The 144,179-nt window shown below is 39.8% G+C and overlaps 2 protein-coding genes and 2 long non-coding RNA genes across 12 annotated transcripts; 3 read left to right on the top strand and 1 right to left on the bottom strand.

Moving 5' to 3' along the window:
* The first annotated feature begins 3,579 nt into the window (after positions 1–3,579).
* On the top strand, positions 3,580–5,493 carry LOC145435908 (uncharacterized). The gene is made up of 2 exons (XM_080313172.1): positions 3,580–3,923; positions 4,057–5,493. Exons 1-2 carry the CDS (start codon positions 3,840–3,842, stop codon positions 4,963–4,965), a joined length of 993 nt encoding a protein of 330 aa, XP_080169298.1. The 5' UTR covers positions 3,580–3,839; the 3' UTR covers positions 4,966–5,493.
* A 34,720-nt stretch (positions 5,494–40,213) lies between these two features.
* On the top strand, positions 40,214–136,677 carry LOC145434981 (cytosolic phospholipase A2-like). 6 transcript variants are annotated; one of them, XM_080312218.1, is made up of 20 exons: positions 40,214–40,564; positions 79,670–79,713; positions 79,773–79,854; positions 86,657–86,814; positions 90,820–90,933; positions 91,291–91,328; positions 92,314–92,446; positions 93,538–93,674; positions 94,227–94,452; positions 95,273–95,390; positions 96,138–96,274; positions 96,335–96,443; positions 98,985–99,123; positions 100,053–100,115; positions 101,447–101,639; positions 102,203–102,308; positions 103,517–103,698; positions 104,455–104,641; positions 105,730–105,881; positions 106,258–107,531. In XM_080312218.1, exons 1-20 carry the CDS (start codon positions 40,402–40,404, stop codon positions 106,420–106,422), a joined length of 2,646 nt encoding a protein of 881 aa, XP_080168344.1. In that variant the 5' UTR covers positions 40,214–40,401; the 3' UTR covers positions 106,423–107,531. The 6 variants fall into 6 exon arrangements, 5 of the variants coding, with proteins under 5 accessions (XP_080168344.1, XP_080168343.1, XP_080168346.1 ...); XR_013913659.1 differs by lacking the exons at positions 40,214–40,564; positions 104,455–104,641; positions 105,730–105,881; positions 106,258–107,531 and adding exons at positions 44,994–46,715; positions 134,587–134,772; positions 135,900–136,051; positions 136,424–136,677; XM_080312217.1 differs by lacking the exon at positions 40,214–40,564 and adding an exon at positions 45,044–46,715.
* On the bottom strand, positions 58,185–64,878 carry LOC145435004 (uncharacterized). Of its 3 annotated transcripts, XR_013913663.1 has the most exons (6): positions 63,228–64,878; positions 62,616–62,724; positions 62,384–62,553; positions 61,451–61,564; positions 60,382–60,485; positions 58,185–58,928 (listed from the first exon to the last, which is right to left on the bottom strand). It is a non-coding gene; the product is annotated as an uncharacterized LOC145435004 (long non-coding RNA). The 3 variants fall into 3 exon arrangements; XR_013913662.1 differs by having other exon boundaries at positions 62,616–63,394; XR_013913661.1 differs by lacking the exon at positions 62,616–62,724 and having other exon boundaries at positions 62,384–62,455; positions 63,228–63,392.
* Positions 136,678–137,867: 1,190 nt separating the features above from the next.
* On the top strand, positions 137,868–142,144 carry LOC145435300 (uncharacterized). 2 transcript variants are annotated; one of them, XR_013913797.1, is made up of 3 exons: positions 137,868–138,474; positions 141,416–141,573; positions 141,646–142,144. It is a non-coding gene; the product is annotated as an uncharacterized LOC145435300 (long non-coding RNA). The 2 variants fall into 2 exon arrangements; XR_013913796.1 differs by lacking the exon at positions 137,868–138,474 and having other exon boundaries at positions 141,119–141,573.
* The last annotated feature ends 2,035 nt before the right edge of the window (positions 142,145–144,179 follow it).

The following is a 144,179-nucleotide window of genomic DNA, read 5'->3' as shown; positions in this document are numbered from 1 at the left end:
TGAAAGGTTCAGGATCGTGTGAACGCGAGTTTTTTTTTTAACGGTTCTGCGTGAACGCGAACGCGAACGCGAACTTATGACGTCACGTGACGTCATATTCATAATTCCTACCCTACATTTCAGTGAAGTGACATACAAATGTACACGCTAGAGACGACTCAGGCTACATTACGCCACAATGCTGAAGTACACGATGACTTGCAAGTGAATATATGGATGCTTCCGCCTTAACGGTCTAGGCCAGACCGGACAATGTATTCCGCGCCTGACCATTGCTACATTGATATTAAGCATAATGTAAAACGGGTTTCCATACTTTCTATACTCTATTATTCTATCAAAAAGTTATACAGTAGCCAACACCAATTTATTTTTGTGATACAATAAACATATCAAAACAAGATGTAAACCGTGAGTCTGCTAGATCTTTTACATTAGACAGCGATGTATTCTTTTTTATCAATGTCATTGATTGGTTGTATAAGCATAATTCTCTGACTACCTACGTGTATACCGTATATACGTCTTGATGCTGTGTGATTGCGGGTCAAGCTCATAGAAGAGAGTCACGAAATATGGACAAGCGGGAAGCTGGATATTTCGAGCAGAAATTTTGTAACAAAGCAAGTAAAATGTTTGTGATTGGCAAGGGGCATACTCGTTTTATATGATGATTTGTTTATGCTGCCTGCACCATGCATCGAGTGGCTCCATGTTGAAATGCAAAGAATCTCTACGAAAGATGTTATAATGGCGTGAAAAATTATAATATATGAAGAAGGTTCACAGTGCAGAACATACCAAGGTTCGTTTGTGAACGTGAACCTCTAACTTTCTGAGGTTCACACTTCACACACAGAACGCGAACATGAACCTCACGTTCAGACCATCCCTGGAAAATACCAATATTTATTGGTAATACAAATATTAAAAGTTTTCACAAGATCCTTTTGCTCATCCTGACATGATGTAATGTGCTGCCTCATTGACTCACCAAGCCGCATGCCACTGGGTAGATGAGTAGATTGTGTTTTTATCATTCAGCGAATCACTGGGGTTTCCGAATAGAGATTAGCGTAAGTATTCTCCAGGTTAATAAATATTTAATGCAACTAAAATAGATATTAGACGTAGCAGTATTATTGAAGGAACCTTCGTTATGTCGTATGTCAGGCTATCAATATACACCAGACATCACTATACCTCGTAGAGTAATAATAATCACCAGCACTCTGCCGATAGTTTCAGGCCATGCCAACAGCAATGGCCATGAGAGTGTCCTGAATATTCACAAACGGAAAAGCAGAATATTTCAATCAATTTATTCTTACGTGGCCAATAAAATTTTGAAATTAGCGATGTGCATCTTAGTTTAGTGGTGAATTTCTGTCCATGCTGCCAGCTCCATTCAGAGAGTGATGCGAAGATAAAAAGGAAATAATTTCAACCAAAGATGTTGAAACATCCTAAAAATTTTTATGTTTTAGGATTAGATCAATTAGAGCGAAGTACCAGCAATCAGATTTTACTCTAATTTGTGAAATGTTTCTATGCTCTAATTTTAATTCTAATGTAATCTATGGTTTCAGGGAAATGTTACAGGAGAACTGTATTGTACGAAACTGGCTTGGTGTATTTTACAGACATTGCCTTGCTCATGCTTATGAAATTGAACTATGGATAGATTTGAACTGGACTTGTTTTTTGTTGTATTTCTTTTGCAAATTCAGAAGTCCCAATTCTAATCTAATTTGGAAAAAAATTGAAGCTTGTAGCTATAATTCAAATTATAATCTCATTCGGAAAAGATGAAAATTTGCTAGTTGTCCAATTCAGCCCCTTGGGAGTACGCGTACTCCAGTTTAAGTATGTTGATAAGTTACTCATCGTCATTATCGAAGCTTAGTCCCTGCAGCCTTTTTGCTATTCACGGCCGCATTTATTATATATATATATAGCTTACGGCCGTATTCCACCGGACAGTCGTAACGTAATGACACACCTGCTGGACGCCCAATAACAACGATAAGTTTGATATACTGGGAAATTCGCACCGCGGACAATTATCGTTAGGTTCTGCGCCATCACTGTTTTTCTTGCGGAAAACGTTGCACACAAAAGTTCTGTAGAAGCAGAACGCCATCTTAGACTTACGAATCGCACCAAAATCGCGAGTATAGATGTGATGAAGGGCTATTAGGATTAGTTGTCCAATGTCCGGTCGCGTGAAGCGCCAAATCTTTTTCAACTTCATGAATGAATTTCGTCGATAAAATAGCTATTCGTCGCACATATATTACTCTCAAATATGTATCCTTTCTCAGCCCACGTGATCAGATTTAACGATAGAGTTGATGTTGAGATTAGAGTTGATAATTATGATGCATCATCAGGTTCTTATCAATCACGTTGTTGCATTTATCGGTTTCTTGGCGTCATATCAGAATAATGGAATCTCTTAAACGCACTAGAAAATCCTTTACCCGTGAGACGCACAGTATTCCAAATTGCTATTTCTTTATGGTCCGTATCATTTTCGTCTGCGGTTCGTTCGTATGCCATGGGGTTCAGATTGCTAGGACACTACTATATTGAAAACGAAAAAAATTACAACCAGGAATCGCGTCAAGCGCGAAGAAAATTTTGAATTTGAATTAAAATCCTCCAAAAATTTGGGATCCAATTTGTTAATTCTAGTTGCATGTTCACGCGCCAACACACTTCAGTTCAATTATGTGTAAACGGCCGCCAATTTGTCTGTCGGCGCATGTGAAATTCATATGTATTTATTTGCTTCCATACTGGCATCAAAATGGTAACCTGATGAGATTAGGGCTGGGCAAAATCGAGTACCTGAGTGATTCGATTCTGAATCATGTAATATGCTTCGAGTCGAGTCGAGTATTCGAGTATCTCTGATTATGACGTAATAACAGTATATAAGATATTCAAGGTTCAAATATGTACCTTTTATGCCACCACAAAGAATATATAATGCCTGTTGTTCATCAAATTACTTATACTTTGGTATTATTTCGATCATACCGATTTCATTTCACTTTGTGACTATATTGTGGGAAGATCATGACTTCGGAAATATGTTATTTCGAGTAACGGTCGTAGCTTTGTACTATGTTTCGTATGCTGTGATACGGCCAATCAAGGTTTCAAGGTTTCCACAGTGGAAAATAGTATCGAAACCATAATTCTCGTCGATAAAATAACTTTCAGTGGCAACCAGCGTATAATTTCACTACTCGAAAAAATCGTATTTTGCTACTCGACTCGAATCATTAAAATAATTACTCGATTCAGATTCGAATACTCGAATCATTGTGCCCAGCCCTAGATGAGAAGTGCGGTTCTTGATGTTGTTTGCCTCGTCCGACGTAGTTACTATAATACATTACACGTCGTGCGTTGTCATAACTATGCTTTTAATGCGTTGCGAGTGAAGAAAACATGCATTTTTTTGTTATGCACATCGCCCCGTTCAGTTCACAGAAGTCCATTTCTAGGTATATTCCATTTTATTTACCAAAGGTAGGTAGCTTATACGGGTAATAACGATGTAGTCTGTAATGTTCCTATAATTTGCATGCTATGCATGAACTGATCACTGGGTTTAGTTTGAAATTGCACCTAATGATAGCCAACAGAAAAAATACAGTTTCATTACACCATTATAACTAATATTCCACGCTTACTTTAAAAGCTTTTAGAGTTCGGGAAAGTAAATATCACTCGCATCAAAGATGTAATCCATAACTTATCTGAATGCAATGAAGCTCGCGATCTATATATCATTGAGTAATGACATAGCTGCAATCATTTGAGGGATGTGTGATAGGCTACCGTATCGCCATGGGAATCTCATCGACGTCTACAACCACAACACAAGACTTTTTCGTTGTGGAGTTTTGGTGAGTTGACGAACTATGAATGATGTTGACTCGATATTTCAAGTACATAAACTTATTTATCATTATTATTCTATTTACATGACCCAGCCAAGAAGTTTATATTCGCGGTAGTCTTCTTGTTAATTTTCTCTAGAAAGATTTCGAAGAAATGGATGCAATGCATAGATTCGTCGCACAAATGCTAGTCGTTGTGGCGGCAATATACATCTTCGTTACTCAACTCATGTACTACTGCAGCGCACACCGGTATACGAGAAGCGATGGTAATACCCAAAAAGCAGGCAAGAAATTGTCACAACTGATTCTCGCAACCGTGTCAATGCAGCTTGTGGAAGTGTCTCTAGATTTAGCCAGAGTTTCCTACGGTCTCCACCACAGTCCTAGTCAAGGTGTGGAGTTATTCCTGCTTTATGTAATCATGGTTGCGTTCACTGCCACGCTGATCTTGATCTATTCTATATTGTGGGTTAGACAACGGAGCCTATACAATAACGCAGCATTACGTGATCTGACAAACAAATATACCAGATTCGCCAGTAAATACTTTCTCGCGGTTATCATATTTGTAGGAGTAGCAATGACCATTACATCCATACTTCTTATGATGTCAAGTTTTTGCGATGATCCTTGCTGGCAAAAGTACGCTTTCATGGTATTAATTTGCTACCCATGCTTTTGTCAGCTATCACTTCTCACTTTGTTTCTGCATCCGTTGTGGAAACACATTCGCTCAAACAGTACTGCCACTTCCAAGTACACACCAATAATGAAACGAGTCACTCTACTCAGTGCAATTTGCTTATTAACTGATGTCATAACGATATATCTTGCTTCATACTTATATAGTCGTCTCCCCAATGAGATAAATCTGGTATCCAATATTCTGTGCATCATACTTGCAACCGTTAACTGGAGGGAGAGATTGTTTCCATGGTTGAAATCCGGGGTAGAAGAAACTGACTTGTCCGATGAGCCTGATGACGGGAAAGCACGAGCGACGAGTGCTGCAGTGGTGGTCACAAACGATCATGGATTGAAGTAATAGGAGCTGAAATTACCTACGAGCTTTTCATGTCAGATGTATTGATTCTCGATCTCTGAGGTTTGTTGAAATTACATTCGCCCAACAAAGTGTTATTCGCAATTTGGCTTTTCACACATATTGTAAATATATAGAAAATTACATGTTACGTTAGCGATAAGGTTGGTATTTTTGATTGGGTATTGGGATGAAGGCTATAGGCTTGGTTATTCACGCTTTGAAGGAGCCCAAGACCAATGTTTTAGGGGACTTAACGAAGTGTTTTTTGGTCCTGAGTATACCTATCTACCAGCCTTGATGTTCGATTAGTGTTTTCTCAATCTGCCAAGAAGGTCGTATTTGGCGAGATGAAAGTCTACTAGAGTCTCCTAAACCTTGATGGCCAGTTCGAAATATGATAGCGACCGTGGAAAACTTTCTTGTTCGCTACTTAGTTCACTGTAGATGTTGCGGCGACAATAGAGCCACCTTTTTACAAGAATATTTTGATAAAATATATTTGATAACTTACAACAGTTTTGTGCAAAATAAGCTATTCTCGGGTAAGTTTTCGAGAGATCCTTTTGCTCATCCTGACATGATGTGATGTGCTTCTTCATTGACTCCCCAGGCCGCATGTCGCTGATTCGATGAGTATAGTTTTTGTTTCTATCATTCAGCGAAAAATTGGGGTTCCCGAGTACAGATTAGCGTAAGTGCTCTCCAGTTTATTAAAGATCTATATCCTCTAAAACAGATATTCGATGTAGCAGAATGATTGAAAGAACCCTCGTCATGTTGTATGTCAGGTTATCAATCCACACCAGACATCACTACCTCGCAGGATAATATTAATCACCAGGACTCTGCCTATAGTTTCCAACGTAAACTTAATTGTTGATGTTTGCTAAGTTTGGTCAGTTAAACGCAGTTTGAACGCACCTGCTTGGCGAGGAGTATCTGCACCGGACAATTTTGTTCTCGTCAAATGATACATGACGACTTCCGCATCAAAGCTGGTCTTGGCCGTTACTGGTAACCAGAGTTGGATCAATTACATTATTTCAGTTCAATTACAATTACAATTACAATTACTTTCATGAATGTTTCAATTACATTACAATTACATTTACTCCATGCTAAAAATATCAAATTACAATTACAATTACAATTACTCCTTGCATGCTTCAATTACATTACAATTACAATTACAATTGCTGCTGTTGAACATGTAATTTAATAATCATAAATTCAACCGTGGTCCTTGACAACCGTAGCGTCGTATTTTACAACAATTCAAGTCTAGTTCAGATTGTGTAGTAATAAATGCGTTTATGTGCGTACATAGTATGCTATGTGAGATGTCATTGTGGCGTAATATAAGCGTGTTTTGAATGCTCGGTAATTATGGCTCACGTAATTGGAAATGTAAAATGTTATTTACCTAATTTCCTATGGGTTAGGATTAAGGATAGGGTGCAGTATGTCGTTGAAAAAGTATTATAATATATCCACCTGTTGGATTTGCGTCTATAATATATAAATAAAGAAATAATATTATTTTTATCGAGGGACGTAGGAATTAGGATGAGGAGTGAAAACAAAACCGTGCTTTGTCAGATAAGACGTTATATAATATCCAGTGGTCTGGTTAGTTAGGCAGACGAAATAACGATGCAGCATCGTGATCTGAAATCGTATTGTAGATTGCCAACCCACTGATAGATGCGCAAAATGTGAGTCACGGATGAATGCACCGACAAACATACTGCAGAGCCGGCTAAAAGCAGCAAACTTTGTAGTCCTAGAGCTGGCGATCCATGCGTCCAAATTTGATGGATCTGGTCTTTATCGTAAGCTATTGATGTACTAATTCCGAAAATACAAAATAAAATCTCGCCAGGGCAATGTAACTGCTCCAAAATAGCCGTTTAAGGCCGACTGTTCTGAAAAGTGAGAGCGCTGCAGCAGCATGACCACAACAATTACCAATTACGCCCAGCGATTGTTCAGAACAATGCCGATTCCCAGACTTTCACGAATATTTTGGGATGGTACCATTGCCTGGAAATATACTTTTATTGCGGAATCAGTGCGACACTAGCTTTCGATTAGGACCATACATATCAAATTTCGACGCTTGGATCGCCAGCTATGGGAATATCAATTCTGCTGCTTTTAGCCGGCTCAGCAGTTCGCTTCTCGGCGTATTCAATCGTGAGTCACGTGTTGCGAATCCATCCGTTGGTCAGTAATCTAAAAATTGTATACAATGGCAGCCGAGGCCAGCATAGCGGTAAAAATTTAAAAAAAACTTCGTCCGCAAGGGCGCAGTCAAGGGCTTCCGCGAATGGATCCACCAAATTCCTTGTCGACATTTAAAGAGAATGCATTATAAGCAGAGGTGGTCAGTAACGAAGTACTTCTACTTTTTCGAAGTACTCAAGTAGTTTTCCTCTACTCCTGGTACTTACTCAAGTAGATCTGATTTTCGCTACTTCTACTTCTACTTCTTAATATTTTATGATCTACTTACTTACTTTTCGCTATTTGCAGTTTGTCAAGTAGAAGTAGTTCAATCTTCCAATCAGGAAGATAGCCTGAGGAATTTCGGAGCTGTTTTCACGGAGTATTAACATTTAATTTACATAAAAGTTTAGTAAAGCACAGAATTTTCGTCGCGCTTCGCGCGCAGTGGATACGTAGTGACCAGTATGATTTCACGAAAGTATCGGTTAATATAATTTAGGTGGAGGGTTGGCGTGGTTCCGTTCACACCACATTGTCGCCCTTCACCCATGAAATAATTCATCACAGTATATTGTATACATGGCTCATCATAACGTTTGAAATTGATGTTTCGCAATCTAGCATTTTCTTGTCATATCGTAATCTAGCATATATATGTCCATTGTCCATGGCGTGTCCTAATCTGGAAGAGTGTTTTAGCATACCACCTTTGAAACTTTCTGGACTAAAAACATGAAATACATATTCTGCTTTTAGAAGTAGTATTTATATTTAACTTTCAATTCTCAGTATCATATACTTTGAGTTATAATTAACATCATTTCTTTTGTCCGAATAACATACATGTTGAAGTATAAAAGCAAGTGCAGGAATGCCTTCAATTTCTGGAAATAAAGCTACACAATATGGCATTTTTACGGACCACCATATTTTTTATTAACGTTTACTAATCGCGCAAACTGTTTACACCGTATCCTATACAACTTCTCCATATTGCTCTTCGACTAAACTACGGGCCTTATAGGGGGATGGCGCCATACCATGCTATTTTCCAAAACGCGTTGTTCGAGAAAACAGAGGATTAGTATCGCATTTCTTTATCAATACTATCATTTTCACCCCATGATGTGGACGAATGCTTACGCTATCGAAAATTGGATACTTGCTGGTATGCATCAATATGAATCAAGCTCGTCACCTATCACATAGCTCAATTTGCACCTTTTTGTAATCACTCCAATCGGGATCGTTTTTACAACTACTTACTTACTTGAGTACTTTTAAAGTCAGTCAATTCTACTTCTACTTCAAGTAGTTTTAGGTTGACAATGAAAGAAGTACTTCTACTTGTACTTGAGTAGATTTTTTCGTCGCTACTTCTACTTCTACTTGAGTAGATTTCTTGACTACTTTGACCACCTCTGATTATAAGTCAATTGTTTTATGTTGTGCTTGTCAGGTCTCAATAGTAATTTAATTTAATGTAATTGAAATTGTAATTGAGCAAAATTTTTGTCAAATTACAATTACAATTACAATTACACAAAATAAAAATGCTTCAATTACAATTACATTACAATTACATTGAAAAATGTAATTAATTACATTCAATTACAATTACAAATTACAATTGATCCAACTCTGCTGGTAACCGCAGCTCTAAATATCTGTATTGCAGGCCATAACAGCAATGACCATGAGGGTGTTCGAATTATATCAAATACAGCGAAGTGCCAGAAATCAGATTTTACTCTAATTTGTGAAATGTTTCTATGCTCTAATTTCAATTCTAATCTAATATACGGTTCAGACATGGGGTAATCGCGATTAGTAATCGTAATCGATTACGACGATTACAGCATTTTCAAGTAATCGTAATCGCAATCGATTACATTCGAAAAAATTCCGAAGTAATCGTAATCGTAATCGACTACTTCGCATATTTAATCGATTTCTTTGTGAAAGAACGATTACTTTTTATTTGTACGACGACTGTGACATAAACTGAACATTCGTTAACAAGCAAGAGATATTATACCTGTTATTGAGTCACAAACGTCTGATTTTCAAATGCCATTGCTCATCATTACGTCAGAAGTAGCTTATTAGCTGTGCTCGTCTTTGCGTAAGAAGTATCCACATTCCACACTTATAGTAAATAGATAGTCGATGTACATTAGTGTGATTGTAAAACACCCACCGTTCAGAATATCGGGTTATCAATATATTTCAGACGCCACTACCTCGCTGCAGGATAATTAATCACCTCTCTGCCTAGTTTAAAATAGCAACTTTTGTATTGATGTTTGGTTATGCTTAGTTAAACGCAATTTGACCGTTGCTGCTTGGCGAGCAGTAGGCCTATGTGCTAGTACGAACGTATACCAGACAAAGATTTGAAATTTTGTACTCATCAAATAAAATATTACGGTTTCCACAACAAAGCATTAAAAATCAACAGCTGCTGATATATATCATAACCGCGCCGTTTTTTTGTCGTTTCTCGTAATGGCAGCTTGCATTACATTATCTGTATTAAGTTGAAGGCAGAATTTTATTTTCACCTTTTCTTATTCTCATATTATTCTACTCAAAACGGGCATCAATTGCTATTGCACAATTCTTTACTGAAGATTTTGACCTGCCGCCATAGCCATCGGCTTATATACCATGTTAGCGTGGGTTGTAGCTAGAATCAGGATCAAAACAGCAAAATCGTCCTCCACTCCAAACGTTGGTCTTGGGCCCCCAAAGGGTAGTCAATTTTAAACTTGAAGATTTAATTTCGTCAGTAACATTGGTAATTGCATTATATTACATTTTTAATCCTATCTCAGCCTCCGATGGTCAGACTTACCTGAAGAGCAGGGGGCGCGTAATCCATAATTATAACATCTGGTATCTTGCAATAATTACTGTAGTGCATGTTGTTAATTCGTGACCTACGGTCTGTTATATAGTCAAAAGATATTGTAGTGGCCCAAACTTAGCAGACTAAAAGAAAAACTTTCGTGAGACGCACACACAAATTGTCATGTCTAATACTCTGTGGGTGCCTGCGTGGCATTTGCATCGTGGGTTCAGATGGGAAGGACCGGACTGTTAGTCACGCCCACCCAGCGCGGCTATCGACAATGGACACATACCCCAAATTTCGGCCAACGTCTTTCTTTGATAGCACACTTCGTAGAGTCGCATGTTGGCCTAAACTGCATATGTCTTTTGGTGTGTCGGGGCGCGGTATTGACTGGCACCATAATGCCTATTACTATGAGTTATGCATCCTTTATTTCTTGAGGGGAGACGTTTGCATTTCGAAATCAAGCTATCTAGAGACATTTAAATGGCAAAGCTCAAAGAGAATTTTCAAGTTAATGGAATCTGTCGAGAATACGCTATAATTTATGTTGGTTCACGAAATACTTTTGAGTCCCCTCCGAGCACGCTCCCCACCCTATTGGAGAATTTGGGGTGCAGCAGTTATGGACCTGGCAATAATGCAAATCATTGGGTGCGATAAATCGTCCTTTATAAAATGGGCAATATGTGCATTGTGACGTAACAAGCAAATGTCGCATCTGTTTTAAAGAAATATGTTATCTCATTAAGCCTTTTCAGCGCAATCCATGTATTGTCTTCCAATATAACTACTAAGATGCAAAATAAATGTAATCGTGAGTAATCGTGATTACTTTTCCAATGTAATCGTAATCGTAATCGACTACTTCCTGATTTTGCTGTAATCGTAATCGTAATCGTAATCGCGTGATTCCGAAGTAATCGTAATCGCAATCGATTACATTCATGAAGTAATCACCCCATGTCTGATACGGTTTCATGAAAATGTTACAGAAGAACTGTATTGTACGAAACGGGCCAAGCGTGGTGTACTGTACATACATTGCCATCATCATGCTTATAAAAACGAACTATGGATTGATTTGAACTGGACTTTATTTTTGTTGTATTTCTTTTGCAAATTGAGTGGTCCTAATTCTAATCTAATACGGAAAAGATCAAAATTAGCTAGTTGTCCAATTCAGCTCACGTCCCCCTGGGGTACGCGTACCCCAGTTTCAGAATGTTGATAAGTTACTCATTGTTATTATCGGAGTTTAGTCCCTGCAGGGACGTTCAACCTATTGCTAATTAGTTGTCCAGTCGCGTGAAGCGCAATATTTTTTCAACTGCATGAATGAATGTCGTCGATAATATAGCTATCAGTTGCACATATGTTACTATCAAATACAGTATGTATCCTTTCTCGGTCCACGTGATCAGATTTAACGGTAGAGTTGTTGATGTTGATAATTATGATGGATCTTCAGGTTCTAATTAATCACTTTGTTGCATGTATTGGTTTCTTGGCTACATATCAGAATTGTCTGTATGATCCAAGGAATCACCCAAACGCATCAGGAAATCCTTCACTCGTGAGACGCACAGGATTCCAAATTGCTATCTCTATTTGGTCTGTATCATTTTCCTCAGAGATTCGCATTTGTACTATGGGGTACAGATTGCAAGGACACTACTATATTAAAAACGGAAGAAAAAATTATCACCAGGAATCGCGTCAAGCGCGAAGAAAACTTTGAATTTGAATTAAAATTTGAATAAAAATAAAAAATTGGGGATCCAACTTCTTAATTCCAATTGCATGTTTACGGCCGCAAGGCGTTAACACACTTTAGTACAATTATGTGTAACCAGCCGGCAATTATTTGTCTGTGGCCGCAGGTTGACCACCACTGATTGCCTGCAATGATGTCTCTTTTCACGACGATGTTTAAATGAGTGCGATTTGTTTTCTGGTATGATGGAATTCATATGTCTTTGTTTGCTTCCATACTGGTATTAAAACGTTGATCTGATGAGAGCTACGGTTCTTGATGTTGTTTGCCATGTCATCACTACATTACACGATGGACATTGTCATAACTATGTTTTTCATGGACCTTCCGCTATTCCACAGTCCTTTATCGGTGCTTGATTCAACTAATCGGCCCAAACTATTCTGTCACATGTTGGCGTTGCGAGTGAAGAATGCTTGAATTTTGATCTAATGCATGTCGCACCGTTCAATTCACGTAAGTCCATTTCGAGGCATACAGTTTACCAAAGATAGGTAGCCTATACGAGTAAGACGACGTAGTCTGTAACGCGCTAATTTTTTGCATGCTGATCATTTACTAATCACTGGGTTTGATTTCAAAGTAGATCTAATGATAGCAAACCACTGAGCTATACAGACAAAATGCAGTTTCTTCACTATGATAACCAATATTTCACGCTTACTTTAAAAGCTTTTGGAGTTCGGGAAAAGAAAAATCACTCACGTCAAGGATGTAATCTATACTTATCTAAACGGAATGAAGCTTGCGATCTATATACCATTGAGTAATGACATAGCCGCAATCATTCGAGGGATATGTGGTATCGTATCGCCATATAGGAATCTCATCCACGTCTACGGAACCAGCACAAAAGACTTTTTCGTTGTGGAGTTTGGATGAGTTGACGAACTATTAATGATATTGACTCGATATACTTCAAGTATACAAACTCATTTCGCATTATTATTCTATTTATTTAACCCAGCCAAGAGGTTTACATTCGCGGTAGCTTTTTTGTTAATTTTCTCTAGAAAGATCCCGGAGAAATGGATGTAATGAATACATTCGTCACACAAATGCTAGTCGTTGTGGTGGCAATATACGTCTTCGCTACTCAGCTTATGTACTACTGCAGCGCACACAGGTACAGGAGAAGCGATGGTAATACCCCAAAAGCAGGAAAGAATTTGTCACAACTGATGCTCGCAACTGTGTCAATGCAAATTGCGGAAGTGTCTCTAGAGTTAGCCAGAGTTTCCCACGGACTCCACCACTCTCCTAGTCGAGCTGTGGAGCTACTTTTGCGTTACATAATCATGGGTGCGTTCATCGCCACACTGATTTTGGTCTATTGCATATTGTGGGTTAGACAACGTAGCCTATACAAAATCGCAGCGTTGCGCCATCTGACAAACAAGTATACTGTATTCGCCAGTAAATACTTAATCGCGCTTATCATATTTGTAGGAGTGGCAATGAGCATCACATCCATACTTCTTATGATGTCAAGTTTTTGCGATGATACTTGCTGGCAAAACTACGCTGTCATGGTATTAATATGCTATCCGTGCTTTTGTCAGATTTCCCTACTCACTTTGTTTCTACGTCCGTTATGGAAACACATCAGTTCTAACAGCACTGTCACTTCCAAGTACGCACCAATGATGAAACGAGTCTCTCTAATCAGTGCAATTTGCTTATTAACAGATATCATAACGATATGTCTTTCTTCATACTTATATAGTCGTCTCCCCAATGAGATAAATCTGATCTCCAATATTCTCTGCGTCATACTTGCAACCGTTAAGTGGAGAAAGAGATTGTTTCCATGGTTTAAATCTCGGGAAGAAGATGCAGACTTGTCCGATGACCCCGATGTCGTGGAAACACGAGAGACGATTGCTACAGTGGTGGTCACAAACGATCATGGATTAGGGTCAAAGAGCTGAAATTACCTGCGAGTCGTTCATGACAGATGTTTTGATGCTCAAACTTTGAGTTTTGTTGTTATTATATTCGCCCGATATGGTGTTATTCGCAATTTGGCCTTGTACGCATTGCAGAGAAAATTATGTGCAGGGTTAGCGGTAAAATTGGTGTCTTTGATTGGGTATCAGAATGAAGGGGGAGGGGGGGAGAGGCCAAGACCAATGTTTTAGGGAGCCTTTCGAAGTGTTTTTGTTCGGTCTTGAGTATACCAATGTACCAGCCTTGATGATAGATCAGTGTTTTCCTAACCTGCTAAGAAGGTCGTAACTGGCGAGATAAGAGATAGTGTAATGGTTATGCGTCCGGCTTCTCGATCGGTAGGTCGTGGGTTCGATCCCCGGCCGGGTCATACCAAAGACTCGAAAATTGGTATCCACAGCTATCCTGCTAGGCGCTCAGCAATCACGGATAGCATGGAGGAGAAACAAAAACGAGGGCGCAGACCAGATGACCTCACGGCCGTATCGGAACTCCGTCGTCATAGCATCTCGATGGTGCAGGCGAAAAAGAATATCAATTTAGGGATGGTGTGAACCTCTGAAAGGTTCAGGTTCGTGTGAACGCGAACCTTTTTAAAAGGTTCTGTCTGAACACGAACGTGAACCTCATGACGTCACGTGACGTCATATTGCTAATTCCAACCCAATCTTTCAATGAATTGATAGCCTACTAATGTACACGATACCTAGTGACGACTCGGGCCACACAATGCCACAATGCCGAAGTACATATTGGTGTTTTAAGCGTCGCTGAGGGCGGAGATAATTAAGTTAGCTGATCCGGGAGAATGCTAATCGTGTGATTAAATACTGCTAATCGCGACGCATGAAGGTGAAGAGGGTTACGCGCGATGGTTAGTCGCGGTGTCCCGAGTTTTCAATCAAGTGGCGTTATCTGTTCCATCATAATCTGAAAATGCGTTATATATTGGCTGCTAGTTGGTGAATAAAACTAGAGATCCCACAATCTCCATAATAAAACAGCAGCCTGCTGACGACGATACTGGCACTGTAATAGGTAGAATTATCATCATCGCGAAATGAAAGTCGTGTCCAATTCGCACGGGGCAGCTAAGAAACGGATATCGCTTTGCAATGACCGGTAGTCCTACATAATTCGGTGATTGTTGTTTAGTGAAGCCATAACCTAGAAGACAATCGGCACGGTCATTATCGGGAATAATTAGACGTAGGAATGGTACGCAGTTTCTATACATAACTAGAAATCTATAGTTGTTCCAGTTTGTTAAATCATGAGCTTAACACTAACTTTATGCGCCGCGATCAACCGGTTTCCTTAATCCTGGGTTGATAAATCCTGACGAACGCGCTAATCGACTTTATTGCTAATCCAACTTTATTATCGTCGCCCTAAATGTATCAACTGAGGCAATTAAAGGATATAATACTCCCATAAAATCAATATTTTCCGTCGCTTTGCCAACAATTTCGACGAGGACTTACCAGGGAACATAAACTTACGCCTTAACGGTCGAGACCAGACCGGACAATGTATTCGGCGTCTGAGTATCGCTACATTGATATTGAGCTGAGTGTAAAATAGGTTTCTATACTTGCTACAAATATTACCCCATTAAGAAGTTATACACTATACAGCAGTGGCCAACACTTCAATCGCACGGATTTGGTTTTAATGATGCAGTAAAGATACGAAGTCAAGATTGACCCCCGTACCCCTGATAGATTTTTTTCATCAGAAAACGATATCAATTTCATTGATTGGTTGAATAAGCATCATTCGCTGACTACGTATTTTGCTCGTGATGTTTTTGATTGCGGGTCAAACTCACAACAGAGAGTCACAAACGGAAACCTGGATATTTCGAGCAAACTTTTGTAACAAAGCAAGTAAAACATTTGAGATTGTCAAGGTGCATGCTCGTTTAGTGTTGATTTTTAATGCTGCCAGCGCCATGCATGGAGTGGCCCGCAGTTGAAATGCAATAAATATGAACCAAAGATGTTGTAATGAAGTGAAAATTGTAATATGAAAAAGGTTCACAGTGTAGAACCTACCAAGGTTCTGTTGTGAACGCGAACCTCTAAATTTACGAGGTTCACACACAGAACGCGAACGTGAACCTCGCGTTCACACCATCCCTAAATATCATGTCTCTCTCTCTCTCAGGGTTTATTTGAATCTCTTAAACCTTGAAGGCCAGTGCAGAATATGATAGCGACTGTGGAACACTTTCTTGTTTATTACTTCGTTCACTGTAGATGTTGCGGGAACCACACGAGCTAACTTTGCAAAAGAAGGTTTCGACAAAATCTAGTTGCTAACGTACCATATTTTTCGCGATATGCGCTCATTTCCTTCGAGTATTCATTATTGCTAGTCCCATAATCATATTATATTGATCAGTCTTCCAATCACTGTTATAAATTCCTAATGAGGTTGTGGGTGTTACAAGCACATGAAAGCATAGCGAGTTGTTTGCATATAGGGCCTGCTGATCAAAGACGAAACATCGGGCGCCCCTGATACGATCGCTATCAGCAAACTCCAACGATGATTTGCTTCGTAAACCTTTATAATGCAATTGACGGGGACAAGAGTTTCCAAGTCTGTAATCGGATGTAGGCATTTGTGCTACCTGCATACTATTTGACTATTGCAAGTTTGAATCCAAGCAGAATTGTGCTTGCTATTCTCCTTCTACAAGCAAACGGTACCCTTTGGCAACTACCAACGTAATAGAACGGTGGTATCAATGGTTCTGAAATTTTTTTCAACTGCGTGCCCTTTCGGATTACCTCCATTTATGGACTATATAACCCTTAAAAATAATCTTGCATAGAGTGTACAACATAAAAAACTATATAGGCTATTTACACTTTCAAACAGTATTTCACTGCGATGGATGATCTTCAGGCAAGTCCATACGAGTAAATCCATTGTTTGAAAGTGTTTTGGAATGGCTCACGCGTAAATTGTGTTCACCGGAAAGTCTGGCACTTAAGCTAGTTTTCATCACGCACATGCTTGAAACACCTTGCCCACAAAGCACCACTGTAAGTGGAGGGCAAGAGCGAGAGACTCCTAACACTATTTGATAATGTCGGATACGACAATACCATTCTAGACCAGTCCAATGAACTGTAGGCTGCATACCATTGTACAAAAGCAAAGCTCTGATGTTTGCATTACCGATAATCAAGTACCTTCATAATAAGCAGATGGCACTGGTTTTTATGGAACTGATCCGGTATCTACAGTGGGCTACGTAGTAACTTTCGTAACGATGGTAGTAGAGAAACTGTAGAGTCACTGTAGAGAGCTAAAAAGACATGATTGTTTGAGCATTGGGTAAGCTCAAACTTTTTATCACTTGTCACGTAAACGTTAAAATAATTGTTGCAGAACATTCCCACACAGCCAGAAAATGAAGCTGCTCGCGTAACCTCAAAATTCTTGCGCGTACCCCAGTTTGAGACCCCTTGTAGTAGAATATAGTATGGTTAGTCATTGTTGTAGAATATAGCAGACTAAATCCCACTTGAAGCATGCCGAGATGACAACGATATTACCGGGATTCAAGGAAACGTAATGGATTGGCCGATGCGATCTTGAATCTAAAACACCAGTTTATCGCATCACAAGCAGGTCACATCAATCAGGCTTTGCAGACATATCCCACGACGTGAAAGCGCATTACCACCGTCGAAGTGTACTCTTTACCGAATATGAGAAATTGACAGACAAAATCAAGCAATATACACAATTTCGCAGTAGTACAATATGTCATATGGGCCAGAAACGTGCCGAAGAATAAACAATACACCACAGTACACAGCCTCAAGGATGTAGCCTACCCCCAGGGTTGTGTATGATACACCCGGTGGAAAACCAATGCCCATAACCAGGCATTGTAATTTTTGGCATTTCGGAAACCAGATGTCAAAACCAAAATTTGTAAAATGCAAAAAATTTGCTTTTTGAAAATATGGATTTTTATAAAAGTTCATGTTAAAAATTATTGAAAGGAGTTTTTTATTAAACGGCAAAATAAGTGTGAATAGCAGCAAAATTCCTAAATTTGGGTCGATCCGTGAAGCTTTCAGGGGCGCGCCGACTAACTTCCAGGGGGTCCTTGAGGGTAACATGAAAATGTTAGGACATAGGGTCGTAGCGAAAAGATCGAGTGATGAAATATAGTTTTACGGTGAATCTGTGGCTTAGTCAATCCAGTTAACGTAGTTGATGATATCTAGTAGATCATCCGGTCCGCAACTGCAGGGTTTTTGGTAGTTATCGGCATTTTTTGGAATCTTTGTATGAGAGCTGCAATTTTTGGAATCATCTCAATGATTGGACATTCTCCTGTTGTCACTGCTCGTGAATTTTGTTCACGTAGCCTCCTCGCGCGACTCATGCTGTATCTATCTCAATGCGTATATTTAAGGGAAAAGCAAGTCAAAAACAACTTGCGGATGGCTACCCCGATCACCATGAAATTTTCATAGTCGCTATGCTATATACTAAGGACGGTGTGAACGTGCGGTTCACGTTTGCGTTCTGTGTGTGAACTTCCGAAATCTAGAGGTTCACGTTCACAAACGAACCTTGGTAGGTTCTGCACTGTGAACCCTTTTCATATATTACAATTTTCACTTCATTATAACATCTTTAGTTGAAATTTATTGCATTTCAATTGCGGGCCACTCCACTTGCCTTGTTACAATAGTTTGCTTGAAATATCCAGCTTTCAGTTTATGACCAGCAATCACACAAAATCAGGAGCGAAAAGCACTACATGAAGTTAGCCAATGATGTTTATTCAGTTAATCGATGAAATTGATATCGTTGTCTGATGCAAAATAATCTAGCAGGCGTACGGGGTCAATCTTGACTTCATAGGTTTATTTTATCATAAAAACCAAATCCGTGCGATTGGGGTGTTGGCTACTGCTATAAAACTTAAAGAGGTCATATTGGTAGCAAGTATAGAAACCCGTTTTACACTCTGCTAAATACTCAAACGCCGAATACATTGTCCGATCTGGCCTAGACCGTTAAGGCGTAAGTTTATATTCCCTTTCAAGTCCTCGTCGAAATTGTTGGCAAAGCGACGGAAGATATTGATTTTATGGGATTATTATTGCATTTGATTGCCCTAGTTGAAACATTTGACGACGTTTAAAAAGTCAGTATGTACTTCAGCATTGTGGCATTATATGACCCGAGTCGTCGCTAGGTATCGTGTACATTAATATAGGTTATCACTTCACTGAAATAAAGCGTTGGAATTAGCAATATAACGCCACGTGACGTCATGAGGTTCACGTTCGCGTTCACACAGAACCTTTCATAAAGGTTCGCGTTCACACGAACCTGAACCTTTCAGAGGTTCGCACCATCCCTACTATATACAAAAAAATCGATAAGGTTTGCGCTACTAAACAGATTTTCGATTTGAAGGAGAAAATGCACCGACACGGAGAATGCAAAAGCCCTTTTTCCGATATAACACCGTCTTTAGGAAGTACTAGCACAGCGCTATGCTACGCTAAAATTTGAAGGATTATCTGCTACCCATCTTGGAGAAATTAAAAATAAATTGTTTGTCATAAATTTGCTCTAAGTTTGCTGTGGAGTTCTGAAACTCTCAGCATGTTAGACCTATGTCAGACAACTTTTACCATAGCACAGGTCTGAATGTCAGCTTTCGAAAAAACCTCGAGTGAATCATTTAGGACAAATATTTCGTACAAATTTCAGGTTTACCGTGATGCAATATAACAAATTTTATAATTGAGAAAAACACTAACAAACATTTCCAAAGTAAAAAGTCCATAAACATGTGTCACCGATGTATTGATAAGCCAGAAGGCTTGAATGACATCAAATAACAATCTAACAAATTTGTACCGGAAATAACATGGATATGTATATATTTCCAAATAGCCAAACCATATATTTTATAGGGTCATCGGACGAAACGTGCCATTTTTTGTTGGAACTTGGGCTGAAAAAAATACCTCCCTCCCCCCCTTTATCAGAGGGAAAATGGTGCATAATAAGATTGAAAATTTGCACTTTTAAGTTGTTGTTTGGATGAAATAAAGCCACGAGATGACAGCATAGATACATTGTTAATATTTCCAACCATATTTTTTTTATTTTGAAATTTCAGCAACTTTTTGACTTGCTAGTCTCCTTAATTCCATTCACTTTTAACTAGGTATTGAAAATGTATGCAAGGTTCAATCACAGATAGTCTGTGTCAGGTGTGACTATAGGGATATATCGTTTCTTCAATGATCCTGCACTGTGCGAAAGGCCTATGTCACGGTTAATTCGGGTCTATTAATATGATTTCATGGCGAAGACAAAACTGCCAAAGCTAAAATCTGAAAAAGGCCAAAAGTAACAATGCCGGCCTATAATGCCCTGCTGGTGGCTCATCGATTTGATAAGGGTTTGTTCGCCATATTAAGAGAAACACGCAGCTTAAAATCAATATTAAAGGCCTTAATTTGCGATGAGCACTGGGAGTTGCAGGCACATGTCTTCTACGATCTATAATTTCCAGATCAGGGGTCACCAACCTTTTTGAAACAAGAGCTACTTTTTGAGTACTGATAAATGCGTCGGTCTACCATTAGGGATGGCGTGAACCTCTGAAAGGTTCAGGTTCGTGTGAACGCAAACCTTTTTGGAAGGTTTTGTGTAAACGCGAACGCGAACTTCATTACGTCACGTGACGTTATATTGCTAATTCCATCCCTACATTTCAGTGGTGTGATGTACATTATACCTAGCAACTCACGCCACATAAGGCCACAATGTTGAAGTGCATACTGACTTTTTACCGTCGTCTAATGTATCAACTGGGGCAATCAAATGATATACTAATCCCATAAAATCAATATTTTCCGTCGCTTTACCAACAATTTCGATGAGGGCTGGCAAGGGTTTATAAGCTTACGCCTGGACTGTCTAGGCCAGACCTGGGCAAAGTGCGGCCCGCGAAGTTATTCTGTGCAGCCCGCGAAAGGTTGCTTAGAATTCAAAACATAAACCTGCTTTTTGAATGACTAAAACCATAGGCTGTATCAAATGAACAAGAAATTCGTTTTCTTTGAAGCCTGTTCAATAATATGTCACGATTACGCTACCTACATGCTTGGCATACGTGATCCAGATTCAAAATAAATGCGATGTGGCGAAGTATGAGTAGCAATTGAAGTCACAAGAAATCACTCTTTCCATATAGTTTAGTTCAAACCTTCCTTGTTGTCATTGTCACATTACGCATTTTACGGTATGTGCTTCAATTCGTTGCGTGATATGTTTCAAAACCCCTAATTCGTAGAACAAGTCAATCAGTGCTCGCGATTACTATATGACTTATCATATCTATCACCTATAAATGATTAACGAGCATGCCAAAAGAGAAAGCCGAAAACTGAAATTCAAAGAAGTTACGATACGACCAATCGAGGTTTACAGACTTCCGCAGTTAGGTTTCGAATTTAGAGCTCTAAATATTCGCATACTCGAGTCAGAGGTAAACCCGTCCTTTCAGTTTTTGCCGAGCATGTCGCTGAGATTAAGGATTTTCATTAAAGTCGGTATTATGACAAAACCACGAAACACTCGGTAAAGGGAGGGCGAAGTTCAGAAAAACTACAAGCTTCGCTCAATATAAAGGCTATTTATGCTGCACACTGCTCGGAAGGCAGGGATCAAGAAAATAGGCTTTGAACTAATGCATGTACATTGCAGTGCAGTCGTTCTCGAACTGGGAGACGAGAAAGCATCAGAAAGGTGGCGCAAAGTCGAAGTTTATTGAAAAAAATGTTCGCGCTCCGAGCGATATACCACACCTTATAGTTGTTTCTTTGTGTATTGTCCGACTTTGATATGTCACTTTTCTCTCATCAACAGCCATAATCTGTCATGTCATCAAACTATCCGTTGGGATTGCTAGCATTCTGGTTGCACTTTTTAATATTTTGTGATGATAAGGGGCAGCGAAATTGTTCACTATCCTTAAGTGAAGCGTGCCTAAAAAGGTTTAAGAACCACTGTTTTAGAGTCGTAATAGAAGAACGTGGATAGGGATTAAAAGAGAGCTAAAATGTATCATGTTTAACATTGTTTTGAAACATGACAGCAAATAGATATTTTTTTAATTTACCGCCCGTTTCTCATTACATAAAATCAAAACATTCACTGAGCAGCCTTTATTAACAATGAAATTAAGTAATTAAATTGAAATACGCTGGAGAATATAGCTAAAATTTTTCACTCGGCCCGCCTACGTGTTTATTTTTCTCATTTGGCTCGCGGAGGAAAATAATTGCCCACCGCTGGTCTAGGCTATAGACAATTTATATTCGGCGTTCGAGTGCTGCTACGTTGCTATTGATCACAGTGTAAACGGGTTTCTATACTTGCTACCGATATTACCCCATTAACAAGCTATACAGAAGTATAGCCAACTCTAACACCTCAATCGCACCGGTTTGGTTTTCATGATATAATAAACATGGGAAATCGAGATGGACCAAGTACGCTTGCTAGATGTTTTACATCAGACAACGATATCAATTTCATCGATTGGTTGAATAAGCATAATTCGCTGACTATACCGACAGGTGGCGTATTTCGCCCTCGATGTTGGGTAATTGCGGGTCAAGCTCACAGCACCGCAGAGAGTCACTAAGACTAAATATTCACAGACGGAAAGCTTGATATTTCGAGCAAACTTTTGTAAAAAAAAAACAAGTTAAATTTTCGAGGTTGTCAAGGTGCATGCTTGTTTAGTGTTGAATTTTTGTGCTACCAGCACCATGCATGGAGTGGCCCACAATTGAAATACAGTAAATTTCAACCAAAGTTGTTATATTGACGTGAAAATTGTGATATATGAAAAAGGTTCTCAGTGCAGAACCTCTAAATTTCTGAGGTTCACACACAGAACGCGAACGTGAATCTCACGTTCACACCATCCCTATCTACCATTTAGTCCCGCCGTTTATCCGTGGTCAGTTGGATTTCTTCCATTAGACATTCATGGCACTGGGCAGGGTTTCCGCCCCGTACCAAGAACACAAAACTCTCACTCACCGGTACTCACACCATCGCTGCGTTGTGGGAACTCGGAAATATTAACTAGATTCCTGTTAAGTCTCCGCGTGGGTGAAGACGAGCAACGCCCCGATAGAAAACTGCGTTCGTATGTTTCTTAGCGTCGATTGACCCATATTCAACGGCTGCTCATATGAAAACCTTCTCCGCTTCTCCACTTTGAAATTTGTCAGTTTAATATTTGCTACTGCGACCGCGGGCAACTCATTTGGTTCCGCGTTAGTAACCCCTGTTCTATATTATATGAGACTGTACGACTGTAAGCATAATATACATACGTGTATACACAGCAATGGTAGATTGTACCGTTCGAGTTTTGTGCAACCGATCAATCTGCGACCATAAAGTTTGCGTGACTGGTCATTATCGAGAATGTTTTTACCGAAAATGAGACGACCGAGAATGTTGCCATCGTGGCTCATGAAAACCATGAACGATTCTCGAATTTGCTGGCGACGTCTAGCGGCGACGAATATGCATATTATTGTTCATATTCATAAATCATAATCTACTGCAAAATGCCCATTTTTGCAGAAACAGTTTGGCCCAGTCTCAAAACAAAAAAGTCCAACCGTCAGTTTGATCTACATTCTACGACACTAAAGTAGCATTCGCAAACTTAGTTGTAGTTCACGAAGTGACATGTTGCAAGGAGTCCTTCCCTGTACGTACAGTGTACATTCGTTCGGGTTCTTCGCCTTGAATTACTGACTAGAAGGGCCTGTTTGTTTTCCGGTCACATGGTGCTTCTAAATCAAGCGTAAGGCATCATTGAATTCTAGAATGAATGTAATTGATTTCTCTTTGTATGTTTTTAGCTGCAGCTAATTTCAATTACAATACTTTTGAAAGGAAACTGGCCAAATATCCCTCTATTTGTAGCGACGCTCGTTGGAACTACATTGATCATATTACTAAGTAACATTAAACACCGGATGAATTATGGAGAAACGCTACAAAAGACTCAGCGGATCGAATGTGGAGAATACTGCGTAATCATTTTAGCTACCACAATACACGAATATATAAACTGACTATGGGTCGATGAGCATCCTAACGAAAGCAATGGTTATACAGTAGGCCTACAACAGATTGCTTTCATAAGATGAAAAGGTATTTTTTAGCATTTCAAATGCTATCAGTACTTGATTAATCAAATAGGATAACAGAAATATTGGTTTACTTTTATTCCCACAAATTATTGAAAAAAAAGTTTCCATATTCGTCCAATTTGAGTAGTAAGTTTATATAATATGGTGTAGAATTCGTATGTCATTTCATGTAGAAACTTGACATGCGGACTACAAAAGTACTATATCATTACTGCAGTGTGCGCAGTGCATCACACGTTCTATCAACGCTCTGTAAAGATATTTCTCAGAACTGTTGGTAGTGCGATCTATTTGTCTTAACGTTGATTGCACGGCGAGAATATGTAAAGCATGCTCTTGCCCTGAGCCTACATTTTGAATTGCCAAATAAAGCGTAACAGACGGATGGGGCGAAGGCGAATTGTGTTGCAATTTTTCTATATACTATATAGCGACATGGGTACACCTTCCGAGTGCAAGTTCAGAATTTGAAGTAAACAAAACTATGAGCTCTAAATCAGTTCGATGATTCGACTGATGGGAAATAATCAGAGGTGGTCGATAGATAACACTGGTCAACAAAATGATTTTTTTTTAGGCAGAACATCTGAGAGCCGTTTCTGGGGTTTTTGATGTTGCTGATCACGAGTATCACATTAGTTTTGTCAGATTGGCTCTTTGTCAGGAGATATTTATACCCCGAAAAAAGCCCAAAATTACTGTATTTACCCTTAAATATTTCACTTGGTAGGAAGAAAATCGTAGTTTTTTCTACTTTTATACCGCTCATAAATCGATAATTGACTATGAAGAACCCTCATGTCGTTCTCAGTCATTTTTTCAATATTAACATGACATGATGTGAAATATTTGTTTGTCAAAAAAGCAGTTTGTGAAGCCTAAAAATTGTACTTTTGCACAACGTAAATAACTATTCTCCTGTATCAATTGGTCATTCTACCATGATTACAGAGGAGTATAAAACTATAAAATTTGTCCTTGAAGACCTTAACCACAATACTCATGTGCGTCTCATTTCTTTTGACTGGTAAATGGATAATTTTCCGCTGAGTCAACAAAATGGGTATACCTCGTAACCCTTTTAAACGAGAAGCTTGAATCTGGTATCTGGTATATTGGAACACCAATGAAAGATTCCAATTTCACATTGAGAAGGAGCTAACTGTATGTAATTTCTCGTAAGACGTAGTAAATAACACTTTTTTGGTGATCACTAAGCACCAAACTGCAAACAGTTGGTCCGAAAATCCGTATTGAGCACAAACATGAGCATAGAGTTCGCTTCCTGCTCAGTCATCTTGATATATTTCCTGATCATCTTGTTGATTAGCAATGGGGGAGAGGTTCTACCAAGACATCAGAACAACAAACGAAAGATATCAGGGCAGATGAGATGAAAAATTGAACATATCACGGCAGACCATTGCCGGAACCTTTCGAGAAACTGCCCTAAATAGCTTACAGGTAAAAATCGTACAAAAAATAATTGTGCTTCAAAATAAATTATTAATATTATATTCCAACTGAATATTTCAAATTTACAATAGGCGGTTGACGTAAAACCGATTGAGTTAATGTCACGTTATTTGAGTATCTTGGTAAATACTTAAATACATGACTGGAGTTTATTTATGTACATGATTTCTATGAAAGTCTGTAACTATGATATCTATTACCCATAAATATAGTGCTGCTGCTGTATTTTGATTTAAAATAGTCTTCTGTGTAGATTGAGTTTCTAAACTTTATAGTACGGCTGAGCCGACTTTGTATCTAGTCATTGCCGCGAAAATAGGAGATTCTGGTCAAAATAGCCCCGTGGGTTATCCCCACAACAAGAGCCAATTTGAAAAAACTAAGATCACATTCGGAATCAGTGCCCTTCAAAACCCCCAAAACCACTCTTACTTCGTCTGCCTAAAAATATGTGTTGACCAGTGTAAGTTATGCGAGTGCGGCTACGTCCTTGTACAGTGTGAGGTTTAAGCAATTTACCTCTCGAATTGAAATCACGTTAACGTTTCATGCTCGACATTGGAGGATAGTGGTTAAAAATAAACCTCAATAATCATGGTAGCGCAAGTCACGTACAACTCAGGGACGAGAATTTTGCATTCGTGTTGTAGACCATGACCCATAAACAAGAAAATAGAAATTTTCAAAACAGAATGGATGGAAGAGCTTGCATTCAGCTATAATAATGAAAAAAAAGCCTGTGTGTCTTTGGTGAGGCTTCGCTCAATCAATACCAAACTGGTATCTTGACAGTCATTACGAAGTTAAGCACAGAAACCTTCCCATCAATAATCCACCCAGTCGTAGTTTCGAAGGAATAAGAATAATAAGTTAAAATATTCCCTAAACGACGAGCAGAAACTATTGACACCATTCAGCGGGGAGGCTTTCATAACTATACCAAAGTCATTTTGATTCCATCATGGAATATTGTCCGGCCCAAACATCGCTCAGTTTCGATAGTGAAGGATGTGCTCTTCGCTGCTTTGGCGTCCTATCTGTTTTATTTACTCCCATGCACTTTACTTCCAGATGGTCACTCACAGTGCCCCCACTAGGGTTGCATTTAAAACAAAAATCAATTTAAAACAAAAATAATTAAGATAAGGTCCTTGTTTAAAACAGGTTTTTCATTGTTTTTTTGTTGGTGTTGTTGTTGATTTTTAAGCCACGACGTCACGAATATTCAAATGCGACGTCATTGTGGATTGACATTGACAATTGAAAATATAGAGTAAATAAAGCTCCTTCCATGAAATATCTACGTACTACAGATGTTGAACCGACTATTTTGAGGGTTCCAACCATCCCATAAAGCAGAGGTCTCAAACTCAAATGTGCTCGCGGGCCAATTTCCTAGTTTTTGATGACGCCGCGTGCCGCAGCATCTATATAGGGATATTCAATGTATAATTTCCAAGTAGGCATATAGGCCTTATTTGACGGGACCTTCAAGACAGGCATTCCATGATCATCGTGGAAATCTAATTTACTATTGTACTACTCACGCTTGCCACGGAAAAAAATCACACTTTCACATATTTGAATAATATTGTTTTTGTGCCGGGCATAATTTTTTAATTAATGAGTTATAGACATCATGCGAGAGGCTGCATCATGACATCGTAAAACTGTCGGGTTATAATATTGCAGCTAGTGGACATTTGTCGTGCCACAATTTTATGTAGAATATTTTAAAATGTACTGAAGATTGGTATGATATCAAAGCATTTGAGCGGTCTAGCCAAATCCTGGTTTTGATATAGTTGTGATAAGTAGAGGCTATTGTTACTGTCATTGACAAAATCAAATTAAATCAGCGTTAGATTTTGCCTTCGATTATTATTGGAACATATCAATTACAACTTAAATATAATCATTATTGAGTCATAGTAATAGCATTGCTTCCTAACTTTTTTAGCGATCGTACCCCTTGTGCTCCCAATAAGATTTCTCGTAGCCACTGTCCATTTTCAACACAATTTCTGATGGCTCCTATATTAATATCAGAAAACCCATTCACATAAAATCGCGCGTAGCGCGAATACTATTTGCCAGTTGAATAAATTGGCAAAGAAAATATTCGACAGCATATAGGCCTAATTCCACAATGCATCTCGTACACCCTGATGTGGTGCTTCTTACCCCGATGGGGTCTACAGACCCTGGTTAAGAACCACTGGAATAAAAATGTCCAATCAGAGAATAATTTATTGTTGTTACAGCTGTAGAGCGTACTACTCTTACTCGCCACCTATAATAACATGGATAAAGAGAAAAAACAACACCCGACATCTAACCAACTATACGTCACGGGGGTCACAGAATACCAATGGTTGCTATATACTGACATGATTAGATAGCTATACAGGCTACCCTACGCAATGCAAGCTACGACCTTTTGATATATTACTATTCCCCATGACAGTTTCATGGATTGTTGCGTCCCTAGGATTACAAGTCACCGTTCTGAGTCGCAAGTCCTTCTCTGATTTTAACGTTTGACTCGACTCAAATCTAGTCATTTTTATTTAATCACCCAGTCAATCCGAAATCGAGAAATTTTAAGAGAAGGTCGCACCAAACCAAATCACAATTTTCAATCACAAATCATCAACGGGTCATGTTTTATCATCAGGAACTAGAAATGTGACGTAATATAGCTGATCTTCTACCGCATGGTAGCTTCTAAAAGTGATGTGATAGTGAAATTTGTTGAGATTTCAGCGATTTTTATAGTAATTTTAGCGTGAATTTAAGTTCTTATATCTAAAAGAGATGTACGGCACTTGAAAATATTGTTGAATACTTGAAATTCCAAAATGCTGTCGCTTGCCTCGTGTTAGAGACCTCTGCCATATAGTATGTACGTAGGCTATATCGGGAGGAGGGGTCATCGTCCGTAGGCTCATACAACATGTTTTGGGGAAGGGATTTACACAATTCTGACATAATTATACATCTTTAAAAAAAAAACAATTTTTTAAAGGCCTGTGTTAAAATGCAACCCCAGCCACCACACGCAACAAATATCAGTAATTGACATACCTTGGGAAGCGCTACTTGTTTAAATTTACAATATCACTTCGGTACGACTACAAGAGTAGAAATGAAATAGTGAAATTGGATTCTTTAATTCATTTGAGTGCCGAAAAACACGAACATTTATCCAATATGTAGTGTCGAAAAGTATCTCAAGAATTTTGATAATGTCCACTCCTTCTCTTGAAATGTTACTTAACTGCTGCTCCAATCAAGGGGTGACGCCGCGGTCGGTCATGTACAGTTTCCCAAACAGTGTTCAGTATCAGAGCTTATTCAGTGCGAGACAACATGGCAATTAATGATTTGACAGAATTCTGTCGAACAATAAATCCGCGTCCAAATATTATTCAACGCCAATACTTCGTGGATACGGCTTATTACATTTTATCGACTGCGGTACGCCTTTTCATCATATAGCTATCGGGTTTCCATTTCCATGTACGTGACACGTAAGTTTATCGTAAATTTCTTTATAGTGATGCGAAAGGCGCAGACTTGAAACGTTTTTTGTCTGAATATGATGGCAGTAGGTATGCGAGTGGTAATGAAGAACTATATTCGATTCGTTCTCCAAATGCCTCATACCGACAAACATACAACGCCTTTGCGTTATCCTGAACACGAATCGGAGACTATACATATACAGCCACATATAAGACAACAATTTAACTGTAAGACCTGAATAAATCGGAACTTATGTACGATTGAAAAAAAATCACCATTTCCGATGAAAATTGACATCGATAATCACCATAAGTCACATGAAATACGTTTCCACAATATGGTTGTCACGCAGGTATCGAATATTATAATGATGAAATTGATTAATATCAAGTGAACATTCAAATATTATTCTCGCCACGTATGCCTACTAATAAGCCATTTCTCTCACATGCATGCCGTTATGGCCTCTTCTCAATACGTTGAGCTGCGATATTTTTAAGTTTGTCGTTTATAATTAGAATTTTATTTATCCGCCGATGAATTCATCGAGTCTCGTTAGGCAACATGCTATTCATCGTCTGAAATTAGATATCACAATTTTGTAACCTACGTAATTCATTCTGGTGACGTTATTCGGGCCAATTTTATTCAATTCGGAACTATACTTTAATTTCACTCAACTAATAATGGAAGTATTCTATACCGCGAAGACGTTTTCAGCTTTGTAGAAAATATAATAGAAACCAAATCGAGCTAGGCCGTTTCACGGTATTATTTGTTTCTTTTTCAGCTCGCTGTCTAGATAACTTGTAAAGATAAAAATTATAACAAGTTCATGATGAAACACCTTCGAACTTACACGCGTGATCTGAAATGAAAAAGTAGGCGTTTTCAAAACATATTGCGTAACCTTTTGAGATTCGTGCCAAATAACGTTATAGGTGCGACCTCCCCCAATAAAGATCGAAAATTTTGAACAAGATACTTATTATGTACGCTTCATGACTTAAGGGACAATCCCTCGTATATGTCATGTGGGACTGTCGGCTACGGTCGATGTGATGCCGTGATGTGCCACACCGATGCTATTCAACGGCGCCCGAATATAGTCAATTCATGATAGACCATTACGGACTATGTCGAATAGCCATCGCCAAAACACCGTTTTGACAATAATTCATGCATCATCTTTCACCTGTAACGTGAGTCATGCTTTCGTGTATTATAAAGCATGTCAGGCATCAAATGGCAGTATTGCATTGGCGCGTTTTATACAGCGGATGTTTTTGTCCTTGTCGGTGACTTAGTTCAGGAGCGTGGTTGACTTTCGAGGGGGATGATTTCGTAAATATTTCGACAGTCTGACTTATTTCTCACGAAAATGCATTGAAACATTGATTCGCAACCGCGGCACCAAGGTAGCGTTATTGCGCCTTTTATGGACCCCTTAATACGCCACAAAATATAATAGACGACAGTTGTTGTTTGTTTGTCTATGAATGCTAAAATGAGGGATATTAGTTTCGTCTTAAGCCGTCCCAAGCCGCTTCCGAAAACCGGGGAAGAGAATTCTTTGCAGACTGGCGTCAAACGCATGGATGAATAGTGAATACTCGTCACACAATGATATATCTTGAGTTCTGCTGGTCATAGACCTTATATCGTGTCTGCGAAGAGTAAAGTTAGACACAATTTTACCAACATCAAAATAACGGCTCATAGTCAAATGTAAATTGCAATAAGTCCAATATTACTCACCGCATAATCCCGTTCAAACTTGTGCATTAAGTGCCGGAATGTATGATGTAAGAGCTATCACACAACGACATAATAGTATGTTGTAGTAATGATATGCATTTTCGGTTTATTTCAATGTGTAGCACTCTCCAATCCGTGTCTATCAATTCTAAAATAACCGATATAGAATGTATAGAAGTTTATGTGCATGATTTTGTATTAGCTAGATGGTGAGATCCAGAGGTAGGCGAGCTACCTACCTGTAAATTTTCGTAATAGGTAGCCTACTATATGGAGTGTTTACATGCGGCTCCATTCGTTCTCAGAAGTTAGGAATGCGGCTCCGACATCCAAAAAGGTTGAGAACCACTGGATTAGGATCAGAAAGCTGTATAACATACCGTGTTTAGAGACTATACTCGTTTCGCCGACTTTAGGCGCAATGTCTTTCATATAGTCGGCGTATCGGTTTATGATTGGGAGAGAGTCGGCAACACGCAGCCAGCATATGCATCGCAGCAATCACGGAATTATATGTCAGAAGTCGGTCAGAAAAATGCGCTGGGTGCTAGCTCCTGGCAAAATCGAGGTCCTGAACGATTTGATTCCGAATCGGGTATCAGAAACCGCACAACTTCATCGATGACTTCGAAAGCTCAACTATTTTTATACGAGCACAAAGAAAATAATGGCAGTTGCGTCACGTTAAAGATAGTTTGGTATTTTTTGACCATACCTATTTCACAGCACTTTGTTGCAATGCACTTGGTGACAGCTTTACATTGTTTCCATTGATAGCTTTCTGCCTCATTATTTTTGTGTTGTGCTACGACCAATCCGGGTTAAAAGTATTTACCGATCGGCAGAAATAATCTAACTAAACTATAATTCTCGTTTTGTAATTATATGTTAGTGGCAAATCTCTAAGATTTTAGCACTCGACAAAATACAGACCAGTGGTTCTCAACGTGGACGATTTTGAGAAACAAAGGGGTGATAATACCAAGGGGGCGACTGCGGGCTGATATGGGGTGAAAATGTAAGAACGTACTGTGAGATATATTTATTTAACACTGCCAAAAATACACGTGAAGACGGCTTATTCTGCATATGTCGCGAAAGTTCACTAAAACAGGTCAACTCATCGGAAAGTTGACGCGGAAACCGGTTTTCCGAGCACCTACTCGGACAGACAGCCCTTTTTAGTCAATTCACCGGCGAACAGAGTTATAGGTGGAAAAATTTCTGTATGAATGTCCTCTTTTTCGGATCCGTAGATATTTGGGGGCGAAAATTTATGACGAGCTTGATAAGGAGGTGATGAGTCGAAAAAGGCTGTGAAACACTGGTATAGAATCTCACTATTCGATCCAAACCATTACAATTAAAACTCGATTCGGGTTCGAGTATTCGAATCAATTTAGGGCCAAGGTTGGTCTTAAATCATTGAAAATCTGCAAGTTCCCAATGTGATGCGAATCTCGCGTGTCTGATACCTCCTTTATTGATCTCCTATGAATATCCATTAGGGCAGGGGTGTCAAACTCAACTTGGGTCGCGGGCCGGATTCAAAAGTTTTGGTCGCTCGCGGGCCGGACCATTCGAATGATTCCAATGCGTTACTTTCTATTCCACATCCTTGTTTTTCATTGGGAATGCATAATTATCAACGCTATGCAAAATGGTATTATATATTATATCACGCCATCACGGATTATGTGAGCTCTATTCGAGCAACACAATCATTCGCAAACAATGAAATTGGCAAAAATTGGATGATTGACCGGTTGAATACAAGTAGATTATAAACCACTAAAACAGTAACTCTAACCACGATATAAGTTGAAATATTTCTATGCTCCCGCTGTATTAATCAAGATGCATCGTTTGCCCTACTATTGGTAGTGAGGAATACTAGCGATTGTAAACGTGGGCGTTAGAAATTTGTTGAATATTTTTATATCACGTGATCAATTCACCATTTTAGTTTCTCTTAAGACCGGCGCTGAGCCCTTTTGAATTTTATGATCCATATAGCTCCATGTATTGTACAACAGTTGCAAACGGTTTCTCAGTGTCATTTTCACCGCAGTGTCATTTGGTTTATTTTTCCAGAAAACAATGTACTCAGTTTGAACGTGTTGACTTCTCAGAATGTCCGACTTGTTCCTGATGGTAACTTGAGTGAGAATTTAACACTGCCGACATCTGGTTTAAGTGTACCCTATGAACATTTTCGTTATTACTGTCTTGAGGGATTCTTTAATATTTACGTCGAAAGATTTTTTACTAATCATCTCAACTTATGTTAGAAATGTGCTGTATAATACCATTATTTTTCCATTTGCTCAGAATCGCCTCGCGGGCCGGATGAAATAGTCTGGCGGGCCGGTTGCGGTCCGCGGGCCGTATGTTTGACACCCCTGCATTAGGGTAACTGCTGGAATATACATTCGTGAAGTAGTTTTGACTCGTCTTGAAACTCGCTAGTTCTACTCGTAATTGAATAAAAATTTACTATGATACTCCTACTCGAGAAGCAATGCTGACTACTTTGAAATCCTCTAATTATGCTGTAATGTCTCCATCATTATATTCACAGCAATCCGCTTTTTATCAACACGTGTACAATAGATGCGTTCGAAAGATACAACTTATCCTGGAGGGACTCCCTGTGTGAAAACGAGGCCATAATTCATTAGGCATCCAAGATTACATAATATTCCATTTTTCACATGCTGAGAACGAGCTCGCGTGATTTTCGCAATATACTGCACACGTGCAGTTGTGCACTCTCATTGACGTCAAAGGCGATAACCTTAAAATTTATTAAATAAATGAATAGCAACAACAACAAAGCAACCGCGAAGTGAACCTTGACATAAATGTGTGTCTTCCTTTCCGATTCGTAAATAAATGCTACGATCTCTTTATAGATGAGACGAATGCGGAGAAGACTCACGCAATTTCGTAAAATTTTCCAATTTAGCAAATTCTAACCAGTACGAACATCGTCCGCCGTATCACGTTGGCGAGGTATACAACAGGAGTATCGTAAAAACTAATCTCGTTCGTGTCTTAATAATTTCATCATTTCGCAGCAAGCAGTATAGCTTATTCATGTAGTTATTCGAAAGTGGTGGGCTATTTGTGCATTGTATCGCCTAATTTGCAATCATGTACACGCGGAATTGTCTGTAGAAAGGTGAGAAGACTATAATTGCCGTGAATCGGGCACGATGTAAATGCTCATAACCGCGATGATTAATAGAACGTGGACAGGTACGGAACGTGTGTGTTAAGCCAGAAATATCTCATCGATATATCATATATCGCATGGTTAGCTAAGACGTAACATTTTCGCCTGTGCATATAAACGTTGTACCTGTTTCATTTCCGTTTAACGAGCCGTGTTGGTAAACGCTCTAGAGCTCGCGGATCTGCCTGTTTTCCGTTGGCGGATTACTGAAATGTAAGCCTGATATGATTTGTGGTTACTAGTAAATATTTTGTATACTGTTGAAAACTATTGCATCCGCGGGAAAATAGGTAGGGTCTGGAGATGCCGAGGATCTTACAAATCTTTAAATTTAACTTCGAGAATCCATATATATATATGAACTTCCAGGTCGCAGTGGTACAACGCAACATGAAGATATCTCTTATCAGCAATACGGAGGTTATGGTCGCATGTATCATTTTGAAGATAGTTTGGTCTAGAAACAAATATCTATTTCGTTGTCGTCATTTCACGCCATGCCGACATTCTTTATTATGATTCCTGATCGGCCCTGACTTGTAGCACGGTCCACTTTCGGTATAGGCTTTTGTAAGACACAAATGAGACGGCGAGGTGGAGCCTTGATATGCCTCCAACATTTCGGTAGGAATCATGGAGTCGACATTGCACGGATTCGACCTTAGAACCAATTGCTTACTGTCATATTAATAAATAATAGGTCATTGGAAGGTAGTTCGCTCAAGAAGGAGAAAGCATTTGCTTCTTTCGATATATGCAGGCTATGCCGGTTGTACCGTAATCTGCTCAGATATACGAATGATAACGATTTGGCATATATGCTAAAATGTTTGCGCTCGTTATAGTCACTCAGAATACGATGTTACTCCCGAATTATTCAGTAATCCCGCCGTTATATCATGCGCGTTGGGCAATAATAGGTTGTAGCAGCGCTTCCTAAACTATTATTTTAAGGACGCCCTTTGGAAACTCACCTACACTCGTTTTGCCCTGATGAATTCAATAAAAACTTTGCAACTTCATCATAGAAATGCAATAAACATGGTGTTCTAAGAGCCTGTTTATTCGAAATGCAGATTACCGAAATCATTTCACGTTTAAATCATTTGGTATTGCTTTTCGCATCTCACGATGTCAATATACTGCGGTAATTCGAGTCGACTACCATTAAATGATTAAATGATGGCACAACGTTACAGGAACACCGAGAGCGTGAAAATTCTGTTCGGTGAGCCTTAGACCAGAAAGAAGCATACCCCAATTGTACTGGTCTGGTCTCCACATCTTGAGACAAATGTTTCGCAAATGTAAGAGAAAACGATTATGTCGCTTCGCCTTCTCGCAATCACATTCATATTAATTTTGAGATGCAGTCAAATCAAAAGCCTTTAGGATTGTGATGTTGTGTAACGAGCACCTAGTTTAGTATTTACCACCGGACTAGAATTTTAGTTGGTTTGTCAGCTGAGCATGGCAGCAGGTGAGATGTGTTATGGTCCTAATTTTGTTACAATATCACTAACTCGATCACCAAAACATACTACGGAAAGTGGTATTTTCGACTTTCAACAAGCATGTACATGTACATTGTACACTGTGTACAGTACATGTGCATTGTGCATAAATTATCCGAGTTAATCGAAAATATATCCAATTTTCTTTTGAGAATAGCCTGTGTTCACTTTGAAAATTGATATACCCTTCTCTGAGACCAATGCAGATTCAGGCATGACACTGCAATAGTAGTCACCAAATTGATACTAGATTATGTAATGGTGATGGGAGACCATATCATCCGGAGACGTGGGTGATTTCGCAATTATGACCATCTACCTAAAACTAACCTTTTACCGAAAGAAATCATAACATAAGTTATTGTACAGAATCTTGTTAGAAGTCAACCCTTTCTATAAAATGATCTCGCGATGTGTCGCAACAGGAAGAGTTATTGATCACAGCGAATTGCGACTAGCTTTTAAAATCATCCTAGGTTGAGAAGAGTCTTTCGGATGAAACCAAGCGTACTCTGAATACTGCACCGGCACTGTTTATACAGACGTAAAGGCATCTATGTTTGATTTAGCAATGCGACTTCATCTCGTACGTTCGTGTTCATGATAGGGTTCACCGAGTATTTTTCTTTTAATAAATGTTCGCATTCACACGAACCAGAACCTTTCATTGGTTGGCATCAACCTAAATTGCTATCAGGGGCGTACTGTGACGGGAGGCAAGTAAGGCAGTGCCTCACCTGTCTTCGGGATAGGTGAAATAAAATTGGTAAAACTTCTAATGGTTATTGATATTTTTTAGCTGATATTCATGAATGACTAATTTTGAACAATTTTACACTCAAAATAACGCAATTCGTATACATAATGTGATATAGTTGCACTGATTCTGAAAATCCTAACAGCAAAAAATTCAGGTCGCCAGAACCTCTCAAAACCGCCAGGGAATGTGGAATTCTGCATTTGTAAGTGCAGTGATAGCTCAGTGAAACAGTGCAAGGTCAGTCACAAATTTACCTGTCCCACCGGTGGCTGACGCAATCGACTATCGACTTCGTGAACCGACGGTATAGTACGAATCGTGAAATTACAACGGCAAACGTGCAATGCAGTTAACCACCTTCTCGTACTGATGCAGCTGATGTGTATTTTACGTACCTAACGTAAATTGTGGATATGTAATAACTTCCAACGTACCCTGCGCGTGAAGAAAAGTTACTGTGATAAGAAACAAGTTGCCGTCTGAATAATTTACCTTTCTGGGTTGATATATTGGCAAATCGGACTCCAACGCGACGGTGACTCACCAACCATGAACCTCACAACAATGGTTACCATGACAGCAGGGCGAAGCAAAATGCCCCCGTAATATGACCTACGATGTCGTTGCAAGTACAGTCAACCGCATTAACTATAGTTGTTTATCATGTGTTGTATAAGAATGTAATTGGTGCGTTTCAAGATCACGGTTATTCTTTGAAGCACAATCAGAGACTAGACAGCAATCCTAGTTCTATTCAACCAGGGAACAGCGTGGCTTCCTTCGGACAAGGTGCAGGTTAAGGCTTTACTGGCGCTTAATTGGATTATCTTCAACGCCAGATATATATCAGTCGGTACTCCACGGTAGATATCCGGTGCGAACAGGCTTCTTGAGATTTGATCCTCTTCGAGAACACAACTCGCTGTATGAATGCATATCGGATTTGTTGTTTCGTGCGAGCGTTAGTATGAAATCTTTGCTGTAAATCGAACAGTTAGAAGCGCATTCCTGACCTAATACCGAGGCTAGTGTCGCCAGCTGTAGCGTAATCGCTTTTTATCAACGTTTCGGTATCATGTTGGCAGAATTCGCTACCATTCTCAATACCAAAAGGATTTTATAAACAAAGTACCGTACCATGACGGCGGCAGCGAATAGCGTAGTACAGCAAATAGCAATGATGTGGTGAAGCTGTCGTGCAGTTAATGTTATCTACCTTGCCTGAACTCCTGATTAATCGAGTACATTTTTCGTGTTAGCAAGTGTACGCAACTGTAAAAAGGATATGACACACGTTGTGGACAATTCCCCGGAATCCTGACTCAGTGCGAGACAGGCGGATGTACGATTGGTTTTTGCATGTATCTTCGAAGGGGGGAATGCCAACATCGCTACCAGCCAGTGCAAATTTAGTGATAACTATGGGTGTAATGAAGAAGACGCCATAATATTAATACGATTATTAATTCTACCACCAAAAATCACTTTGCGAAGAATTACTAAAGGTGCCGCGGGTTTAGACGAAGTCTTTGGATATTCGCTGAGGCAGAACCAAGAACATCTACCCTCGTGCTCGGGTCAAGCAGAAAATGTTATACGAAGTCTGTCAGTTTCACTGAAGAACGTTAAGTCGCAAGATAATTTTGAAAGGTGTATGTTTCAGCGAGCCCATCGCGATGTTAGTCAATTTGATATCGGTGAATAAGTGCAGTTATTAAGTATAATAACGCGGTTATGTCGGTATATTTTTGATGTAGCTTTTAGCGAAGAAAGTCGCCTTCCCATTTAATCCGCAGCAGCGATTCGGACACGGAAAATAGAGTATAATTGTACTGTGTAAGCCAGAAGCAACAGCGCTTTGAAGTTATCCAATTTTCTCTCCACGAAAGAGTTATCTATTACGTAACACAACAATGCTGAGACACGGAGCGTTTTGAACATTTAACGCCTCACGTACGATTCATCGATTTGTAACTTAGAAGCTAAGTACACGCGCATCGCGCCATGCATCATAAATTGAAGCATAAGTTATTATGCCATCATGAAATAATTCTGTTACTTGATAGGGTACTTTCGTAACATGCGGGTACATTTGGTATTGCGGACACGTTATATATGTACCGTACACTGTACGAGTGCATGTATGACTTGTACGTACACGTACAGTCATTATGAAACAATAGATGCTACCATAGTGTCCTATATGGTGTCGACACAGCCAAATCTCACGCCTCAGTGAAATTGTATCACGTCACAATTTCCATTTGGCTACAGGCAATTTGACGGTCGTTTTTGACCGGCTTGCCGAGCATTAAATTTGATAAAACGGGTATCAATCGAAAGCTGACTCTGCACTGATTACGGAAATATAAATTTTATTCCGCTCGTGGCCCTGGAACTCCCACAATCAGCCTCGAATTTTTCATTGTTATGGAGATTGGCACTGGGACGCAACAATGCTGTCTGGCGAAACGAGAGAGTAGCTCAGGACGTAACAATGCTGTCTGGTGAAACGAGAGAGTAGTTCAAGAAAAAAAGAGACAGACACCATCGTTGCGTCCCAATGCCAATCTCTATAACAATGAAAAATTCGAGGCTGATTGTGGGAGTTCCAGGGCCACGAGCGGAATAAAATTTATATTTTCGTAATCAGTGCAGAGTCAGCTTTCGATTGATACCCGTTTTCACCAAATTTAATGCTCGGCAAGCCGGTCAAAAATGACCGTCAAATTGCCTGTAGCCAAATGGAAACTGTGACGTGATACAATTTCACTGAGGCGTGAGATTTGGCTGTGTCGACACCATATAGGACACCATGATGCTACGGTACGGTATTAAATAGACTCGAAAATAGTGTGGCAGTAATATCATTTTCGACTAGTCGGTCCACGTGGCACCTGTTGTACATATCGACGGTTTAATACGCTTATTGACATCGATATCACGGAAGGCAGTCTATTGTGCCGCGACCAAATTAACTCGCGGTCTACGGTATACTAAATGTGAAGGAGCGGCTATGGCTATTGGCTATTGAAGATGCCGCTAAAGCAATGTCCATTAGTGACCCATTGCCCTTTGCCAACCTTTGTTACCCTCAGGTGTGCATTGGAAATTAAGAGACTGTATAGGGGTTCCGGTTTGAAATGAGGGTTCTCTGTGAAAACGTAGGTGAATATGGATATCTATGACGTCGAATGACGAAGCAGTGCTAATTCCAAGCAAGGATGATTAGTATGTTATCGATCTTACATTTTCGGAATTAACGAAAGTCCAGATTGAATTATTTGGCTTTCCGTTTCGACAGAAGTTTAGCGGCATCTTCATCAGTGGAAAGCACTTTTGCCTTGCTGTGCATTCACCTGTCTAATGTTGCTGAAATAGTAGTCATTTATGAGTGAACTTTTGGTTCAATTCACAAGGTGTTACATCAACTCGCTGTGGCGCTGCTCAGATAAATCTTCGCAGCCCGGTAACTATGCTGCAACACATACCCAACATAGCATTTTCGCCTCAACAGGCATTGATAACTCTCTAACTGCACTGGAATTTCGATCCCGGCCAAGCACCTAACAGTAACGGAGTCATTAATTTATCAACAATTAAAATAACGCGATATGCCAAGGAACATTCTCACAAATCAGTATAATTTGAGATGTCGCGAGACTCCTCGGAGTGTTGTGCTAAATTTCCCTTCTCGGTGTCATCGTGGTAAAGTTTGATATCCAAAGAAATTTGATCATAGATGTTTAGATTCTTAGGATTACAGGAATTTCACAACACATTTTGGGTGGAACCTATCAAAGCTCTTTTGCGAACGCAAACCTCTGAATTATTAAGGAACACAAACGCGAATCAGCACTGCCACGTAACCAGCATTAAAACATTGCTGAGAGGAAGAGTACCGGTACGATCGTGCCAGACAGCCAAATATTTCCTACGACGTGTACGTGGATAAGGCGATTTGATAGGCAGCAATGTTCAATATGCGAAACTGTTTTTCTTCGTTTTGTGCATAAATTTACAGCACAAAATCACAGTGTCTCAATCACGATTTCCATTATAGATAGCATTATCTTCGAAAATATATATTACTGATATGTTTCTGAGTCCTGTGGAAGAGCGCGTGGAAGGATCGGCAGACAATGATCAATATTCACCTTTGAACTCGAGTGACGCCACGCGGAAGAAATCAAGTCGGATATTCAAGTTCCCCGCAGCAGGTTCATTCACCGTCAAGTTTAAAAGGCAGGCGAAACACGGTAATTTCTTTCTTCCATTTGTTAGCCGCACATCTCATATTCTATAGCGTCATCGAGTTCATTGGGTCACTCATACAGACATCGTATCCCACACAGATGCTAACAACTTTGTAATAAAGGGAGAGGGTCTTGATCAGTTGTGGGAAAAGCAGTCAACGTTGCTACTCATTTAGAAGTGGTAGTAAACGTCTATACTCAATTACAAGCAGCAATCTCTTAGACGCGTCTACTTCTACTTCAAACGGAAGTGAAGAATGTAAGATTTGCAAACTACCCACGGAAATAGTTTCAAAGAGTATTGAAGATGGGGTAGAGGGTTCGCATACTTTTAGCAGCTTATCCGGGGTGATTACTTTCGGAAATGAAAGTTGTATATTCGCTACTAGCGCTAAATGGCTAATCGCACAACATACAGATGCGATCATCGAAAATATATTCAATTACCATGACGCAGGAGCTCTTTTATGCAGTTGCTGGGATAATTTCATAGCTACTTCCTACTATTCTAAACAACAATATGTTGAAAAAGTAATCTGTTCAATTAACAGCGGACGTTGTGGGAAAAACATAGCCTATTGTGTAAGTAGTACAAGTTGACAAAAGCTACTTGATTATTTCGATAAAGTTGAAGTATTTCTTCGTATGACACCTCTGTCGAGGGTATAATGTTTACTCAATTTACAAGCGACGCGAAATGCAGGTTGCCCAGACGAGAGCCGGTAATATGGTGGAATGCTGATACCAGAATAATTTAGCAGTCAAATCATGAGCAGTAATCTAATACTTCGAAACTACTATCGACAACCATCAATTTCCGGCGTGTTGCGGTTTCGGCACTTCACGCAATTCACATCTGTTTCGTTATCACGGCACCTAGTAATTAAAACATGATTAGCTATACCGTAATTCGATTTTGCTGCATCATATCATATTTCATCACGTCTGTATCGTTCAACCGTCAATACCGAAATCTGTATTGAAGATTTTACTAGTGATGTGAAGATTCGACAGGTCGATTCATTTACTCTATCTATCACCTACCTACCTGCTTTGTAGTAATTTTATCGCATTAGGTTATACTTTACTGAAATAGTAGTCGCGTGTCCAAATTAGTGCAGTTCGAGGTGATGTGTAGTGATTAGGCAACTGTGTACAGTATGAGTTGAGCGTACAATGGCAGCGACCGTACATAAGTACATTGGACTCATATATCTTTCATGGAAATTCCATAGCGCTAAGGGAGTACCCTCGTTTAATATACCCATCCGAGCGACATATTATTGCCGGTAATCAGCGGCAAATACTATTTCTGGAGATGCCGAAATAACTCGCGCATAAAATCCGAATCGCTAACACCGCATGCTCTAGTTTGTAGTTGCAGGTTTGTCGTTTTTCTTGTTGTTGCATCGTTTGAACATCTAATAGGGGTTGTTGAAAGAGTAGCCGAGACTTTTAATAGATTTGAGAGTTAATCAGTCATGTCGTTGGTCGTTGGTCCACTGTTCTTCGCAAAATGAGGTCTTTTTGATACCATATTTCTTCAGGAAATGGATTATCGGTAATGGGCAGGTTGAATATAGGCTCTAAACTAGGTACAACATAGAATCCACATAGCATCACATCAGTTATGTACTTAAGTAATCATGCTTTTGTGATATCTGGCGTAAGTCTGTGTACGATTCATTGTGCATCTTCCGGAGAGAAATTGTGTTGATAAAGTATGAAGTTACACGAGCTTCATCAGTAACGGTGAGATGTACGCATTGTAAAAACATTATAAAAGACATGTTTATTGTTTATGCTGTCCGGTTTTATTTATTGGATAGAAACGTCGGATGTTACGACTGCATCATTGAAAACATGACATCTTGGCATATCTAACGAGCCTTTCGGAATGTTAAAGATCAACGCTCCAACTATAGCTGATCATTGACATAGTGGATTTAGGGATGATTTCACAGAACTATGAAATGCGAGTCAGTGTTATATTGAGCGGGAATAGTACCCCAATACTATATCAGGGATACTCATCCATTTTAGCAGAGATCTAGATGCAAAGTTTGAAATTTGCCACGGTCCGTTATAAATGTCATGAAATAAGTTAGAGTCACACAAATGTTACACGGTAAAACCCTATACAAAATCCGGTATAGTGATAGGTATTAGCAAAAGCAACAAGCGAAATGTATATATTGTTCTGTTAGTCGAATCAAACGATAATAGATTTGACTTTGTTTAAATAAGCAAGCAAATACTTACACATATGTGAGCCCCGGATCGAACATTTAAAAGGTCAGCATTCAGATCGCGGTCCTCCAGTTAGGTATCCCTGCTGTGTACGCTATTGAATATTCAGTACATACGTTATTCAATATGAGTTCGATGTTGAGGTTAGCAGCGAAATTCGCTTTTTATGCAATCGACCAAAAAAATTAGATTGTCGTCCATGCCACTGAAATACGTTTCCACGGTTATGGTATATCTAGGATGCGTACATTGTTATTCCGTCTCTATTCGAAGCTAGTCAAGCAGCAAATGTAGGCTTTGCAGTTGATTGGCACTGTCATCAGTATTTGGTACAAATTGCCAGCGGCCGGGAGAATCTATGGTTCTTCGTTATGAAAAGATGGATGACATTTGATTAAATGTGAAATGGCCCGCGTGACTATTGCTCATCAATCCCAGAATTAACCCGAACAGATACAGCGGATGTCCACTCCAGTCCATATACAATTATACATAGGCGCAATCGCGCATACACGCTGTAGGACAGCATTCAGTGCAAATACGCCATCTGCGTCTAGTATCAAATACATCGATTTCCAAATATTGATGTTCACATTGTAGTAATTAAATCTTTGTTATGTCCAATTGGAATGAAAAAAGTAGTTAGGTTTGTTCCTCCAATTTTCATGATTACAAGGGTGCAAATTCAGGATGACTTTGTTACCAATATAGATATCATTTATTGCATCTGCGGAGTTTTGTTTAACGTTAATAGAATCAACGGGATGGAGAATGGTTTTTAAGCTCATTTCTTGCATCTCGTACCGAGAAATACATTCATATGAGGGAGTGTTCATTTATCGTGAATCAAGACCTATGCTATTGAATAATGCGCCAGTCCACAAAGGAACAATTACTCTTTTTTTACTTTTACGAGAACTATATGACACAAACTGAACATTTATAAATAAGCAATCGTACGTTGTATCATATACCACGTTGATATAGTAAAAAGTCGTATTCGTAAGCACCACTTCTTAATCTTAATGCCTTTAAGTTTAGTCAGCAACAGATAATACGACCTCGTTAGAGGATGACAATAATCACCACTCTGTTTAGATTCAAATAGTAGGCCTATCGCAATTATTGATGTTTGGTGCTTGTTTAAATGCGGGAACGTGCGACCATGGGAGGCAAGTGAAGCAGTGCTTCACATGTGGTCAAAGCAGTGTTGCGATGTCTCGAGTCGTGACTTGTTTGGGGTAAATGCTCAGAAAAGTAGAAATACTTTTACTTATCACCTCTGGTAAAAAGTAGGGATGGTGTGAACCTCTGAAAGGTTCAGGTTCGTGTGAACGCGAACCTTTCTGAAAGAATCTGTGTGAACACGAACGTGAACCTCGTGACGTCATATTGCTAATTCCAACCCTTTCTTTCAATGAATTGATAGCCTATGCCCTATATTAATGTACACGATGAATAGCGAAGATTCGGCCCACATAATGCCACAATGCTGAAGTACATATAGGCGTTTTAAACGTCGCTAAATGTATCAACCGCGGTAATCAAAGGATATAATAATTGCATAAAATCAGTACATTCCGTCGCTTTGCCAACAATTTCGACGAGGACTTACCAAGTAATATAAGCTTACGCCTTAACGGTCTTAGCCAGACCGGACAATGTGTTCAGAGTCTGAGTATTGCTACATTGATATTTAGCAGAGTGTACAACGGGTTTCTTACTCGCTACCGATACCACAAACAACAAGTTATGCAGCAGTAGCAAGCACCTTAATCGCACGAATTTGGTTTTTTATGAAGTCAAGATTGACCCAGTACGACCGTTCGATTTTTGACATCAGACGACGATATCAATGTCATTGATTGGTTGAATAAGCATCATTCGCTGACTCCGTATATCGATTGCGGGTCAAGCTCACAGCAGAGAGTCACTAAATATTCACAAACGGAAAGCTGGATATTCCGAGAAAATTTTTGCAACAAAGCAAGTAAAACTTTTAAGGTTGTCGAGGTGCGTGGTGCATGCTCGTTTAGTGTTGATTTTTCATGCTGCCAGCACCATGCATGGAGTGGCCCGCAGTTAAAATGCAATCAATTTGAGCCGAAGATCTTATAATGGAGTGAAAATTACAATTTACCAAAAGGTTCACAGTGCAGAACCTACCAAGGTTCTGTTGTGATCACGAACCTCTAAATTTCCGAGGTTCACACACAGAACGCGAACGTGAACCTCACGTTCACACCATCCCTACTAAAAAGCATATCCGGTGACAGCAACCTATCCAAACGTTACAGACGTGGCCACATTATTTGCTATCTTTGGTAATCGCGTTTACATTTCTGTCGGGAGAATTCATTTACACTGCGAAAAACATAGGATTTCATTATTTTCGTAAAACAAGAAGCTTTCATTTTAGGTTGTTCTTAGCGCTATACGCACGCACTCATTAAGTCCTCTCGTGCCACGACTATATCTGGCCCATTTACGTCGAAATAATCATGAAGCATGACCTCATTGCGTATTTTTGATATGTTATTCAATGCTACTTGTGGATATCCGCTAATGCATTTTGTGGCACTCCTCATTGTACGGCGGATAATAATATCGTTGCCATGCCGGTCTTTGAAGGTATTGCTTGCTATCCGCAATATACAATTACAACAGAACTGCGTATCAACACAGCAGCCCAATATATGGTATAAACTCAGTTGTCAAAAAGCAGATTTATCGGAAACTGACTTTTAAAGATATCGACATCCCTGGATGATATTGAATGCTATGATCAGCGTGTGTTTATGCAATCTTGGTCATTCATTTTCGTGATCAATATATGTCATCTTCATACATGATGGAGTCCGTTGTGGATGAGCTATACAATTAACCAAATAATAATGAGATATCTTCACCCTGACTGCACACTATTGTACGAATCAATCGGCATCGAATTTGCCGTTACTACCGCTGGCACGCGCAGTTGATCGAACTGCACCTCATATTGTTTTGGATGCGTGAGTCTGCGAGCGTTATTTACATTCTTCCAGACCATGACATTACTATAAATTGTAGTGTACCGACAGCGTTGGCTTGATGACGAATTCGACCGCGTTACAAATTTCGCTGCCTGTAACCACTTCATTCCCTTATGAAAATATATTCTAAAAATGATGTGGCACTCTGGCAGGCCACTGGTCTGGACGTAAAAGCGTGAGCGTGTGTAAATCGTGACATTGCCGACGTTGTTTACATTCACTTTGATAGGAAAGGAAGAATCTGTATGCCCTTCTGAGCCCATTACACCAAACCATCGTAAACATGATATTAGATCCGTTCGATGCAAGTGTATATCTCAATGATAATATCATTAAGCGTGGGTCATGTTTTGTGAATTCCCTTCGTATTTGCAATTGCGAGAGGTGAATTGAGCGTGAATTAAATGCCAGCGGACATAGTTGTATCCAGGTAGAGTTACCAACACTGAGTTCAGCGGTTTCAATTGATTGCAACTACGAATCTATTATCGGGTTTTGCAATTACTTGAAACCATAGACTGAGAAAGCTCAAATTCGGGAGTATGAGTGGATGTCATTACAGAAGCCTTCAAAAACTTTTTCCTTTGTCTAGCGCTATCCTATATGGTCGCACTTAAGCGGTGAGAGTGATCGTATAAATTCCAAAGTCGGTTAAAGGCGTGCTTAAATCGCCAAAAGCACGCGGAGATAGTCGGTTTGCGTTATGGATCAGCGCGATGCCGACGCGGGATGTTCCAACGCGTCCAAAGACGCAAAGACGTCCGAGAAAGGCGCGAAGGTTCACGAGTTACTCGAAAAGTTAGGCTTCGGTCCGCCGAAGGACACCAGGCTGCGACGAAATTGGATATTGAGGATTGGTAAACTTTCGGAAGGTGAGAAAAGATAAGATTTTGTCAACGTCTTAAAGCTTGAGCGATTTGTCAGTAATTTTTATGCCGTGTTTGTGTAAGCATGTTGAAGCATAGGTGTAGCGATGCGAAATAAATATGCGTATCGCCACAATCAAGGCCGAAAACAAATATATCATCGGAACTGTTCTGTAAGTTGAATTGTCAGGAATAATTAATTGTGTTTGATGAATGATCTATCTTCACTCAATCATTCGCATCTTGAGGTAAGTCCTCAGCCGAAATATGCATAGTGATTACCAGATGAACTTAAACTTGTTTTAACCCCGTGCTCTAAATAGTTTGGGTGGTTGCGTGGGCCCCCTGTTGTGACCTAGTTCGATTCGACGTGACTTGCAAATTGAAGACAGCCAAAAATTATCAGTAGCCCAACAACGGAAATGGGAAGCTGAAGACTAAAAATGACCAGCTATACTTCTCGTTGATAAAATAGTTCGTATTCGGAACAGGTGCATTAGCCCGAGTTATAAGCAGCCGCAAACCGCAGATTTACCACGAACAGAAGCGTAGCAATTAACAACAGCGAAATGTACACATGTATTCCACGTCTTCCTACGACCATGGCCGGGCAAAATCGAGTACCTGAGTAATTCGATTCTGAATCACGTATTGTGCTTCGAGTCGAGTATTCCAGTATCACTTATTATGACGACATAACAGAATGCACATGTCAAAGTTCAAATATATGTAACTTTATGCCACCTCAAACAATATAATGCCTGTTATCCATCATATTAAAGATACTTTGGTATTTTTTCGACCCTGCCGATTTCATTACACTTTGTGACAATGTTGTGGGAGGATCATGACTTCGGGAGTGTGTTATTTTCAGTAACATTAGTAGCTTGGCACGATATGTTTCGCATGCTGGGTACGGCTAATCAAGGTTGAAGGCTTCCACAGTGGAAAATAGTATCGAAGCCATAATTCTCGTTCATAAAATAACTTTCGGTGGTTAGGAGCGTAGAATTTCAGTACTTGAAAAAAATCGTATTGTACTACTCGACTCGGATCATTAGGATAATTACTCGATTCAGATTCGAATACTCGAATCATTTTGCCCAGCCCTACCTGCGACATATAAACCAATGAAATAAATCGATCAACCCATTATTATCCATCAATGAATCATTAACCAAGGCAGGACGCAATTCGACAAGGAATAAATATTAAAATATGCTAAATGCAAAATTTTGAATGTGGTTTCTGTTCAATCATCGCAACAGTAGGATAATATAACATTCCGTTGATTTGCTGACCCCGTATAATATCCCGGAGTGTAAACACGTGCGACTTCCGGAACTGTGCTCAAAAGTACATCGTTAATCCAAAACTATCGCTCATTAATAGTGTTCGAAAATCCAATGTATTTGCAACCCCGCTTATAGCCCACGACGGATTCAAACATGTGTAACAAACATATGCTAAAATGCGCTCACTTAGTTCCACGCGACCGTTACTTATAGAATAAATTTATTCACGCCAGCTATAATGATATTATGATGCCCGACAATGCCATTACGAATGCCAAAGCTGATTTGTCTGCAATGCTGCCTCTTGTGGAATTGACAATATTTGAAACATCCGGAATCCAGTAGATAAAGGACTGATATTAATGACGTGGTCATTTCTTGCGCGGCTAAGAGGTTCAGAATGCGAAGTATAATATTTGATTGTATGAAAATTCAACAGTTATTCCACACTGCGACTCGAGTCTGGTAAAGACATTAAAATGAGACTTCAGTCAAGTGTATTACTCAGTCATCTCAACGTATGGTATGGAAATATCTTTCCATACTTCCATGCTTCGGCAATTTTGTTAAAGCCATGATCATACCTTTCGATATGTCAATGAAATGCATACTCCACTACATATCTCACTGACAAGCCGCTTTTCAATCGCAAATTGCGACTTCGACTCACCACCACGATCGAGATACTATGGATTATAGAAGACAATATTTTGCATTGCGTATAAGGAGGAATTAGTATTAGATATCGTCTGATCCCTACGTTATAGGAGAGAGTGATATTCAGCCAGTGTCGCTGTCACGCTACAGTGTTACATCTCTCTCTGCTCCATCTTTCTCTCTTTCATCTCTCTCTTTCTTATTATCATACTCCGTGGTTGGGAAATTCATGCGCGCTAGGCACACAGTACGCAATGAGATAAATAAGTCGCAATGTGATGTAATGAGACGACAGAAGGATATCGAAACGACTAAGTACCCGATCTAGTGATGGGAAGACGTGACTCAACTTAATCCGATGACTTAAACTTTATTCGAGTCACTTTGCAAAAATGACATGACTGGACTTGACTCGACGTTGCAGAAATGTGTGTTGACTCGTGACTCAAAATATCCGACTCAATACCAATATCAAGGAGAGGAAGGTATTGCAATCATAAATAAACATTCCGGGCAGTTGATTCTTGGTTTTAGTGTCTCTGTGGATATTATCCGTCACTACGCAATCGCTCACCAATAACACTGACCACAAGTAACGCTGGTGAGCAGTGAGGCAGTGAAGCAGTGAGGCAGCAGTGAAGCAGTGAGGCTCACAAACCCGACGTTTCTTCTTTGTATAGTATGATACATCGCACAACTCCATGTACAAAACATTGTATAGTTAATGTCCAAGTCCTTTCAAGACACAAATATTTGGTACTAATGAATTTGCGAAGGAATTCATTATGCAAAACTATCGGTTACGAATATGATTATTTGAAAATGCTGTAATATTCGTAATCGAATATTTACAAATCAGGATCACTCCATACTTGCAGTGCATCATTGCATACGGCTACGGATTAAACTCCCAGCTATGGATCTGCTTTTTTTCGTGAGCCAATAGTTGATCTTAGTTGTTGTGACCTGCGAGCATGTCGAATACGGAGTTACAATGTCTCATGCATTTAAAACATCTTGGCGATGATGAAAGCAACACTGAACATCACGCCGGTGTACAGTCAGATGCGCTGTTGTACGAAAACACGATATAATCAATACCTTATCAGTTATTGCAATACACGCGGTAAACGTGCATTATTGCGTTTCGAACGCATTCATAAATGGTTAAGTCATCCATCCAATTACTTTCCCTGTGCGACTGTAAAACACGGTGCTTGAAATAAAGCGCTCAGCTGATCGACTCGATACGGTTTCACGGATGCTTGTAACGAAATCTGGAGAGGACGCGCTCCGAGTGACTCAGCGTATGCGCAGTGCGTCAAACTATCGATAGCTAGAAAGTTATCTATAGTCAAATTGAATACGACTGTAATCGCTACGTGGGAGTGTTGCAATTCTCCCATATCACTTCTTTCAATTTCGATGATTCGTATATTCATAATCGCTAATTCTAGCGTGGGGCGATGCAGTAAAAGGATTTGGTTGCACCAGTCACATTCAAACGTTGCGTTGCATAAAATGCACACTTACAGAGGTGCTAAAAGTTAATTCGTCGTTGGTAGTCGAGTAAAAGCAGAAGTGATATCGCATATCTTTGCAAAATTACAAGTAGCAGTAGCGATATCTAAAGAATGTACTTCAAGTGAGAATAGAAAATGCATATTTCTAAGCTGATCAAGTACGCAGGTTCAAAGTCGGCTAGATTTGGTCGCATTGTGCACGCATCTTAACGACTAACGCAAAATAACTAAGGTCACTACAGGGTCGAAATGTATTCAGTCACCGTGATACAGGGGTTATTTCACCCAGTGATTATTTCACTAGTGAACGCGATGGAAACATCCCAGAACTTTTTTGTTTGTTTGATATCCATGGTGTTTCGGCTAGAATGATCATTTTACACCAGGCCGGTGTTTTTAATTTTTGATTCCGTAATTACCGACTTGTAGCACGGCGCACTTCTAGACTTTTCGTAAGACACCGCTTGCGCGGATCACGTGGCAAGGAAGAGCTTATTAACACCTCGGATGGACTCGAACCCACAACCCATAGGTGTTGCAGCTGTGGACCGAACCACAACGCTATCTCGCCACGCACTATTTATTATTTTACATAATCCGAAGTCTTGAGACTGACTAGTCTTGCCTACAAAACTTTAAAGTGGGCCTACAATGGCAAGTACTATAAAAACATAACTAATTGAGTAAGTAGTGCCAGAAGGCAAAAAAGTAGAGGTACCTCGTCATCGACCGCCACTGGTTTTGTATAGGGTTACCATACGTCCTCTTTTAGGAGGATTTGTCCTCTATTTCGACTTTTTGGAAAGTGTCCTCGGAGGACGGCCAAATGTCCTCATTTTTGAGAATTTGTCCTCATTTTTACAATTTTTGTTTGAATGTATGTGAAAATTCGACTGAGATATAGGAAATCAGTACTCGAGTAACGTTCCGGCTGGTATTTCGGGAGTTAAGCCGGAAATTTGACCTTTTCTTTAGTCACTCAACGGAGAATTCAATTAAAGTGTATATGGATTCGTGTCGGAGAAATGACCTTTTTTAGTCAACCAACTACATACTCGGAATAAATTTACCAATTTTTCGGATTTTTCTACGGTATTGTAAGTCTGAAAATTTAGAATGAGTGTCCTCTTTTCAGATTCCCAAAATATGGTAACCCTATGTTATAGCCAGTCACTCGAGCTCTGCTAACCTGTCTAATACCAATATAAAATTATGGAAAACATTTCGTGACTATTTGCGATCTTGGCTTAGCAATTTTAACCTTCGCGCATGTGCGACGGGGCGAAACGGACGGACGATAAACTTTGAGACCTTTTTGCAATGAAGTCGTCGCGTAGCATAAGGACAGTTTGCACGCTCCAAATATGCCTAATCATTTTCAGCTCCCAGTTGTGCCGTAACAAGGTGGATTAACATAATAGAGCGTCGCCATCGACGTAGGAAATAGTTTTATACTGTAAACGCAAATCGTGCATTCAACCGATATCCAGCATAACATAAAAGGTGTAAATCAGTTCATAGGAACTATTTGGTGGACAATTAAGCTTTCACTCTATTTTATTAGTAAAAATCATCCGAATACACGAATTAAAATGTTGATATGTCCCTGGAAATGACTTGCTGTTTTAGTGTATCACGGTGGTCTTGGTGAGTAAATCTATAGATTATTGACCTACGGACAGAGACGCATTTACGTAACTCATGTCGCCGCGCTTGCTTGCCCAGCGTAATTCACTGCTGGTCAATCTAAAAGCAATATAATTGCTAATCCTGTAACTAGAGACCCGAGCACTCAATTGAAATTAAGTTGATCTTATTCGAAAGCTAGTGTCGCGCCGTTTCCGAAAATATACATTAAAATACGATCAGGGCAATGGAACCACCCCGAAATAGCCGTCAAAGTCTGAAAAGCGACATTGCTCGAACAATCGCAGTGACGAAGCACAATGACCATAACAATGACGTTTGCATCCTCGCCATTGTTCAGAACAATGCCGATTTTCAGACTTGTTCGGCGGTTTTAGGGTGGTTCCATTGCTCTGATCTGATTTTAATATACTTTTTCGGAATCAACGCGACAGTAGCTCCGGAATTTGATCAATTTCTAGTATTTGGAGCGCTTGGGTCGCCAGGTATAGGATTACAAATTATGTTGCTTTCGGATTGCTGAGCAGTAAAATACTCTGGGCAAGCAAGCGTGACGACGGGAGTTGCGTATCTAACTATATATCCGTATTTTAGTTATCTATAGTAAACGCACATTTCCCCCTAACACTGAGCAGCTGTGTGACACCGATGTCTTCATTACAATGTAGGCTCGGCCCGTAATCTCGCACTAACAAAGTGCACTGCGTGATCACAATTATTTCCGTATAAAGGATTCGTGTCCCTCACAAATTTATTGTCACAATCTTTTTGGAACACTGAGTATTTATGTTGCGCTACCGGAAATCCTACTGGTGTTGCTTCAAATTGTAATACGATGATAGCACGTAATTGAAACCTTGTACCGTGTGTTGTCATACAGCAGTTAGTACAATATTCGATTAGCTAACCTACTTTTGTTAAGGCTGCGACAACGCGGTCCGTTGAGGCTGAATATGTTTCCGCAGTAGGGAGTTGAAATCACTACCGACCACCGTTAATGTCGATTGGTTACACATAGGGTTGCATTTAAAACAAATGGTTGTAAACACACTTTGTTAGAATATGCTTTAAAACAGTGCTTTACACAAATGCCTTTAGAATGTATTTTCAAGTTGTATAATTACGCCATAATTGTGTAAATACTTTCCAAAAAACATGTCGTATTAGCTTACATACGATTACCACCCGATATACCCGACGTATACGATATGGAACGATTGAAACCCTCAAAAGTCGATTCAACAGCTTTAGTACGTTCCTACTTCTTCAAGGAAGCTATATTCACCCTAATATATTTTCAATTGTCAATGCCAATCCGCTATGACGTCATAGTTGAATGTTTGTGACGTCATAGCTTGAAAAAACATGTTTTAAAGTCATCTTCATTTTAAATGCAACCCTATAGTTACACAGTTATGAACTTCTTCAGTATTGGTATGCGTGATATGGCGTATGAAAGGCATTTTACGCATCAACAGGGATTAGTTGAACCTACAAACGCAGATATAAGTCATCAATTTTTAAATGCTCGTCGCGCTTATACTTGGCTTGTGTTGTCTAGCTACCCGATATATCAGCAAAGTGTTTGAGGGACCTGAACACGACATTTTCACGTAACAGCAAGGACATGGTGTTTTGACATACTTTTATTCGTCACCAGGTTATTACGATATGAAGCCATAAGTCATTCTTCTCTAAGTGTTAGAGATGTTGTAAGTTTATCCCAGTGAAACACAATAAATTGCAGAATGTAAATGAAGAAGTCGTTCTTCGAGGGAATATTTCAATTTAATTCCGAGTAATGGTAAAGTAAATCGTTTCAAATGTCTCCAATACAAGAGTTGTATTCTCATGTTTCCCATATAGACCCAAGCTACAATATGTTTCTGTCAATGCATTCTATGTTGGAGTAATTTGAACTATCTTGATTCATGTTTCATCCTAATTCGCACACCATTCTCGTGCGAAGCTCGATTGCATGTAGTCGTGACTCTATGGTGGTCAAGTAAATCGTATTGTGTCCCCAAATCATTCGCCTGCACTGATTGAGGTATGCAGGAATCACTTACTACAGGCATGGATAACATGCGAGGTAAGTTCGCACGTTGTAGTATTTCTGAATGAGATGTATTGTAAGACGGGTCAAAAAGTCTTATTTTCTTGAATATAGTAGGCAGATAAAATCGTTGGTAGTGGATGCGTCAACGATCGGAATTGCGGGAGATAAACGGGTTAGTCAAACCTATTCCAGATGAGTGTTTGTAGCGTTCTGTTTTGATAACACACATTTCGTAAAGAACTTGAAAATGTGTCCGGCTCGGTGGGTTCAGCAGAATGAAGGAAACTTTACCCAGGTTCTCAAAACATTGCTATACTGAAATGAACGCGAAAGTATTATCAAGAAATTAGATTAGAAAGAATATCAGTAGACATCTAGTATATTTTGGAAATAATTCATTATTGTTGTATTATTATTCGGTTGTTTTTATAGCCTTCCGCCAGTGTACGTTGTTGATAACTTCTTATGTGCCGTTCGCGAGTCTGTGTACTTGTCATTGTTTATAAATACCTTATATAGTTCGAAGTTTACTATGTTCGAACATTTATATATGCTAGCTGCTGATTTGAGCCTGTTGAAAATCTTACAGTAGAATAGGATTGGCATTACGAGCATATCGTTAGGTGATATTGAAGTTTTGCACCTTCCAGGTGCCGATTTGGTGCGACTAGAGCCACTGTTCCGCTGCGCGAATTTTGTTAAAGTTTACTACAAGATATTCAAGCTACAACCGGAAATTGCGTAATTACAACTGCGGCAAACGAATTTAGTTATTCGCACAAGACGGGATTATGAAATGACTTTTGGAGCCAGAATGCTCATTTTCTGTTCGTCATGTTTGGCTGCCCATAGTCAGTCATTGGATTGATTTATATTATATTGCTAAGCAGTGATATATTGCCGAAAATTGAATAATATTGCCGCTGTATATAGTGTATAACCAGCAGGGCCCAGTATGCTGTGCATGTGCATTGTGCATGGTATTGTATGGAACGAAATTTCGGTATGGTATTGAATGGAAATTTCAAGGCATGATATGGAAATATTTTTCCATACTTTTAAGCTTTGGCAGGTTAGCCTGAACCGTGAAAGATCCTACTATTGATTTGTCAAATCGATTGCGTATCTCATAAAAATACTTCGCCGGCAAGTTTATGTCCAATTGTCCATCTCCCAAATTGCGACTCCTCACTAACACATGCGTACATGCGAAGAAACATAAAATCAATGATATGGTATTGATTGTAATCCATGAATATTTATTTAAAAATCGAAGGTTATTCGACCGTTATTGCAGTCCATAGTAATATCTCGCATATCGTAACTTCCACTTCGCAAACTTGCTAAATTAGGAAATCATCTATACTTCGCTGGAATTATCTTCCAGCTAGCATGATTACATTTTTATATTCATAAAGATAACATCTCTTCTACACTCCATCCAGTTATGTTCTCTGAAAAAAATGCCATGCTGCACAATGAATGGTGGGCCTTAGTAAATTTAGCCATCTCTGAATAAAACATTGATACCAAGGCAGGGCTAGTGAAACTAATGAATAGGCTTGTGGCCAATGAATGCATGGGCGATGATAAATAACATCCTCTTGGATTCTAGCAGTGTCAGTCTGTAGTCTGAGGGATGTTCTAATGCGACAATCTCTTTGTTTTATGTCATTCGTTCCGTCGGATCTCTGTATTACTGCAAGCAGTACGTTCGCAAACTTGTCTTACAGGCCAAAAGTCTATCACGCTCCTTTTGTGATTCCCAAGGAATCCCGTATACTGTTAACATTTCATCTTCGATGTTTAGGATGAGTACATCGTTTACATATTTCACTGCGACATTGGTGATGGTGGACAAGCAAATGGATGATTCAATCTGAAATAATTAGATGTAAACACCCGGTAATTTCCTCACATCAAAAATATAATTGTATCTGAGATATTCGGCAACCGCGAAAGAATGGGAAATATATTAAATATGGCATGGAAGAATTAAAACGGTATGAAAAATCTATGAAAATGGTTGGGAACAAGTGTGGCGGATGTGGGGTATTGAAATTTCTCTTTCCGCACCATATGGTACTACGACCAGATAACCAGTAACCACGCCTGTCATAATTTCACCAACCTTCATCATTAAGGCAATTTTATTACCTAAACCACAGAAGATTTCGACCTTGAAAAAATCTAAAATTTGACATTTGTTGATCTTAAAAAACCTAATTTTGACCATATTTTGACCTAACGTATGCAAATTAGGTGTTATCCACATAAGGTTATTTTCATTGCTTGTTCGAACTGTCTGTCCTTACGAAGTAGTTCAGCCCGAAAAACTTTGTTAACTCAAAACTGACAAATATTTTCATGAAAACACTTGATTTTAACGTAATCTAGCCCCATGAAAAATTCCGGTGGTTACATCACGTATTATGGTAGAAATAATTAAAATCTGTTGTAGTACAACAAAAGATACTTTCCTACAGTATTCTCGGGTAGAAAGTGTCTGTCCTTACTAAGTAGCTCTCCACGAATGGAGAAAGAACGTTCAACAGAAGCAGTGGTTGGCTGACAACATTGAAGTTGTGCGTACACTGCTGGTGACACACCGTGTTGCTTCATTCTGACAGTGATGTCCAAGTCACAATTTTTTATAATGCACTTCTGGATATCAGAACCATGCATTGCCCGCACAGTCTTGCTTCAGTTAGCATTTTGCGGTACGTTGAGCATAACACCATGCCAACCTATTTGTTTTATTTGAATGTTTATGATTCACAATGAGCAGACAATGGGCTTTCTACAACGGTATGCCTATAAAGTAGGCTGCAAGCTGTAAAATGTCACATGATAAGCTCCCCGACAGTGCAAAATCTACACTGTAAACTGAAACGCGTGCATTTATGCACCTAAAAAACACACAATATTCGATTTTTTTTTTAGATGCCACATTGTGTGGTAGCGATGTATGTCATAATATCGTGTGGTCTGAAGTGGCATGTCCGTACCTATCACTGCAGAGCTCTAAATTATGTACCTGATATACCTCCACAGGCTCTTGAAACAATATTTTATTTTAAAAGAATCGGTTGTAAAATGTACGTTAAAAGTGTAAATTGCCGTTATAAATATGACAATAAAAATTGAAAACAACAATTTTTTGACACAGTAAGACAGGATTTTATACAGTCATAACAGAGCTTCTTGGAGGTACAGAACTTCAATATATAATTGAATAGTATATGTTCACATTGAAATGAGCCCGAATATTTTCGGCTGACACTCGTCAGGGGCAATCGTCAGTAACTAGTAAAGAATTGGAAAGAACATTGTATATCAACAAAATCGTATCACAAAATATGACGTCACCAGCATGAAATTTCAAGAGAGAGAGCGTTCAGTGCACTATTCCGATGCAACTGGTACACAAACTCCTTCTGTTGACAGAGTTCCGGCTAGTGTATTTTGATAAGTGAACCACAGTGTGCTAATCAAAGTACTAGAAAAACTCCAAGTCATTCGCAAAACGCTCAACGCCAACAAAGAGATATACAACAACCCAATCGCAATAGTGGAAGTAAAGGGACTAATATCAGCGGAAATGACATGTATAAAATACACCAGCCGAAACTCTGTCAACAGGATTTCGTGTACCAGCTGGGAATAGTGCACTGAACGCTCTCTCTCTCGAAATTTCATGCTGATAACGTCATATTTTGTGATACGATTGTTGATATACAATGTCCTTTCCAAATCTCTACTAGATTTGCTGACGATTACCACTGACAAGTGTCAACAGAAAATATTCGGGTTCATTTCAATATGAATATACTATGTAACAGTAATAACAGTATAAAAGAACTGAATTTGGAACTAAAGCAAAGTGTATGTACAGTAATGTTGCCAATAAATATTGTTTCTCACGAATTGACTAGTTACATGATCAAATGATTGAATTGCCAAAAAACCATAGTAAACCAATTTTGGCTCAGCAGTATCTTATTTTGGAACAGCCTTAATGTACGTACAGTGCCACTAAAAACGAAAATTTTACAAATTGAAGGCATAGCAAAAGTCTAGCCACAAAAAAACGAATTATTGTGCAACCAATATCTACAGGTACATTACATGACAATAGAAAGCAATAGGGCTAGCGGCTAGGTACAATGATTCGAGTACTCGAATCTGAATCGAGTAATAATTCTGATGATTCGAGTCGAGTAGCAAAATTCGATTTTTTCGAGTACTGTAATTATACGCTCCTCGCCACTGCACGTTAATTTATCAACGATAATTATAGTTTCGATACAATTTTTCCGTGAAAGCCTTGAAACATTGAATGGGTGTATCGCAGCATGGGCGACATACAGTACAACGCTACGAACGTTACTGAAAATATAGATTTCCCAAGTCGTGATCATCTCACAACATTGTCACAAAGTGCAATGAAACCCGTATGGCCAAACAAATACCGAACAATCTTTGATGTGATCAATAACAGGCATTATATTATTTGTGGTGGCATGAAAGGTACATATTTAAGCTTTGACATATTACATTCTGTTATTACGTCATAATGAGTGATACTCGAATACTCGACTCGAAGCATTTTACGTGATTCAGAATCGAATCACTCAGGTACTCGATTTTGCCCAGCCCTAGAAAGTAGTACTCACAGTACAAGTACTTGGAGCAGGGGAGATTAATTAGCCTACATTTTTCCAATCGATTGCTGGACATTTTGATATTTTTTCCAAAAATTTACGAACTTGTTCGACTGAAATCGCGAATTTTTATCACCAACAAGGACACGTTGAATGAATGGCATTATTTGAAAGACCTTGGGATAACTAAGATCCCATGCGTAATAGCATGCTACGAGATCAATTATCCTCTCAAACGGTCTTCTTTCGTTTTCGGATCTGCGCTTGAAGGTGATGCTATTGGCCGAAATCCACGATTGTTCATCTTCATTCTCATGACGTGCAATCAAAAGATGAGGAGTCAACTTTGAAGTCGTTAAATCGACTGTATGTGCCTGGAATTAAAACAATATGTTAGCTTTAAATGATATTGCTAAATATTCACGTGCGAATCCAGAGCACATGACCAACTTCAGCTAGAAATGCTTTTATGAGACTTCTCATCAGGGTTGTAATGACTTGAGTCACGACTTTCTGATGACTCGACTTGACTCGAGACATTTTCTCAAAACAAAAAAAATGACTCGAGTCATAACACCATGACTTGGACTCGAACCTCTACTTGTTGACTTGAACTAGGACTTGACTCGGTGGTGAATTGAAAATAACTCAACTTGACTCGAGTCAATCCTATAAAAGTGAGATTGAGTTGTGACTCGGAGCCTTGTGACTTGGTTACGACCCTGCTTCTCACACTAAAAATATAAATGTAGCTGAATCAACGAATAGTCTAAAGGGGCACTGCACTCTAAAAATGATGTCGTCCCTAATTGAAGGGCAAACGAGAAAAATTTAGGCCGCAGCCATTTTCTTCAGAACGTCACCGCAATAGAGTTTCAATTTATTGAAATTTTCACAAGAACATCACGCAGAGATCGAACTTTATATCGTTGTCACCCGATGTTATGAAGGAAATATGTCGTACACGCCAAGGTGGTTTAGATGCGACATTCAACGGAAGATTTGTCAAAATCGGGCCTAGTGTATTCTATTTCTTTAGGACATAGGGCGTGTACGACATATTTCCTTCATATTATATTATTCGATTATAAATCGAAGCATTATTAGATGCACCAACTGTGATCAGATGCATAAATTTCTCTACATCATCAGAATCTTAAGGGGTACCAATGTACCACGGACCTTGGTCGATCATAAATTGTTAGTTGGTTAATCTGAAAGGGGCACTGCGCTATACAAATGATGTCGTCTCAAATTAACTAGCGGGTCGAGAAAAAATTTACTGCAATCGTTGTCTTCAGAGCGCCACCGTAATGGTGCTGAAATAAAATTAGGGTTACCATACGACCTCCTTTAGAAGGATTTGTACTCCTTTTTCAGGTTTTTGAAATTGTCGTCCTAGGACGCCTAAATGTCTTCATTTTTGGCAACTCCAGTACTGTTACTGTGAAAATCCTCCTTTCCCTATTTCAAAATATGATAAACATATATTAAATGAATTTCGCATAGGACCTGTTACGCTCGAGTTTCCGCGTTTCCTAACCCGTTGTGAAATTTCTGGTGCGATAACGTCACCATCGCTTTACTCGCCGCGACTTCTATATTTCCGTTACGGGTTAAGATTGGATGACGCGCAGCCACGTCAGTTGGCCTTGATACGAAATTCTGCAGCTCCATTACGTCAAGCGCGATGTTTAGCATAACATAATACACCTTCGTTTTGGGACGGCTCAAGAATTTCTATCATATATAAGGATTCTATTTTATAGAACTTCTATATATATCTGAACTGAAGCAGATCCATACTAGACAGGTAGCAAATCTTACCTGACAAAGACATATCGCACTCAAACCATGGTTCGACTTTATTCTCTTGTCTGCGAGAGGTTCTGCAGTTTGAGCAGGACATGAATTTCATCGTCTTCATTTCCCTGCAAACAAGTAGAATCACAATAAACAGGTGAAGGACTAATAAGAATCATAATATACAGGTGAGGGACATTCCTGCACTTCAAATGCTTCCATTCCAGCCCATCCTTTTGAAATGCCAATTCACTAATTCGTATTATCGATGCTGCGTAGGCCTACTGCAAATTAGCGAGAATCATTTGTATGCAAAATGGGTTATCAATATCTCATGTGCACTATCGTGGGGGGTTTGATATAGCGCGTCCGCGTGCAGGCCTTACTACTGTCCGCCGAAACACTTTCCCCAAACAGTTCGTGTTTATGTATCTTTTTGATTAAAACTTATGCCCGTGTCTGAACAAATTATGCTCGTTGCCAATGCCGAATCTGGGTATTTACGTATGACAAGCGCACCCTGTAATTGTAATTATTGTGGGTTTGCGGCATATCTGCAATTTCTTTATCAGCATAACTTTGCCGGTTGATTGTCCAGTCCGATAAAATTGATCACTACTATGTATTTCGCACAGCGTGCTGATTTCACCAAAGTAACGATCCTTATTAGATGTACGAATTCGACCTCATCGTTAGAAACGTCGATTTCATCGCGCGCTCTGAGAAACACCATCTCCTATCGCGATTTGACGAACAAATATACGTCCACCTTCTACAAATTGAAGTGCATTATTCGCATCGATGAGGGCCGCAAGCTGCGTTTAAAATATTTCAGCTGGAAATCGCGTCACGTAGCATTGTGTGATGCGATATGCGTGCACAGACGAATCTCGCTAATTGATCGCGGCCCAGCGTAACAATGATACGACTTGTTGAATATTAGAGTCAAAATGCTCATTTCAAAAAGAAGTGGTTTTGCGTTTCAAAGAGGGGATCTCGACACCCCTGGCTACGCGTCTGCCGCCACCCCACGCAAAAATAAAAGTCAGCGCCTATGACTGTAGCACTGTTAATTATGAAACATAATACCAACCTCTTGATCAGTCTGCTCTCCAAAAACTTTATCAAGAGTGAGAAGCATTTCCATGTACTTCTCATGCATTTCTTCAACACTTCTATCAACAAGCAGTTGAAATTCATGCCTGATCTATTGAGAATAACAACGCGTTACTCAGAGCTGTTAGTCATGAATATGCACTTCAGTTAAAACAGGTTAGCTAGAGTAAGTAAATTCATCCATATTCATTTTAAAATACATAGTTATTCACTAACTTATCTTGATACGAACATAATTAGATTGTCTTCATTTATTTATCACAATAATTTAATTATTTTTAGCATATTGTATCACCATACCGTGCAGACTTTGACAAATAAATAATTCTAGTTGTCTAATTTCACCCAAGTAGTACGAAATCTCATTAATCTAATTCTAACCTAATTAGTGGAAAGTTTCTATACTCTTTTAATTCTCATCATATTCATTGTTCTTCTGAAAATGCCTAATTGACTATGGTATTTGGTAGTGAGCTAACGAAAATATCCGCCTCGTGCGACGTCACGTCCAACTTTTCAGCTATGGTGCACAGACGCTAACCAATCTCATGCTCCTTCCTATGAAGTAGACTTGAATTTTGCAGGATTCCCTTGTCATTCATAATTTCTGTCAATTTTCAAGTTTTTGCAAATTGAGGTAAATCTAATTTGAAAAAAAATGCGCTGTAATTCTAATCTAATTCAATTTGGAAGAGCTTAAAATTTTCTATAGTTGTCCAAGCCTGGTACAGTGTACACTGTACAGTGTACACATGTCGTGTAATAGGAAAACAGTGTATATATTGATGCAATAGGAAAATACATAGGCAATACAATTTTCAATTTGCCGAGGCACAAACAATTTCATTTTACTGATTTTCGAAGTTATGACTGCAACTCAAAGTCATCTTTAAGGAATGAAAGAACTCACCAGTCTAATATCTTGCAGCATCGGAAAGCTCTTCAAAATTTCAGCAACGCCACCGAATTCTAGCACCTTCAACTTCATGAGAGCGATGACATTCGGCCAATTGGCGCCAGGTCTATTGAATTCTGTTTCGAACTGCACCCTGGCATCTTCAATAGTTAGATCGGGGTGACCTTTTGAATAACATGAAACTTATAAATGATTAAAAAAAAAGAATAACCATCATCCCAATCACCTGACGAGCGTAGACACAAAGCTGGCGCTCTCTATGAAGATGTACCAGATGCATTTGTCTTTTGCATGAGATTCCTCAACTTTTGCGAAAGCTTCTTCGAGAAGTAATACTGAAAAGCATATGATCATGAATGCACAGCAGGTCATAGTATAGCGAGAGGTCGGTGCTTCATAGCAGAACAAGTCCAGTGTCTTCATATTTTGAATACACTATGCCACAGATCCTGCATGACATGACAACACTCGGACGTTGTCTGTGACGCCTCAATAAATGTGAAGACAGCAAATCGGTAGTTCCGATACGAGGGCACAACCAACACTTTACATTAGACATTCTACCAAACCATATCAAGTAATTGAAACAGGTCAACTGCAAAGCAAGATGTACAGCATAACTTCATCTGCCAGTGAGGTTTCATCACTAGGTCTACAAATATATATCTTAAGATGAAATTAATAAATTGCATTAGCTCACATTTTTATGGTGCATCAAGCTGCTAGATCGAAAATAGGTAATCTATATCAACTCATCCCGCTGGGCGCTGTGTGTGAAACTCGATAACATGAACATGCCTTAATTTACAGATGTTGAAAATTTACATAAACGAATTACCTTGCAGTAAATCAATGAGCTCCCTCTTGATTCCGTTTTGCACTAAATACATCTCCATTTCCTCGCTATATGCTATTTAGATTCACGTAACTAAGACCGAAAGATTCACGATATACCCCACTCACTCCGATCCTGCGTGGTATCGATCGATTGCGTCATACAGTCAGGTGACTCCGATTACCGCTTCGATTGTGCCATACAGTCACGTGACTCAGTAAGTCATGCGTAAAGGAGAGACAGAGTCCATTTTTCATTACATCAATAATAAAATACAACGGGTACTACTAATAACTGAATGATTGCTATACTGTTGTTCAATGGCAATGGCAGCGGTGCCGGATACAAGTAAAATGTTCAGCGTCGCGGTGTTTCATACATATTGGTATTACAAATTTCTTTAGTAAGTTCGGCAGGAAAATAATACGATCACCTTTTTATTTTATCGCAATCTTTTGGTATGTTGATCTGATAATTTGTTCATAATAAACTGGAATGAGAAACAAGCGATTAACTATAAGAACATTTAGGAAAGTAACACTAACATCAAGGAGTAACGTGAGTATCGTAGGTATGTAAAGTCAGATCAGAGCAAACCTCAAAATAGCGAGTCGTCAGTCAAGTGTTGGTACAGCACGACCATATTATCTGATCACCTACCTATTTGCTTCAAGGCCGGCACCACCGTCGGCTACAACCTTGGTTAGTTATATCAGTAATAATATTACTAATTAAACACTGCAGCCTGATGAAAAATCTATAGCTTCGGGTCAATAACCATACCGATCAAATCACTATGGAATGTAAACGTGGAATGGCAACGACCGATTTTGCAGCTTCGTTCCGCTTCGCTGAAGCTTTACTCGGACTTATTTTACGGCAGCAACTGTAGGATTTATGGCAATCCAAAAGTCGTCTTCCAGAGCGCAGAATTAACTGAATCTGATATTGATCGAAAGCTACCGGCACACTGACTCCGAAAATGTAAATGAAAATATGATCAGGCACTGAACCGCTTAGAATGCGCCCTTCAAGTCTGAGTTATCAGCATTGTCCGAACAATCGAAGAGTCGCGATAGGTCATTGTTTTGCGGTCATCCAATTGTTCTGAACAATGCAGATTTTAGATGTTGAGAGTGATTTTTCATCCAAGTACGGAGCCTTACCGTATTTTGATTGATAATTTCGGAATCAGTGCGACAGTAGCTTTCGATCGAGGCCAGATTCAATAAATTCTGAGCTCTGGAAGACAACTTTTGGATTGCCAGAAATCCCACAGCAGCTGCCGCAAAATAAGTCTGAGTAAAGCTTCAGCGAAGCGGAACGAAGCTGCAAAATCGGTCGTTGCCATCCCACGTTTACATTCTATAAAATCACATTTTGCGAGGCTTTTCGAATTCCTTCCCAATTGATATCTGGTATGAATGTTTGACACCGCATAAAATTCGTTCGGAATGACTACTGATATACATGTGAGCTCATAGACACATCATATGAGCATGAACCCACATCTTATAACATTCCTTGATGATGTGTGGACGTGCACACAACATGGCGGATTCTCGATGTCAGATCTCAGCCAATAATATGTGTCAGCCAAATATTGTATATACCTATGCACAATGTTGTATGTCATTCAGCGCTGTGAATTTACAGTGTACGATACAAACGAAATGCGAGTTGTAAAAAAAATTTGACTTTGTTTCTAATTTTTACATATTTTGATCTAACGCTACAATTTTAACCTAAGTTTGACTTGTTGTGACCTGTCATCATCATTATAAGATATATTCGACTATAGCCGCAGATTTGAATTTATGGTCTTAAAACACTGGTCCCTTAGCAAGAAACAGATGAACTTGAGTAACTACTATGCTTTGGTAATCTTTAGTTATAACCACTATACGTCTTATTTCGGCGAGGTATTATCGTTAAGACGGAGACGCCAAAAGAATAAATTATCGAAATCTTCTCAAATACATTGTTCGAATATTTTGTCGAATCGCTAGAATAACTAATCCTTCGAGTCAATCGACCTGATTACATCACTATTATCGTGACCTTTGAATAAATAATAACAGTCGAAATCATAGTGAAAGTACGAGTTGATCTGCATTCCGTTGCATGCGTTTCCGCGAAAACCAGGAAGTATCATGCCCACGCAAACTGATTTAAAGTAACCAACGGTGAGACTAATCGTATAGCCAATTGGACTTAGCTCTCACATTCGCTCGGCAATTTCTTATTGGACTGAACTGAAAATTGAGGTTACAGTGCGAAAGTGATAAGAAAAAACCACAAACGAACATCAAATCAGCAAACAACTCCTTCTAGATATTGCATTGCCAATTGTGGGGAACTAGCGCTAAATTCCAGGTGATTGCAATAGAAAATCATTCGTAATGTTTTAGAATTTCTTCACTGGTTTAGAGCAAATGATTTTCAAAAATTGCTATATCGTTATCATGTATTTAAAATTATATCTCGGATAATGTCTTTTGGGTAAAATGACAAACCGACGGTTAAGGCAAGTGGTTCGAAAATGAAATATCATTCGTTTATCAGTTCAAAACACCACGATATTGCGATAGAATTCGGATATAGGAAGGTGTCGAAAATACTTGGAGTGGCCTGTAATATCAGCCGCTCGCCATCCACTCTGTGATGGCAGTATTCGCAAATTACTGCCTGCTCTCAGCTGCGCCAGTCGTGGCATCACAAAACCCAGGAGCAAAAACTTTCCGCGGTTCTGGTTGAAAACCCAGCGCACCCCAGTTCAGATGTTTCCATGCTAAATGTCCAAGTCCAAACGGATCCGATTTTATTTCAAAAACCTCAATCTGGTCCGATCCGGGTCCAACGAAAATATCCCTTAGTGCGGACCCTGTCCAATCCAAGTCCAGTCCAGTGCTCATTCCTGATTTCCATCATGAAATGATCTACTATATAACTATGGCCTTCATAGATCAGTCCTGCCGAAGTGAAAGCAGAAAATAACTCCGACACCTTATTTTTAGGGCTGGGCACAATGATTCGAGTACTCGAATCTGAATCGAGTATTAATTTTAATGATTCGAGTCGAGTAGTAAAAGACGATATTTTCGAGTACTGAAATTACAAGCTCCTCGCTACTGAAAGTTAATTTATCAACGAGAATTATAGTTTTGATGCTAGTTTCCAATGCGGAAGGCTTAAAACACTGATTGGCTGCATTGAAGCATACGAAACATAGTACAAAGCTACAAAGCTTACGTGAAATAACACATTTTCGAAGTCATAATCCTCCCATAACCTTGTCACGATGTGCAATGAAATCGGTATGGTCGAAAAAATATCAAAGCATCTTTAATGTGATGGATAACAGGCATTATATTCTTTGCTGTGGCGTAAAAGGTACATATTTGAACTTTGACATATTACATTATGTTATGACGTCATAATGTGTGATACTCGAATACTCGACTCGACTCGAAGCATAATACGTGATTCTGAATCGAATCACTCAGGTACTCGATTTTGCCCAGCCCTACTTATTTTATGCTGACCTGATTAATCGAAGGCATCATCGTTGCCTTTAAATCAGTGGTTCTTGACCTTGTCTTCAGCGGGAGCGCTTGGCTCAGAGGGGCGGTGTTAGGGGCGCTGAAGAAAAATGGCCTCGCAGTAGATGGTGTAGTAAGGACATATGATTATGTAGCATAACAATAGTTCTGTGTATCCCTGAGTTCTCATTGCAAACTAACATTCGACAAAATCTGTCAAATCAAAACGTTGTTCGTTGTGCTCATCGCGAAATATCCACCGACGATATTTCCATGAATGCAGTGGTTTATTTTAGTTAAGGTAAACTGAATTTGGCGTACTTTTGGATTGTCAATTCCCTGTTAAAACACTCCCGTCACGCTAGCTACTCCAAGTCGTTTCGACGCCTTCCTATCTTTTCATTGTATTGCAGTTTTGTGGTGTCTTGAAATATTAATAAACTGATATTAATACTGATAGCTCGGGTTATTTTTCACAAAATGTTTTGAACTAGATGTTGTATCCTGCAGCGCTCTGCGTGTCGATATCGAAAAGGCACTGTACTGTACAAGTTTCTGAAGTGATGCCCTTGTACATTGAAGCTTTTTGGCCAAAATGATTAACTAGATACACTTGTATTTGAGAGCTACAAAATTAAATCCTTAGAATAATTCTTCATCGTATCATCAAGGATGATACTGCTTAGTGTTGTTACCCCCATTCATGTAAAAGATAAGAGCTTGTTGTAGGCCTAAATGTAATGTGAGCAAATCTCTACCACATTCTCAGTTGATTTGGAAGTCACGCAAAGGAATAAAACAAAACTCAATACAGTCAACTTCCCCGTATTGCCAATCGCAGAGGAGAATTCGGGATGTGCACATCGATCTCGAACCAAATGCTAAGAGCCCGTATGCCTTACCCGATGATTGTAATAACAACCTGGATTTGATCCCGAAAATAGCACATACAATTATACCGTTCATTAGTCGAGTGGTCTAATAGTGAAGCACCAACCCGAAACAGAACTTCGACCATTTACCCATTGTTTCTTTACTACAGTCCTTAAAATAGGGGGCGCCAGACCCAGGCAACTTTTGAAATGGGGCGATGGAGATAGAAAGGTTAGGAACCACTGCTTTAAATGTTCAGACAGCGCGGTTAAGCACGATGTTACCAGGGCAATGTTTTGTGTTACCGGGAGCTCCCCTGTGGTGTAGTCTCTACTCAACCTTCATAATTATAGTCGGTACCATAGCGTAATGGTTCGAAGAAACGGAGAATCTAATTTTTATACCAGTAACAATTTGCAATGCTTAGCCTTAGAGCAAATAATATAATACACCCGTAACGACGAAATATCAAGGTACAGCGATGACGTCATTTAACAGTCGATAGTGACATTCCAGCAACGGCGCAACGGGATATATCGGACGGCCTCTAATAGTCAATCCGCGGTGTTTGAACCTGTCAATCATGGCCTTCCTACGTGACAGACATGATTCATTCAACTTCTAAATTTCTCCTTCCTTTCCTGTATTTAATGTCAAGCTTCTTGACTGGAATTGGCCCTTGTCCACGCCCGGTCTTCACGTCTGGACGAGAACGAGTTCGATATTGAGCAAAATTGCGACAAGATACACCACGATGAAACTTGATGACCCAGACCTCTCTTCTACTACGGTATAATACACGCTCTATAATAGTACAAGACACATCCTAAACACGCTATATAATGCGGCACATAAATCGCGCCAAGCGCGAAACTGATTGAGATGGAAAATTCTGCTGCGAATTACTCTACCTTGTTATTTTACAAATATCTACGAAAATGTTGAGGTATGTCCCGTTTCGCCACCGTTGGCTACGAAAATGCTTCAAAACTGTTTTTTTATTATTATTCATTAACACCATAAATATCACGGTCTGGCTGATTGGATGGTTGGTCCTGCAAGCTGACAATACAATACGTGGGTATTTCATTTTACAGTAAAATAACTAGTTTTGCAAATACCACGCGAAACATTCTGAATGGTTGTGCGCCTCTGCATAACTTTCAGTGTTATATCACGTGGTTTAATGTTAAGGGAGATCGTACAGGGAGGTACACGGGGAGGTTGATACCACATATTTGTAGCTATGGTGCTGCATTCGTGCAGATGAGAGGAGTTGCAGTTCCGTGTGTGGGCGATCTATTTTGTAGCAATTGAATGATTGACGGTAACTAGTCGAGTGATACCCTATATGCATGAAATTTTGTTTACTCTTTTCACAACATCCATATATCTGACAGTGAGCTATGAATTATTATTTTTCATGTCACGTTTGCTGAGAAGGAAAAACTGAATTCATGGGCATAGTCATCCTAAAACCCCAAATGCAAATACTATCGCGAAAATCGACCAGTCACCTGTGTGAAACAACAGCCATGGGCGCTAAGTGCGATATTGTTGCTGTTGTTTGGTATTTATGATGATCTCTGAGATGGCGACTTATAGCACTACCACTATCGTTCTAGGCTTTTGTAAGATTTTTGTGTCACACAATTGAGCTGCCATTGGAATGATTTAAACAGAACTTTCAAACGTGTCAGCCAGAAAATCCCATTTCTATCACTCAACTGGGTTGAAATTGACTTATTGTTGTTTCAGCGTTCATGCTGCTTTGACATCTATGGCAAATTTGGTCATGGTCACTGCTTAAACTCATAGTAAACGGTCATTGTACATTAGGCCGATATTGTGCGATCTGATTCCTGAGAAGCCGACTTACATCGACGGCCCACAATCGTTACCGTTTTCGTAATCCTTTTAGCGTTAGTGCTCCCTGAGCGTTGATGGATTTTTCTCTTAAAACCCCCATATACAATGACCGACGGAAAAAAAAATGAAGTAAAATGATTTATACAAATTGTATACAGACAATAAAAGTGTATTGCAAATTAATCAGCATTTACAACACACGAAAAATCAGTCAGTCAATTTACTGATGGCTTTTTCGTTGCCGTTTTTCGTCGACGACCCCGTTGAAATGAGGCCTACATCATTATGTCACCGTACAAAATGAATTAGCTGTTGACACATACAAATTTTTGCATTCGTAACTATTGAAAGCATTGTCAGTTCTGAACCAGGTCAATGAGGATTTGGCATTTTTTCGGTCATACCTATGCCTTTGCACCTTTGATAATGCTGCGGATTGATCACGGCCTTACATCAAAGTCATTTGTATGTACGCGTGTGGATTTAATATACAAATTGTTGATGCTTATACAATACGACAAAGCGAGGTTTCAAGGCTTCCCAGATGTGGAAAAGGCATTAAAATTCCAGTTCTAGTTGAAAGCTCCTAGTGGAATAGGGCGTATAATTTCAGTAAAGACTCAATTCGGATTTGAGTATACTAGAATCATGAGCTCAGCATTACCAAAGTTACTCTTTAGTTATTCTTCACGAACAGCGTACCGATGCTTTGGTGTTTCGTACCTAGGTCATATTTCGATATAAATAGATGTATTCGACTCATTCTCACCGACTTGAATCGCGTGAGATCACTATTTCGTACCATCAAGTGCCGTATATCTGATATGCACCCGGCTACAGGGTGGAAGTCTGTAAAATGATCAGTTTTCGTTTGCGGCAAGGGCGGACAACTTCTCCAGTCGGCGGGCCTGATATGGAAAAATGAAGTACTCGGCCGGCCGGACTCTTGAATCTATACATTATTCCTTTTCCAAAGAAAAAATCGTACTTGATGCAAACTTTAAAGTTTAAAGCATAGACACCATAACAGTATTTAATGAATTTATTACCGTAACGTACTTAACTAGCTGTTGAAGTCAATGAAGCATCTGTGGTCGATGAAGTTGCCAACAAGTGCTATGAACTCTGGGTCCATGTTGGAGGTAGAAAAACCTTTATAGTAAAGGTTGCACGTGAACATCAGTTAGATTGGAACGCACCCTTATCTTATCGATGTCCGTGATATAAAATGAACAAACGTATGCAGACCCGAACAGTCACTATAATTTGACGCAGCAAGCAAGTAGTGGGGAATTGCGGAGCTGGGTTGCCCGTCCCTGATTTACGGTGTACGCAACTCGCCAGAGAGAAAACTAGCTTGATTTGTAGAAAAGTACGAATCGTATGATCAGGATGTTGTATATTGCCCATTATTCATTACTAGGGCGATTTATTTTTACCTAAAAAAGGAAAGTTTGACCTAAAAAATCAAAATTTTGAGATTTTTTGACCTAAACAAACTGAATCTTGACCTAACGTATGCGAATTAGGTGTTCTTTCACATAATGTTAAAACTGTATCACTTATCTTCATTTCTGGTTAATACTGGCTGTCCTAACGTAGTAGTTTGGCCTGAAAGAAAGTTTTTGGCTTAGAAACAAGCAAATTTGTACATGAAAAAACTAACATTTCAACGAAATCTGGCCCTACGAAGAATTCCAGTAGTTACAATACGTATTATGGTAAAAATAATTAAAACTTTTTTGTAGGCCTAGTCCAACGAGAGATACTTTCCTACATTCCTGGGTAGAGGTAGAAAGTGCATGTCCTTACTAAGAAGCTTGCTAAGAATGGAGAAAGAACGTTCATCAGCAGCAGTTGTTTGCTGACAACACTCAAGCTGTGCGTACACTGCTGGTAACACACTGCTTCATTCTAAAAATGTTGTCTACATCTCAATTTTTCATCGTGCGCTTCTTAATATAAAAATGATGCAATGCCCAAGAAGTCTTTGTTGACCATAACGCCATATACCTACCTATTTGTTTTATTTGACTGCTAATGATTCACAATGAGCAGACAATTGGCCGTTTAAAACGGTAGGCCTATAAAGTAGGCTACAAGCTGTAAAACATCAAATGATAAGCTCACCGACACTTTAGAATCTACGATACAAACGAAATGCAGACGTCAAAGACATTTTGACTTTGTGAACAATTTTGACATAACGCTATAATTTTGAAAGTTTTTTGACAAATTTTGACATGTCAAAATAAATCGCCCTAGTCATTACGTACATTGTAAATTAGCTTGTTCGGCAGGTATCGCACTGACTCTATCGCGGAGTAAAAAAAAAATAGGTCATGAGTTCGAATGTGTTAGTGTGAAGTTCTGCAGCAGCGGCTATGTTTAGTGTGCGCGGTAACCCGGTGGCAGCAAAGATTTCTAGTTTCTATTTCTGACTGTCACACGGAAGAAGTGCAATGACTCGCCTCGCTTATTCTCCTAACGAATAAAGTGAATTTCCTATGCCATATGTGACAAGATCGCTGCTACATTGCCAGGTGATAACAGCATACGGCAGTGTGCTGCGCGAGCGCGGTTAATTTGATAGCGTTGTGATCGGTAGATCAGATAGGCAATAATAGGCTGCAAAAGTCAGATTTAGTAATGGCTTCGATGTGTACCTGGAAACCGGATGCTAACAGCAGACTGCAAAGCATCGCAATTCTGGTGGATGTATTTTTAGTCGTAAAATTGAGATCTACCACGGTACTTGCTTTAGCTATTTACGTACATGTAGTTTACTATTACTCCAGTGCTTACCAACCTTTTTCAGTTCGCGGCCGACTTTTAATGCTAGTTTTATTGTTCTACCCACATGCGATCAAGCGAATGAAAATCCAACGAGTGGCAAATGATCATTGTTCACAGTTACAACTTACTATTGATGCGAAAGTGAAGTTGTATATTAGACAAGATCGAATCTAGGCTTGATTGGATACAAGCTCAGACCCAACGCAACATTTGGAGTGTCCGTTTTCAGGCTCTTCCTAGCCTTAGGTTTATAGTTACAACTACGGTTGAGAAGCCGGACTCCCAAAGCATGTTTTGGTGAATAAATTAAATTTGGCGCCATCTGATAGTAAATGGGATTCCTTGGTTGCATAGATGCAAATTGATGCACAATCTACTTGCTATCATATGAATTATAGGATTTTTGACAACGGGTGATTTGGAAATGTTACGGCTAATGTTGTTGGATTCGCTGAAAAGTCATTTTTTCCGACTCGACTCCCGAATAACCCCCTGCCGCGTATAATCGGTTGGAGTTCACCATTTTTTTAGTGACACTACCGGCGATATGTATTGACTGTCTGAATTTCCTGCTACACATCTTGACAATTTTCAGTTGTCTTTGTATACAATCGCCTAACTATAATAGCTATTAAAAGAGGGCGAATTGCGAAAAGGATATCCTCGGAGGACGTTTCACATTTGTTGAAAAAAGAGGACAAGTCCTCTCGAAAGAGTACACATTGAATCCCTATTGTATTGCAGCATTAATTCTGCTGCTGTGACAATGGTGCCTGTATACGCACGTGACAAACTATGCGACTACAACATTAGCAACATCGTGTTGTTTTCGAAAAGCATAGGAATCCGCGGCGTTTAAAAGCTATTTGCGTAATAGCCCTATCACGTATTTAGGAGTCGAGAAGAATATTTAGGGAAGGAAATACCTAGTTATTTTATATAGTATTTGCGTGCGTGTCTGATGCTCTTTGTCGTCTGGAATAAATACCGATGCAGGCCCTCATATAATCCACATTGTTTGCGCCTGTAGACGAGACTAGACAAGACAGGACACCTCACTCTGATCCTGCGTTTAAATAGCACTCCAGAAGATGCCGCAATTTCGTAGATGTTATTAGATTGGCGGAATATTTTCATCATTTATATCATCAGTTACGTGTCCCGATTTGACGGAATGCTATGCAGCACTGTAGGAGTATTTGAATAGTTTTGACAATATCATATGTTAGTGAACAGCTTTCGTGCAGTGGTGTTCGACACGTCGATCGCTGTATAGTGTATAACTGTCTATCGCAAAGTTGACATCGTGTTACAATAACAAATGAAGATAGTCGGTCCAGATGTGATCTGACGATCTTTGACACTAAGACAATAACGATATCTAAGCAATCAAAGTATCTGTTGAAATATCCATTTACCTATGCATGTACGTAATTTTCGCGCATCCTCGGGATACGACGACCATTCCATTGATCAGAGTCCTGCTTCGTTACGGTAATCAATGTGATCACGAAGTTAGCTAAATCATTACGGTAAGAAACGAAATAAATCTAAGCTATCATATGGAAGTAATGGCCGGGAAAACCCAATCGTTAGCGGCGGAAGACATTACGGTACATCAAAATTGTCTTTTAACCGTACATTACACAAGTATACGTTTCGCGATGCTTGGGATACTAGCAACAATGATGTGTTTTAGGACAGGTGTTATGGTAGTGGTCCACTGCCGCAACATAAACCGGTTGCAGATTGCAGTTAGACCTAGTTCGTATCACTGATCAATCCATTCCAAATTGTTTGAGGTTCATGCATCAGATTCGCATCACCGGTGTGCTAACTAAAGCCCAGCACACGCAAGTATAGGCCGTGCTATCACGGTGATATGTCGGCATCGCAGGAATCAATAAGCAATATCTGCCAGTTATCAGATGTCCTTGACTATAGATGTTGTTTAGTATGTATTTTTTTTCGACAACAGCCTGATACATCATAGCGATGTATTCAAATCCAAACTATATGTAAATGTATGTGTAATGTGTATTGGATGAAGGCAGGTATATGTAAACATGGTCGGTGCGTGCACTGTGCACGGTATGTGCTTGTGCATAATATATTCGCAATATTGAAAATAAATATTGCAGATATGTGGAGCATAAAATGAAATCAAGCGATGCAGATTATGATCATAAAGATCGCGTTTGAAATAATTAAACTCTCCCATCATTTATCATTTACCAATTTTTAGAATAACCTATCAAAAATTCAATTGTGTTGTTATTTTCATATGACGTAATCAAAAGAGGAAACATTTTGTCAACGTTGATATCACAGTACGTGATCCTAGTCAGACCTATGCTAATTTATACCTGATTTAATGATTTCATCGACCAATTAGTCTCACTATGTATCAACAATGCTGTTGATGATGACATTTGTTTGCATATGGTGGTATTCGTCTGTATGAGCCGATTGAGGGACGACAAAATACTAGCTAGCTTTATGTTTTAGATTGATACTTACCGACTGACTCATCAACAATTCCGCGCTACGCTATTAAATTTAGTTACTGTATCTGCAATAGTACGGGTAACATGACGGATAATTCATGCATTGCTTCAATAGATGCTAGGCTTATAACTGACGATTTTGTGAGTAACATACGCCATTAGGCACACTGAGTACCATTGAGTCGTGTTTCCCGAGTTATGACGACGGTCAGACGCTTTCCGTCTACAACATTCAAATATCCGGACAACCTAGCCAATGTACCGGATGATACTATACATTCAGACAGCGACGGTTTTTTATCTCCGCTGTTTCAAGATAAAGAATTTACCCGGTGTAAGTTTTTTTCTGTGACGGAAACTGAAATTAAATTGCTTTGCAGTTTCCTATGTTTATTTTATGGTTATCCGTTGATAAGTAGCTTATTAGGTGAAAGTGAAATAATTGATTTATTGAACAGATTTCCACCATAGCGCGGGGTGCAAATCAGGTAACCGGCACTTTCAGATGCCAAATCGCGCCCTCCCACGTATTTCAATGGGCGAATTGAGTCAAATACATCGGCCCTTGGATGAGATATAGCCTATGGGTTTATATTTAGTTGGTTATGTTTTCGTATACAACCTTTCTGGGAGTTCATGGTTAGACACTCGAAAGCATAACGCACTATACATTCCTGGGCTTTTTATCTGCAATAATGGATGTGTTGGACTCATTTTCACTCATTAAGAGGACGTGGAAGCACCAATTGGTACCTGAAAGTGCCGGTTAGCTGACTAACGCCGTGTACTATTGTGAAAATCGGCAGAATACTCGATTTTCGTTCACAATGAGGGTGATATTTACTGACGATTGTTATCGAGCATACATGTTCCAATTTTATAACATTTCATCTTTGTCCAACACGATATAATAAACCGATATTACTAATACTAAGAATGAATTTAGACATAAAGATTTCAGTTGACTTTTTCCGACCATATAATTTATCAATCAAACCATATTATCGGATTTCCAGATTTGCGTCACGGCCGTAGTGTACGACAGGACGTAGAGCAGTGGTTCTCAACCTTTTTGGCTTCGCGGACCCCTTTTGACCGTCATGGACTCTCGCGGACCCCCTCAAGTTTTAGTTCAATTTTAGCTCTATTATGGTGCAACCTTCATATCTGTCTTGTGCAAATATGAATTGCATGTAGGCTTGTGATGAATAGCAAAATAATGATTTTTCATGCAAATAACATCATACTATTTATGTAGAAATTGGTAGACCTTTATTATTGCAAATCTAATTTTGCTGCTGTATTTCTTGAAGTACGTGGTCGTGTCTTGAAAATCCGCGTCTTCGTTTTGAAATGAACGAGGAGTGCCGACAACCATTTCCGCAAAGATAGATGGGGGCTAATGCAATATTAACGCATAACACTTCACCGATACTTTTGGTGTGATCGCAGCATTTATGGCAACAAAATGAAGAAACATATATTTTATGAACATATCACGTCCATCATCTAGCGCAGAGACGGGCAACAGACCGCGGGCCGGAATTTGTCTATACTTTTAGATTAGGCATTTTGATAGGCCCGCAGAGAGTTTCTGCCGTCAGGGTAAAATCCTAATCTAAAAGTATAGACAATTTTTATGCGCCAAAGAATGGATCCAAGTTTTCTAACCTGAGAAAGACTGTCATGAAACTACTTGTTCTGTTCGGGTTTACAGATATATATTTACGAGCAAACATTTTCGACCATGAACAATTGACATTAACAAGACAAGGCTGCATACCAATATAACTTGTGATATGAATCTCAGGGTTGGAGCGTAATGCTTTGATAGCAACGAAACACTCCTTGTTCATCAAAAAACCAGCCTTGTCGATAGGGGATGCGCAATAAGAATGCACCAAATCTGATAGCCGAGCTTTAGGAGCAGGTATATCATTGTCCGATTTATGACGGGTGTCAGCCAAAAATATTCGGGTTCACTTCAATATGAATACACTATTCAATTGTATATTGAAGTTCTGTACCTCCAAGAAGCTGTTCAATTAGTGGTTATATATATCACAGGATAAAATGGATTTCGTGGCGAGGTTTCAATCCCTGCGTTGGGACAAATTAGGGAAATAATCTGGAAATTTTTATTTCGAACGACTGTTCAATAATTTGATGAGACTGACAACTTCAAATTGAGAAGGTTTCGCAGACATTACGAAGTCACCCTGATTGACGTCACTATCTCCACATTTATTTTTCCACAAACCCCAACAAAACGTCTCTAAACAGCAATAAGTTTGTATCAGCAGGTTAATGGAAAATTGGCAATGAAAAGGAATTTCCACACTGCGATAGTTCATGTCAGACGATTATTACGATGATATGAGTCATGAGGTTTTAGCAGTTGTTGTGCGAAACTGCCTCATGCTTTCTCAAATAAAAAAAAATAAAAATTACAATATCAACCATAGTAAAAATTTAGAGGCCTCGCGGACCCCCTGATATTGCTTCGCGGACCCCTAGGGGTCCGCGGACCCCCGGTTGAGAACCGCTGACGTAGAGGGTATACAACACATATAGGTATCGTGGTATTTTCAGATTGCGCGTGCCCGAGCATCCTGCAGTGGTGCCAGCGGGCGGATGACGAAATAATTCATTTTCAATCATAAGTTAGTCTACAAAATTATGCTTATTCAGTATTGAGGTAAAATTGTCGAACTCGCTATCAGTCCGTTGGTCTGTATGATATACGTAAAAATTTTACGCTTCGAGAAACGCGAAAATATATATTATTAGAGACTATATATTCCGTCATACCTAGACCGATCGAATTTTCGTATTGAATACTTATCACGACATTTCACGGCGTGGTTCAAATACCGATTGGAGAATATGTAAACCAGAAACCGTTGCTATATTATATCGTAAACTACTTTTTTTCCACTGCTAGGATATCGTGATCAAACATAGGATAATCGTAATCGTATATAGATTTGAAAATTTGATACGCACAAATTATCAATTCATTACAAGGATCTGTTGTCGATATAAATCGAATATATAAACGGGCTGTTCTTTCTCGTTATTCGTAACAGCGGCTCACAATATCCGAATTATGTACATTGCATCTATACCTGTGTTGCATTACGAGAAGCACTATCCATTATGGAAGGATTTCGTGTTCATTTTGCCTTATTCTCGGATGGTCATATACTTGAACGCGGCGCAAATTGTGTAAATTTACCATCGTTCACCCGCCAATATATATCATGCCAGCATAAATCGCATCTAGAACAAAAATTGGTTGTGAGGAGTGGGGACAACAAATCGTCAGCGATAAAGCTGTGATGTGGATATATTTTAACGTAACATGTGATGACGTCAAAATATTTCAAAATCTTCGCGGTCGTTATAATGATTGCATTATCTTTGAATGTGTCGGCAGTTGGCTGTAATCGTGATGGCGCGTTTCAATCGTGAATTGTGATATCGTGAATTCAATCGTGAATTGTGATAGCACAATATTAGAAACATAGCACTTCTGTGTTCATCTGTACGAATTGGCTTTCATACTAGATTATTTTCGTTGGTTAATAGTTATCGTTTCCAACGCCTGCAACCGAAGACGCGTAGATCTACGAAGTCCATTACACTATTGTTTAGCGCAGTACACGCTCGGTCGACGGGCTGACTTAACACATTCTCTGACACGACGTTTTCATGTTGCTGAATTGTTTATGTGTTACTTTGTACTGGAGGATTTCCTGCGGCGAATGCGTAGTCAAAATACTTTACTTTAAACATTAACCAATGTAAAAGTATGAATCCCCCGTTTTCACTGATTCGCATACGAGAGTAGAATAGCACTAAATATGATTCACAGTGAATTAGAATATTTTCCAGTACATTCCCTGTATCGCATTGTTACATTAGGTTAACGGCTAAACGCTTTACGTTGCACGGAAACCAGGGGTGTCAAACATACGCCCCGCGGTGGGATTCTGAAAATGGGTGTATTATCCAGCACCTTTCTAACAAACGTAGATATTTTAGTACGAAATACTTTCATTAAATATTTCCTCAATACACACACTGTCGAGTATGTTCAGTGTTCATAGGCCACATACCACAATATGACCATACAGTGAAATTGCGGTTACACTGTAGTCCCAATCAGCAACAAGTAGCTGCCGTTGACCCCCAATTCCGAGACGGCAAAAAGTACACAGTGAGTTCACAGTTTTATGGGGAATGGAACAAAAGTAATTATTTGCCAAAGTTAAAACGTCAGTTAGAAACCGGTATATGCAAAAAGGTATATTGTCAGTCTATAACACTATAATCAAACGGCCAATCATCGCAATTTGACCAATTTCATTGTTTGCGAATCAGGTGCTGATGATAGAATAGAATCCTATGGTTCGTGATATAGCGTTTTATCATGTATATAGGCTTGATAATTGAGTATCAAGTAAAAATAAAGGGCATTAATTTTGAGGTAACATTTTCGAATCATTTGACTGGTCCGGCCCGCCAGTGCTCTTAAGGCACGAATCCGGCCCTCGATTCAAGTTGAGTTTGACAACCCTGACGTAAACAGACTCCGCTACTCCCGTGGGTTGTATCTCCTTATGAATCGGTGTGTTTGACTCGCTTTCAGTCATTGGAATGGGCGCGTGAGTAAAATTTGGTACCGGAAAGTGTCAATGGCGTGATTTGCACTCTACGCTATGGTGGAAATATGGTGAATACGCCTGCTCTGCCTATCTGACGAGGTCGAGCAATCGCGCAAGCATCTATATATTATCATCAATCAATGCCGCACGTTTCTGCATACTTATATTTTCAATGTTTTATATTTCAGTTCGCGGAAATGGCGAAAAGACGGACCCCTTTCAATTTTTTGAGGTAATTCAGCTGGTAGTGTTGTGAGCGCGTACGAAACCGTTACTTATTGAACCTTCCAGGTGGAGCACGACCCCTGCTTCTTGCTCACCGTTCGAGTTTTACGAGGTAGAGAGATCACGAAAGGGAGATTCGGGGACATGAGTAAGTACATGAACTTTGCATCAACTCTGAGGGCATAGGAAGGCAATCGTTGACGCAATGATGCGGCACTGTAACGAAATTAGGTCGTTCATCAACGAGATAGGTACTTCTAGTTTAATGACATATTCATATTGAAATATACCCGAATATTTTCGGCTACATGTCAACTTTCATCAGAGTGTTCGTATATAATCTGACAATGGTACATTAGGAAATTGAGCCTACGTCATCTGTTCCCTTCGATTATCCGAATTCTTTGCCGGTGACATCGTATTTGGTGATACCACTGTTGATATACGAAGTCCTTTTGCAATCACTGCTATAGTTGCTGACGAGTAATCTTGGCGAGTGTCAGCTTATAACAGGGTTGCCAAACTCAATTTCGTCGCGTCGCGGGCCGAATCAGTCAAATTATTCTAAAATATAACCTCAAAACCCATGCCCTCGTTTTCCACTTGAATATACTTTATTATCAAACCTATATACATAATCGTATATTACATTATATTCGGGTCATGGTTGTTCTATTTCAGCAACAAATTTATTCACAACCAATGAAATTGACAAAATACGACGATAAGCTAGTTGAATACAGTGATAGACCGCTCAAACAGTGGCTCCAACGACGATATCAGTTGGTATATCTCCATGCCGCGTTATTTCAGTCGTAATCTGGCGTTAGTCCTGTGTAATTGTGAGGAATACAAGAAATTGAACCGTAAATGCGACGTTGGAATTTGGTTCATTCTCATTAAATCACAATTCGGGTTGCTCTGTAGACCAGGCTCGTTGAAAGTGATACGGCAGTGCGACGGCAGTGCAATTTCGTTTCTGTATACAACTGGTTGTTGGTCCATTTCTGTATGAAACTCTGAACTCAATGCGCACTTCATTGCATTCCCAGAAGTAGGTGTAAATGCAGCGTCTTGCTTCTAATTGCGACTATAGTGTGAAATCACAACACCGGTGTCGGATGGTAATACTAATAATGTGGCTTATGATCACACTCGACATTTTTTTGTCTTGTGGGAATATTTAATGTAACATTTGATAGAGATGTGCTGAGTAATACAAGCATTTTTCAATCTACTTAGAATTGCTTGGCGGACCGGATGAAATCGTCTGACGGGTCGTATGTTTGACACCCGTGGCCTAGAATGTTCGGCTTTATTTCAATATCAATATAATATTCAATTGTATACTGTAGTTCTGTACCTCTGAGAGTATCATCTAGTTTTATGGAGTGCCCAAGTAGGTTGGACCTGTTTATGGGTAAGATTATGGACTGCTTACACTTTCAACTTATTTTTTCTGTCCGAAAGATTTCTTTTTACACTTTGGAGTTTGTAAAGTGGAAAGTGGTTTAGGGAGATGACTCAGTCACATATATGGGTCACGTCAACTGGACGCAATACCGCCTGTATCATGGGGACTGAATAATATTCCGATAACTGCACCTATTTGTAGTTAGTCTATTCGCGTTAGTTGCGAATATGCATTTCACAATTTCGCAAGTATAGCTACTTCCGATTAACTGTTGCTAAAAGCATGCGATTTACGTGTAAAACCCACCTAATATAAGTATACTTTTGAATATTCATATTGAAACGAACCCGAATACTTTCGGCTGACACTCGTCAGGGGTAATCGTCAGAAACTAGTTTAGAATTGGAAAGAACATCGTATATCAGCAACCGTATCGTACAATGTTCTTCCAAATTCTCTACTAGTTGCTGACGATTACCCCTGACGAGTGTCAGCCGAAAATATTCGGATTCATTTCGATATGAATATACTATTCAATTGTTTATCGAAGTTCTGTACATCCGAGAAGCTATTCTAATTACTTTTGTCATCGTCATTTTGTACTTCCAAATTATTTTTGACAAGCCTTGAACATTACTACTGCGACCTGAATTTAAGTAGAAATATACCTTTATTTGAGTACAAACGCAAAATAATTTCACCACATCTGACTATAACTTATTGCTTACTCTTGAGCAAAATCGGCATTGCGTATTATTTGATGTTCAAGCCACGTTTCCGTCTATACATTCATTCATTATGTTGATTTCGTGTCGCAAATTCAGTGTGGGAATGACAAGGACGCAGCGTTTGAACATTAGTTACGAAGTTGAACAGATCTCGTTTTGAATATGCCTGGGAAATGGTAGCGTATGTCCAGAACAGCTATGTCAAATCAATGCTGCAATGAATCGAACCGGTGTTCGTCCCTGCTGATTCATAAAGTCGCAACCGGCTCTAGCAACTTGCAGATAACCGCATGCTGGCCAAGTACTAATTATTTGCAAGCAGCATTCCGGATGACTAAACCTTTTCATGACACCTTGGCAGAATATCCAGTACATGTTTATTACGTAACCATTCGTTGGTTATATGTCTGACTAGCTGGTCTGGAAAAACAGTCACGAAATTTGCGCCATGAACTTTGGACGATTGATTCAGGCTGCAGTTTGATTGCTGAATTCGATTTCTATCTCAATGCGCTCTAGCACGTTAGGTCGTTTCGCTGTGAATTTTGCCCAATTTTAAAAATCGATCAAACTTTGATTATCGTTAGTGACGCTACGGTGAGCGTATAATAGCAACCAACCAAATATTGCTATCGACATCACCTGAAGAAACCACTACTGCTGAAGCACAGAGTGATGGAGTTTTCGGTAAACTTTAATTCAAAAATCCGCAGTTCCTTTTCAATTACGGCCTCTTTTCGACCTTTGAAAATAGATGTCGTCACATTCATATTTCTTTGGTAGGTCATCGATTAGTAACCATCTTTATCCTTATAAATCGGCGCTACAGACTTCATTAGTCAATACGTTTTGTGGCAGCACCCTGCCCTCAGCGACCAACATAACATTAATCGTATATACTATATATAATGTAAACGAAAACTGCGCGCTCTAGCAGATGACCAAAATGAGTGGTCGTATATCGGCTTGCTTTGAAACATTTAAAAAAAGAATGTCTTGTTATGCATAGGTTTTATGGATACATAGGTTTTATATATCCCTGGATTATTCAAATAAACTAAACGTTTTAACCTATGCTTATCATCCTTAATCGTGCGAACTTGAACGCGTGTGCATAACATGCTAATTATACTCCGGCCATGATATATCTGTTTATCGGAATCGAATAAAGCGGAACTAATTTTCCTGTAAATGTATAAGATCTTCGGGTTCTTGCCATGAGGTTCGGGTTACTCATTTGCATAGCTAAATACGTGATGAGGGGAGTCTGTTGTCGACAGCTTAAAACGAAACCTGGCTGATGTCCATGTTACTTCACAATGGAATTGAATATGAATCGATTCCAATAGGACATTTAGGACATTCTGCGACACTCAAATAGGTGCATGAAGGCATTAAGAATGTGCTCTAAACACTGAGGTACAGCGATAATGGCAGGAGAGAATATCTGACCGAGACATGAAAATTAAAATGGGGAGACAACAGGATGGTTCCACCAAATATACCCTTGTTTTTTTCTGCTACTGGGATAACGAGAAATAGCAACTTTTTAGTGGTATTTTTTAGGGATGATGTAAACTTCTGAAAGGTTCAGGTTCGTGTGAATGTAAACCTTTTTGAAAGGTTCTGTGTGAACGCGAACGTGAACTTCATGACGTCACGTGACGTCATATGGCTAATTCTGACCCTGCTTTACAGTAAAGTGATAGCCTATATTAATGTACACGATACCAACTACCTGGTGATGACTCGGGCCACATAATGCCACAATGCTGAAGTACCTATTGAGTTTAAACGTCGCAAAATGTATCAACTGTGACAATCAAATGATATAGCGGACATTGTATTCAGAGTCTGAGTATTGCGATGTTGATATTGAGCACCGTGTAAAACGGGTGACTTGCTATTGCTACCGATATTAGCCCATTAACAAGTTGTATAGCAGTAGCCAATACCCCAATCGCACAGATTTTGTTTTCATGATACAATAAACCTATGAAGTCGAGATTGTCCCCGTGCACAGATTATTTACAGACAACGATATCAATTCCATTGATTGGTTAAATAAGCATCGTTCGCTGACTATATGGAGTGTATCTCACTCTTGATGTTGTGTGATTGTGGGTCAAGCTCACAGCAGAAAGTCACTAAATATTTACAAACGGCAAGCAGGATATTTCGAGCAAACTTTTGTAACGAAGCAAGTAAAATTTTTGAGATTGTCAAGATGCACGCTCGTTTAGTGATGATTTTGTATGCTGCCAGCGTCATGGGTAGAGTGGTCCGTAGGTGAAATGCAATAAATTTCAACCAAAGATGTTATAATGAAGTAAACATTGTAATATATGATAAAGTTTCACAGTGCAGAACCTACCAAGGTTCGTTTGTGAACGTGAACCTTTAAATTTCCGAGGTTCACACACAGAACGCGAACATGAACCTCACGTTAACACCATACCTAGTATTTCTGAAATGATTTCGAGAGTTCGTGTTTGTATTTGGTACGATTAAAAGTTTCGAATAAAATAACCTTTAAACTTCAAGGCAGCTTCTGATTTGCAGTAGTATTATATTACTATTCACCAGAGACGGTGAAGTGGTTAGCGCTGCTACTCACGTAGAACTATAAGAGATGCCATGAATTTCTACTCAATTATAAGTTGGAGTTGTAATTTCCAAGATTTTATGTCCAAACTGCTATTTTAAGTGAAAGTAAAAAATGCAGGGCCGGAAAAGTACTGCAAAAGCCCCAAACACAATCTTAAGCAATCATTGTGGGGACCAGCGTCATTAGAATTGATCGATATTGCTGTACCATTCTTGTTTGTCACCATGTAATTTATGATGCAGAACACTTGAGAGTTACCACAAGCAGTCCCGTTTACTAGTGATTTATACTGTTAGGCTTAACACAATGAAATTAAAGATATTCCTAAATCATAGCGCAATATAGTTTGTTTATGGGTATGGATTTAATGGATACCACAAGCGCCGCAGCTTAAGAATACTCCCATATTGTTGGTGATAAAAAATCGTAATCACTTGTTTTGTGACTGATATTTCATGGATACTGCCTGTTGCTAGCCATTGTATACATTTCTGCACTAAAATAGATTATAATCTAATATCGCGATATATATACTTCCGTTACCTCATTTACGGACATTACGGTATTTCGCATATTCACTCCATGACACACGTCAACATGCGTAAGCACAGTTAGTGAAATAAAGGGAGAATATTGAGTAATTCTTTCGATTACAATACATAAACACTGTAAATTACAATGGCTGCCCATGAGTAAAGCGGAAATTTTGTGTATTATGATTGAATTGAAATCACGGTTGTTTGCGTTAGAACCTGTATTTGTTGACATTGAAACATTTTTGCAAACTACATTTCGATGGTATCGTTGAGGTTTCACCATCGGGGAACTTATCACTTGACATTTTACGCCTTGTAGACTATTTTATAATCTTACGGTTATAGATGCCCATTATATACTCATTACTAGGGCAAGTTTTTGTTGCAGTTAAATCCGTGGAAAGTTGCATTTATTTGTGAAAAAAGTTGCAGAAGTTGCATTTTGACCACATTTTGCTATTTTGACTAAAAAAAAAAATAGGTCAACTTCCCAGATTGATTAAAAAATTAGAAAAATAAGGTCAACTTCACAGATTGACTATAAAAAAAGGTCAATTTTCCGACTCAGCTCCCGAAATACCAGTAAAAGCCTTACTTCGGTGCTGATTTACGGTGTTTCAGTTGAATTTGGCCGTGTATTTCACCAGAATCGAAAACACTTTCATGACAAATCGAGAAAGTTGCAAAATTATGCAAAGAGTTGCATGAAAAAAATGGACAAAAGTTGCAAAAAGTTGCACTATAAGATTCCTTCAAACACCTTGAAACAGCATTCTACATATCTTACGAGTATTTAGGAAGCTGCCGGAAGCTGTAAAAAAAGTTGCAAAAGTTGCAAAAAATTGCCTTACTCATTACTCATGTTGTGAATCATGAACAATCGAATGAAGCAAATAAGTTGACATGACGTGATGATCATCCCACCTAAAGACGAATGAAACTTTTAGTATCCAAATAGGTCAGCAGTTTTCACAAGCTCACGCCGATATCTCAAATCTGGATCCGAAGGTTGACTGCGTTTTAACGTTATGCACGACAATGCCTAATTTAAATATTCGAGCACAAAGTTTTGTCAAAATTTAGATTTTTTTATGTCAAAAAATGTCAAAATGTAGATTTTTCAGTGCAGAATCGTCCATTTTTAGGTAAAAAATCATTGCCCAAGCTCATCACTAACTATGTGCTTCTGATTTTTCGGAGTTCCGAAGCACGCTTTGCCTTTTACGAAAGTAGTTATCTTTTTGTTAATAAGCCTACTTCCAGTCCTACTTGAATAGTTTTTAGGGCAGTACCTCTTACTTTTACAATTCCGATTGGGAAATGCAGAAAATAGTTTCCGGATAACTTTGGATCACATTTTTGAGTGAAAATGTCATTAGAACCCCGTGAAATATTCTCCTGTATCATGGTGCCTAAATTTATTTTCGAAGACTCTGTCGGTACTGTCATTAATCATTTGTGTGTATCTAGAATTTTCAAAAGTTGCCAGCTCAGGTTAACAGGTAACAATACCATATCCGCTGGCGTCTAGTAGATGCATCCCATGGATATAGTCCACAAGGCAATTATTAGGGCTTACTATAACACCTAGCCTGTTAAAGTTGGATCAAGTGAATTTCAAGGTTACGATACGAGATTAATTGAAGCACATTTTCTTATCACAGTGGACGTGCCGGACCCGTATGTCGTGGTCTACATTCCGGAGTCTCCGGATGGGAAGAAAAGCACGAAGTACATCGACAACGACCCCAATCCCGAGTGGAATGAGGAGTTAGAGTTTTATATGGACTCGCGCCCCAAAGCCGGAAAGATAAAAGCCGAGGTATGTTCGCTGTTCTATGATATGTATGGATGACTCGCAATTTCACAATAAGTGTGGAAATTGTACTGAATATTAGCAGCAATTGTTAACGAGACTTCACTTCTTGTTTCGCGCGATTGCGCAGATCCCATTCACGTCTTCTATGCGTAGTAGCCTATACTTATCGATTTTTACTTATATCACCATTATCGTTTCCCAGTAGGGCGATTATTTTGACACGTCGAAATAAGTCAAAAGTGTCGCGTTAGGTCAAGAAATTGTCAAAATTGTTTACCAAGTCAAAATTTCTTTGCAACCTGCATTTATATCATTTGAAGTTTCACAGCTTGTAGCCTAGTTTATAAGCCTACCGTTGTCGACGGCCCATTGTTTGCTCATTGTGAATCATAAACAGTCGAATGAAACAAATAGGTTGACATGGTGTTATGCCCGTACCGCAACTGAAGCAAGACTGCCTGGACATTGCATGGTTCTCATAATAAGAAGCGCACGATGGAAAATTGTGATGTAGACAAAATTGTCAAAATGAAGCCAGCAGTGTACTCACGACTTCAGTGTTGTCAGCCAACTACTGCTGCTGTTAAACGTTCTTTCTCCATTCTTGGCAAGCTACTTAGTAAGGATAGACTCTTTCTACCAGGGAATGTAGGAAAGTATCTTTCGTTTTATTGCAACAAATTTTAACTATTTCTACCATAACAAGTGATGACGATGTACCTACTGGAATTCTTCATAGGCCCAGATTTCTACAAAATAAAGTTTTTTCATATAAAAATCTGTCAGTTTTTCAGTCAAAAAGTTTTTTCAGGCCAAACTAGTTCGCAAGGACAGACAATTCCAACCAGAAATTAAGATAGATAGTACAATTCTAGCATTATGTGCGAAAACACCTAATTTGCATACGTGAGGTCAAATTTTTTTTCAAAATTAAGTTTTTAAAGTTGAAAAATGTCACAATTTTTATTTGTTGGGTCAAAATCTTCGGTTTTAGGCAAAAGAAATCGCCCTACTTATGACATGTTATATGGTGGGCCTTGCAAGTCCTGGAAAGTCTATGTGCGATCTCTCGTCCGGCCACATTATTTACATCTGACCCAATTGCCACAAGGTTTCACACCCCTGCACTCCTTGCAAAACGAGTGTGTTTTCACACCCGAAGGTTGATACCCGAAAACAGAACGTATCTCAAATAATATCGAGGTTATAAGTCTTACTTGCCTCCGTGCATACCTTCTCCGCCCCCACGTGAAAATGTTGTGTTTTATTTATACCGTGGTGTAAGTCTGAGGCAGGCTATGGTATCGTGTGTCACGGGTGCTGCACGGGTGTGAACTAGTGCGGAGCATGGACCGGAGCCGGATTGGATATCCGGCCGGATTTTTACAATTTTGGCCGGACCGGATCGGAGCCGGATCAGTACTTATTCTGTTACGGCGGGAGCCGGATCGGAGCCAGATCACTACTTTTTTGATCCGGCCAGAATCTTTATGGATAAGCATGACTTTTATAACTATATAACTACCAACCAACCACACGTAAGTAACCTCCAAGCCAGTGTGAACATAAACGAGGCATATTTATCAATTCACGGAACCTCCGTACCGAGTAGGGCCGGATTTCTGGCCGGACTTTTTCATTTTTGGCCGGACCGGATTGGAGCCAGATCAGTACTTTTCCTGATACGGCCGGAGCCGGACCAGAGAATTGAACAACCGTATCGGGGCCGGACAAGAGAATTTGTCGATCCGCTCCGCACTAGTGTGAACACCAGAGTTGAATAAATTACATTAATTCAGCTCAATTACAAATTTTCCTTTGCATCTTTCAATTACATTACAATTACAATTACTTCATACTAAAAATTACTTCATACTCAAATTACAATTACAATTGCTGTTAAACGTGTAATTGATTAATCATATTATTGATATTATTAAAATAAATGCAAAAGGAAAGAAGCTCCTGATAACTACAGATTACTACAAATTCGGCTCGCATTTACATTTTCACTTGCTTAAAAACTGTTGGATTGCATTGGATGTACATTAGGGTGCGAAAGGTTTCTGGCCCCAGTAAATTTGGCTAAGATTGGCCGTAAGATTGGGAGAATATATTTTCAAATGCGTGATCAAGTCTGATGAAGCCTTGATTGAAAACTTGAATTTCTTTTTGCAATTGTTGCAGCAAGCCTCAGTACTTGTCAAAAACTCTTACAGTGGTGTAGAAAATGTTTCAGCGCGGGTTTCGGAAGAGTGTATTTGCTGTTCACCCATTTTTGAAATATTAAGATTCAGACTATATTTCAATTTATCAAGGTTTCTGTTGCTACTGAAGTATGGGAAACAGCTCTGCGTGTAAGTTAGCAAGGAACGCATGGCACACCTATGTAAATAAGCCTTGGGCTTGTCTTGTCTCGATAACAATGTACTGTAATTCAAATTGTAATTAGCAAGAATTTTATCAAATAAACAAATACAATTACATTAAAAATGTACTTCGTTATATTCAGCTCAATTACAAATTGCAATTGCTCCAACTCTAGTGAATACACACTTTTTTTCGCAAACAGTGCAGTGTATGTGATTCTGTCCACACATAAGATCAGGGGTGGGCAATTATTTTTCTCCACGGGCCAAATGAGAAGTAAAAAATACGTTGGCGGGCCAAGCGAAACATTTTAGTTATATTCTCCAGCGTATTTTAATTTTATTTCGAAATTACATTGTTAATACATGCTGCGCAGTGAATGTGTTCATGTCAGGTAATGAGAAATTGACATTTAATTAAAAAATCTGTTTGCTGTCATGATTCGAAACTATGTTAAACATGATACATTTTTAACTCTCTTTAAACCGCTATCCACGTGCCTATATTAGGACATTAGCACAGTGGTTCTCAAACTTTTCGTCTCCCTTTATGCTAGTGAAAAATTTCGCGCCCCCTTTTCATGATATCAGAAAATATTAAAAAGTGCAACAAGAATGCTAGCAATCCCAACGGATAGTTTGATGGCATGGAAGTTTATGGCTGTTGATGAGTGAATTCTGAAATATCAAAGTCGGACAATACACAGAGCAATAACTGTAATCTGGGAGTAAATCGCGCGAAGCGCGGAAAAATTTTTCATTAAATTTCGGCTTCGCGCCTCTCTTCTGATGCTTTCACGTCCCCCACTTCGAGAACCACTGCACTGAAATGTATGCGCAATAGTACAAAGCATATTTTCTTGGTCACTGACTTCCTAGCAATGTGCAGCTTAAATAGCCCCGTTAAATAGCTTGCGTTTTTCTGAACTTCGCCCTCCCTTGACCGAGTGTTTCGTACTTTTGTCATAAGACCGACATTAATTAAATACATGATATCGGCGACATGCTCGGAAAAAACTAATAGGACAGGTTCACCCCTGACTCCAATATACAAATATTTAGTGCTAGAAAGTTTTAAGTCTGAACCTTCTTTGAATTTCAGTTTTCGGCTTTCTTTTTCGGCATGCCCGTTAATCCTTTATGGACCGTGGTAGATATGATGAGTCATATAGTAATCGCGAGCACTGATTGACTTGTTTTACGAATTAGGGATTTGGAAACGTAGCACGTAACAATTTTAAACACATACCGTATAATGCGTAATGCGACAAAGGCAACAAAGAAGTGATTTGTTGTAACTTTAATTGCTACTCATACTTTGCCACATTGCCTCTATTTTGAATCTGGATTACGCATTCGATGTACGTAGGCAGCGCAATCGTGGCAGATTAATGAACAGGCTTGAAAGTAAACGAATTTTCTGTTGAGTTGATACTTGATACAGCCTATGGTTACAGCCAAGTTTTATGTTTTGAATTCCAAACAACCTTTCGCGGGCCGCATAAAATAGCTTCGCGGGCCACACTTTGCCCAGGCCTGCATAAGATAATGTACTTTTGCTTCATATGCAATGGTATTGATGCTGACATAATTGCCTGTAATTTCTCCGAAGTGATATGGTTTGTTATGTCCTGTTCAGATTACCTTGATGGACTCAAATTACTCGGTGGACGAAACACTCGGATCCGTGGAGTTCGATATTAGCAATGTTCCGGAAGAAGGAACGCTTCTGAAAACATTCAATTTCTTTGAGGTAAGCAACTCGATACTACCGATGGCCGTGAACATGATCTGCCGTTCTAAAAACCAGTGGTCTCAGATCTTATAACCGCACCAGGACTTGATCTCTCCTCTCATATTTCGAAATTGTATACAAGTAACGGAAGTAATACCATGTAAGTCAAGGAATTACCAAGTAATATCATCATATTGCTGGATAAATACTCAAACTGCAACTGCCGCATCCATGGATATGCGACACTCGCCTTTATCTGTAGTCCTACTTTAAGTGTCACTGGTCTATCACAAAGAATCCGATTTGCTTGGTGACTTGTATTTTCAGTTTTATATTCGTGACTAATCATCACGATTCGTATCATTCTCTTTTTAGACATCACAAGTTGATATCGAATTTTCAATACAGCCGATGTGAGTATCTCAATATTCCGATTTATTCATTTACATATCGTCCACGTACAGTGTACAGTAGCAAATCTCAAATACCCGGATTATGAATAACTAACGTAATATTTTGTGCCGGTGATTTGTCTGATTAGGATCATTTTATGAACTAGAACCGCGATGAACCCGAACCCGAACTATAAGGTCAGACGAACCGTGTAATATCTCAGTGCTATATCAGTCAAAAACGGCATGGCAATCGTAATTTGACAGCGTAATTTTCAGAGGCGGTTGAATTATTCAGGGTTTTTACTCGATTACTAGTAAAAGTAGCCATTTCCGAAACATGCGAAAAGTATTTCAAGTGGAAGTACAAAGGAAAGGTGCGAAAAATAGCTAAGTGAAAAAATTCGTAAGGTAGAGATGATAGAGGGGTCGCATACCTCTATCAGTACTTAATCCGGGATGGCTACCTTCAAAACAGCAAGATGTATTTATCCGGATTATTGCGAAATGATTATAATGCGTAGAATCCTCGAAAATGTATTCAGTCATCGTGAAACGGGATATTTCTCGCGGGTCTTCTGTGGCCATTACCCCCATAAAAGTCATGCAACCTTATCCCAAAACTACTTTGTATTGAATAATCCAGATATATAATATATATAGTAACAATAGTCCAAAGGGTATGACCTTGGTAGTTTTGCCTATAACCTGTAGGTGTGGAAGTAGTCAAAAACATAATGACTTGAGTAAAGTGCATGTAGGTTACAGCGTACTTCAGTGATGGGAAAAACTAAAAGCACTCCGTTACACACCAGTGATCCTCTTCGGATCTCAGTGCCATATCAGTTCAAAACGATATGACAATAGTTGCCTATCAGTGTGTATTTTGTGCCTAAATTACGTCCACGGTTGCAGAAACTCATTTCGATATAGAGTTGATCGAGTAAATATTTTATAGTGTAGAACGCCCATGTAGATTCACTTCAATACTTTTAATCCTCTGCAGAATGTCATCGGACCTCCGATGCAGCCTGGCGCTGTGCGACCAAGAAAAGAGCTTTAAAACGATGCGTAAACGCGTGGTGAACCAGGCTATGAAGGAATTAATGGGCTTTTCCGGTCCGCGAAATCTACGAGAGGTGAAAAGTTACACATATCCGCTAGTGAACAATATACATTACTTCAACAATATGCAGCATCAAGCGGTATTAGAACGGGAGAGTCGCGAAACAATCCGAGCTGTAAGAGGCAATATGATCGCTTTGGCTGCGCAATATAGAGTATCTCACTGATTTGATTCCTAATCAAGCATCTAGTCCATTGGACTATTAGATTACAGTTCATGATGATACCACATAGTGTGAAAGTGAATTGTGCCATTCAACACATAGAAATGAATGCCAGTTCTACGCTGCAAGTACAATTCTGTGCTTTGCGATCATACCTGCTTCATTTCAATGTGTGAAAATGATGTGGGTTGATCACGAAATACATGGAAATATCATTTCCTGAGCTAGAGTGCATATCTTAGTACGACATGTTTCAAAAAGCTGTGTTGCGACCAATTAAGATTCCATGGCTTTCGCACCTGGAAAATGCATCGGAACTTCAATTCTCGTTGAGAATGTAACTCGAGTGGAAAGAGGCGTATAACCTAGATCAGTGCTTTCCAAACTTTTTGTATGCACGTATCATTTCGAGGTTTTTTGTTGAGTCCGCGAAGCACCTCGTTCGTTATATCTACTGGAACAGGGGTGATTAACTCGAACGTGCTGGAGACCGCTGTTCTCGTTTGATCACAAGTAAACAGTCGGTGATCAGTTAGGCACAAATGGTTTGCTGCGAAGTCAAGATTTGGTACGGAATCGTTTGAAATTGCGGCGAGTCTTCGTAATTTATAATCCCCGAGACAGCAAATCGCGCGAACGCGAGAAAATATTTCAGGAATTTCATATATTTGTTATTATGTATAGTTCTTGCAAATGATCTACATATTTTATTTTCAATACATACATCCATAAGGTGCTAGGCTCGCTAAAGTTACTCACTTACCACTTGACATGCGTACGCGTACCACAGTTTGCGAACCACTGATTGAGATTAACTTATTTACTTATTTGAAAATTGCATACTAGATTTTCTATTCAGTTTGCAATTGATAATGTAGTGTTGTTGGACAAGCGATTCGAATCTTTTTAAAACTCCGTCTAACTAACCTTTGTACTTTCAGACCCCGACCATCGCTATCCTCGGCTCAGGAGGTGGTTTTCGGGCGATGACAGGGTATTCCGGAGCGATCAAAGCCTTGCACGATTCCGGCATTCTGAAATGCGCCACATACATTAGTGGACTGTCCGGTTCCAGCTGGTATGCACACGTAAATTACTCATCACGTGATTGAATTTGAGAAACGGTTGATCAAGTCTTGCGTTGTGCGTTTTCAAATGTTTTCAGCAACGATTTGAACGTTCAGTTAAAGTGATACAGGGGCTAGTCCACACGCATATTACAACTATTTCACCATTCAAATTGTTATAAATTAATCATTAATCTACTTCCTGCTTTTCGACTTTTCAATACCCAAAAGCCGATAGTTTTGCCCGTAAAACTAATAGGCAGAATTGAGGGTGGTCTAAAACATATAGCCACTCAAGCAAACAGCGCAAGTAAGCAAAGTGTTTTTAAGTGCTCCGAAAAGTGGAGGTATTTCGTTATTGACCTCCTCTGGATCGAATGGTGACTTCTCGCACAGCCCGCTTTCGTTGTAGGCTTATGTAAGACATCGCTAGCGCCGATTACAGTACATTCATATTACGAGTGGATAGTCTGCAAACCGTATTATATAACAGGGATGAAGAAACACAAATTCTCGTAAGCACTAAGCACTCTATCCGATCTAAGCACTCAAACCCTCTCTAGGTACCTCAGCACCCTCTACTCGCACGAAGACTTTCCCGAGAAAGGTCCCGATCCCGCTAACAACGAGATCAGATCCAACATCGCCACCAGTCCTTTCTGGCTGCTCAGACCGGAGCTGCTGATGAGATACAGCAGTAGATTGCGGCAGAAAAGGAAACAAGGACAGCCGGTCACGTTCACCGACTTCTTCGGAATGCTAATCGGACAAACATTGCTGGGAAAAGAGGTGAGATCATATCGGCCAAGACTACGGCTGGGCAAAATCGAGTACCGGGGTGAATCAATTCTGAATCGAGTGTTTGACTTCGAGTTGTCGAGTCCCCTATTCGAGTATCACTGGTTATGACGTCATAACACTATGAATATGTGGTAAGTTCGATGTGTAGGCTACCTTTTATGCTGCCACAAAGAATGTAAGGCCCTTTCTACATCACATTGAATATGATTTGATATTTTCTCGACGATCCCAATTTCATTGTATTTTGTGATAATGCTGTGTAGGCTACTGCGTGTTTCGTGTGTTGGGATACGACTAATCGATGTTCCAAAGCTTTCACAGTGGAAAATACTATTGAAACTGAAAATGTCGTTGATAAATCAACTACCAGTGGCAAAGAACTATGATTTCAGCAATCGAAAAATAGCATCTCAATAGAATCAATACTTGATTCAGATCCAAGTTCTCGAATCATTGTTCCCTGCAGTAATCAATATCAGATGTGCTCAATGGTCATTAACGGAATGCTTTTACTTTTTCGGAGTACTCAAGTAGGTTTACCGACTTGCACTTGACACAAGTAACTATGTTTATGGACTACATTTCCACAATTTTTATGCAAAGCTATTCACTTTCTACCATTTCAACTTTATAAAGTAAAGAGGAGTTTGGAGATACGTTTGCATAACGTTTATGATCGTCATCGTCATTAGAACCTCGTCAAATATCCCCTGTCTATACTTGCGGTATGCAGTAGATTAGATATGTTACAATATATTAAATGACCACTGCGCTCTTTACAATGACTTTCCTCAACATGATCGTCTAGAAAATGGAGCAAAGAAAACTGTCGGATATGCAAGAAAAAATCAAGGATGCGTCCGTACCAATGCCACTGTTCACTTGCCTGCATGTCAGATCCAACATGTCAGCGATGACTTTCCACGGTAAAATATCATCATTACGGATATCATGTTAAATCAGGGACGGGCAACAGAGAGTTTCTACTCTGAAAGTGAAATTCCATTCTAAAAGTATTGACAAATTTTATGCGTCATAGAATGATTCTCAGTTTACCAACCTGAGAAAGATGGACAATGGACATGAAACTACTTGCTCTGTTCTGGTGTAGCCGACATATATTTTCGACCATGAACATTAACGAGACAAGGCTGTGTTCCAATATAACTGATGTTCATTTGCAGACTTTACTAAGGGTTCAACATACAACATGCAGCTAGAGTTCAAAGAACTCGTTGACAACTCTGACCGACCACAGTGTGATTGACTTCAACAGCTACTGTTAATAAATTCTTTAAATACTGTTTTTGGTCTCTAGGCTTCAAACTTAAAGTTTACATTAAATACGATTTATTCTTTGTATGAGTGGATAAATAAGCGATTAATGTATATATTCTGTAATCCTGCCCGCCAAGTGTTTCATTTTCCCATATCCGGCCCGCCGACCGGAGAAGTTGCCCGCCCCTGTGTTATATCCTGACTGTGATCATTGATGCGCATGTCGCGTCATAACGGCTATTCAGAATTATGATTAAATGTAGTTAGACAGATGGTCAGTAATGGTTACGTAACAGGAAGTCTAATGTTTAGTCGGAAAGTTATACATCTCACTATATAGGCTTGAATGTTACCAGCCGAATTACATCCCGACTCATTTGCCATTGATCTGACAGACTGGGTTGAATTCACTCCTTACGAAATCGGAATCGCGAAGTACGGTACATTTTTGAAAACCGAGGAGTTCGGAAGCAAGTTCTTCAAGGGTCTGATGGTGCGAAAGTTCGATGAAAGTCCCCTACATTTCTTGCAGGTAACACTCAAGGCATATGTCGCTGAAGTGCGGGAAAGAATAATGCGTGTTATATTTCAGGGAATCTGGGGCAGCGCATTCTCCATCTTATTTAATAGATTGGTGGAGAAAAACAAGTCTTCATCTACGAAATCTAATGACGTCAGAGAAGATCTAACCAATGAAATGGGTATGTGACTCTGCAAAAGTTGTTATGATAACCTTCAGATGTCCAAATTGTTATGTTGCTGAGATTATTATACTTAAAGCATGAACACATATCTATCGACATCGACAAACTATCCGTCTCTTCATCTACCATATTGACTCGTCATTACTAGGGCAAGTTTTTGTTGCAGTTAAGTTAAATCCGTGGAAAGTTGCATTTATTTTTGAAAAAGTTGCAGAAGTTGCATTTTGACCACATTTTGCTCGGTTGACTGGAAAAAAAAAGGTCAACCTCCCAGATTGTCTAAAAAAAAGGTCAATTTTCCGGCCCAGCTCCCGAAATACCCGTAAAAGCGTTACTTCAGTGCTAATTTACGGTGTTTCAGTCGAATTTGGACGTGTATTTCACCAACATCGAAAATACTTTCATGAAAAATCGAAAAAGTTGCAAAATGTTGCAAAAGGTTGCATGAAACAAATGGACAAAAGTTGCAAAAAGTTACACTAAAAGATTCCTTCAAACAGCTTAAAACAGCATTCTACATATCTTACTAGTATTTAGGAAGCTGCCGGAAGCTGTAAAATTAAGCTGCAGAAGTTGCAAAAACTTGCCCTAGTCATTACTGTTGTCTTGTTAGTGAAATTGTAATGAAAACTGGTGGTAGACCTCGCGTGACTGATGCATTTTCGTTAATTACACCGATTCGAAATATCATTGGTCATTCTGCGGTAGTCACGAATATGCACCCTGCAGTTTCCAAATTGGTCGATTCCGATAAATTGCTACTAGTATGAGACCCATCAACACAACCTGCCCATCATAATTACTTGAGCACGTTCTTATCTCCATTTTCCACTTCTACCTGAGGTAAATTTTGAAATGTCTTTGAAATTGCTGCATCTGCTTGTAATCGAGTTCAAATTTTGGGCGCGATTCTAGTTCTACCTGAGTGCAGCATCGCTGACTAACGATTGTTTGATATTTATTGCTGTAAGCATTGTATGCGCCTGTTGGACATTGAGAACTAGCCTATGTTTATGTGTACAAAGCTGGAGATTTATTGGTAGTAAATGAAGTTCATAATGGTTGTATAATATTTCAAATTAGTACCTCAGCTTGAGGTTCTAGTAAGTGAGAATATCTCGCATTTTGATATCGGCAGACAACATCGACGATATCGGTATTGTATTCGAAATTCGGAGATCATCCCGGGCGCCGTTCTTCGTACTAGCTCGTTGAAATAATCCTATGAGATTAAATAGTCAAACATCTGACTTTTGTAGGATATCACCAGTACGGATGGTGTGAACGTGTGAGGTTCACGTTCTGTGTGTGAACCTCAGAAATTTAAAGGTTCACGCTCACAAACGAACCTTGGTAGGTTCTGGACTGTGAACCTTTTTAATATATTACAATTTTTCATGTCATTATAACATCTTTGCTTGAAATTCTTTGCATTTCAACTTCGGACAACTCTATGCATGGCGCTGGCAGCATAAAAATAATCAACACTAAACGAGCATGAACCTTGACAAACTCAAATATTTCGCTTTCTTTGTTACAAAATTTCGCTCGAAATATGCAGCTTCCCGTTTGTGAATATTTATAGTGACTCTCTGCTGTGAGCATGACCCGCAATAACACAACATCGAGAACGAAATACGCCACATTTTGGGAGTCAGCGAATGATGCTTATTCAAACAATCAGTGAAATTGAAATAAAGAAGACTTCATCGTTGTCTAATGTAAAAGATCTAGCCGGCGTACCGGCGTACTGGATCTATCTTGATTTGATATGCTCATTGTATCATAGAAACCAAATCTATGCGATTGAGGTGTTGGCCACTGTATAACCCATACAGATGATACAATATTTCGAACATATCAAATCACGATAGATCCAGTACGCCGGTACGCCGGCTAGAATTTTTTACATTAGACAAAGGTGATGTCTTCTTTATAACAATTTCACTGATTGTTTGAATAAGCATCATTTGCTGACTCCCCAAATGTGGCGTATTTCGTTCTCGATGTTGTGTTATTGCGGGTCATGCTCACAGCAGAGAGTCACTATAAATATTCACAAACGGAAAGCTGCATATTTCAAGCGAAATTTTGTAACAAAGCAAGTAAAATTCTTGAGTTTGTCAAGGTTCATGCTCGCTTATTGTTGAATATTTTGTTTATGGGGTAATATCGGTTGCAAGTACAGAAACCCGTTTTACACTCTGCTCAATACCAATGTAGCAATAGTCAGACGCCGAATACATTGTGCGGCCTGGCCTAGACCGTTAGGCGTATGCCTATGTTCCCTTGTAAGTCGCCGTCGAAATTGTTAGCAAAGCGACAGAAGATATTGATTTTAATAGAGCATTTGATTGCTCAGGTTGATACATTTGGTGACGTTTAAAACGTCAGCAAGTACTTTATCAAACATTGTGGCTTATGTGGTCTGAAATGTAGGGTTGGGATTGACGATGTGACGTCACAAGGTTCAAGTTCACGCGATCCCTAATCACCAGGATAATATACCTGATATAAACTTATCACATAATTTGACAGCTCAAATGTCGATGTCGAAAGAGAAATCTCCGCACGATGAGAATTCTGATGACGAAATGGACGAGGAGGAAGAAGATGAGGACGAAGAGGAATTCGAGGATGCGATTGATGACGTTGCGATCTTAAACGAGGCGAAACAGTGAGTATCTCGTATCCGCAAACCATACGCATTGCGGCCTTGCTATAAAATTGCTGATGCAATATGCTTTCGGGGTTGTCAAGTTGGTATAGAACTTCGCAGGTACTGAAAGCATAAAGTTCGAGTTAAACTTCTTATGTATGCCTACATATATTTCATATACGTTTACTCGTTTTGCTGTAGTGGTATGTAAACATATAAAGTATATACATATTATATATGGGTGGTCAAAATAGTCAGCGCTGCTACTCACGTAGAAGTAGAAGCAACGCTACAAATCTATGTTCATTAATCAGTAGATAGCAATATCAAAGATATGTCAGAACTATTTAAATATAAGTTAGAAATAAATATCTTAGTATAAGTCAAGTATGTAGTATGAAAATGTAGATTTGGGCGATGGGTCGCATATACCAGTAGCAGTTAACGTTCTACATGGGTGCAAGTATCGAGAATATATTCTGTTTAATGGCAGTTTCCCTCCTAAGGCTAATACAAACATACCCCGAAACTTATTTCTACATGACAAAATGCAAAGTGTAAAAAAGTAAGTAGCTGTTCCTGAAAATTAGGAAGTAGAAGCGGATGTAGTCTAAAACACAAGCACTTGACTAAGTGGCAAGTGTTTCGGAGTACACGGAAAACATATAAGTACTTTATTGTTGATCACTTCTGCATATATGTCGCCATACAAATATAGCGATCTTTGTGCCAATGATATTGTCAGCTTAGTGGAACTTCTGTTATTTTCTTTACAATCTCTCGCCGCATTTGCTGGTAAACAGAAGGCAAAATATTTGGTATGGATTTGATCGTCGTATTTTCTCAGTGTAATGAGTTTTATTAGTCATTTAAGGCACTTATATATATCTAATAATTTAAAACGAACGTGTCCTACAAGGTATTACCCACCGTACCTTTACGTATAGAAAGGGGAGACGACACACATGGGTAACTGGTGTTACATTGACGCCTCATAAAGAAGACAAAAGGTTTGTTGGTACCGTCGTTTTAACATCAGCACCGGTTGCGTAGAATCCTACACTGCACAGTGCGCACTTCTTTGAATCATTTCATTTACATAAAACGTTTTCGTTACCTATCATACGCAAAGGAGCTATATAGTTTATAAAATTCAGTTTTAATAGGGTCAGTTTTATTCAGTTCGGTTTACTAACTCTCATTTGGTGTTTTTCTTTCATAACAGGGCTGTATGTTTGGTATTTACGTATTTTGCTGTATATTTGATGTCAATTTTTAAATACAAATACAGGAATGAATATTACGACGGAGATGTCGCCAAAGTAGTCAGCGTTAGTACTCAAATAGAAGTAGCGGTAACGCGGCAACTGGCATTTTGGGTTTATATATCTGTATATATGGCTCCAAAGTGGTCAGTGCATCACCGACCATGAACCTCACCGCACGTCACTGCCACCATCACACTCCTTGTCGTCACCTGGTAACATCGCATGCCTTTACCAGCACGATTTTATGTGTGACTGGAATATAATTTTCCAATATCCGGTAATTATATCCAGTGATGGTTGAAGTAGCCACCGTTCCTACCCAAGTAGAAGTATATGTAACGTCGTCAATTAAATTCAAATACAATAAATAGAGATTTCCACGACGTAGACAACCTAGTTAAAATGAGACTAGGGAAGAACTTCGGAAAAATACGCGAGAAAGTAATTTTGAAAAGTATATTTGCTGAGACATCATATACGGTACCTTTAGCGTGCATTCGGAGATGAACTATTTCCGGAATTGAAGAAACGCAAAATAACCAATCTCTTTACAAATATAGGTACAAGAATAAATTCAAAACTACTCCAAGTGGTCTCAAAACTATACCCAAGTGGTAAGTTTCAACATGCAGCCATGGCTGAAGGCTTGCGTACTACTATCGGTTAATATGAATTGGCGACTTTCGAAATTTCAATATGTTTCTCCATTGCTAACTCAAGATGACTGACGTCACTGCAAATAGGTAGAATCCTCAAAAATATATATATTCAGGTACCGTGATACCGCAAAGTTTAGCCCATTTGTATTGACTATTTCACTCATGAAGATGACGCAAATATTTCCACAGTTTATAAAGTAGATAGCTTTGCATGATGATCTGCTCAAAGAAGTGGAAGTAGATCAGAGGCATAACACTTGAGCGAGTAGTTCACTTAGGCAACACGCACTTGAAAAGAAAAGCACTCCGTACCGCCTCTGGTTCTAGTAAATGTAATCATCACATATCAAAAGATGTTCGGTTACTTCATTCGTATGCATTTTCACACCATCATGGCGATTTATCTCATTCTAGGGCCACGCAAAAACGCGGGAGCATTTTCAGTCTCGGCGGATGGCTACCATGGGGAAAGGGAAACGTACAGGACGACGCGGCGAATCCGAAATCCCGCACTAACAACCCGGACGGCAACAAAAACGGAAAGCAGAAAAAGTCTCTCCTGAACACTTTCGTTTCCAACATGTTCAATTCGTATGCGATAATGCAAGTGAGTCACATGATGTATTCGAGAGTAGGGTCGTCCGGAACGGATGTGATCACTGATCAATCAGTGACGAAGTGTTTGTAATCTCTCGGAGTACTCGATTGAGTTTTGCCTACATTCGATACTTGTTTTTAGCCAATTTCTGCTACAATTTGACCAGTATTTAGGGGACAAACTGCTTTATTTTTACGCTTTGGATTCTGAAAAGTATAAAGAGGTGTTGTGATAAGATAGCATCACTGTAGGAAATCGTCATGAGAACCGCGCGTATATCTAGCTATCAGAGTAACTGCTGAATATATTGTCCGACATATTAGGCACATCTATTTGCAGCGTTATTGGTCATTTTACGTTAGTCGCGTAGTTGCATCATGCAATTTCGAAAGCAGCCATCATCCATTAACTTTCAACAGTAGGCAAATCATTGACCAAACCCACTTTTCGAAAATAATCTTGACACGTTTTGTATATTGCTACTACTACTTGTTGTTTAGTAGAAATTTACGCCGTTCATTCCCCTTGAATAGAAGCGATGCCAACTTTGACCAGCTCTGTTTGCATTCAAGACTCGCGAATTCAGAGCGGGAAAGATTCTCAACTACATGAGGGGACTGTCGCTCAATAATACCTACCCTATTTCTCCATTTTCTTCAACTCAACCGATTGCGGAAGGTAACTATTGAAGTTCCAGCCAGACTTGTATAAACTACTGCATTGTTAATATACGCATTTAGATATGGAACTACTCACTAAGCCATTAGATAGTTAACTGCCTACCGAGTATAGATTGGTATAGTTTTTTACAAGTCGGACACCAGCCGTAAAGCTGAGGATTGATTGGGTTTCAATTTGAAGATTGGATCTTGGAAGTTTTGCGCGGAGTTTACCGACAAGATAGCGTAATGGTGGATCGTAAGGTCGCGAGTTCTATTCCCGACAGGGTCGGGCTAAAGACCTGATTAGTAACACTGGTATCTATGGCTTTTCCGCTTGGTCCTCAGCATTACCGGGATAGTGTGAAGATTGGACGGGCCGTACGAGGCTATATCTGCTGCTACCTTGTCCAGCGGCATATGCACGCATGGTAGACATATGCACAGATCGTGTGTATGTATATCATGAGTCGGTGTTATGCCGCAAAAGCATCAAGGGCAAAAATACACTACGTCCTAATCCTATTCCTATACTTCACAAATCGCAACGGACAATATGTTCACTGTGCGGTGAATGCGGTCAACCAAATCCACAAATAATTTTTTCGCTCTGACGTAATAAGTATAGTAAATTGGATCAAATTTCGATGCGTCTTTGAAGTAAATTTATAATCGAATTTGGAATTACGCTTGGGAGTGATATGAAATGTTATCGGGATTTTGATTGGAACTCACCATACGTTACCAGATTGGTAACAACTTTCGGGGAAATAACAAAATAAAAGTACGAGTGCCATTGCTGCACCCGTCTACACACGCTAATATTTAACATCGGATCGTCAATGTATCTATTTTAATCGGAGGCATCGTTGTCCTTCATGCGCCACGCTCTTGTTGTGAAGTGACGGCATTAATGTAAATACGAATTCGTCAGTAAAACCGGTTGTTTATCAGCTGATTTATGAAATAAAATCGGTTGTATGGTATAATTGAGTGACAGAAAGCGTGTACCCTATAGTCGTACTTTTCACCGCTGCAACACTTTCGGCTGTAGGTTCAAGTCCGACCGAGCTCAACTTGACTCTACTGCGGTAATCGTCAGCAACTAGTAGAGGATTCCAATAGCGCATCGACGTTTTGTCGTTCTCTAGCTCCGAGAGTCTGTACAAAACCATATCTGCAAATCATTTCAAATTCCGTCACTATAATCAGTATATTGACTTTTAGTGGACGAATTCAAACACATCGGGGAGGCGATGGAGTGCTTCAGGAAAAAGGTCCATCTCGTCGATTCTGGACTGACCTTCAACAGTCCGTATCCCCCGATTTTACGACCGCAGCGTGCGGTCGATCTTATCATCAGCTTCGATTTCAGCGCGCGACCATCTGATGATCACCAGCCTTTCAAGGTAAAATGAAAACAAATGCTCCGTACCTATTGGACTTTTTGGTTGTATTAAGACAAGCATCGCCTCTCTGAACGCTGGGCGATGCGAAGCCCCAGCGGTACACCATCACTGTCCAATCACTCTTACTACCCAGGACGAGTATGGCCGCCAGGCCTTGATAGTCTGACCGGGGTCTGAGGCCGCTTCGACGGGCCAGTATCTCGGGACACAAGTATGGTGGCGGAGGGATCAGTGGCCGCAGACGCCCCCTCTAAAGCCTGCTTGGGCCGACCGTTTGAGCCTGTAACAGTAGAGAAATATGAAGAAAACGAATCAACCTATGGGTGCTTTGTGTCCAATGACACAAAGGGCCCTATTACGGGCGCTTGTGGCACATATGTGCTGTGGTGAAATTCTGCAGTACTTGTCACAAGCGTCACGGTGGGCGGTTTACTGCGGTTCATTCAGACCCCTAAAAAATAAAAAATAAAAATAATAAGATGATCTCATGGCAGCCCGGGCCACAAATATTTCAAACTTGTTAATGGCACCACTAACACACGGATGTTGCCAATGTAGTCGGCGTTTCTGATCAACTATAAGGAAAGTAACGATTTCCAAGACATGTCCTAACTACTTCAAGTGGAAGAAGAGAAGAGAAGATTTCAAAAGTATTCCAAAGTCTAGCTCGGGATGCGTTCGGCTCCAGTCATTTTTCAATTCTCGCATAAGAAGTAATGCGCGACTCATTGCATTCTTCAACATATCTACTTACAGGAGATATTGCTGGCCGAGAAATGGGCTCGACTCCACAACTTACCTTTCCCGAAAATCGATCCGACTGTGTACGACAAAGAAGGAATGAAACCGTGCTACGTATTTCGTGACACTGATAACGAACGGGCACCCGTGATCGTCCACTTCGTGTTGACGAACCAGTCATTCCAACAATTCTCTAAGCCAGGTATGTTTATAATCATGTTAGCGACCTCCATCCATCACGTCTTCAAGAATAGAAATAGTAACTATAGCTGAAGCTGACACGCATTCAATCTATTTTGATAATCATTGGAGATGCTAGCACCCAAGGGGTCAGGGTATTCTTAATGGTATAGACACAAAATGAAGTATTACAATTTTGAAGATTCCGTGAAGCCTGGAGACGAAGTGTTCATTTGCAGCGCAAACTCATAATCCGCTTTGAACTGAATGGTTATGAACCTAGCACGATGTTGACTAATCTGCAACCCTCTTTCAATACTGTGCCGCGAAAATAAACTTCGAAAACTACGCTGGCCATGTCATTGAAATTTACATTAAATGAACGTTAAATGTGCCCAACGACTAATATACACGTGAGAAGTAATTATCGTTAATATATGCTTTCCGACGTGTGAAGCAGCTAATATAGCAGCCTGCACAATGTGCACATGTTTTAAATGTCGAATTATAGGCGGGTTTTCATGAAGCTGCGGGCTGCCAACATGCTCAAAGAATCACAACTATTGGGCAGGATAATTCACTGCAATTTAGTGACTGTATTTACTGCCAATTGTAGAGCAGTAACTCAACAACGGGGTGTGTATGATATTTAGTTTTCCGTAAATCCTAATGAATTTACCGCCGCGCTCAAGAATGAGATTGAAAGGTGAGGATAAAGGTTTTTCTCGTCCTGCACATGAGAGATCATTGAGCGAAAAAAGGCGACGTAAGACATGCGCTTTTTAATGTATCATTCATGGACTGGAGCAATGAAAAACAAGGCGATTAAATATGTGTAAACAATGTTGAAAATAATGGCATTTTAACAGCGTGGTAATGTACCCGATACCCCTAGCTACGCGCTTCTGGAACAGTGTGGTTACTGGGAAAGACTGTGTATATAGAGAGTTCGAATTTACGCTAAAATCACATCCTTTGTAGGAAATTATATATATTAGCTATGTCAATATCACGATAATTATAGTTCTGATTTTAAAAACGTATACTTAGATTTGCGAAATGACTCCCATAGCTGTTCCATTAAATTAACGTTAATCAATCAAATTGCAGGTGTTCCAAGATCACCGGGAGACAAGAGCGGAAAGTTTAAAATATTTGATGATCCGAAGACACCGTACTCTACATATAACTTTCAATATTCAAACAAAGCATTCGATAATCTACAGAAGTTGGTGGAATACAACACTTTGCTTCATATCGAGGTATGGAGAAAATATACTACGTTTCTATGATGCGGCAGCTATTTAGCTTGGTCGTTATGACATTTTCACTCACAAAAGTAATCCAAACCAATCCATCAACTATATTTTGTTTACGAAGGCCCAAGTGTAAACACTTAGTAGTTTGGGAAAAAAAAACTATCACGTAGAACAGGAAGTAGCCTGAAAACTGGAATAAGTGGTGCGAGTAGGCGAAACCTAGTTGGGTACTCCAAAATGTAGAAATACTCCGTTTATGACTAGCTCTATCAATCTGACGGGTGAGTTGGCGAATATAGAATTCTAGTTTGACATCAAAAACTGTGGAAATGAGTCCCAATTTAATGCGATATTCACGGTCCTCTAAAACATCTTTCAGACAATCAAGGAAGAAATCAAACACTGCGTCACTCTGCGCCGCCATTCAAAGGTGAGATGCTCGATAACGCTGAACGACATCAGAGGCTCGCGGCATCTCAGCGCGAAAGGACGCAAGGTTTTAGAGAAGACCATCGAAGAAAACGGATCTGTCTCTCTCGACTAACTTACGTCGATGAGTGGTTGAACTTTGCGATTCATTGTTGTTTGCAAACGAACTGTGCGGTTGTCCGATACCTTGTTACTATTTCTTTTTATCAATGTCGCTGACGAAATGCAGATTATTTCTGCAATTATTTCCGCCGATAACGCGAATTCTGTTAATAGTCGCAGTTGACAGTCGCAGCTGCAAACGTCGCTTCAAAATGCAAAGAAAAACTAGTAACAGTCAGAAATGACTGCTTTACTAATATGAAACATGAAACTCTCGAACTCCACGCGTAGCGTTTTCTACGATTACTTCAATTTGCGTTCGAACGAATTACAAACGACAGTCCGTGAGATATGAGGAATGGATTTTCATTCAAGCAGGGGATCTTAAACCTTTGTAGCATAGATTGCCATTTTGACGATATTAAAATTAAAATGAATTGATTATAAATTATTACTTTTACCTTGTGTAAATGTTATCTTAAGCGGGTGTTAAAGACTTCTCTGAGCTCTACCGATTCTGATATAGGTGTATTGTAAACTGATTTCAAAGTCGTATACTCTGTTTCTGTTATTGTGTTTTCATCTCAACTAAACCAACTCAGTTGAGGATGGTGGCCCAGTTAACATCGATCCTATAGCTGCAAGTGATACGGCTATACGGGGTCAAGATAACGGAAAAGTTGCCGGTGGGGTAGTGACGTTACAGACGTATGTAACAGCGTAATGAAATCATCAGCAATAATTTAGCGGTATTCTGCTATCATCGATGGTGTTGAAACAAATCCTTGACCTTGAAATGAAATCATCAATATTTTTATTGGGTTTTCTTGGAACCCCCACATCTAGCGGACATCGGTTTAAGACCCCGGCATCAGAGCGATATCATTATGTTATGATACGTGAAATTGGTGTGATAGGGCACAGTATGCGTAATATCAGAAGCGGAACGCTGGTGTAAGAATACTAGAACAAGACAGTTGGCTGCATGAGTTGCTTTGAATATTTTCATAATTACGAGATTTTAAAATATATAATGTGTGGGAAAGTTAGATGTGTTTCCAGTGAACAATTGATATTATTGTTTTTCGTGTTGTGTTTTGGAACAAGTATGATATATTTCAAGATCGTTTGTTATAACTGGATGTCGGAGCGAGGAACTAGTAAGGGTAGAATAGGCAGAACCGAATGATGACAACGCCGTTTACCGACTTTATTGCAGTAGTCAGTTAGTGGGAGTTATTAAGTGGTAATTCATGTTAGGAGCGACCGGTTCCTTATAGCTATATTACGTAGCACTGATTTGTAAGCTCTGGTGTGATGGTCCACGGCAGAATGATATGTTCTCGGTTCTCACGCTGTATTGTAGTTGATAACAGCCTTCTGCGTTGCAGCGGCGTAAGGCTCCCGTCGATAAAATGGATCCCATACAAACTACACAGTAAATACCCGGGTATTCAATATGTAGCAGGCCATATATTTACCAGATTTCCACCGTTGCGTAGTGGTGTTCCTGTTGAACTGGGAGATTTAGTAGTCGGGAATAGCAGTTGTACGAACTAGAGAAAAAGCTATAGGCCAAGACCGACTGAGTGCGATAGGTTTAATATGACTTGGTGATATCGGTGAGTCAGAGCATGGAATATGTACCGTTAGTTGGCTGAAATGCAGATAACTACTTTCCATTAATAACATTACGAGCTCATATGTATCCAAGGGTATGACAATGTACCCCTCCAGGGGTGTCTAGCTTTTTCATAAGCGGGCTGGTTTTAGTTATTGCGGTGAAACCGTAGGTCGAAAATGGTCTTTATAGAATAGTTTAGTTACAGCAACCATCTGACTACGAATTGGCAACGGTTATGTCGAGACAGATCAATAAAATTCGTTATCGCGTTATGCATGGCAAATAGTGATGTCCGTATTCCTGAGGTAAGTCGCAAAGACGAAAAAAATATTTTCGGGTTATGTCACAAATTATCTCAAAAATATTCACGCGCAAAGTCAGAAGATGCATAGTCGAATGGTTTTGTCTGTACTTTAGGCTTAGTTCAAACACATTCCTGTATAAGTTTACTTAGAAACTAGGGATGATGTGGACGTGATGTTCGCGTTCTGTGTGTGAACCTCGGAAATTGAGAGGTTCACGTTCACAAACTAACCTTGGTAGGCTCTGCACTGTGAACCTTTTCCACGTATTACAATTTTAACCTCAATAAAACATAGTTGGTTGAAATTTATTGCATTTCAACTGCGGGTCACTCTATGAATGGCGCTGGCAGCATAAGACATCAACATCTTGACAATCTCAAAAATTTTACCGGCTTTGTTACAAAAGTTTTCTCGACATATCCAGCTTTCTGTTTGTGAATATTTAGTGACTCTCTTGTGTGAGCTTGACCCGCAATCACACAACATCAAGAGCGAAATACGCATACGCTGCATGTAGGGAATCAGCGAATGATGCTGATTCAACCAATCAGTGAAATTGATATCATTGTCTGATGTAAAAAAATCTAGCAAGCGTGCGGGGTCCATCTCAATTTCAAATGGTTATTGTATCATAAAAACTAAATCCGTGCGACTGGGGTGTTGACTACTGCTGTATAACTTGTTAATGGGGTAAAAGTCGTTTTACACTATACTCAACATCAACATAGCACCACTTACAAACTCATTGGGAATCAAATATATTTAAACACTGGACGCTTTTCCATAAGCGCCGGTACTTAATCGTCCAGCTTGCTACCAACAATGCATCTGCTCATGGTGATCACGCAAATTTGCTTAGCTGGAGATAGCAGTAGTTCGGGGCTTGGTCGTACACGCCAAGGTGGTTTAGATACCGCGTTAAACGGAAGATGTTCATTGTTCAGTCATGAAATTTATTTCAAAATCGGGCCTAGTGTATTCTATTTCTTTAGGTTCAGGACATAGGGCATGTACGACATATTTGCTTCATAACATCGGCTGACAACTATATAAAGGTCGATCTCGGCGTGACTGCTGGAGCGTGAAGTTGCTATTGAAATTTCAATAAATTGCAGCTCCATTACGGTGGCGTTCTGAAGAAAACGGCTGCGGCCAAAATTATTCTCGTTTTGCCCTACAATTTGAGACCACATCATTTTTAGAATGCAGTTACTCTTTAACGAGCGTAGTGCTGGTATCAAAACGTCACGCCCCGTCACTGTTTTATTGCTGTACAATGTCTAGTCTACTTTAGCAATGGCATGGATGACTTTGCACATCCACACAAAATGTCGGTTCCTTGCGACGGCTACAACCGAACCATTCGATAGTTTTCGGAGCCGGAGCAGTGGTATCAATGAGCTCCGGAGCTGGATCCGGAGCTAATTTGTGATAAAAGAGAGCTCCGGAGATTTTAGAATGCTCCAGAGCCCATTGCAAATCGTCCGTATGCTCATACTACATGTTTTATCAAATGTATTTACCCAATTATGGCATAATTAGAAAACGTATGACAACATAAGACTGTTTTTTAAGGCATTTGTTTAAAATACTATATAAAACATGCTTCAAACAAGGTGTTTTGAAACACCGTTTGTTTTAAATGCAACCCTAGCCATATCTATCACCGATGAGATGGCCTTTTTCTGGTGGAAACTGTTGTGTGTTTCTTCACACTTGCGAAGCCGCGTCAGGCTGATATGCGACCCACGTTTTCACGCGTCGTCACTCTTCAATAGCAGGAGCAATACGCTTCAATGCCCGACTGTGGACATAGTTTAACGAAATGACTTTATACAAATCTCGTGCGATCTTACAGAGCTATCGTAAGGCATAACAGTCCTTGTGTGAATATGGTGGGTATTCATACTTGAGCACGTAGGCGCGGTATGGCGAATCAGTAATGGATCGAAGGCGAAGGCAGGTATTTTCGCCAACAGTTTTAATATTAGCGTACGGCTGCGGTTTCAAAATATTGTTGTTGTCTGAAAATAAGCTATTCTCCTGTGCCCGTCATTACTATTCCTCACTAGCTGAAACACCTTCGGCGATGGCAACGACATTCCATCGAAGGAGAATAATCTGATATCGACGGGCAAATTGCTTATGACGTGCCATGGCCCAGACACTGCCAAGACAACGAAGCTTACAAAACGGCTTATGGCTTCCCCGCAAGATCAAGCTTTACAAGGAGATGGTATTTCATCTAGTACCGTGTCTAGCTACCCCCAATATCAATTTCTTAGTCGCTGTAAAGAGTTGTCAGGTATCGTGCTCAGCTCATAGTTTACAATAAATGAAATTGATGATTATGATATTTTTTGTTGCATTTGTATTTATTTAATAAAATATCAATTATTTTGTGGTAACTGTACCCGTCGGCCATGTTAGAGAGCATAGTATTATGACGTCAAAGTGCTGCCCATTTTGTCTCGATAGTGCGTTTTGTGACCCGCGGCCGCTGCGAAATTTGAGTAGACGACCATTGTTTTAAACAGTCTTGAAACGTTTCATATAATTATGCCATAATTGTGTAATACTTTCGAACAAACAAGTTGTATGAGTTTATGAACGATTTTCCCCCGACCTAGTCAACGTATACGGTATGGAAAGGTAGGAACCCTCAAAATCGTCGTCGGTTCAACAGTTATATCGAGTAGATATAGATCATTTGTTCCTGCAGAATGGATGTTCCGATGATGATGATGACAGCCGACCGTAACAATGGTGCAGAACGATGTAGTTCTGGTTAAAGATATCTTAGACCAGGGTTGGGCGCCTTTTTCGTCAAAGGAGTCATATTTAACCTATATGTTTTCAATTGTCAATGTGAATCTACTGCGACGTCACTATTAAAGACTAGTGTCGTCATGGTTAAAAACAGCAATGTATAACATGATTTAAACATGTTTGTCTTAAAATAATTTTTCTTTCAAATGCAGCTCAATGTACGACCATCCCTTGCTGCCTTTCTTCGAATGTCCTTTTTATTAACAGCCCCCTGCTGTGCACTGCGCAGGTGCACTCAATCGCGATTCACCCAGTCTCTCACATCGTGAGTGGTGCTGTTGCGTCGTGATTCGTGATTCATTAACTAAATTTGTGTCGGCTTCAGGACTTGAAAAGAGATTGGCATTCAGTATTCCGTGTTTAGCGTATGAAATGCCCGAAAGAAGTGTATGGTAGCTGCCCACCGCAAGCTGAAAGAAAATCCTTCAAAGACTACATACAGTCAATTGACTACGATAAGGATATACCATTGTTTTAAACTTTTGTTAGACTGATTTTTAAATTTGTAGCAGATATCAGCAGTTATATTAAGGCATTGGTCACTACCAATACGTGAGCATTTTATCGCACGAAACGTCAAGAATAATTTCAAGATAGAAGTCAATTTCTTCACGACAGCTATCGGGAAAAGCAAGTAATATTCGAAATGCCAGATTTAACCCGAGGCTGGTTCCGAGATGTGTTGCCTCAATTTATATCGGGTATCTTTTTACATTTGAGGGTGCATCCGTACCTCACATTTTCTCATTTGGGGAGTGAGTTACGGTACTCTGAATTCGTGGTAAGTTCGAGATCCTCAAAATTCATGTCATTCTGTAATTGTGTTGGTCAATAAATGATTGGTCAAGACTGCACCCTTAACCATGACTAATTAGTGTGACGCGTATATGCACGACTGCACGTATTTACTATTGTCATTCTAGGAGCCGACTTAGGAGCGGGTATATTGTATTGTTAAGCGTAGAAACCAAGTACGCGTATGTACATAGTACGCAGATGTGATATGAAACATAGTATTTGTAAATTTACAATAAGGATGCAATCCTGGTATCCGCTTATCTTTTCAATCACAATTGTTACATAAAGTATCTGGTAGTAACACTGCAATTCATGAGGTCCACAGTACTGTGTATATTAGGGTTGTCCAAAATTTGGAAAATCTTACGAATCCTCCGTTGTAATGTCTTATTCTATAGATTATTGATAAAAAACGACACTGAGCCTGAAAGAAGCTCACAGGAAGGCCGTTAGGATTTCGTGCAAAGCGTTTGAAGATAGCTGCCGAAGAATGGGCGTGCCACCGACCATAGAACGGCGAGAAGACTAGCAATCACTAAACCACGGCTCTTGATTGGCTAATCGGCTATGCTTCAATGACCACGACAGCAGCAGCTTGCTGTGTACGTGATCGAGGAGACTGCTACCGGCGGCAATTCTGAAGGCGTATTGTATGTAGGTGGACAGATAATGATGTAGGATTTATTCAGGGTATGTTGAGGTACGAAATACATGATGGACAAACAAAACGCCTAAAGCATGACCGCTTTATTGTGGAGGGAACCGCCGTAGCCTATATGCCTTGTTTTCAACGAGAGAGAAAGCATAGGCGTTTATGCAAGTAGCGACGGATTCTTAGTTTCAGAAAGAATATATCGTTATTGAATACAAATATAAAGCTTAACAATGACACCATTTGTGTGATCTTATTGGGCTCAGGTTGTAGTACATAGTTGAAGTTTTGAAAGTTCTAAGGATCGGCTGAATCAGCGGGTTATGCTTGGCACTTGTCAGATGCTTGCATCAAAATGTATTCACTTGCAAGTGTTGTCAAAGTCCTTGATGATGACGCAGAAAAGACCACATACTATGCTTGACATGATATGTAATAGTCCTTAATAATCGCGCAGAAAAGGGGTGTAAAGATAGGCACAGACAATGCTGCATAGTGCATAGCATCCAGCATAGTTGGTACATCATATCAAGCATAATCTGTGCTTGCATTTAAACCTCGTTTCTGCTGCATCTTTAGCGACTTTGAAAACACTAACAAGTGAATTCAATTTGCTGTAAACATCTGATAAGTGCCAAGCCTAACCGTCTGATTCAGCCTATCCCTAGACCTTTCGAAAACTTCAATTATGTACTACAACCTGAGCCCAATAAGATCACACAAATTATAGGGCCATTGTTAAGCTTTATCTTTGTATTCAATAATGATATAGCCTTTCTGAAACTAGGAATCCGTCGCCATTTGCATAAGCGCCTATGCTTTCTCTCTCGTTGAAAACAAGGCATATAGGCTACGGTGGTTCCCTTCACAATAAAGCGGTCATGCTTTAGACGTTTTTGTTTGTTAATAATGTATTTCGTACCCCAACATACCGTGAATCAATCCTAAATCATTATCTGTCCACCTACATACAATGCGCCTTCAGAATTGCCGCCGGTAGCAGTCTCCTCGATCAGGTACACAGCAAGCTGCTGCTGTCGTGGTCATTGAAGCATAGCTGATTATCCAATCAAGAATCGTGGTTTCGTGATTGCTAGTCCTCTCGCTGTTCTATGGTCGGTGGCACGCCCATTCTTCAGCAGCTACTTTCAAACGCTTTGCACGAAATCTTAACGGCCTTCCTGTGAGCTTCTTTCAGGCTCAGTGTCGTTTTTTATCAATAATCTATAGAATGAGACATTACAACGGAGGATTCGTAAGATTTTCCAAATTATGGACAACCCTAGTGTATATGCATGTTCTCCAGACACCAGAACGTATGAAGTTGCTTCATATACAATACTCAATACTACCAACATTGCAAATACGGTGCGATAGTTATTAATAATTAATTTTCTTTCCACGTGACCTTAATCAAAAGTTAGTTATAGAAACCTACTGTAACACGGATGCGTCAAGAGTGATTTGCCAATGTTAAAAATATGGATATAGCTACACCAACATCTGACAGATTACATCCCAATAAGAAGGGCTGCGTCTTCATACTGGGTAATCATCTCACAGATAATTCCGATACTCATCGCGAATATGCAGGAAAGACAGCTAAGCTATGGAAAGAGACAATTGGGTGTCAGCTATTCGATGACAAGATTCATATAGACTTAAGTAGCAATCAACTTGATGAAGCATTTCAAAGGCTCTCCACTATGGATGCTTCAGAGATTGCTTACCTGGTGGTCGTCATTATAGCAAAAGGATATAACTCACATCATGACAAAGAAACAAGCTACAACAACAACAACAACAACAGCACCCTTTACGACTTACTACGTCATCATCTTAAACAGCTATATTCTTGGGTGACCACGGGCACGACATATAAGCAATCAATACATTGCGCAGACGGATCGAGATATTTCGAAAAAGACATGTTTTCCTGTTTCTATAATGACAACCCAAACTGGAAAGGGAAGCCAAAGTTTTTTATTTTGAATTATTGTAGATTTGCGGGTGATGAATGTCACCTGGAGTACGAGAAGGACTCGCCTCAAGTTTTAAAAAGATCCCGATTTTTACCAAGGCGAAGGCGCCAAGTAGAAAAAACCGTACGGATGCCAACCATTAGTGATATTGTTACAGTACATGGTTCATCACCGCATTTGATCGATAATATCAATGCTGTAATCGCTGATAACAGACGTGACAAGTCTGTCCTCGAAATGCTTACCATACTGAATTATCGGATGAAAACTGACTTAAAAGAGACAAGCATATTTGAATCAAGCCTGGGATTGGATTTTTGGTTGTATCAAAGTAACGCCTCAGCTCAAAACGAGTCATGTCGTGATAATAGCCCCCAGAATGACGTGACAGATGGTCAGCAATCATCGATGAAGGATGCACGCCTAATCCAAACAGTTCTGCAAGATGTTTCCGAGGAGGGTCTGAAGGCTCTGCTAAGTGGCAATGACCCTGGCGAAGAAGGCCTGGTTGAGTTGCAGCGTGGATTGGAACGTAAAAGAGCAGATAGGTGTCGTCGCACGCCAATTCCACCGCCCCGGGTAACCCGGTGCAGAACAAAGGGATGTGTTTTGATAATCTGTAACGCTCTGAAAGTAGGAAACAAATCGCATGAGCTTGAACGTAATATGATGAAAAGCTTGTGGGTAGACATATTCGGGTGTGAGTTATTCAAGGAAGAGGGTCATCTGGATAAAACAGACGTTGAGATGAAGGAGCTCTTTACTGAGCTGTCTACAACTCCCAGCAGAGATGACTTCGAGTTTGTAGTGGTCATAGTGAGCACTCACGGAGGTTTAGAGAAACCGAAAGCGACTGGCATTCATGCTCCACGTCCATATTTCCTGGGATGTAACGGTAAACGCGTTTATGAGCGAGAGGTACTTGACCTCTTCATGCAAAAGGAGTCCAAATGGAATGGAAAAGAAAAACTTTTCATCTTGGATTATTGCCGTGGTGACTATACGGATAGAGGGGTTAAGCCTACTGATGCTTTTGTGGAGAGTGAGCCCGAATATTTGGAATCTGATTTATCCGAAGAGGATGCCATGCCACCGTACACGTACACTTCTACCATCGTGGACGATAGTATTGTCATGCACGCGACGCAAGAAAAACATGTAGCACTAGAAAAAACGCTAATTCCTGCTGTCGCAAAAGTGTTCCATGACAGGTGGAAGGACAAATCCGTTTTGGAGATGCTGACCATGGTGAACTACAAAATAAAGCAACAAAATGCGCATTTGCAAGTTATGAGCGTTTTTAAATCAACCCTTACCGAGGATTTTCGCATCACTCCACCGGCATGCAGAGGTAGCCAAAATAGCAATTAATGCTACGCGTCCTCAAGTGACGACAACGTTGCAACATCCTATACTCTAGTAAAGATGGTGCTTTGTAAAGTATAGTCGCATTTTCTGATGAAATCAGACAATCTAATAATTTTCTGGACTTATTCGTTGTCAAATGCCTTCGTGCCAGTGTAACCATTACTTGATGACTCTTGCCACTTTGATAAAATGACTTGACTTGACTCGGCGTTCAGAAACGTGGATTGACTCGTGACTCGGGCCAAAATTTACGAGTCAATTTCAAGTCATCAACTAATCGGTGTCGATAAAATGGCTGCATCTTGCATATGTTCGAATTATCGCGATACGCTCGCCATTACTTGATGACTCGAGTAACTTTGATAAAATGACTTGACTTGACTCGGCGTTCAGAAACGTGGATTGACTCGTTACTTGGGCTACAATTTACGAGTCAATTTCAAGTCATCAAGTAATCGGTGTCGATAAAAACGGCTGCATCTTGCATACGTTCGGATTCTTCGCGATACGCTGGTGGTGTGACCTGTGACGGTGATCAATCATTCAATGATTGTGCGTTTTACTGAAACTCCATCGTTCTGTCACATATATATTTTGATCGCGAACGAAGTGATCGGAGCTTACAGCTTACGTTGTCGTAAAGTAGTAGTAAAGTACTATATATCTCTGTTGTATAGACTGCTCATTGTGCTCGGTGCTCACCTGAACCAATCCTCATGTCTTATTCAAATAGAATTGCAATATAGTTTGTAAGCTTATATTAGCCTATACTCTTCACCCATTGGATCACTTGGTGCAGGTTTAAATTGTATCGCATGGATGTGTAGGTTGGTAGTGTATTGCATCATATCAATTCGTTTTAATTTACTGAGCTAATTATAGGCTGAGGCTGTACACTGTACAGTTACAGATTAATTTTGAGCCGACATCCCTATTGCATTTCATAGATGCACTTTTTCGTTGCTGGACACATCTATTCTAGTTAATGGTGCGATGGCTTTGAGTACCGAAATGTTACGCCACTTCTCGCTATAAGAGTTGTTCTAACAATAATGACTGGCGTTACTGTTGGTATTTTATATATGGTAATACTAATGTGAACAACTGAACATGTGTTCAAAAGCTACGCATGATCACAGAATTGTATATCTGTGAAGAAATGATCGAATCGTAGCATGGTCGATCGCAGAGCGCAAAGTCCTAGTTGAGTAAACAAATTGACATTACATTTGATCAAGTGCAACCTGCATGAATGACTTCGTGGTTACAAAACAGGTGCTACGGTACATACTTGAGCTCAAAGAGCACGGTAATTATAGGCGTGCGGCACTATGGCTACTAACGGACGACGTTCAGTCAGGCATATATTTGTGTATGAAGCTTAGTTAACGCAACCAACCCTTTGTAAGTCGTCGTGTTAGATCGTCGGTTGAGCACCGTTCCTATACGCCTACTTGCTGTACTGTGACCAGACACGGGGTAATAGTGATTAGAAATCGTAATCGATTACGACGATTACAGAATTTTCAAGAATCGTAATCACAATCGATTACATTCGAACCGAAGTAATAGTAATCGATTATTTCACATATCTTATCGATTTCTTTGTAAAACAAGCGATTACTTTTTACAAATACAAGGACTATGACAAGAACTGAACATCCTGAACAAGTAATAGCGCGATATTTGATGACGTTATTGATAGGAGAAACGTCGGATTTTCAAACTCCACTACTCATCATTACATCTGCTCGTACATGCGTAACGAATTATCCACACGTAATACATTGATCACTGGTTCTTATTAACACACACACTCAACTCTTCCATATGATTTGTGATGACTCACCCGTCTTGATCATTGTTGGTTGCAGAACCGATCTGGAGTCGAATTGAGACTGTTGTGAGGGGACACCGTATGAAGTGGCACACGCATGGGAGGTTGGGTCCGGAATCAAATCCCCGTTCTTTTGAAATGCCTATCCTATCTCTACTACTAAAAACTTGTTTGTAATTATTAGGGCAAGTTTTTGCAACTTTTGCAACTTTTTTTACAGCTTCCGGCAGCTTCCTAAATACTCGTAAGATATGTAGAATGTTGTTTTAAGCTGCTTGAAGGAATCTCATAGTGCAACTTTTTGCAACTTTTGTCCATTTTTTCCATGCAACTTTTTGCAACATTTTGCAACTTTCTCGGTTTTTTATGAAAGTATTTTCGATCATGGTGAAATACACGGCCAAATTCGACTGAAACACCGTAAATTAGCACCGAAGTAACGCTTTTACGGGTATTTCGGGAGCTGAGCCGAAAAATTGACCTTTTTTTTAGTCAAGCTTGGAAGTTGACCTATTTTTTAAATTTTAGTCAACCGAGCAAAATGTGGTCGAAATGCAAATTCTGCAACATTTTACAAAAATAAATGCAACTTTTCACGGATTTAACTGCTACAAAAACTTGCCTTAGTAATTAAGCAATTGGTATCACGCTGTTGCGCTTCGAACGAACAACAGCCAACACAGTTTCGAAGACGAAGCTTTGGATTTCTGAACTGGTATCTGAAAAGAAGCAGCAGAAGGCAAACATATTTGCAATAAATATTCATTTAAATATTTTCGCTTTCAGTAAAAATCATATTTTAATGGTTTAGTTTTTTTAACACTCTGTTGGTTCACAGTTAATTTTGTGCATTTTGTGCATTATGTTCACCAACAGTGTTTAAATAGCTTCTTGGAGGTACACAACTCCGATGTACAATTGAATATTATTTTATATATTTTCGGCTGGCCATCGTCGGGGACAATCGTCAGCAACTGGCATATATTTGTAAAGAACATTGTATATCAACAAACGTATCACAAATAAGACGTCACCAGATAGAATTTCGAATGATTGAAGCGAAGAAATTGATAAATGAACTACTTTAGATGGTATACGAACTCCTTCTGTTGGCACAAACTAGGTTGGCGTAAATATAAAAGTCTACTCGTATGCACAGAAATGAAAGTGTTAACGGCCTCTCCCGACGACGCGAAATCTGTGGTCTCGATAATTTTTCGCACGAACAGAATTATCCAACAAATGTTCGCCACGAACAGAATCTATGGCCTTTGCCTGTTCTGATTCGCGCTTTAGGGCAGACCTGGGCAAGTGTGGCCTGCGTAGCTATTCTGAGCGGCCCGCGAAAATATGTTGGGAATTCAAAACAATAAACATACTTTATATTGTTACGTGGACCAAAGCCATAGGCTGTATAAACTGAACCAAAATCCGTTTACTTTCAAGCCTGTTCATTAATATGCCGCGATTACGCAGCCTAAGTACCCCGATTGCGTAGTACAGATTCAAAATACAGTCAATGTAGCAAATTATGCCGTACCAATTAAAGTACCAAGAAGTCACCGAGCCTTCTTTGTTTCCAGAGTCAAATTACCCATTGCACGGTCTGTGCTTCGAACTGTTACGTGATACGTTTCCATATCCCTAATTAGTAAAACAAGGCAATCAGTGTCCGCGATTACGATGATTTTTCGTCACTCATGAACGGGCATGTCAAAAAAGAAAGCCGAAAGCTGAAATTGAGGGAAGGTTTGGAACACTAAATATTTCTTTATTGGAGTCGGACGTCTTTTTAGTAGTTAATGCCCAGCAGGTCGCTGTGTTTAGGAGTTTAAATTAAGTCGATCTTATGACAAAAACACGCTGACATACACCCGTCAGGGGACGCTTAACAAGGCTATTTCGCCAAGCTGGACACTGCTCGGAAGGCAGCGACCAAGACAATAAGCTCTGTAGTATAACAAATACCCTTTTAATGTCTTGATAGAAAAACGCTCATTGGGGTTTAAAATGAGTTGACACTGTATCATTTTTAACATTGTTTCGAAATATGACAACAAATAAATATTATTTTTCGATCATTGACGGTCACTTTCTCATTACCTAATATCGACCATCCTTTCTCCGAGCGTGGTGCGCGTGTTTCAATAAATTTAGGGACATACTGTTTTATGTGGTCATGAAAACGTTGTGCCATTCGGCCCACGCAGCCACAATCCCATTGGCACTTACATTCACAGACAACATTTCTTTGTTGAAGTGAAGGAAGAAAGTATCTATATGATTAGCATGTGTCATAGCGACAGCACATGATATCTGTACCAAGTAGATTGTAGACAATAGGCACACATATATTCAACTAACACAAGCAATATTCTTTATGACATAAATTCATGTTCATATTCAATTTATCTTATTCTCCTATGAGCCTACTTGAAACGGGCACCAATCGTTATTTCGCAATTCTTTACTCAACATTGGAATCTACCCCCACATCCACCCGCTTATACCAGGGTTGTAGCAAAGTCACAGGTTCCATGTCACAAGTCAATCTCACTTTAATAGTTTTGACTCGAGTCAAGTTGAATAATTTTTAATTCACCACCGATAAAAGTCCGAGTGCAAGTCAGTGAGTAGACGGACGAATCCGAGTCATAGTGTTTTGACCCGAGTCCAAGTCATTGTGTTCACGGTTCAGTTTTAAGATCAGATCAGATATAAAATTCACGTTTGTTGTATCGTCGACAAGCCGATACCTCGTTTGCAGTTTTCTCCAATAAATCGTTACGTGACAGAGTTCCCTTCATAATTTGGACCCCATGCGTCACCCAAGGAACTTCAATTCTGACAGAGAATCGAACACGGGGTTCAAACCCATCACCAACCTATCGAGATAAGCCCACGAACTACCGCTACACGCTATCTCGTCGTGATAAGTAGCAGATCGAAAAGCTTCTGATCAATGTTCCCTCTAATTTCTGACGAGTCTGCGCAAACACGTCAACTCACTGCGCAGGCCTATAGACAACAGTGCGCAAGTAGGCCCCCCATATGGTGATACGCCTAGTATCTGGGGGCCTTCACCCCCTCAGACCCCCCTCGGCCCTTACGTTTTTTGACGCTACCTATCATCGATATTGTGTGTCCGTTTAGTGGGTGTATAGCTTGGACGCGCGAAGTGCGAAAATTTTATATCATTCATTATTGAATCGGTCAATATGATCGGGAAATGCATATATATTGCTATAAATTTTTATCCTCTCTCTGCTCACGTAACCAGATTTACCGGAAGAGCTGATCGAGTAAGGTGTGTGGTAAAGGTAGGACAGGACCCTTAAATAATAATAAAATAACTTCGATCGTACCCGTTGGTAATGACTTCGGTGGATGATGCTATTTCGTTTCCTCCTATCTGCTGTGTCAAAAGATATTGAAATCGCCCAAACGTACTAAACTACGACGTACTTTGAAAAAGTTGCATAAATTTCCAAAAAATTAGTCCATGATTTATGTTCATTCACGAAATAATTTTGATTCCCCTTCGAACTCGGACCGCCCAATTGGGGGGTTTGGGGTGATGCAGTTACGGTCCTGTGTGTAATAACAGACATGAGTGAATCCATTCGAGTCACATGACTCATTGATAGAATCAAAATACATCATTTACATTTAGTTTTATTGCATTACACCAGATAATCACATTATGAGTGAAGATGGGGAACAACGCTCTAATCATGATATGGTCTCGACTTGAAGTTAAGCCATTGAGGGAATTTTTTTCAGAAAGTCGTCACGTTTGGGCTCCTGCTGAAATATTTCGGGATATGCACCATACACCATGCACACGTGCGACTCTGTGGTGTCGCAAAGGGCTAAGAAGCATTCACCCGCAACTGCGATAAACCTCGACATCATGGATATCGCACGTGTTCTGTGGTGCATAGTTTAAGGGTGTTTTGACTACAGTTTGAGTGCGGTGGCTTTCTGAAGAAAATGAATGCTATTCTTTTCCATATTTTGATTTTCTACATATTTTGCAGAGCACACCTTTATCGCTCGAAAAAGAAAAACATTCTCACCTAATTTTATAGTTTTTTCTTCCGTTTTCACATGCCTCGACAACAGCTATGTCAAACGAATCGCACTTTTTTGCTAATTTGGCTTGGTGAGGGGATGAGAAACTACCCTTTCGTTTTGCCATTATTAAAAGCGGTCAGTATAAACAGTGCAGAATTAGAGAATATTCACTCAACGTTGGCCACACAGGCAAACAGCTATAGCCAAAACATTTGTAGCGACGCAAACGGACCCTGTAACCGCAAGTACTATAGACGGCGAATCGGAATTTTGTGCGATAATATGTGACGTCATAATAAATCCGTATAAATGGTGACATAGACTACTATATATAGATTACTAGTAGACCCTAGACTAGGGTTGCCATACGTCCGGAATTTCCCGGACATGTCCGGAATTTCACTGTTCAAACTAGCGTCCGGGAGGAATTTCTAAAATATGCCAAATGTCCGGAATTTTGAAGACTTAACGTAGGCTCAATTTTTTTTCGTTCATTGGTCTTAATATGGGGATTACCACCCTCGCAAAAACTGCAATAAAATATCAATAAAAACACCCTTCATTTACTGGAATAAGCCCAATTATAATCGCAATTATAGGAGAACGTTATACTCCTAGAGATCGTTAAGGCCGTTTAAATGCTTTATTCAAATATAGTGGTTCCAAACGTGGCGGTTGTTTGCCTTTATTCTGGGCTTCGCGAATATGTTGAACGTAATCGGCCCGTGAGTAAGTCTAGTGCTGACTTCTTTTAGTAATAAGCTCGTCAAATTTTGATCTGGACCACGAAACATTTTCAAATTGGAGATGAACTCGCGACCATAAAAGGTTGGAAACCACAGGATTTGGGTGTTTATAAAGCTCCGTGGTGCGCACCGGAATAAGGCTGATAAACAATGTTGTCGTTCGGACATGAACCTGACTTTACGGTGTACAATTACGCTCCCTTTATTTCCGAACTCATCATTCTCCACCAGCTCTACCGCTAACTCTGATTAGATCATGTGGGCGGAAAGTAGTGACTATATAGTTATATATGGAACAACCAATATTATTGACAGACTTCATTCGAACAATTTAACGACCAGATGCATATAGAAACCAGATTCATATAGCAAGCCCCCCAGATGTTGCATCGATTACTCTATGATGGGCTCAGAATCATTGTTCATTTGGGCGGAAAGGGGCTGGAAATGTGGTATCGGTCCCGGTTACACAACACACAGCCACATAGGCTACTCCTGAACCGAAACGTGACCACCTGTGGTCTATGAGCAACCAGTTGGGGTCTTTATGAACATTGAACAGGCATCCACCTCGACCTAGTCTAGGGTTGGGATACGCCCGGAGCTTACTACTGTGACGTCATAACTCATTTTGAAATCCACTAGTGGACGCTAAAGAGTGTCCGGAATTTGGGTCACAGAAATATGGTAACCATAACCTAGACATACACGCACGAGAACGCACTTGAAATAAATAAGGCCTACCGCGTCAAAACACTGATGTGACGTCTTAATACCGGCAATATGCGCTCATTACTATCAAGACATACAGTCACATATATTGATACGAATATTCAAGTCTGACTGAAGCAAGAACAATATCAGCGTATGGCCTTATCGACGGAAGATTCCCGTTCAAACGAATCGAATAAAACCAAAATTTGTGCTGCGAATAAACCAAAATTTGTGCTGCCGAGAAGCTGATGTAATTCAACGCCCTTCAGTGCACAGTTGTAGCATTTCCCGATCAACGTTTGCAAAGGGATGGATTTTTAAACAATATGGGTGCTTGTACTTGCATATTCTGCATATTATCATATCTCACCATACGTCATCAGATTTGCCTGTTGACTTCGAAAATTCACGGCATGTAATTGCACAGTAAATCTTACGCAATGCTCATGCCACGCGGAAAAGACTATTATTCGTTAGTTTCTCGCTGATTAACTTCGATCTAGGCCATTGTTATTTATAACTTTGACAAACCATGTTATTTCGCCATTCCCAGAAAAGATTGCGCTATTGAAATGCGATCAGTATCGCTTACGCTTACGCGACCACACTAAAAGAAAAATCTATTTCGTGAGGCGCACGTGATTGCAAATTCTCGTTTCTTCACGGAGCGCAATATCTACCTTTGCGGGCAGCACTTGCACCTCGGTTTCAGACTTCAGCGATAGCAGTATTTGCCCCTGGCAATGTTCCCTCTAATTTTTCACGAGTCTGCGCACCTGCGCGGTCCCTTGGACAACAGTGCGCAACGAATAAAAAAATTGTCATCACTTTGGATTTTTTGTGCGCAGCATAGATTTTCTGTGCGCAGAGACCGTTTCAGCACTGGGCATTTGCGCACGTGCGCAGCTTCTGATGAAATAATGTGAATGTAATCGTACTTTTCTCCAGAGGTTGTCAGTAACGAAGTACTTCTACTTTTTCAAAGTACTCAAGTAGTTCCCTCTACTTCTGGTACTTACTCAAGTAGATCTTTTTCTCGCAAATTCTACTTCGTAATATTTTGTGAACCACTTACCTAATTTTCGCTATTGTCAGTTTGTCAAGTAGAAGTAGTTTAATACTCCAATAAGAAAGATAGCCTAAGGAATTTCGGGGCTGCGGAATTTTCGTAGCGCTTCGCGCACGGTAGATGTGGAGTGACAAATATGTTTTAACGAAATTATCGCTGAATATAATTTAGATACCGGGTTGCGTGGCCCCTATAACACCGCATTGTCGCCAATATCAATTATTTCATCACAGTAAGTATGGCCCCCTATAACGTTTGAAACTACCGTTTCGCAATCTAGCAATTACCTATTATAGCCTACCTAGCAGCCCATGACGTGTCCTAATTTGAAAAAGTGGACTTCGACTTTTTAACGTTAGACCTGCTTTAGCAGACCACCGTTGAAACTTTCTGGACAAAAGACATATTTTACGCTTTTTTAAAGTAGTATTTGTATTTTTCTTTCAATCACGAGTATTATACGCTTAGTTCTAATTATAGCTTCAGTTCTTTTGTCTGGAGAACATACATGTTGAAGTAAAAAAAGCCTTATATTTTTCGAAAATAAAGCTATACACTATAGGGCATTTTTACGATCTGCCATACTTTAATTAACGTATACTAATCGCGCAAAGTGTTAAAGCCGCATCCGACACAACTTCTCCGTATTGCTCTTCGACTGAACTAAGCAGGGTTGTAACCAAGTCACAAGGCTCCGAGTCACAAGTCAATCTCACTTTTACATTTTTGACTCGAGTTGAGTCGAGTCATTTTCAATTCCCACCCAGTCAAGTCCGAGTCCAAGTCAGCGAACAGAGGATCGAGTCCGAGTCATGGTATTATGACTCGAGTCCGAGTCCAAGTCATTGTGTTGACTGCTCAGTTTCCAGTTAAAGTCTTCCTAAACCCATTTTTTTTAACTCTGTTTGGTGATATTGAATGGTTCGCATTTATAATATATCAATTTCCCTCACTTTTAGTAGTTTCTGGTCGCATTTTCAAGCACCAGTACCAACAAACGAAATCCCAATAGTGTGATGTGTGAAATGTCGGTCTTGGCCGTCTGAATCTCGAGTCAATGACTTGCTTCGAGTCATGCGCAATGACTCGAGTCCAAGTCGAGTCAATACACAGATTGACTCGAGTCGAGTCGAGTCATTTCCGTATTTTGAGAAAATGACTCGAGTCGAGTCGAGTCATCCGAAAATCGTGACTCGAGTCTGACTCGAGTCGAGTCATGACTCGAGTCATTACAACCCTGGAACTAAGGGCCTTATAATATGGGGAGGGCACCATGCCATGATATTCTCTAAAACGGGGTGTTCGAGTAAACAAAGATTAGTATCGCATTTTCATATCAATACTATCATTTACATCCCAGGATGTGGGCGAATGCATTTTCTGTCAAAAATTGACAACTCCTGGGATGTATCAATATGAATCAAGCTCTCTACACTTTCCGCACAGCTCCATTAACAGCTTTTGACAGTCCATGCGAACGAATTACGATCGTTTTCACAACTTCTTACTTACTTGAGTAGATTTAAAGTCAGTCAATTCTACTTCTACCTGAAGTAGTTTTAGGTTGCTTATGAAAGAAGTACTTCTACTCATACTTGAGTAGATTTTTTCATCGCTACTTCTACTTCTACTTGAGTAGCTTTCTTGATTTCTTTGACCACCTCTGCTTTTCTCACATATTAACGTGCAAAATTGTCACGGACATTTTCCAGGAAATCATAGAACGGCACAGTACAGTACAGTACCGGTAGCGCAAACACGGTACGGATCTCAGCTTTCCCGTTGTCACTCACTGGCTACATATTATCCGGTAGCCGACCATATTAAAGCGGTTTCTCGTGGCCGAACACCATCTCATGGCCAGTTCTTGATTTCCGCACATCTATAGTTGGAGCAAAATTCGGCCTTTTCATTCACTTTGACTAATCGAAGAGATCTTCTCTCTTTACTCTTCGTACTTAGAGGCTAGATTTATAGACTTCTTCAACTAATATCACACGTTGCAAATTATAACATCATCAAATTTATTGATGAGTGGTTCGGTGCTGGGTTTGAAATTGCAACACCTAGGGATGGTGTGAACCTCTGAAAGGTTCAGGTTCGTGTGAACGCAAACCTTTTTGAAAGGTTCTGTGTGAACGCTAACGTGAACCTCATGACGTCACGTGACGTCATATTGTTAATAACAACCCTATATTTCAATTGAGTGATTGCCTATATTAATGTGCTGTACATGTATACGATACGTAGCAACGACTCGGGCCACATAATGACACAGTGCTGAAGTACATATCGACGTTTTAAACGCCAAATGTATCAACTGAGGCAATAAAATGATATCATAATCCCATAAAATCAATATCTTCCGTCGCTTTGCCAACAATTTCGAGCGGACTTGCCAGGGAATATGAGCTTACACCTTAACGGTCCAGGCCTGACCGGACAATGTATTCGGCGTCTGAGTATTGCTTCATGGATATTGAGCAGAGCGTATACCGGTTTCTATACTTGATGCCTATACTACGCCATTAACAAGTTATACATCAGTAGTCAACATCCCAATCGCACGGATTTGGTTTTTATGGTACACTATACATTTGAAGTCAAGATTGACCCCGTACGCCTGATAGATTTTTACATCAGGAAACGATATTAATCTCATAAATTGGTTGTTTTTATTATTATTATTGATGAAAAGGTGAGTGACGCTTTTCGCCTGTGAGGCCAGGTGCGTCCCGGACTAGAATGTGCGATTGACATACCAAAATGTGGGCAAGAACCGATTTACAAGTAAGTACCACAAGATAGGACAAACTCTGCAGCATGGGATAACATTTCGGGGATGATCAGCAGATTTTCGAGTGTTGCAGTGATTTGGAGCTCGCGCGCCCTATCGAATAAAAAGTTTCGATGAAAATCATATCGATTGCAATGCAGCAAAAAATGCTCGACTGTTTCAGGTACTATACAATGGTCGCATAGGTCAGTGTCGCTACATCCAATTTTATATAAATGCGCTTTCAAGCGGCAATGGTCTGAACGAAGCGGAAATATTATTCGTTCGTAAAGCCTATGTCGATGCATGGATGGAAAGTGGCATAGATTGATTGAATAAGCATCATTCGCTGACTACATGCAGTGTATTTCGTTCTTGATGTTATGTGATTGCAGGTCAAGCTCACAGCAAAGAATCACTAAATAATCACAAAGGGAAAGCTGGATATTTCGAGCAAAATTTTGTAACAATGCAAGTAAAATATTTGAGATTGTCAAGGTGCATGCTCGTTTAGTGTTTATTGTTTATGCTGCCAGCGCCATGCACAGAGTGGCACACAGTTGAAATGCAACAAATTTGAACTAGAGATGTTAAAATGAAGTGAAAATTGAAATATATGAAAAAGGTTCACAGTGCAAAACCTACCAAGGTTCTGTTGTGAACGCGAACCTCAAAATTTCCGAGGTTCACACCCAGAACGCGAACGTGAACCTCACGTTCACACCTAGCAACACCTGTTCACATGTTTACTTTTATTCTGTGTGCGATGTAGAAATTGAATTAATACTCTGTGACAAAAATTACCTCGTGACGATGCGTTGTAAACTACCACCGAAACTCGAGTTCATGAAATGACGGTCTGTCTAATACGAGACTTGAATGTCACATATTCAGTGACGACCAAGCACCGAAGCACCTGCGATGTCGTCACATCCTGTAGTGGCGCCATATTGCTACCACTACATCTCCTTTCTCGAGACAATCACACGCTCATAAGCAACACAAACATTACAACGCAAGCACGGCATGAAGACAATAAACAATCCGAATTGAGACAGTTAGCGGTTATCACATGAAGCACGGCATAAACAGCATGAAGCGGTTGACAAGCAAGAGGTGATGAAGAACACAAATATATTTACACACACTATACTCCTATAACTACATCAGTACTTCTCGATGTATCTGAGAGGCGCGGTTCTGTTCCGCTCCGATCGCCGGACTAGCGGTGCTGCATTATGGTCATCGCTTTCGACACTGGTAGCGCTCGAACTGCTATCTTCCCCCTGATCAGGAAATTTGAATAATTGAGCTGCCTCACTGGTGGTGATGTCAACGCCGTCCTGCGGGGTATTCTCCGTCTGGTACTTCGCACCATTCAGCGAATTCTCCTGAAAGCGCCACGCCCAGTTCTGATAACATAAGATCTGGGTTGAGAGTCGGACTCCGGACTCGATCTCCGACCTTGAAGTAATCGCCAGGTACTACTCTGTTCTTTTGTTGTAGTCTCACTCTGCGTCGGTAAACTGCTTCGGCGTGCTTCACGGCGGTTCGGTCGACAGACTTGGGCAGAATATTATCTGGGTGACAAGGTCCTCTGGAGTAGTAGGCCTATATACGATCGGTGGTGACATTATAATAAACAAACAAAGAATTATGACGTCAATAACCTGGCTTGTCCAATGGAGTACTAGTCGCCTGATTGAGAGCTATTAATGGTGGTAATCGACTCTACTGGATTAAAAGTTTCGCCAGAAGACTTGGGCTAATCATCGCGCGAAATCGAATCCAACTTTATACGCCACGATTAACAGTTTTGGTCAGGCGGTTGGCGTTCTCGCGGATGGGCTGGCTTCATGATCTTCGCAACAGCAATATATTCGATGTAGTACAGTGGTTCATAACAGACTTGTACAAACTAACCGTTTAGTTCGTTGGTGGCAGTGTTGGGATGACTCGAGTCATGACTTGACTCGAGTCCGACTCGAGTCACCTTTTTCGTATGACTTGACTTGACTCGAGTCACTTTGCTAAAATGGCTTGACTTGACTTGACTCGGCGTATCAAAATGTGGATTGACTCGTGACTCGGAGCAAAAGTCACGAGTCAATTTCAAGTCATTAAGTAATTGGTGTCGATAAAATCATTGCATCTTGCATATGGTCGGATTGCTCGCGAAACGCTCGTGTAACCCGCGAGAGCGACTAATCATTCAATGATCGTGCGTTTCACTGTGCCTCCATTGTTATTTCACAAATAAATTGACCGCAAACGAAGTGATCGAAGCTTATATAGCTTACGATGTCGTAAGCTAGTATAGTAAAGTAATTTAATAGCAAAATGTATATGTCTGTTTTCTGTTCTTACCTTAACCAAACCTCTTGTTTTATTTACATTGAATTCGAATATAGTTTATATAGTCATCAACCATTGGCGCAGGCTCGAATTGTATCATATCAATTTGTATATGGGTAATGTATTGCATCTTATCAATTCGTTTCTCTATTCTCTATTTTTGGCTGGTAACTATAAACTGAGGCTATGTAATTAGTTACGTAGTTTAGCAGTTCTACGTATATATGAGCGATACAGCGCCTTCTTGCGTGCACATTTAACTCTGTATTCGTTCATTGGTTCAAAATCAATTACCACTTAATCTGTATTTCAGACAGCTAGCAAAATGCAATGACGTAATCATGCCTTATACCTAAAAAAGGCAACTTGACTTGAATTGTGACTTGACTTGACTTGACTCGAGTCACCTCCAAAAATCGAGTGACTTGACTTGACTCGAGTCACCTTCAAAAATCGATTGACTTGACTTGACTCGAGTCAAAATGTGCAATGACTCGAAATGACTCGTGACTCGAAGGTAGTGACTTGTTCCCAACACTGGTTGGTGGTCAACTAACTAACGGTGTTTTGAGTGGTACGTATAGGTTACGTAATCGCGGTACATAATTAAACTAGACTTCAAAGTAAAGGCATTTCCAGATTAGTTTATACAGTAGTTTTTGTCCACACAATAACATTAATAAATATATTTTATAGTCTAAATCAGGGGTCGCCAACCCCCGTCCCGCGTGCCATTTGTGGCACGCGAAATGGTTTATCATGGCACGCCAAATGATCTGACGCAAATTATTATAACCACGTTTTTGCGAAAAGTGATACAGAAGTTTTTCAATGCGCAAAGGTCGCAGGCTACCCAAAATTATTTCGTAAATCAACATTAACTAGCTGGAGTCCGTTGAGGCTGATTTTATTTATCTCGGAATTTTTTTCCGCGCTTCACGCGATTTATTTGAACCTGATTTCTTGATTATAATGTGGAAGCCCCCAATATATATATATATAGAATTTTTTTTTTTTTTAATATGCATACTGCACAGAAATGAGTCCAACCGTATTAGCAATTATGAAAGAACGGAAACCTAATATCGTATGAAACCGTTTGAATGATTTAGTCTAGGAGTGTATACTGTGCAGCTCGTGGGAGCGTGACTATTATATGAACCGGCATTTCGGCGCTGGGCGTTTTCACGCTTTAGAAGACACAACCGAGACATACCATATCGGGCAACATGCGACCATGCGCAGGCCGTGTTATTTTTGGCATTTCAGGAGCCAGATGCCAAAACTGCCAAAAATAAAAATTTGAAAATGCCAAAAATAAGCAATTTTTGGCATATGCCAAAAATAACACGGCCTGCCAAATAGTGTATTTCGTTCATGGTGTTGTGTTAACAGGAGCGCGTTACAAGCGAGAAGAGCGTTTGTGAAAGGCAGGTTTCTTAATCTGGGTCCAGCCCACCCATTAGGGGTGAAAGCATGGTGTACTAAATGGTGTGGGCACAGCGAGATTGAACGGCTGACTGCATTTGGTTTAAGTCATACTTTCCATTTGTCCAAAGGCAATTTTACGACCATTTTAGACCGGTTTGTCGAGCGCTAAATTTGATAAAACGGGTATCAATGAGAAGCTGCTGCAGTAGGCCTACTGATTATTAAAATATAAATTATATTCTGCCGATGGAACTGGAACCCCCAAAATCAACCACGATTTTTGCATTGTGATCGGGTTGAACATTGTGACGCAACAAACTGTCTGGCTATTTCTGAGATGCATAGTCTCGTTTTGCCAGACAGTCTTGTTGCGTTGCGTTCTTAAACAAGCTAACCTTCCCAGGACTTTTCCATGCGAGTTGGTAATATTAGAGCCACCTGAAGTGACAAAAGTCCTCCGAATATATATCGGTAGACCGAAGGAGAAATGATAGTCGGGCTAGGCTACTAAATAGAATGTGTTGAGAGACAACACAGAAAACTCCTGGAAAAAGATCGGGAAGAAAATTCTTTCCGCGATGAGATCGATGGCACTGGCGAAGTGATCTCTTTTCATGATGCATGGAAGCCGGTTCGGCCCTCCAAAGATTTTGAAGCTCTGAAAACCTTTTGTGGGTGACTGGCAACATTCTTTCCCTCATCGGCTACTGTTGAAGCCGATATTTCCCTGATTCGCTGGGCGAGAAATGAATTTAGGAGAAACTTAGCTCACCTGAGTTTGGAAGCACTGTTACAGTGCAAACGATTTAAGTCTATTCAACAGCTGTAACAATCAGCTGTTGAGCGTTTTTGTTAGGCCTTTCTTTCTTTTTTTTGCTTATTGGCATTTGGCGCCGATTCCGATGGATGCTGCACATTTTGTGTTTTCGTTTGATATTATTAACCTATGAAATCGTTAGATTTTTTCTTCTTCTTATTGTTTGTTGGCACTGATTATACGTGGATGCTGCACATTTCGTGGTGTCTTTTGACAAACAAGCCCAAATAAAGCGTTTTTATGACTAATTCGAGGCTGAAACTATCTATTTAGAGGACGATGCCAAAACTGCCAAAAATAAAAATCGAAAAATGCCAAAAATAAGTTATTTTTGGCAGTTTTGGCATATGCCAAAAATAACACGGCCTGACCATGCGACACCGTGCGGTGTGTGCTCTGCCAGAATGATTAGCGATGATAAAACCTTGAAATAAATAACCGCCGCATGTTGGCTAAGACGTTCGACTTTGAATATGTCCATTTGTCCACTGTTCAGGCGCCGAAAGGACCAGTGCCGCTGCTTGAGCCGCACGTATCAAATGAGACCCGGCGAGGAAAATAATAAGCACCGCGGGCCGTATGTGAGTGCAGAAATGCGAATTTGGAATCGGGTTCGTCTCACGAAAAAAGATGTTCCTTTATTTTCGTCTGGTACGTTTAAGCGATTCTAATATATCTGGAGCAACGACAACCTTTACCGCTTTACCGCTACCTTTGGAGCTTTACAGACAAATCTAGTGTTAGACCAACTTAATGAGCCGACTTATCGGACACATTTTTCATCATCAGGCCATATCATCGAAACAGCATTGATCAGCCTGTAACTTAGTGGATATGGTACCGAACATAGTGAACCTCGAAACGACCAAAGCAACCACAGAAGATCGATCATTGCGCGATTAAAAACAGGGCTTTGGAGCCGGAGCCGGAGCCCGGAGCCGGAGCCCCGGAGCCGTGCATTTTCACCGGAGCTGGAACCGGAGCCGGAGCTCTACATAAAATTCAGCCGGAGCCGGAGCCGGAGCTGGAGCCCGTTATTTGAGGAGTAGCTCCGGCTCCGACGAATTTCATAAGATGCTATTATATATGCAACAACCACATCTGCTGATTTATCATAATTGAACAGCAGGCCCGAATTTTAATGCTGTGCACAGCAGGCCCGAATTTTAATGCTGTGCACAGCAATGGCATAGAGTAAAGTGCGTTCTAGTGCAACTATGACAATTGACAAGTATTCATTATGACGCCACACGCCGGCATGGCGGCACCTATGTCTTCGTTGCTACATCGGATGTTACTGACGGCTGACAGACTCTAGATTACTACAGATAACTAACCTATGGGTAGATTAGTAATCTATATAGACCAGGAATGGCCAACCTTTTCGGCTAAAGGGACACATGTAATTGACGAACGAGTGCGCGGTCCACTATAGCCGCGCCAAGCGGGTAAAATTTTCAAAGTTTATAAATAAACTATAGGTCAATAATATTATTACTTGAGTATATTGCGGGTTTACTGTAGTGTATACCGCCCGCTAGGCTCAGTTTGCAAGGACACGACTATTCGGCGTCTGGCCACATCGATATCGAAGGTCTCCGATAATATGCGACAATCATTTTGTGCCTACATTTCACCGTCGACGATCTTTATGCGAGCGCAAACGTGAAAAGACTTTCTCCCGTAATTGCGAATCATACAGTTAGACTCAATCGGGCAAATTATAGGCGTTTTTTTTCATTCTCAGTAGGGGGTAGGCTACCAAGCAAGAAATTGTGTGACAATTAAACACGCGAAGCGTGAAGAAAAATTTCACTATTTTATTTTTCACTACTAGTTTATTGTAATGTACGACGATTTACTGAAAATGTGACTAGACCCTGGATCTGCCAATGCGTCGGAACTGATATTTTAGTCATCAACATCCCAAGTGTCGCAGCCAGACTTGTAATTTTTGGTTGGCATTGCAAGTTCACAATCTGAGCAATTCATTTTCGATAATATAATAGTAAATGACCTCGCGGGCCACGCAAAACCATCTCGCGGGCCGCATTTGGCCGCGGGTTGGCCACCCCTGATATAGACAGGCCCATTCGATAATTTCAGAGCCGGAGCCGGAGCTGGAGCCGGAGCAGTGGTAATAATGCGGCTCCGGAGCTGGAGCCGGAGCTAATGTATGATAGAAGAAAGCTCCGGAGCCGGAGCTGGAGCAGTTTAAATTTACGGCTGCTCCAAAGCCCTGATTAAAAATTAATGATGCAAACATTTCCATCGGTTGGTCTAGTCAGGTAGTGACCAAAACTTACACCCTTCGTTATCAATACTTTAAGAATCACTGCCTGCCAGCTGCATATGAGCGGTTTCTGTGATTCCTTGCTTGACACTCTAAATATGACAAAATTAAAAATGTTTGGCACGCCATTTGGTAATAATTTGACAATTTGTGTCATTTTGGCACGCTGCATACAAAGGGTTGCCGAGCCCTGGTTTAAATTCAAAGGAACTTTTCGCGGGCCTCTCAAAATCGTGTCGCGGCCCGCACAATCCCAAGGTTTTAAAACGTCTTAAAACGAAAAAAATCCTTCGGCGATGGCTTGTGGTCGGCCATATCAGATCGCCTGGTGGTGATTCCGAGATTTCAATAACGTGTCATTGCATGAATTTATGCCCTGCGAATTGATCATCATAACTGCACAATTCTAAGGCCTCGTTCGGATTCCGTTCCGCTCCAGTGATATTTCAATCCTCGCATAAAGAGTAATTTTAGGCTTCCTGCATTCAACATATCTACCTTCAGGAAATATTGCTGGCCGAGAAATGGGCTCGACTCCACAACTTACCTTTCCGAAAATCGATCCTACTGTGTACGACAAAGAAGGGATGAAACCGTGCTACGCATTTCACGACACTGATAACGCGAGAGCACCCTTCATCGTCCACTTCGTGTTGACAAACCAGTCATTTCAACAATTCCCCAAACCAAGTATGTGTACTGGCTTGTAGCGACCTCCTGCATCCGCCTAGGGTTGCATTTAAAACAAAAATCAATTTAAAACAAACATGTTTAAAACAAGGCCCTAATTTAAAACATGTTTTTATTGTTTTTTATGTTTTTTTCAAAGCCATGACGTCACGAAGATTCAATTGTAACGTCATAGTGCTGTGGTTCTTAACCTGGGGGTAATTACCCCCAAAGGTGTAATTTACCTATTTCTGGGGGGTAATTCACTTCACACACCATGCCTGCTGTGATATCATAGTAACCATTATAGTGATTATGAATAACAGGGGCGAATGTAGTTTAGTTTAATGCGAGGTAAGTCCAATATATTTTGCAGTAGTGAGGATCATATATTGTTGTGCAATCTGACAAATTGAAAGACAACAAGGGGCGTCTAAGTTTAGCTTTACCATATAATGCAGTAAACATATCGTGGAAATATAGTTTTTAGTACTGAAAAGTGTAGTGGTCTAGTCTAGTCAATGAAATTAAGTCCGAAATCATCAAAATGCCTTCGAAAAAACGAGGGGAAGATTTTGAAACCTTTTGGATTCGCCTCCAAAATGAATAACCAATCTTTGTCATAATGGCATTGAACTTTCTGATTGAATTCCTTCAAGTTAGTGCTGTAAAGTAGGATTTTCTGCAATGGTATCTATCAAAACGAAATAAGTTTGCGATTAACAATTACATGAGATGCTGTCTATTATCCTCCCCTTTGTCTAGATTTGACCACCGGATAACACGAAAACAGCATCAGCCTTCCCATTTACTTTTTATTTTTAACTGACATTTCTGTGTACCTTATGACGTCATCTTTGTGCTGATTTCCAAATAATTGAGTGAAAGCTGAAATTTGTTATTTTTTGAAAAGGGGTATTTGCATACCGTCATTTTCTTCTTAGGGGTAACGATATGAAAAAGGTTAAGAACCACTGAATAGAGAGTTCGAATTTACGCTAAAATCATATTCTTTGTAGGAAATTATATATATAAGTTATATCAATATCACGAAAACTATAGTTATGATTTCAAAAACGTATACTTACATTTGCGAAATGACTCCTATATCTGTTGAATTAAATTAACGTTAATCAATCAAATTGCAGGTGTTCCAAGATCACCAGGAGACAAGAGCGGACAGTTTAAAATATTTGATGATCCGAAGACACCGTACTCTAGATATAACTTTCAATATTGAAACAAAGCATTCGATAATCTACAGAAGTTGGTGGAATACAACACTTTGCTTCATATCGAGGTATAAAGAAAATATATTTCGTTTCCATGATGCGGCGGCTATTTAGCTGGGTTGTTATGACATTTTCTTTCACAAAAGTAATCCAAACCAATCCATCAACTACTTTTTGTTTACAAAGGCCCAAGTGTAAACACTTAGTAGTTCGGGTGAAAAAAATATCACTTAGAACAGGAAGTAGCCTGAAAACATAAATTAGTGAGAGTAGACGGAACCTAGTTGGGTACTTCAAAATGTAGAAATACTCTGTTTATGAATAGCTCTATCAATCTGACGGGTAAGTTGGCGAATATAGAATTCAAGTTTGACATCCAAAACAGTGGAAATGAGTCCTAATTTAATACGATATTCACGACCTTTTTAAACATCTTTCAGACAATCAAGGACGTAATCAAACACTGCGTCACTCTTCGCCGCCATTCAAAGGTGAGATGCTCGATAACGCTGAACGACATCAGAGGCTCGCGGCATCTCAGCGCAAAAGGACGCGCGGTTTTAGAAAAGACCATCGAAGACAACGGATCTGTCTCGCTCGACTAGCTTACGTCGATGAGTGGTTGAGATTGGCGATTCATTGTTGTTTAGAATTGAACTGTGCGGATGTCCGATACCTTGTTACTATTTCTTTTTATCGATGTCGCTGACGATCAATGCAGATTATTTCTGCAATTATTTCCGCCGATAACTCGAATTCTGTTAATAGTCGCAGTTAACAGTCGCAGTTGCGAACAAATGGAAAGAAAATCTAGTAACGGTCAGAAATGACTGCTTACTAATATAAAACATGAATCACTCCAACTCCACGCGTAGCGTTTTCTAAGATTACTTCAAATTGCATTCGAACGAATTACAAAAGATAGTCTGTGAGATGTGAGGTATGGATTTTCATTCAAGCAGTGGCTCTTAAACCTTTTTAGCGTAGATAGCCATTGGCCAGTTTGACGGCATTGAAATTACAGTGAATTGGTTCTAAATTATTACTTTTACCTTGTGTAAATGTTATCTTAAGCGGGTGTTGGTGACTTGTCCTAGCTACCGATTCTGATATAGGTGTATTGTAAACTGATTTCACAATTGTAAACTGATTTCACAATTGTGAACTCATTCCACAATCGTATATTCTGTTTCTGTTATTGTGTTTTCATCTCAACTAAACCAACTCATTCGAGGAAGTTGGCCCTGTTAACATCGATCCTATAGCTGTAAGAGATACGGCTATACAGTGTTAAGATAACGGCAAAGTTGCCAGTATGGGAGTGACGTTACAGACGTATGTAACAGCATCATAAAATCATCAGCAATAATTTAGTGGTTTTCTGATATCATTTATGGTGTTGAAACAAATCATTGACCTTGAAATAAAATCATCAATATTTTTATTGGGTTTCCTTGGAGCCCCACATTTAGCGGACCCCGGTGTAAGACCTCCTGCATCAGAGCGATATCATCATTATGTTATGATACGTGAAGTTGATGTGATACTGCTCAGTGTGCGTAATATCAGAAGCGGAACGCTGGTGTAAGAATACCAAAATAAGACAGCTGGCTGCATGAGTTGCAATAAATATTTCCGTAATTACTAGGTTTTAAAATATATAATGTGTGGGAAATTTAGATGTGTTTACAGTAAACAATTGATATTATTGTTTTTTTCGTATTGTGTTTTGGAACAAGTATGATATATTTCAAGATCGGTCGTTATAACTGGATGTCGGAGCGAGTAAGGGTCGAATAGGCAGCAGAACCGAATGATGACAACGCTGTTTACCGACTTCATTGCAGCGACAGGTTCCTTATAGCTATATTACGAAACACTGATTGGTAAGCTCTGGAATGATGGTCCACAGCAGAATGGCGTGCTCTCAGTTCTCACACTGTATTGTAGTTGAGGACAGCCTTCTGCGTTGCAGCGGCGTAAGGCTCCCGTCGATAAAATGGATCCCATACAGACGACACAGTAAATAGCCTACCTGGGTATTCAATATGTAGGCCATATATTTACCAGATTTCCATCATAGCGTAGTGGTGTTCCTGTTGAACTGTGAGATATAGGGAATAGCAGTTGTAGGAACTAGAGGAAAAGCTATAGGCCAAGACCGACCGAGTTCGATATGTTTAATATGACTCGGTGATATCGGAGAGCCATGGCATGGGATATGCACCTTTAGTTGACTGAAATGCAGATAACTACTTTCAATTAATAACACTGCGAGCTCACATGTATCCAAGGGCTATGACAATGCACCCCTCCAGGGTTGTCTAGCTTTTTCATAAGCGGGCTGGTTTTAGTTATTGCGGTGAAACCGTGGGCCACAAATAAGCTTTATAGAAAAGTTACAGTAACCATCTGCAACCATTAGCAACGGTTACGTCGAGGCAGATCAATAAAATATTGCATGGCAAATAGTGATGTCCGTACTCCGGAGGTAAGTCGCAAAAACGGAAAGAGTATTTTCGGGTTATGTCACAAATTATCTCAAAAATATTCATTATTCATGCGCAAAGTCAGAAGATGCATACTGAAATGGTTTTGTCCGTACTTTAGGCTTAGTTCAAACGCATCACAGTATAAGTTTGCCTAGAAACTAGGGATGGTGTGAACGTGATGTTCACGTTCGCGTTATGTGTGTGAACCTCGGAAATTGAGAGGTTCACGTTCACAAATGAACCTTGGTAGGTTCTGCACCGTGAATCTTTTTCATATATTACAATTTTAACGTCATTATAACATATTTGGTTGAAATCTATTGCGTTTCAACTGCGGGCCACTCTATGTATGGTGCTCGCAGCATAAAAATTCAACACCTATACAATCTCAAAAATTTAACCTGCTTTGTTACAAAAGTTTGCTAGAAATATCCGGCTTTCTGTTTATTTATATTTAGTGACTCTCTGCTGTGAGCTTGACCCGCAATCACACAACATCAAGAGCGAAATAAGCTACATGTAGGGAGTCAGCGAATGATGCTGATTCAACCAATCAATGCAATTGATGTCGTCGTCCGATGTAAAAAAATCTAGCAAGCGTACAGGGTCCATCTCGATTCCCAATGTTTGTTGTATCATAAAAACCGAATCCATGCGACTGGGGTGTTGGCTACTGCTGTATAAATTGTTAATGGTGTAAAAACCGTTTTACACTATGCTCAACATCAACGTAGCAGCACTCCGCCGCCGACTAAATTGTCTGGTCTGGCCTATACCGTTAAGGCGTAAACTTATATATACCCTTGCAACTCCTCGTCGAAATTGTTGGCATAGCGACGGAAGATATCGATTTTATGGGGAATATTATATAACATTTGACCAGGGTTGTAAATAAGTCACAAGGCTCCAAGTCACAAATCAATTTCACTTTTATAGTTTTGACTCTACTCAAATCGAGTCATTTTCAATTCAACACCGAGTCAAGTCCGAGTCGAAGTCATCGAGCAGAGGGTCGAGTCTGAGTATCATGGTATTACGACTCGAGTCCGAGTCCTAGTCAATGTGTTGACAGCTCAGTTTCCAGTTAAAGTCTTGTTAAACTCACTTTTTATAACTCTGTTTGGTGATATCGAATGGTTCGCATTTCTAAACTACTAATTTTCCTCACTTTTGGCAGTTTTGGTCGCATTTTCAAGTACCAGTACAAATAGAGTGGTTACTTTGCTATATTTAGAATTTATAATGAAATGTCGGTCTTGCCGTTTGAGTCGAATGAGTCGAATGGTTCGTATTTCTAATATACTAATTTTCCTCACTTTTGGCAGTTTTTGGTCGCATTTTCAAGTACCAGTACAAATAGTGTGGTTACTTTACTATTCTTCGAATTTATAATGAAATGTCGGTCTTGCCGTTTGATTCTCGAGTCATATGACTTGGTTAGAGTCATGCGCAATGGCTCGAGTCCAAGTCGAGTCAGGACACAGATTGACTCGAGTCGAGTCGAGTCATTTCCGTATTTTGAGAAAATGACTCGAGTCAAGTCGAGTCATCAGAAAATCGTGAGTCGAGTCGAACTCGAGTCGATTCATGACTCGATTCATTACAACCGTGCATTTGACTGCTCCAGTTGATGCATTTGGCTACGTTTAAAAATACAGTACGCACTTCAACACGGTGGCATTATGTGACCTGCGTCGTCGCAAGGTATCGTTTACATTAATATATATCATTACACTGAAATGTAGGGTTGGAATTAGCAATATGACGTCATGAGGTTCACGTTCGCGTTCACACGAACCTGAACCATCAAGAGGTTCACACCATCCCTACTAGAAACCCATTTCGCTGGCCATAGTAATCACACACCAAAGTTGGCGTTGGCCACAGGTTCGGCAAAGTTGCACTACGCGAGCGGCGGGCAACTCCTCCGGTCGGCGGGCATGATATGGGAAAATGAAGTACTTGGCGGGCCGGATTACAAAATCGGTACATTAATCGCGTTTTATCTACGTACGCATATACAAGGAATAAATTGTATTTAATGTAAACTTCAACTTTGAAGCATAGAGACCAAAATGGTATTTAGTGAATTGACTAACCTAATGTTCTTTATTAGCTGTTGGGGTGAATCAGACATCTGTCGTCGATCAGAGCTGTCAGCAAGTTCTTTAAACTCAGGCTGCATGTCGGATGTGGAATCAGTTTTATTGGAACGCAGTCTTGTCTCGTTAATGTTCATACCAAAAATGTTCGCTCGCAAATGTATATAGACTCGAACAGAACAAGAAGTTTCATGACCATCTTTCTCAGGTTGGGAAAGTTGGATTCATTCTGTGACGCATAAAGTCTGTCAATACTTTCAGATTGGAATGTTACTTTCAGGGCATAAACTATTCTGCGGGTCGCGAAAAATCCTTTCGCGGGCCGGATTCGGTCCGCGGTCGGTATGTTGCCCGCCCCTGCACTACGCTATCGCGTAGAATACTGAGATACTTCTATGGTGGCTATTATAGCAGATAATTCAGGATTTGATATTTCCCCTGTCGTTATGAATATGATGTAATATGTAGCTGAACTGGTATAAATCCTTGACGGGTTGCGTCATTTTCGCAATAATTCAAGATGCATGCTAGTGGTATAGTTGTTCATTGTGTGTGAGTTAGCCAATTGAATGTATATGGAGATCAGCTAATATATGCCATATAGTCTCGGTCGGAAGAGGCACATAACCTATGAAATCTGGGTAACATATTAAAGTTCACGCGCTTCATATAATGATACCTCAGAGTTTCGATGGATATATAAATAATGAGGTCAACAATAGGTTCAGTACCGCGGTATATTTACCCACCTGATTCGTTAATAATGCCAAACCCATCATTAGGTATTGTATATGGTACTACGTATTGTCATTATTTCAAGCGAGCTATTGTGTTTCAGCCGATCGCGGTGGTTAGATTGAGTACCGAGATCATCGTGGCGAATGGCTGGCTCATGTTAACGGCTTCACAGTAATAGTACTACAGCAAAACTTGCGGACGACTACAAGCATGTAGCCATGGGATCGGGTTCTTCAACATCGAAGCGTAGTCTTGAAGGTCAGTATCTTGGCGAATAGTTTATTAAAGGTGTGTAGAAATGTATGAGGTGTATAACCAAAAAATATACAGCGGATAACGCGATACTTCAACGCCGTTTGGAAGATAAAAGCGTCCTGGTAGCGGATTTGAAAACAGAAATAGTTCAACTTAGGAAGGAGATTCAAGAATCCAAAACAATAGTCGTTCAGAACCAAACCGACGATTCAGCGAATCGTCCGAAATGAGGTATGCGGCATGAATTTGAACTAGAGCTATCACAAACCATGCACAAATTTCAATCGTATAATGATGTACACTACGATGCTGCCCGCATCAATTGCATTTCAGAAATCGCCATGATATCATCATTAGGATCATCATAGATCATCATCAAGATCCAACTCAGCTTGACCTCATTCTCTGTACCAAGCTGGAGCTGTGGCAAGGACGACGTCATCCTTTGTCTTTTTGATTATGTTAATATTGTAGATATTTTTTATACAATTAATAAAATCAACAGTAATAATAAAAAAAGTACTCTGTCATGATGCTATTGAAATCGTGAATAATTTCCTGAGGAACCAGTGTTTTAGAAAGATTACTTATAGTGTAGCTTAATCTAAATTCCTTCCAACTCTTTATAATTAATGTTACAATTCTTCATTCACCGTAAAACTGGTAAATATAGACACAGTCTGGAGAGCAGCCTACCCCTAGAGGGAAATGGCGAGATAGATGTATTTATTCAACATTTTAGTAAAGTGGAATTTTATTTCTAGGCCTTTCTTGAGCAGGTCAGATTACAGAATTGTGGTCAGTGACGAAATAGCAACAGCAGGGATTTTAGAGGTAGAGATGATTGAAAAGGAAGAATCGAAATTACAGAGTCATGCCTTAATGCTGAGTCAAAGTTGTCCATATCCATTGCTGCCCATGTTCTTCCGTAGAATATGCACAATTCCCGGTAAAGTGATCCTTCAGATCATGTAAATCGAACATCTACAGCTTTATTTTTAATATGTTATAGATCTTTACTTTACGACCCCTTTAGGCGGACCATTGCCACGGGAAAATGTGAAATGTTACATTTTCTCGCATTCTGTTTTCTTTAGATGTTGTGCTCATCGGTTTTCCAATAATTTCGGATTGATATCGTGGTGGCTACACTACATTTCGTGGTCAGTTATGACCAGGCCGTGTTATTTTTGGCATTTCAGGAGCTAGATGCCAAAACTGCCAAAAATAAAAATTTGAAAATGCCAAAAATAAGCAATTTTTGGCATATGCCAAAAATAACACGGCCTGCCAAATAGTGTATTTCGTTCATGGTGTTGTGTTAGCAGGACCGCGTTACAATCGAGAAGAGCGTTGGTGAAAGGCAGGTTTCTTAATATGGGTCCAGCCCACCCATTAGGGGTGAAAGCATGGTGTCCTAAATGGTGTGGGCACAGCGAGATTGAACGGCTGACTGCATTTGGGTTACGTCATACTTTCCATTTGTCCAAAGGCAATTTTACAACCATTTTTTACCGGCTTGTCGAGCACTAAATTTGATAAAACGGGTATCAATGGGAAGCTGCCGCAGTACTGATTATTAAAATCTAAATTATATTCTGCTCATGGAACTGGAACCCCCAAAATCAACCACGATTTTTGCATTGCGATCGATTTGAACATTGTGACGCAACAAAATGTCTGGCTATTTCTGAGCTGCATAGTCTCGTTTTGCCAGCCAGTCTTTTTGCGTCAATGTTCTTAAACAAGCTAACCTTCCCAGGACTCTTCCATGCGAGTTGGTAATATTAAAGCCACCTGAAGTGACAAAAGTCTTCCGAAAATATATCGCTAGACTGAAGCAGAAATGATAGTCGGGCTACTAAATAAAATGTGTTGAGAGACAACACAGGAAACTCCTCGAAAAGGATCGGGAAGAAAATTCTTTCCGCGATGAGATCGATGGCACTGGCGAAGTGATCTGTTTCCGTGATGCATGGAAGCGGGTTTGGCCCTCCAAAGATTTTGAAGCTCTGAAAACCTTTTGTGGATGACTGGCAACATTCTTTCCCTCAACGGCTACTGTTGAAGCCGATATTTCCCAGATTCGCTGGGCGAGAAATGAATTTAGGAGAAACTTAGCTGTAAGCTTAGTTTGGAAGCACTGTTACAGTGCAAACGATTTAAGTCTATTGAACAGCTGTAACAATCAGCTGTTGAGCGTGTTTGTTAGGCTTTTCTTTTTTTTGCTTATTGGCACCGATTCCGATGGATACTGCACATTTTGTGGTTTCGTTTGATATTAATAACCTATGAAATCGTTAGGTTTTTTCTTCTTCTTATTGTTTGTTGGCACTGATTATACGTGGATGCTGCACATTTTGTGGTGTCTTTTGACAAACTAGCCCAAATAAAGCGTTTTTGTGACTAATTCGAGGCTGAAACTATCTATTTAGAGGACGATGCCAAAACTGCCAAAAATAAAAATCGAAAAATGCCAAAAATAAGTTATTTTTGGCAGTTTTGGCATATGCCAAAAATAACACGGCCTGGTTATGACTGATGTATCACATAATATTGGTTTTTGGCCGTTTTATGTCACTGGCATAATACCATTAATCGTAGGTGAT

The sequence above is a fragment of the Botryllus schlosseri genome, chromosome 3 (genome assembly GCF_051294905.1).
Source record: "Botryllus schlosseri isolate E-star chromosome 3, Bs_hap1, whole genome shotgun sequence".
Classification (NCBI taxonomy): domain Eukaryota; kingdom Metazoa; phylum Chordata; class Ascidiacea; order Stolidobranchia; family Styelidae; genus Botryllus; species Botryllus schlosseri.
This window is presented reverse-complemented; position numbering and strand designations above follow the sequence as displayed.

Bases quoted from the DNA above. Each gene is read 5' to 3' on its own strand.
- LOC145434981 (XM_080312217.1), top strand. From the start codon at position 46,547: ATGGATCAGCGCGATGCCGACGCGGGATGTTCCAACGCGTCCAAAGAC. The intron at 91,329-92,313 runs GTGAGTATCTCA...AATCCTCTGCAG, and splicing joins GAATTTTCAATACAGCCGAT to AATGTCATCGGACCTCCGAT. The intron at 104,642-105,729 runs GTATGTTTATAA...ATCAAATTGCAG, and splicing joins CCAACAATTCTCTAAGCCAG to GTGTTCCAAGATCACCGGGA.
- LOC145435908 (XM_080313172.1), top strand. From the start codon at position 3,840: ATGTGTGATAGGCTACCGTATCGCCATGGGAATCTCATCGACGTCTAC. The intron at 3,924-4,056 runs GTGAGTTGACGA...AATTTTCTCTAG, and splicing joins TTTTTCGTTGTGGAGTTTTG to AAAGATTTCGAAGAAATGGA.